This window comes from Ischnura elegans, chromosome 2 (genome assembly GCF_921293095.1).
Source record: "Ischnura elegans chromosome 2, ioIscEleg1.1, whole genome shotgun sequence".
NCBI classification, from domain to species: domain Eukaryota; kingdom Metazoa; phylum Arthropoda; class Insecta; order Odonata; family Coenagrionidae; genus Ischnura; species Ischnura elegans.
The window spans coordinates 122,272,422-122,410,729 of record NC_060247.1 but is presented as its reverse complement, the minus strand read 5'-3'; the positions used below and the strand labels follow the sequence as shown (position 1 = coordinate 122,410,729).

Genomic DNA, 138,308 nt, shown 5'->3' with positions numbered 1-138,308 from the left:
TGATGTATGCATCTATGTCCAAATAAGTGGGAAAATGAAAGTTTTATTATGAACTTATTATATGTGTTTTATCGTTAAATATGAGCCAAATTAGAAAAAATTTACGCGTTTTTAAAAGAATTTTACTCATGTACGCTGCTAGCGGATTTCCTAATTTAAAAATAGATTTTAAATGAAATGTGTGGAAAAAGTCAGCATGCGGCTAGAAGTGCGTGTCTCTGTTCCAAGGCTGAACAGAGTCGAAACAACTAGTGTTTAGTGCGTTGCTTCAGAACTGTGGAATGAAAATTACTTGAAATGGCTATGAGAGTGAACTATGCATTAATATTCTTTCCATTATTATAAACAAAGACTGTACAATTATATTTTTGTTTTGTTTTTGTTGAAACAATCTTTGATCGTTTATCTCCTGAACGTATATCTAGGTTTATTCCACAACTATAGAAAATACGTGATATGTACGGTATATAAATATTCCTAAATCTTTTATTTCCGCTCTTCATATTTGTAAAATTTATTCTTCTCTTTCGTTTCGCCCTGTTTTTGTCTCCCCTTTTTTATACTCATCCCATATTACAATAAAATACAATTAAATTCTATCTTAACTTGACGGCTTTCCGCAATATCACGCCTGAATCGGTTGAATTCATCCCATATTGTTCGGAACCCTCATTAATCTTTTTCATCATCCTCGTGAGCACTTCGGGAACCTCCGCGAGCTCCGCCGTAGCGTCCACAATCATGGCGTGTTCCATGAATCTTCACTCCTGCATTGTCCTCATTCTTCAAAATACGTAGCGAATACCTTCTCAACTATCCTCTATAACACTCCCGCATTATTCTCGGTCATAAGTCTTTTAGCTCATTGCAATGGTAGTGTAATAATAAATTGCAATCCTGCTATATGTGTATGGGATCCTCATGACAATGGTCTCTATTGTTGTAAAAAGAACTTTCCTTCCTTAGTTACCACCGGTGGATATTTATTTGGATTTTCCTGCTCACCGTGATTTGGACTTTCACCGTGCTTCGCTATCATGCTGTCGACATTCCCTAATCACTTTGGAGACAAAATGACATTGATAACTACTTAACAGCTGTTGGTATATGTATGTTCTGCCCAGACGGTCCTATTTGGTTGTAATAACGGCCGTCACACTAAACCAGCCTTATCTCGGTCTGTGATACCAAAATCTTATCGGAAAGAGTTTGCTCATCGATAACTGAACCTACATTTATCGGTTTGCTTGGTGTGAGCATGTAGACTGTGGAGGCGCTACACTGCCATCTCTCGCTGACGAAAGTTGCGTCTCGAGGGCAAATACAGGAATGTAGTTGTTTCCCGCCGCCTCACGTGCTAAGAGAACCGCGAGCATGAAACGCAGGGCCAGTTCTCCAGCCCCAACACCAACCAACAACGCCTACAAAATGATGCTGCAAAAAATCTAGGACGTCCTAGCTTTCCATGGTGAATTATCGTTCACCACGCCTCAAAATTAGGTCAGACCGAGGCATAGTAAGTTAATAAAAGTCATGCTACTCCCGCAAGGAAGTTCAAAACCAAGGGAGACCTAACTCTTGCCAATTGTGAACAATGAATGGCAGAAAATAGCGCAAATTCTTGAGGAAAGTAAAATTGCGAGAGTAATTGGAAAACTACTGCCCGTACCTTTAATGCTTATATTGGGTAAAAAAAATTTCGGCATGAGCAGGGCCGGATTTACCGTAAGGCAAAATAGGCACGTGCCTATGGGTGTCGCAATCCAAGGGGCGCGGTCACCTCATGCGAATGGCTATGCCTTATCATAAAAATCGGAGAGGGGGGGGGGGCTCAATAGAGGAGGGGCGCTAAATGGAGAGGTGCCTATAGCGTAACTTTAGGTAAATCCGGCCCTGGGCATGAGTGTGTGACAGTCGGCTTTGGTAGTGGTGGGATCGTATGGGTAAAATAATCTGATCTTATTAATAATACCCATTTTTTTATTACAATTTTCAACAGTCAATGAGTCTCTAAAAATATACGCAGAACATTTCCTTGAATTACACCTTCCCTTCCATGTTGTCCTTTGTTTTTCTCGAGCATTGCTTACAATAAATTTGGTAGTGTTAACTATTTTCAATATTTCATTGATATTTACACGGGACCGTTCAATTATTGTTGTTCAATATTAGCCGACATGGATTTGCTTCTGACCAGCCCAGGCTATCCGTTTTATCAACTCAACAATGGAGGCAATTATTATGTTTTCACGGTTTAGTAATGTCATCTAATCATTTTAATGGCAGAAAAAAAATAATGTCGGCATCCAGATGACTTCGCCGGTATCCATGTTTGCCGCAATTGCGCGACGTTCTTTGTGCTGATCGTGTTGGCGCGTTTAAAGGTTGGGAGGGGTGGGGGGGAAACTCAAAAACCCGTCTTTGGCGGCGAAATTAATGGTTCGTGAAATGCTGGTTATCGAGGTCGAATATGCGCGCGAGTGTCTTCCGGGCGGTTGTGCTGCGTTCGTCCAGTTCCAGTCCCAACAGGTCTTTTATCAAGGCGCAAATGAGCCGCGCAAAGGAGAAGGATTGTTCGAGGAGGACAGCTGTCCGCTCATTTATCAAAGTGCGAGACGAGGATCGTTTGGGGAAACACACAGGGAAGAAAATAGAGCCACAGTGCATCGGGATGGCATGTTGGCTAGAGGGCTGGCTTCCCGCCTTTTGGGTCTCGGTTCAAATCCTGGCGGTGGCGGAGATTTTTCGCAGAGTGCCCGCCCCCCGATGGAATGCGTTGGGGATGGTTGGGGAGGACAATCATCACAGCCATCCGTCCATCGGATAGGGAGTAAAGCAGTGGCCAGTTTTTTTCTTTTCCTTTCGTTTAGAACAGGCTAATGCCGAAGCCGGGTTTCACTCCATCCTTTTTCTTCCTTTGCCCCTCCGCCATGGCGCAAATGACCTAAGCTGTCGATCGTCTCCTCCATGTACCAATAGGGTAGTTTCCTATTATTTTTTTATTGCCTAAATCGAAAGATCATTGCTCCGGGAGTGCGCATTTCACGATCTTAGATTTTCGTATGACGATTACTATTTTTCGCGATTAAACGATAAGTGAAAAATTTCAAGCGCGCGAAAACGCGACGGCTAAGTAGGAATGATGGGAAAAGTCCGTGTGACGTATTTCTGGTTCCAACTGTCGGCGTGTGAGGTGACCTTGGGGCGAGACTTGAGCGCTGATTCGACGCAGGCTGCTAGCAGGTAACAGAGTACCTTGCTTGCAGGTAGCGCTTGGATTAAATAAGGATTATTATTCCCCTATCAAACGAAGGAAACTTTCCGAACTTTGGGTAATTTTAATGTGTGATTATTAAGAGATGTCTCCCTGAGCTCTGTGCCTCATGCATGCATTACTAATCTCAGACAACGTAAAACTCCTATCTACTCGTATAGAAACTAGGTCCCTGTGACGTCACGTGGAGTGGAATCGCATGGGCGCCAATCTGGCCTTTTTCAAATGAGGTTAAAATTGACCGTTGCCATTCGTTTAAACTGGGATTTCTAAAACCAAATAATTTGTCTATTAAGAATACACAAATGGTGGGTAAGAAATCGCTATCAATGTATTTCGTTTTATTTGACGAAGGAAACTACCCTATTGAGCCATAGACGACGGATAAAATAAATCAGAAATAAAAATTATTTAGTCCGTGTAAATGAAGATGTCTTAATTTACTGCGCCGCACTCAAAGCGAGAGAGTAATTGAAGCCAATCGGAGATACAAGGCGATTCAATGAAAATATTCATGATATAGGATTTAGTTTTTTCCCGGTGAACTTATGAGATGAATACTTCTCGGGTTTCCAACCGGCTCAGGTCCTCTGCTGCCGACGTTTCGATGGCTAGCTCCGCCAGCATTCTCGGGACGTTGATGATTATTTGAGATTTCAAAATACAATGTACAAGGCTTCGAGATAAAACGCCTTGAGGATGATGGTGGAGTTAGCCATTGAAACGTCGGCAGTAGAAGACCTAACCCGGTTGTAAACCCGAGAAGAATTCATCTGCAAAATATTCACGCTTATTAGGCGATGAAAGCCCCGGGAAAAATGGCTCATCAAATTTGAATTGGCGTAGAATAGAGTGGTTTCCTATTATTTTTATGCTGCCTAAATCGAAAGATTATTACTCCTGGAGTACGCATTTCAAGCTCTTAGATTTTTAAATGACGATTACTATTTTTCGCGATTAAATGAAAAGTGAAAATTTTCAAGCGCGCGAAAACGCGACGGCTAAGTATGAATGACGGGAAATCTCCGTGTAACGTCGTTCTGGTTCCCACTGCCGCAAGTGAGGTGACCTTGGGGCGAGGCTTTGAGCGCTGATACGACGCAGGATGCTAGCAGGTAGCAGAGTACCCTGCTAGCTGGTAGCGCTTGGCTTAAATAAGGATTATTATTATTACCTTATCAAACGAAGAAAACTTTCCGACCTTAGCCGGTTTTAATAGTTGATTTAGGTAATAGGTGATAGGTAATAGATAGAGCTCTGTGTCTCATGCATGCATTGGTAATCTCAGACGACGTAAAACTCCTATCTACACGTATTTAAACTGGGTCCCTGTGACGTCACGTGGAGTGGCATCGCATGGGCGCCAATCTGGCCTTTTTCAAATGAGAATAAAATTGACTATTGCCATTCGTCTAAACCGGTATTTCTAAAACCAAATAATTTGTATATTATGAATACCCTAATGGTGGGTAACGAACCGCAATCAATGCCTTTCGTTTCCTTTGATGAAGGAAACTACCCTATTCCCGATCAATAATGGATAAATCAGTACGGATTATTTTTATCTTTGCATGGAATGTTCTCTATCGCCTCTATGATTTTCTGACTCTCGCTTCATATCCTCTACTAACATATCCGAAACTACCCTATTGGCATAAAATAGTGTCACTGGCGAAATGATCCGAATCATGATGGAAAATTCAAAATAGAAAGAATAGGGGGGAAATTAAACAAATTTTCTAGAATCATACTTCAGAAATATTTCTATTCTTTGACAATAAACGTTTGCTCAAGCGTGCATCTTTTACATACGAGGGATTTTCTTTGCAGTTTAACGAAAGTATCTATTTTTTTTAATTTTGTAACTTTACCTTTTGACTTGGCGTAGGATTCATGTCACGATGACAAAAGTATTATGTGAAGGTCTTTCGATAGAAAGAAGAACTCTTATTCTGTTCCTTTTCGCTATGCATCACAAATGTTAAGAAATCCTCCAGATCTAGAATAATTATGATCTGTGAATCTATTTTTAATGACATAAGAAACATTGAGGGGAAATTTTCTCTTAAATAAAATACATAAGAATTGCATGAAACTAATGACTTTGTACATAGTCACGCGCATGAGTGCAAAGTTGAAAGATGAAATTCGCCATGGAAAACATTTGGCTAAGCCGGGACTCGAACCCGGATCTCCCGATTGCTGGTCGGGTATGAAGCCAGTTTCACCACCAAGCCCATGGCAAAGAGCCAATGGTGAAGCGGTGTAACTGGTTTCACACTTGACCGTTCCACTTCCGACTTGCGGTGATTCCCCACCAAATTGTATTGATTACAGCTCTTGGGAGTGGTAACGGAGTACTTGGTGTAGGTTTTAACGTGGCATACCTGACTGACGATCGAGAGCTCGGGTCTCATCTAAGTCAAATGATTTTTTCATGGAGAATTTCATCCTTGGTGTATTTAAAGTATATAAAACAATTGGAGCTAACTTGCTCCAATGAGCATGCATTCGTTTAGGGAAGAATATGCTATGATATTCTGTACTGTAAATAGCTTTCCCAAATTTGCTTAACCAAAATGGCAGAGGGAAAAGAAGAGCACCTTACAAAGATGTTATCACATTCAGAAGTATTTTCATTCCGACTTAAGAGCTACCAAAAGTTAAGAAATATGATCAATGAGACTATTCGTTTTGTTTAGTGGAAATTAAGTGAAGAGAAAATGACTAGCAGTTTCAAAGTTAGCATTCAAAAACTCCACATTACCTTTAAATTATCCCATATGTTTCACAAATATTCATTACTTTAATATTACCTCTTCCCCAGACTCGTTTCCTAGCAACTTTATTAACACATGTTCATTTTCGCTATCCAGTAACGGTTGTACACCACGAAAACTAATGCTGATATGTGATCCTAAATTTGTGCGTTTGCAAGTTTCTGTATTTGCCAGAGGAGTCTAATAATAGAGTATTGATAAGGACGAAAGCAAGTCTCTTCATAGATGAAAATAAAACATCATTTACTCGCGATGCCAACACTCTCGCATTTGACTTCTTGACCCAAATAATTACTCTTACCACGCACCCTAAATTATGGTGGGAAAATATTATGAACCTGTGGTACTCCCTATTTTTCTCGTCAGCTACTGCAGATTAATTTAGTCCTATACTTTAAAAATGAGACTTATGAGTACTTTAATGCTGAACGGCCTGAAAATGTTGTTTTCTAATCTCAAATATTTAAATGATAGGGAATAGCCAACGCAAAGCTTGAATTCAGTATATCCACTCTTTATGTCCATATACCTGAGAACCAATATCAGCGTTTTCATCATGAGGAATAATTTGGGAATTTCGTAAGGTGCGAAATTTCTTAAACAAATATGTAAATTGCTTTAGAAATCTAGAATCAGCTTATGAGTCTAACGCTACTTGTAACAGTATATTCTATCCGTTTCCTAACTCAGATCGTCACAGTAAATCGATAAGTATTGCTAAATTTTCTTCACGTCTTTGAGAAAATTATTGAAAGACTAGCGGTGTCCTCTTTTTCTGCCATTTCTCTCTGCACTCGAAGTTGTTTTTCTTACAAAAGCGTCGCTGACGGCAGGTTGAAAAGAACTTATTAGCTCCTCAATCGGTTACTTTAGGTGTAAGCTAAAATTTTATTTCTTTTGAACTCCGATGCAATGAAATACGATTTGGCAAGCAGTGCCTCTCCTTTGTCCCTTTAGTCCCCATTCGAGTGTGGGGTGATGAAAAGAGAATCTGGAGACGGAATGCTTTAATCTCCAAGGAGAGATGCTCAAGAAATAGCACTCAGATTTCCAATTTTAGAACTCTTTCTTTACCTTATTACTTGTATAACTTTGGGCCTGACTCAAAATTTATCTCAGTAATTATATTTTCTTAAACTTTTGTTCCCGGTTTATTCTTTAAACTTTTATTTCCCAGAATGAATTTCACGTGGTATTTATTACTTAAGCATTGATACTTTAAATTTGTGGGGAGGACTCGTGTTTCGTTTCAATTGCAATCCAGCTATCTTGATTCTCGATTTGATACACTGTCGCGGCGAGGTTTGAATCTTCCATGCCCTTCCTTCGGATAAAATCCTGCGTGAGCCTCGAATTCCGCTCTATCGTGCACGAAACGGAGGCAGTATTTTGTGTGACTCTGTACTTATTTCACAGATGAGAGTTGTCATTGACCATTTAATTTTCTCTTGAAAAAAATATTTATTTAGTTGTTAAGCTAATCCCTGCAGTTAGGGTAAATATTGGCCGGAAGATATGGCGCTTGTCGATACTTGGAAACATATTTTATATCTGTCGGTTAATGGGAATCAAATGTCCTCGTTGAAATACATTGTTATCGACCCACTACATCGGAGTAAAAATTTTACGCATAAATCCAAAGTTAAATTGCTAGGTAATTGACAACTAAAATGTAAATTATATGAGAATAATTAAGAGGTCGTCTGAAGAGGTCCTCTACTGTTCATAAGGTAAGGGGTGTATTTGTTTCCTCGGATTTAACTGAAAGACTCCAAAAATTATTGAATCTCGTAAGTAGTCTTTAATTTCTAATTTCGGGAATGCCCTTAATTTCTTGCTTTACTGAATTTCAGCCTCTGCTTGCCATTCCTCAATTATATTTACCAAAAAACCATGTGATACCGTTTATTATTTGGATGAGGTGATTAAATCCTTTGATCCTTCACTTTCGAAGAGGCATTCTAAATGCAGCCAAAAAAGGTACGGAGTTAAAAATAAACTTTATTTTAAACGAGGAAGTGTATGCATTGAATGTGCTAATCGTTCATAGCAGCCAGTTTACAACCACTTTCCATTTCGTTAGTGAATGGATAAATGAGCAAAGATTCGTTAGCTTGAGGATTTCCACTCATTTCGCTTTACTTTTTCAGCGTCATCATCATACCCATTGGTGTTGTTTTAATTTTGTCGTAATCGGTGTTAGCTTCGGATCAGGAATAATGTTCCCTCTATTCCCCACGAAAATATCACTTTGAATGGCTTTTAAAGGTTATAGTTGGCTGTTGGCTGTCCGTTATATCTTTTCTCTTCCACGTGAAGGTTAAGCTTATCCAAAACTTGGTGTCACCTGGAACGCTTTCTTGCGGTGGTATACGACCTGTCGTCTCATTTTAAGGCTCTGTCAAACTACTGCCGTTGAAGCTCTTGGAGGAGATAAGGAATCTCTCATTTAACTGCTTCATTCGAGTCTGAAGACTACCTTCCTATAAATACGGGCGGAGTGGTTTTAAGTGAGCCATCCTCCGCCGGAAGAGCCCCGTTGAACGCGAACGTTGGCATAAAAGATCACGCTCGAGACACACTCTTGAGTTGGTTTTCTCACACTCCTCGGCGGTCGTAATCTTAGCACGCAATCCACGTGGACTAGTTCGTCTCTTCCGATGGAAGTACGCGCATTCCGGGCACCACTTATTCCGTTAACCCGCATAATTTCCCGCTCTATACGATGAAGTTTTCGAGGTGGAAATGGCTGAAGTGGGGCCATAAAAATTATTGACGCATTTCGAAAAATAATTCATATCACTCGTCAAAGAAACGTATGGAGAAGACCTTTAGTGGCTCATACTCAGCAGAGAAACGTATGAAGGAGATCTTTAGGGGTTAAATTGATGGTGTGATGAATGCAATCGTTTGGGGGGAAATGGAGGGGGAAAATGGCGAAGGAAGGCCTTGAATAATAAGAATAATAGAACATATATAAATGGAAATATATTTGAATAATGAGAAGAGAGACAAAGTGACGACGAAGGTATAATAAATGCGTGAATATGAAAGATTTGGTGATAGAAGTGTTGAGTAGAGAGTTCGTCAATATCTAGATACCACCCCTCAAGCCGCCTCAATAGGCGTGTGGCGGGGGTTATGGGACAGCAGCTGTCAACAAATAAGAAGGCAATGCTCAAGCGATGATCCGCATAGCATTTATTAAAGCCCTTTATCGCTCGCCATTCCTCTGCCTGTCAACCAAGAAAGTAAACTTTATAAGTATATATGTTAACTTTGTATAAATTTCTATAAGTATATACTCCTTACTTATACGTTCGGCAAAATCCCTCTCCTAATTTATCTTTTCTGTCGGACCAGGAAATATAGTGGAATTCCGATAGGATGTTCTGCGTGTCTCTCTGAAAGATCTTCATCCTCAATTGCTCCTCCTCAATTGGGCATGGTGCCTACTACAGCGCCAGACATTGAGCCTTGAGCATAGTAAGAGGTAATTATAAGAGCATAATTATAAGTGCTAAAATTTGCAAGCCTTCGTTGCTCAGCATTTGAGCCTTTTCATTGCCAGAGTATTCTTCGTGATCCTGTATCCATTTGATGTACCGATGGAAGATTCCTTGAAATCCGGTAATTTCGTGGGACCGGGAAGAGTCCGAAATATTTGCTAATAAATCGCGAATTTTATTCCATTTCAATAAAAAAAAAATGCTATGCACTTTCTACCTGGGATTTGATAACTTTAATGCCATACAAATTCGATGTGATCAGGTTCAGAAAAGGCACAATGAGCTTAATATGCCCTTAACTGAAATCGCTTCGGAAGCGAAGCCTAATATGTCAGTATTTATTGTACCAAGAGGTAAAATGCGAGGGGAAGAAGCTCATACCAAGGGAATCGATATATATCCTATCCACATATCCTTCAACAATCCTCTTCTGTTTGAATTTCATGAACTGGCCTGACATGGTATCTAAGTAGTCGTTCACGACTGTTCTAATTCTCATGGCTCTTATCCAAGTTATTGATTTCATTAACGTGTACTGGAGTAATCATTCATACTAGTAATTTAATGGATTGTCAAGATATTCGGGTAATCGGAGGCTTAATTAATTGCTTACCTTTAACTTCATGCTATTCTTGTATGTATAATCTTGCTTTATGTGGAATGCCATTTTTGGCTGGATTTTATTCTAAGGGTATAATTTTGGAAGTTAGCTGTTTTTCTTTTGTAATTTTTTTGTCTCTCATCCTCTTCATTTCTTCTACAGGAAAGGCTGATTGTTATGATACTCGTTTGCTTTATTTCACATTCAATATCTAGCTATATCGATCTTCCGAGTTCAACTAGAATTGAAGATGAAGGATGAAAAATGCTGAGGGTTATGTTAGGTGTGGTTTTTACGGGAGTTTATGGTGGTAGAATACTTTCTTAAATTATTTTTCCTTCCCCTCATATAATTTGTTTACTTAATAGAATGGGAGGTAGCCTGTCGGTTGGAAATACCAGGAGCAGGAGCTATGAACAAAAACCTGTGTAGCTCAGTGGGAAGACATGCAGATAGACGCAGAAGTTGGTCCATGGGTAACACTTAAAATAACTTATGCTGAAACGCGTCAACCTTTCTATTTCGTGGACTTTCCGTCGCCGAAGGAGATGAGGGGTGCTCTTGATTCGTCGCACACCAGAAAAACTGTCACGTTAATCATTCACTCGAGAAGTCGGGAAAATCTCCCGGAGATCTGGTGACACTTGTCTTGAATCGCGCGCACACAACACTACAACGCCCACCTCTCCATCATTCTACTCCGCATCTTCCAACCTTTTCCCTGTCTCCTGACGACCGTAAAAAAAAACAAGTGTTGGCAAGGTGGCTCCCGCCCCGCTCCGCCTTCGGGAGCTTCGGAAGTTGTTTGTTTACGTGTTTTCCTTTTCAAATTTAAGGCCTGATGACTGCCAGAAGCTGATCGGGAGGCTTATGCGTGGCGATTATGGGTTTCGAGCGGAGGTTCCCTCATAACCTATGGAGTGCCACGGGCCTTTGATCTCGCGGCGGACACCTCTTCCTCCCCACTCAAAATTCTGCACTGATAATATTTGGAAGCCTTCGTTTGGAAAATTGTGTTTTATGTTGCTCATTGACCCCTCTTGACGCCTCTGGCAAATCTCATATGACTCGTTTCGTGAACCATCGACTTCTTGCAGGATGAAAATATGAGATGAGCCCTTCAGAATTGTGTTTGCGTACTTATGGATCTGAAAAGAATGTTATTGGTTGAATATGTAAACTGCAGAGCAGTAGTTACATTTGAAATATCCCTTTGAGCTTTTTCTTGTACTCGTTTGACTACCTATCAAAGTTGTATATATTTCATTATTCCTCAACTTGCCATGACAAGATGTTGAGACTGTCTTTGCGTAAAAACGCATAGTTTCTTAATGTTAGTTTTAATATCTCCTGTAATGACTCTTAAGGTACTTCATTATCCTAAAAGCTTCTTCATTATCATATAAGCGCTAGTTCAAAACAGCTATGAATCCAGAGCAGTAACAATCCAAGCAATGCATTGGTTTGTGCAATAAAAAATGCGTATGTAAATACACAGTTCATTATTTTAGTTCATATTTTGTGAGTTAGTTTAGGGTATTTTTAAGATAGCATCATCCAACTGCCTGTGATTGGTGGTTGATCTCTGAGCCTCGAAATTAGGCGCTTGCCCTAAAGATGTTGATCTAAGAAGTTAAATTTGAGTCATGGGTATCCCGAAGAGTCTTGTGCTTGAAACGAGAATATTTTTTAAAATGTACAATGTGATTAGATTGTGTGATTGTCGTATTCTATCCTCATATCTTTCCTTAGCAGCAAAAAACGCTGTAACAGGTGTCATTCGAGTAGTGACGCCTCGTATGCAACTTCCGGCTCCATTTTCTTAAACCTATCCTTACATTTCGAGTCCTAACTCAATATGTCATTATACATTTCTCCATCGGTTTAACTCATGCATTATTCTCATTTATAAATTTTATTTATCAATTAATTACATATTCCATGCGTAAGAGCGTACACAATTACTTTTTCTTTCACCCTAAAAAGCTTCATCGTCTTCCTAACTACCTCGTCCAAATTGCATTTTATGACCTCGTTGACGTTTTCCAGATACGGAAGGTATAGAAGTCACAAAAATTTATGCTTCCTGTGTATTCTTTTTTTACAAAATTTGTCCTTCGCAGCAAAGGAGTAAGTTTAAAGAACATTATGTCACAGTTTTTTTAAAATTCCTTTGATGCTAGAGTGACTGTGAAATATTTATTAATGAAACATTTTGCTTGAAGACATAGAGTACTAAGGATACTGAGATTGAGCTAATGTACACTTTCTGTCTTGGTTGTGTAATAAATTCCAGCTGCGTCATATCAGTCAGGAAATTAGAAGAATTAGCTTAGCACAGTCTTTTAGTGAATGTTTAGGTTATTGATAACTGTGAAGTTTTACGCTTGTTGCTGCAGTATTTTAGTTGGCTTCGGGGACCATTCATTGTACAAGAATACTTTCTTCACCTCCGAGGAGGTAGGTGTCAGTTTGAGGAAGCAGTAGACATCTGCTAAGGCTGTCATGTTTTTTTGGTCGGACTGCAATATAACTATCCCCAAGCGGGAACTCTTTGTACATATTTCTGTCGGTAATCGATGTGGAAGAAGTAAATTTGTACGCAATCACGAGTATAGATGCAAAGTTATTTACACCAATGATGATATTCCTCACGAAAAAAATAGTGTTCGGTAAAATCCAGCCAGAGATTCGCTTTCAACGAATATGGCTTGTACCTGACCGGTAAGCGGGAGATCCGGGTGCAAATTCCGGAAAAACTAAATTTTTTTTTTCACCCTTGGTGTACAAAACTATGCACCAGTGCGCGTGACTACATACAAAGTTACTTGTTTCATGTAGTGCTTTGAAACGGAAGATTAGTTCATATAAAATTTCTCCTCGAGACGATAAGGGCGATTGCCCTTCCCTCAGTGTCGGAGGCCACGTGTTGTAGGAAGAGACATTGCGGGGGGCTCATGAGGCTGGAGGAAGCGCCGAGTCTGTGGGAGGTAAATGGTGAAGCGGCGGGCGTGGTGATGCACGGGGCAGGCGATGCGATCCCATACGGTCGTGGCTGGAGCGACGCGGGAGTCCGTGGCCGTCGATGCGGGATACCTCTGCGGGTAGCTTTGATTATCCTCGCGACATCCGGGAATCATCTCCCGGATGCTGAATGTCCTTTCCTCCTAATGATGCTCCGTAATTTTTTCTATGCTCTCAAAATAAACGCAGTCGGGTCTATGTGTGAGGTCGCGATCGCACGAGCCTAGTTTTTATTAGAGCGAATCTTGCGTCTGTGGTGGTGTTTCTAGGGCGAGTATCAATGATAAAGCAACATGACGTTGCTTTGATACTGGCTGAGAAATATGCTCTTGCGTATTGAATCAGTCAAAATATTTATTCGTGTGACGGCCATCAGTTAAATAGTTTATGGTTGGGTTTCATAAACGAGCATCTCATGCTGTTCTGTTCTCTGATATGTCATTGAAACTGTATCTCAACGTAATTATTAACATCAAATTAAAATCATACGATTAGCTTGAATATGACGCTAATGTTTCGAAATTCATTGTGAAAAAATTTCAACAGATTGAAATTTGATGGGGAAAAATTTAGTGCTCATATGTGAACCATCATCAAAATAGTTTTTCTGAATATCGTTCCTTTCGTCTATTATGATTTAGTTGTATGTTTCAATGCGAATTGCAAACTTCGACTGAGAGAATTTTTATTGTAGAGCAAGGATTCCTTCGCCAAGGCATAATTAACCTTTATCTCTAACTGAGCCAAGTTCCCACGAATACCAAAATTAGAACATTTTTAGATCTAAGGTCCATCCCAGTTGAAGATTATTCCAAAAAAATTAGTTTAAGTTCTTTCAATTTTAAAAAATAATGAAAATGATATCTATTAGACTCCATTAAATATTGATGTTTTTTATTCAAGGGAAACATTTTTAATTCGGCTATTGCTATATTTCTGTTCAAAATTATAGTAATTGAAGTTTGAAAGCTTGAATCTCAAAAGATCTAAAAGGATTCAATTATAAGGCATACGGTCATTTTTATTCTTATTTCAAGTTGTATTTTTAAAGAATGACAATAGAATTTTGTTCGCTCAGTCGATTTCCACACGTTATTTAGGTGCCAAGCTTGCTATAAGTGTTGTCTCTTACTTTCTTCTCTTTTGTAGGTGATGCAACTTTGGAAGGAGGTTACGTCGTCGTGGTTGTACTTAATGAAATATCCTTTTCAGAGATTGAGAGCAACAGTGTTTCGAATCTTCCAACCACCTTGGAAAAAATTCTTTTCTGTACTCAAATCATTCAAGCTATATACTAGAGAATGGCTAGATCTTCATAGGCTCAGCGCTCAAGACTGTCTTTTTCATATTTCTCGGTTATCTTGTAGTGTTTTGATGTAAAATACTCGGATTTTGTAATCCAATCACTGTGAAAACCGCCAGAAAATACTCTGCAATTATAGATTTTCAGGTAATATTGTCTTATTGGGATTTTAATCGGAATTTATAATTAATGAAGGACATTTATTTATGTTCAAAATCTTTAAAATATGTTTTAAAAGTTAGTGAATGGCCTATTTTGTCTTTTTGTGTTATTCTATCTTTTAAACCTCTCCAGATACAGCCAATTTGATGTATACACTGCATATGCGTTCAGCAATCGCCCACTTAATCAAATCCGCTCATCTAGGAGCCCAAGAGTACGCTCTATCATACGCTCAGCTGGTAAATAGCCGAAGCACTAACGCTCACCTACGAAGCATGGAGAATTGAAGGTGAGCGTTTATGCTCCACCTACTGCCAGCTGAGCGTATTCGTATAGTTGGGCTTCTAGATGAGCGAATTTGATTTGATGCAAGATTGTTGAGCGCATATGCAGTGGAGGTATCTAATTCATTAACTCAGTTAATCATGCAAATTTTTACTTTGATTCAGACGGTTTTTAATTTTAATTTCCGCTCAAGGCGTTTACCGAGGCCATGGGTATAACGCCCACTGATTGAAAATCTGAAGTCAAGGGAATGTGCGATATTCTGTTGTACCTGGAAAATCATGGAATGTCAGGAAAACTGGCAAACGAGACTGGAAAATGTTTTAAAATTCAAACGGTGAATTTTCCTTGCCCTTTTACACAAATGTGTCTTTTATTAATTTGGGCATCTCATTCCCTACATACCGTTCATATAGGCCTCAATAATTGTTAAAAGTAATTTTATTCTTACAATAATCCTAATTTGATACACGGTAAATCGTTAATTGCAGTCACTCACCGAGTGAGCGATTGAATCCGAAAGTAGATTTGGGTATTTGAGGGTAGAGCTCACCCAGCCGTGTGAATTTCAGGGACGCCAGTTCTCTTACCTGGACCACCTCAAACTTCGAGGATTTTGTTTTTTGGGGTATCCGAAAGCGGGGTTTGAACCCGGTCCCTTTCAATCAGTAGCCAAGCGCCCTATCCACTGGGATATCAGATTTTAAGCGAATTAGTCTGGGAGCCGTTGGAGACTCGGAGATTGCGCGATTGTAGCTTGGCTTAGATTGCTTGATCAATTGAGAATGGATATCTTTAAGAGCGACACAGAGAACATAGTATTAGAGTCACACTATATTTCCAGGTCCGATAGAAGCGATAAATTAAGAGAGATGTTTTGCCGAACGGATAGATATGGGAATTCGTTTTTCCCCCGAACCATGAAGGACTTTAATAAACGCTGGTCCCAACCTCGTTAGAGCACTGCATTTTTTTGTTGTAAACGGCTGATGTCCTAACACACCCTGCCACACGCCTTTTAGGTGGATCGCGGGGTATTATGTAGATACCACTGTCCAAAAGGGACCTGAATCTCATGGTAATGAATAAATTATTTTATAATTTACAAAGATGAGCGTTCAGAAAAAACTTAATACATAATCTTAATAGTAATGTGAGAGGAATGTGAGAAGTCGGGAAAAGCCAGGGATATTAGTTTGGAATTTAAGTGGTTTTCCTGGCAGAGATTTCACTGTGCTCGATGGGTATTCACCGGGCCCACATCACTAGGTGGACGACATTAGTGCAGTGTCCACGTGTCATGCATTGCACTTGGCCTAGAAGGCGAGAGGGTCGTTAAAGCGAGAGCACTTGCGCGGTCGTAAAGTGTCTGTGTCACTCGCACGCACACTAAGTACCTCCCTCCATCTCCCCTGCGATGCCTAGAGCCTCGTGTGGGCGGCTGACATGCGTTCCACATCGCAGCCTAGTGATGGGGGCATATTTCACGCCGCCAATCCCCTCCTCCACTGTCACGTTTAATAGAGTTTTTAGAAATAGAGTTGCCTTGGACTTCCTTTTCTACTTTAAAAATAGAACCCTTAAAAAACTCCTGTACTAAGTCGTTCCGCTCATTATTATTAGTTTTACCCATCGGATTTATTCACAAGATGTGTATATATATTTTTTCATGACTTTAAAGGAAGTGCTTCTTGAGACATTGGGGATATTTAGGAATATTTAATAGCCAGTTCATATTTCATGGAATATCTTGGCATTTCCTACTTTTACTCAAGATTATGGCGCGCTCATTGAAATGAAAAAGCGTAGCAGTCAATCAGAATTTCCTCACTTGGCTTCATTTTTCATTTGCTATGATTTTTCCGTCAAACAGAGGTGGCTTCGGTTTTATTATCCCTGCTGTAGGAGATTTTACTTCCCGTCAAGTCGGTCACTTGCTTTTCATGTCATACCGATCACGTGTTCAAAAACCGGATTTTAAAATAACCCGCGGCCCATCCAGTTTAAACCTGTCCATAGTCATCCACATGGGCTCGAAACGTACGAATTTTTCAGTTAATGTGCAGTATTTTAAATATAGCAACATTTTGAAAAGCTAAGAATCCTTAAAAAATAGTCTTTCATTTAAGAGCAACGAAAAGAATATATTTCTACGTACGATTAGGCAATTGTTTTCTTTTACTGGAATGTTCTATCGATATGAATATGTATAGTAGCTCTAGTCAGAGTTCATAATGCAAATATTAAATGTCTTCTAATTTCTAGTTTTTTTCAGCAATTCTGTTTCTTTGAAAGAACATCAAGCAGGCTGGCCGGTTAAAACTTGTCCATAGTCACACACAGGGGCACGTGAAGAGCGTAACTTCATCTAATGTCTGGTGTTTTTATATAGCAAAAGTTTGAGAGATATCGAGCGTAAGAATGCGTGAAAATAGTCTTTAATTTAAGAAAAATATTTCTTTTTAGCATGTCACGCAAAATTTTACTTATTTTGATTTTTTGTCTTCTCAATGATTCAGTCTCTTTTAAAGAATATTAAGGAATGTATTCTTACAGAGTTGTACAGAGCTCAAACGAAACACTCGCGCTCTTGCTGCAGTTGCGTTCAAAATGGCATACAGTACATGGCATACTACTAGATATACCTGTTTTCGGTTCATTGATTCAGAACACTGAGCACTGCTATTGGTAAAATTAGCTATCCGCATTTCTCCATGCATTGATAAACAAAACTCTTTCTTTCCAAGTCCTGTGTAATTTTTGCTTTGGCAATCGTCAAGAACTCTATTAAAAAATTAGAGTTGAGTTCTCTCCAATTCTCAACAGAATGTTATAAGGAATTAACTTCGCACAGAATGATTTTTGTAGCTGGTTTGAATAGTCAGTGAGAATTCAAAAGTTAAGTCTCTCAATTCATCATTTGTTCATGCAAAAATTGCGTATTTGATCTTAGCGTGCTAAAACTATAAAATTCAACCAGGAATAGGCTTGAAAAACAAGACTTATCGAATTATCAATTATGTCTCACGAAGTAGTTGATGGTCACATAAATATCTGAATGCTTTATCAATCACGCAATCTTCGTGCTGCATACGAGAGGAATAATTCTTATGGTTCTTTTCAGTCAGAAAATTCTACAGAAAAACAAGACGTATATCCTAGGCATATATTTTATATAAATAAGTACATAGTAATTTAACAATTTATTATCTCCTTCTCAGGATAAAAAGAACAGTGTGAACATAATCACAGCGAGACTAGAGAAAGAATATAACAATGAAAAATGGCGCGTGAAAAAAACTGTGAGGGTGGCTCCCCTGGTCGAGGAGCCAACTGCTGAGCATTTTATTTATTTTTTTGCTCTAAATGTATCCCTGTCACACTTTTTGTCCTTTCGCGAAAAGTCTCTTCTTCGATTTCAGCACAGCTTTCCGATTCATCGAGCACCGATTTAAAAAAAAGGGAATAAAAATCCAACATTGAGTTACATTAAAAAACAATTGGGAACCCAACAAATAACGCTCCGAATCATCCATGTGCACTCTTTATCTCAAGTAACTCTTAACTCTGTCTCTCCCAAAAAAGGTTCAGTGGATCACTCGCGTTGGTCCTCTCTTCTTCAATGGCATTTGAAGGACGAGCGGGAATCAAGCGTTGACGTGCGAAGACCCACTTGGAGCGTGGCGTACTCATTAGGTATGGTTTTTTTTTGTTGTTTTCTTGTTCCTCTTCGACCACACTCGCGAACCGTTTCCATGGAGAACCAAATCACACTCCCCCCCCCCACCATTCATCACCATACACCATATCACAAGTACGTTCAGGGAGTTAAAAAAAAATACCTTTCAACCGTGCTCCTTTCCTGTGAAAACGTGTGAGTTCAAATGCTCGAATTTGATCAGTTCAAAAAGATTGTTTTTGTGTTATCTCAATTTTCGGTTCGAATTTAATTTCTTTTTTTAAACCTGTTTTTCATGTTAGCTCGTGGAAAGGCGCATATGAATGATGACATCATACTTTCAGTATGGAGGTTTCGCGACGTTTTTCATACTAGCTACTGTCGCCTACGTTTCTCTTAACTTCTTGAGAAATCTATTGACATTAACATTTTTCTCAATACTTCGTTAATTAACTACGTTATTAATTTTTTATTATTTTGAATGTTTCATTACGATGACCACGTCAATTCTTTTAAACATTTTGCGCGTGGATTTACTTATCCTTAATGATAGTACAAGCAAACATAACAGCCTCTGTTCTCTAAACTCAACGTAAACGTACTACATTTAACCATTGTAGGTCCCCTTCCCCATCTTAATATTATTTTTAAAAAATATTTTTACAACCCACACCGTGGCGGGTTAATCGGATGCCACCGACAAATTAAGCAATGCAGTGTCTCGTCACCGATGGAAACGGCTTTTGGTCGTTCTTACCTCAGTTTCACGGAATTCCCCATGGAAACAATGAATGAGATTCATTTAATTGAAATCGCCAGAGGCTCCACCTCGAGGCAGACGTGGTACACGGCAAATTTCATGAGAGATTTCGCGTTGCTTACCATCGGACGAATGCTACCGTGGACATCCGATTTGAGCAAAGGGAAAAACTTTTTTTTAAGATTACATTTAAATATATATGTATAAATGAATATGTTTTCGCATCATTCATAAGATGAGATTGTACATACCTACACATACATGCATGCATATTTATATATTATTTATGCGAATTTACAAATGTCCATTTAGAATGGTTGAAATAATGTGGCTTCTCTTTCTCTCTCTCTTTCTAAACATTAATCCTACAGAGTATCTTCTTGCTCTCCCTCCATTAACCCTCCCTTCATTTCCAGTGCAACAAATGTTATTTTCATAAAGTCTATGGGGACCAATCCCCATTCGTGTCACCTCACTGTATTTCCGTATCATTTTAATAGCAATTCCTTCTGTCTCCAGGGCATGGTCTCCAAAGCAACAATACCCCCGACTCCGGCACAATGTAGGTGACGAGCAGCTCTCAGCCCATCGCCACCAACTCTTTGAAGGCTGGAGCTCGGAAGTGGGTAGCCCCCACTCACTCACTGGAAGGACTACGTGTCCTTCGCCCCTTTCAACGTGGTCGCGTAGTCGAGGCATGTGCTCCCGTCCCCTTCAGTTGTTTGCAAGTTGTCGGGGAGGAAGTAAAACTGGAAACCAGCCACCGATGCTTTTCCCGTCGCCGCCTCTTCCGCTCCTCCTAGGATCGGCTCTCCTCGTCGTGGGTTCGAGGCTGTCCGCTGCGCTGGCATCCAGTGCGGCTCTATTGTAGCCTCGCCTCTTGCATTTGGCCTGGGTACGAGGCCAATGGGAAGGCGGCGGTGGGCAGGGCCTGTGGCAGTGCTGCATACGAGTACGGGGTCATGTAGTTGGCTGTGGGGAGGAAGAGAGCGAATGGTTGAGTTTTGCCATCATTGTGTCGAGAAGAGTGTCAGAATTCATTGCATGCGATTTTTGACGTTATTCAGCATTAAGTTGGCTTCATGCACTCAGTTGTTGTGATGTTAGTAACCACCTCACACCGTTTAACACCATTTTTTTGGGTTCGTTTCGTCTCATGTACCTTGGTATTTGGGAATATGCAAGTGAATGGCACTTAAAACACAGACCAACAATGAAAATACTTTTTTACTGAAAATACCTTATTCTTATGCTTTAAAAGTTGCTGAATCCAAATGTGATGGTTTTAAAGTTGTATCACCCACCATTTATTCACATTTTACAGTTAAATTTATGAAATCAAGTAATATTTTTAGAATTTAACAGATTTTTTATAGTTATAATAAAATTGAAAAAGTAGGCCTAATGAACGAGGATAATGGGGATTACTGTTGGTACTTCACCGAGAAGTTCATCAGAGCGATTCATCGCAGAAAAAGCTACACAACAAGCTACAAGGAAACAAGGGAAAGAAAATATAGACCAATTCCAGTTGACAAGTGAACCCTGTATTATCACGCTGTAGTAAATACAAACAATTTTATCACGATGTAGTGAACAATAAATACAAACAATTTTATAATGTAACACAGTGTTTCATTGATTTCCCTGTATACCATACAGGGGTATTAGACTAAATATTAAATACATATTGCTTGGAAACTATGGGCGATACAAAAAACTTTGGCCAGATTTGGATTCGACACATCAAAATCTATAAAGATCAGCTATTAAAATAAATAAAGTTTTCAAACAAAATTTTTTGTTGGCCTGTGTAATGCATCCTTTACAACCTACAATGGGATGGGATCGGGCAGCCATTTAAATTTAAAAAATAATTGACTCGCAATTTTCCGCGGCGTTGATTTGCAAGTGTTTCCGTGGCTTCTGGGTTTCACCGCGTGGGATTTGTTGGTGACCAGTTTCGCCGAGATACCGAGCATACCTGGGGTGAACCCGGAAACTCCAATTTATTTGACCAAGCAGCAGTCGTTGATTAGGAAAATGGATATTATCTCAGGATAACTTAGGAAGCCATAGAAATAATCAAGACGCCGACCAACTAGAACTTAGGACGGCTACCCTATTCACAGCTCGTGGAAGAGAACCATGTGCGAAAGAAACAAACTGGCTAATCATCTTCCAGAGTGAAGGAAATAACACCAATATGCGCTGTAAAATTCGACGAAAAAATTAGGGCAATGGAGTTAAGGGCACTGGTTGGAAAATGAGAGAAATTGTCGTCACCAACAAATCCCACGCGGTGAAAACCAGAAGTTATGGAAACATACAAAAATCGGTTATGAAGTTGGTCATTAGGATTTGCATATTTTTCAACAATGTTTTTATTTTTGTATGATTGAAGTAAAGAATATAAAACTGAAGGCGCGTCATCCTTCGCTAGATATTGGATTAGGGCTACCTAATGAGAAAAACTCTTGTTTTATCGGCCGTTGATCGCCGCCATTGGGGTATTCCTAATGAATGAGTGGTATCATAAATTTCGATTGAGGGACGAGAATACTTTTATCACTCAAAATAAATACTGTGAACATAAATTCATAATAAAGTTTGAATGTATATAGCCAATTTCTTACAGTACTACTACTCAGTGATAAAGTTAAAATCGGGGTCTCCAGTGATGTAGTTGCCAGAAATTTTCAGAGAATTCTGGCAATGAACGACATCAAAATTAAAAGTGAAACGTCTTTCTACATGGGAATCGTAGAGGATTTGTATTATTTTTAATTAAAATTTTATGTTAATGTTAGTTGCATGCAAAGAAAATTAGCACGGCGTTAGACTACATGAAATGAATGCCATACGAAACCTTTTATTTAAACTGATCCGCGTCGATGAGAAAGGAATATCCGATGATTGGTATTTAAATATAAAAATATGATTTCTTTGAAAACATTTTCTCAGTTACTATATTAATCTAAATTACTTTATGATTATAATGAATGAATAGCGCCAAAACAATGTCGGGAAAGCTATCGACTGGCTTTCTTACTAATTGGCAATGTATTTATGGAGATGGTACAGTCACTGTGTCCACAAAAATTCCAAACAGGACTCTAATAGAATTCGGACTGCTTTTAATGACATCCACAGCCAGTCGGAAAAGCAACCAAATTTTTTTTTCCTTTTTGGTGGCCTTCCAGATTATTTTAGACTCTGTAAACAATCGCCAACGTCTCATAAGAGCCCACACAAAAGACAATTCTACGTGTTTATAACATAAAGGTCACTCGTTCCTCAACAGAGGTTTCCAGAAGAGATCTTTGTTTTGTGATTTAGCATTCTGACCATTAATGGTGTAATATGTATCTGTTCTTTACCCCAGGTTTCCAAAAGTTGTTTTCTTTTGAGCGATATAAATTCTAAGTAATCTGTACGGATATTGAAAAAAGTCAGATTCTATTGTTGAAAGTAACGAAGAACGTAACTACGACCAGGGCTTCGACTCTTAACAAGTGACCCTTAGATGATAATCAAAACGTCGCGTCGTAGCCATGTTCGTTGACTCATTACTGCTAAAAGACATTGACATGCAGTCATTAATGATTGGAAAGCTATTAAAAAGGAATCCAAATGAAGGGAAATAATATCACCCGTCAAGATTTGAGAGGAATCTACCTGCAGTAGGCCTAAGCTCGAAGGCGTATAAAGAGGTGAGGGAAGGAGCGACACGGAGAAAGAGATAGAGAGAGAAATTGAGACCCACCGTACTCACCAGCTCCGCCAGCGTACGCAGAGTACTGATCGAAGCCGTTGGGATACTGGCCGGGGTACGCGCCGGCGGCGACCGCGGCGGCGGCTGCAGCGGCGGCGGCAGCTGCGGCCGCCGCGGCCGGCGAAGGGGAGGACGCGGGCCCGCCGGCCCCCCCGCCAGCGGCCGAGGACGTGGTCGAGGGCGTTGGGGAGCCAAGAGACGCCGCAGCGGCGGCGGCGGCCGCAGCGGCCGCCGGCGAGTAGTCGTAGAAGGGGTTGCCAGTGAGCGCGGACATGCCCGCTCCGGCGCCCGCTCCTCCCGCGGCCCCACACCCGGCGGCCGTGCCAGCTCCGCCCAGTCCACCGCCTCCGCCGCCACCGGGCCCGCCGTTGCCGGCGGCGGCCGCGGCAGCAGCCGCTGCAGCCGCCGCGGCGGCGTGCGAGATGGACCCGTGGTGATGTCCGGCCAGCTGCACCAGACCGGCAGGGGTCGCGGTCAAGTAGGGCGAAGGGTAGACATAGCTAGGCACCCTGGTGGAGGTCAGGAAGATAGAGTTAGACCACGATTCTATATCTATATCCTCTCTTTCAACGCTACCGTGATTTCTCGGTTAATTGAACCAACGTGCATGCAGCATATGTTTTGCAAACTACTCAAGAAAAAAATAAAACACGTGTCACAAATCAGTCCCCATTAGTTCAAGGGTTAAGTAAACCTAAAAACAAAACTCCAGCAAATCCATTAGGACACGATGTGAGTCTATGGAATTAAATAATAAAACTCCTGAGAAACTTCCATCTGATATTATTTTGAGGAAGTAATTGCAATTCTTCAGACTTTTCTCCGCAAGAATATACTAGTTTTATTACATTGAAAGCATTACGTTAAAAGAAATACATTAATGCTGCCTCCATGATTACATAGTTCATAAAAGTGGAGTATAACTTTTCATATGACGAAAGCATAGATTCCACAATATTATAATTGTAGGGTATGACTCAATAAACTTATCAAATTGATAATTATATTTTTCATATTGATTTTTCTCACGGTAGAAAATTTTCATGGTTCATTTTACATTTAATGACATAAAATATTCTCATTGAACTCATTTTATATTGTAGCCATACATTAAAGGTACAGAGATTGAAGTGCATGAGTTGAACTCAGTATTTCACTCGGGAATTATTTTGGAAGTGTGAGTGAAGAGACATGGCGGGAGTAGTTGAGCACTCAAACCACCACTGAAGTCATGCACCACCAAAAGAGCTCAGCACAATAAATAAAGTATTAACTCACTAATGTAACCCACACATAACTCTTAGTGTATGCTTCACAAAAGAGGATTACTTAAACAAAAGTCTAATCTATAACGGACCCACAACTCAATCCGTGCAAAGAGAAACAGCAAGTTGAAGAAATGTATACGGTATGAGTGATATCTCAAAACCAGTGAAGTCTTCATTTCTAAGAGCACTCTTGCATTGCATTGATGTTTAATTCCATTAAAATAAGACGGTCGTCATGAATATTTGTGGTTTGATATTGCCTAAAAGGAAAAGAAAGGTTCAAAGTAAGTCATTTTACTCATTCGGTTGTGTGCATAGGATTGTATAACATACAGCAGGAAGACACTGACGATATGGCATCAATTTCACAGTCATGAAGTTTGTGCATTACGTAGTGACAGCAAGGGCATTGATATCTCGTATGTTTTGAGGAAGGAGTTGGGTTGATACTTAGGAATAAATGATGTACTCTTTTGTTTCAATCTGTGAACATAAGGTAATAGGATATCATCGTTTGCTTGTGGTTAGGGTATTTTTAGTAAAAATTTAATATTCTAAGTTTAATAATATAAAATCAGGTTTCGTGTTCCCCTGAGGGTAAAGTCTACGCTTATTGCCTTTTCAATAAGGTTGATCATACTCTAACTAGAGTCATTTACTAGAGTTCGATGATAACCATTCACGGATTTACTCGTAGCACTACGCGCGTGATGTGAACAGAGATGTAGTATAATAATCGCATTATTTTTTTCGTCAATTCCTAGCTAGGCGGGTCAGCCTGGTAAAATAACTAACTGTAGAAGTGTATACAACTCGTAAAGCCTGTGATTTTTGCGTTTTAATCCGGATTTTCTTCTCCGGCCCGACTCCACAGAAAATTTTTAATATGAATATACCTATAGTGTTTAAAATTTTGAAAGTCGGTGGTTTTTTCATCGGAAGTGTTAAAATATTTATTTCAATGCTTATACTAATAGCATCTTTTCTGGATTTTCTTCTCCGGCCCGACTCTACAGAAAATTTGTAATGTGTAGTGTTTAAAATTTTGAAAGTCGGTGGGTTTTTCATCGGAAGTTTAAAATATTTATTTCAATGCTTATACTAATAGCATCTCTTGCAGGAATTTTAAATATAAAATATCCATCACTACAGGTATTTCTACAGGGTCTTATTGTTTTAAACGCTTAACTTACTGTTTGGTACATGGTGAAACAAAACCCAGTACTATTCCACAAACTTTTATTTTTACTGTCAACTAGTTATGACGTTTACACCGTCATTATCAAGCCAATTACTGTTTGGTAATTTAATTTAGGTTTAATTGTTCTAGAGAGTGTCAAACTGATGTGTTATTGCTTGACGTAATTGAAGCTGCCTCCTATTACTCATCTCTAAAATATTGTTGTCAATACAGTGAGATATTTTGGGATAACTTTTTTTAAATTTCAATACCTCCATTAATACTCGTCCATCTACACCTATGGGAAACCGGAGATATACTTTCATCTAACTATGAAGGTTTGAATTGTGACAATCTTGGTTCCGAAATCATTTGGTTTATTAAATGTCTTACCACGTAAAAGATGATCGCGCATCACATGCAACCGTGCCTTCAAGTGGTAAAAGTTGCTTGCATGTTTTTTTAGTCGCACAAGGGCGCATGGATTCCGATGCAAAATTAATCTCATCGGATAAAATAAAAAAAGGGTTGATTTTAGTGATTTATACCTTAAATTTTTCGCGGCGGCCCAGGGGCAATTCTGCTTGATGGGTCGAGAGTTCAAACCCGGCTGAAGCTTTGAGACACCCCAAAATAAATTTACTCAAATGGCAAGATGGGCCATGGAAAAGAATTGACCCTCCCACCCTGACTGTGAGCATTTCAAGCGCATTTTCCTTAGTCCGGGGCGAGCTTCACCCTCACCTATATAAACCAATCTTATGATTGAGTCACTGGGTGAGTGATGATTCTGAATTTTTGTCGATTTCGTTTGTTTGATTTGCGGCTTTCTCGGGCTTGCCACGTGTTGAATCTACTCTTTTCTCCTTAAATGTACGATACCCGCACGTATAACTTGTTATGCGTTTCACGGGAATGTAAGGGGCCACTTCCATTTGGCATGTCTGGCCTTACACTTGAGAAAAAGAGTTCGGGTTAGCGTGGTGGCCGGAGTGTTGGCTTCGCACCCGTGGGCGGTTCGAATCTGGCGGTGGCAGAGATTGCCCGATCCCTGCTTCACTGGTTTCTGAATGGAATTTCAAGTACAACACTCTGTCCATCGAATGGGACGTTCAGCCGTGCACCCTTAGGCGCCTTTCGTTAATAGTAATCTAATGCTGAAGACGGGTTTCTCTGCTCCGTTACTTCTTTTACCCTTTCCTTTTGACTCAAATGACCTCAGCTGTACGTCGCCTCCTCCAAGTACCAAACCAGACGTCGAATGAGGAGAGGCGGCTCTGTCGAGGCGTATGTCTGCTCCTCCCGTATCCCACCCTGAGCCTCTCTCCGCCGTGCCATCTAAGGGCATTCTGTTCCCTCGCAATACGCTGCTCACCCACCCGCACGCGCTCCAACAGCTCAAACCCTTTTCATCAATCTTCACCCACTCCTCTCCGCGGGAGGGCGCGGGCGGCGGGCCGCACGCACTACTCCGTTCGCCTCACCGCCTTCAGCTGTTTCCTCTTCGAGGAAAAGCGAGCCGCTAAATTAGTTTGTTTTCGACTGGGGAGCAAGAGGTGGGGAGAGGCGGTGGTGGTGAAGATTTGTTTTTCTTTTTTCAATGCTTTCTTTTTTTATATATTGGGACGAGTGGGTGGGGGTGGTTAGGGGTGGGAGCCTGGAGGGGTTAACGAACTCCAAGCGATGAGAGACTGGAAGGCGGGGGAGATGGCTGGAGAAGGAAGAAGAAAGCCAGTGAGAAGGAATTGGACCGGTGTGTGATTTTGGCCATGGCTGACTTTTATGGCAATATGTGCTTCTTTTTCTTAGCGTCGTCCTTAACGCCCAAAAGATACGGTTATCGCTGGTCTGGCCTCCTTATTTTGTCACCATGATACACCCCGAGAAGATTATGGCTATCATTTTAACCAGAGGTACAAGGGCCTTCCTGCCGCAAGGGATGCATTTCCTTTGACGTTGGGAGGAAAGTAGGAATTCCTAGAAATTCTGACTCTCAGCCAGTTGGAATGGGAGCTTCGCAGGAATTATATCTAGTTGCACCCGTATTCGTTATGATTCCAAGGTGATAAGAAGTTTTCATCTCTCGTCCTCCTGCGTACTGTTTCTTTCCAAGAGAACATTTACGGTGTATTCCTATATGGTTGAACATGGTGTCAAGTATTCTGTCTTCGTTCAAGGAGAAATAGTTCATCTCACTAATTGGGAATTTTTATGTTCTTCGAAACACCGGAAAAATTTTTACATTGTGTTTAAGCTTGTTATTAAGATATTCTCATTCGTTTTGAGCCAATGGCCATCGGAACTTTTTGAATTTATGTTGAGGACATATAAAGATACTATTACTGTCGCACCCCATTATTCTTCAGACTCCTCGAAGTAAAATTTATCGATAAAGTATGGGCACTATTTTCAAGTAAGCTTAATCACGGCGCCATAGTCATAGCTACACACCCGAAAGGCCATTGCATAGCTCCCGAAGCGATATTAGTACCCTTGCGTAGTACTTAATATTGGTTAAAAAAAAGAAATAAAAATAAAGAAATTTAATAAATTGACTGGCTGAGTGGCACTTAGACTTTATTAAAATTCTTTATATCTCGGGGATAAAATGAATTCCTATATTCGTTATAATGAATTCCTATATCCGTTATATAATCCGTTTGACAAAATATCTCCCTTAATTTTGCGTCTTTTATTTGTGTTAGTCACATTATCGAATAGCCAAGAAAAAATAATCTCTTAAATTCGTTTTGAAGAAATTTGGTTACCTCCATGTTGAATTTTGTAGGTTACCCATCCTTTACACATTCATGGTCATGCTGATTGTTAGCAGTAGTTAGATACATTATATTTTGATAAAAGTGCTACCATGAGACTTCAAGTTATAATATTTATAGTTTACTTGCATATAAAAACCTATCTATCCTATTCAAAGCATCACTTGGAGCGGTGAAAATTTATTCTGTTTAACCTCGGTTAGCAAAAAGTAGAATATTCCATTAGTTTATATGAAAAACATAAAAATTGTAGAATATTCCATTAGGGTATTTATGTGCAGAAGAAAAGCAAAGAGATATACTGATTGGAGGGCCTGGAAAAAAACCAAGATGATTTGCGGTGTCAAATGTGAGCAAAGATAACTAAAGGAGGAGAGTCCCGTATTTTTTCAAGGAGCGAAATGATGGCGGACATGTCAAGTGTCACTTTGTGAAAGGGTTGTGAGAGGGGGAGGAGAATGGAGGGGTGGGAGGGGGGGAGGGAATGGATGGGAGTGGAGGCGAGAGACGTCTCGAAAATGCTTTAAAGGTGTCTGTCTGGTGTTCATCTGCCGTGAAAGAAAAGGAGCATTTCTCTCTCTCTCTCTCTCCCTTGCTCTGTCTTCTTTCTCACGGTTCATTTGCGAGGCGACGGCTCCTCATCCCACGCCCCCTCTCGCCCTCCTCCACGCCCAGCCACCCGCCGAACCTGCCCACGGCGGAGATGCGCTGGAAGGAGAATTCTTCGCTTCCAGCTTTTATTTTCATCCTCCTATCTCACTCAATAAGGTTGTGACAAGTTAAGTCGTTCTCAGAGAGAAGATCTCTTGGATTGACCGATTGACACTCATTTTTACCCATTTATCCTAGTATGCGAAATTTTTCCTAGCTTTATTTCGGATGGCATTGGCAGTGGTGTAGCCAGAAAACGAATCCGGGGGATCGGGTTGGTGTGGTGGCTAGAGTGTTGGCTTCCCATCCGGCAGGCTCGGGTTCAAATCCCGGCAGTAGCAGAGAATTTTCAGAGACTGCCCGATTCCTGCTTGAGTGTTGTGCGGAGGACATTTCAAGCGCAACACTTCGTCCGTCGGATGGGACGTTGAGCCGTGGTCCCCTATACGCCTTTCGTTAAGAGCAGGCTAACACCGACGCCGGGTTTCTCTCCACCCTTCCTTCCATACCCTTCCCTAATGGCGCAAATGACCTAAGCTGTCGGTCGCCTCCTCCAAATACCATACCATACGAATCCGGTTTTTTTAAATTGTTCTTTGCTGCACACCAAAGGAATAGCCTATGAAAAATTAATGTGATAAAAAGTATGTGGTAAGTAATTGGATTCACCCTTACATTTATAGATATTTTTGCCAGGATTTTTTTCTGATGGTCAATTTTTATTTTGTTATTAAACTTTCAATATTTCCACTGGACTGATTTTCACTGGACGCGTTCCGTAGTTACAACAACAGTCTCAAGTGCATCATGTGGAGCCTAGTTCTCCCTTAAATATGTCCTACTGCCGAAGGGTTAGAGAAAGGTTGGAGTTTGGGTGTCGAGAAGTGAGAATATTGAAGCTTCCACCATTTCGGGCCACATGTGCAAGAATTTTATTTTGAATTACGAAATAATTTTTTTTGCCATTAAATCAAATGTGTCGTCTGGCCTGTTGGTGTTTTCCATAGCTGTTGTAGAGCTGACTCAATAATTTCACACATTGAAGTCATTCCTTGATCTCTCTGTCTCTGTCACTCTTTGTTATCCTTAATAACACGCCTACTTTTTCCTCTCCTCTTAGAGTTTTCTTGCCTAGTTTACCTACAGCTTAGGCGTCATCTTCCTTTTAGCGCTTAATACGTCTTCTTTCCTTTTTTCTGCTTTGTCTTGAATTTTTTTCGACAGCTTCTTTGACTCGACTCGAGGATTGTGATCTTTTTGTTGTTCTGAAAAGGGGGCAGACACCCAGACTCTTATAGAAAAACTGTGCTTATTCTGTTCTCACCAGTTGAGAGCTGAGAGATCTTTTTGGGGAGTGGTTTAAGGTATCACTAAGCCTTCACTCCAACTAAAATTGCCACGACAAAATCGACAAAAGTATAATTTGGTTTATCATCAATCCGATTAACTATTATTTTTTATTGGTTCATTACTCGATTTGTTCATTAAATATGATTTCACAAATTAACTGAAAAAATTGAAGTACGTAATTCATATCGTGTGATTTGGCATGTTTTATTGCACGGAAGTTTTTCTCGTGTTCCCTTCATGTAACTCTCTACGTTACATTTTATGGTATACGCCCAATTTTGCGGAAGTCCACTCTGAAAACTTCCTCTGGTGTACATTCATGGTTAGATTTATCTTCCTGCCCTTTTTTGCTGTTCATCTCAGAATTCCCTCTGAATTTTTTATGAGAGCATCGCTCTGAGAATTACCTTTTCTCAATTGCTCAAGCATATCGCGCAGTCTCCCAGAATCTTAGAGGTTCCAAGCCTAATTCGTTTAAAATCTGTGTTATCCTTTCTGAGGAAATACTTTAATGGTAAAAAGTAGAAGTATTTAATTTGAGGTACAGAAAAATTTTGTCAACGGTCTAATACAGAAACCTTGAATGACTGATCCAGTAGGAGGTATGCGTCCTCTTAATCCTTGCGTTCGAGTCCCTGAGACACATCTATCGCCAGTAAGAACGTAGAATTGTCTCGATGACCTCGGGAATTTTATTTCCTTTCGTTTTTGCAGTCCCCTCCCCAACCTTTTCATTTTCATTTTTCATCCTCACTCTGTGATTTTTCATCCAGCGCATTAAAGGGAAGAATGAAAGAATAAAAAAACAAGGGAACAGCGACTCCCGCATTTATAAATACCCCAAACAATGTATCCTCCCCGAGGTCCCTGGAAGTTGGAACATGGCCCGCGTGGTCCACTCTCCCCCCCTCCCTCGGCAGCTCTTTAACCACATATTACCCTGAACTGAGAGTGGGGGGTGGGGTGGAGTAGGGGGTAAGATGGATGGCGTGGGATGAGAGAGAGTGTCTGGGTCGCCGAGGTTTGTGTCTCGCGGCGGTCGTTGGGGGTGGGGGGTGAGGGGGAGGGAAGGGCTGCGGTGTGGGAGAGACGATGTTTTGGGAGAGGGTGGAGGATTTAGATGCGCAGGAGATGATAAGATATGGGCGTGATTTTTTTTCTTTCTCTCGGAAACCAAAATAAGAACCATGGGTAGAGGATGGGGGTTCATCCCATTTGGTTTCCAACCGAGAGAGTTCGTTTTTGGACCAAGGGTGTAAGCGAGAAATTTTATAAAGGGTAATGATTACTACTATCATTGCTAACAGGATCTCCCTAACTAAGCGCTCGACTTAATATCGCCTCTCCTCCCTTCTAAATTCACTCCCTCCCTCCTTCGATCATTAGTATTTATCACGCAACAATACTTGATATGCCTCTTCTCTCAGCTAATTGAATATTTTCATTTCTCCTCTGGTAATTTTTTTATTTTTTACGTAATTATTTTATTTTACCCCATTTCATGTTTTAAAAAATACTTTTTCACTTAAAATTGGCGTCACGACTATGTGAAATTACGTACATATATAAATATGTAATTAAGTACATTTAAAAAATAAATTATTAATCAGACTATTCTGTCCCTGGCTTATTTTTCTCCTAGAATCACATGTAAATATTTTTAAGCATTAAGAAATGTTTACGGTTTGACGAACTAAGTGCCATTGTTTGAATGATGAAGAATGTCTAAGTGCCAAATCCGGAGCAAGTGAAGATTGGAATCGCGTTACAATTTTTTCAACCAAATATAATAAATAAGGCTGAAAAATAATATTATCTCATGGTAAGAATCGATTATGTGTATGTGCTTCATCATGATGACTTTGAGGTAAATACTTAATTTTACCCGTAAGGACTGATTAATTTTGCGAATTGTATTGAAATACGCAAATTGAAAGCAATGCCACTGCCTTCTCAAACGCTTTGAAAATACGTTAATTTAATAATGGATTAAATAGAAAACAGGTTTGATAAAAATGTTCACTAATTTCTTCCATTAGCATAAGAAGCTACCATCTATGAAATTGCCATTATTTTAAACTCCATAAATGCGCTTGAGTATTTGTTTTGAATGGCGTAGTTAATGCGGGGACTCCTCTCTTGGAGGTCCTCGTGGTGTGAGGGGAGAAAGAGGATGGGGGAGGGAAATGGTCTGGCCCAGGGATCGGTATTTCCGCTTTGCTCATGCCACCGAGACCCATCATGAAGGCGACTAACTACCTTACACCCCCCCCCCCCCTCATCATCCTCTGGTGACTGCGAGCGCCGCCAAGGAGGACGCGGCGTCTCGGTAAACCCTCGCCCGTACCTTCTCCTTCCGCGTTGTATCCGAGAAGAAAAAAAAATAAGGATCCTAAATCTTTCCTCTCCGAACAAGCACTTTCCTCACGATACACTCTTTGATTCTCGCCTCCCCTCGTTTCTTCGCGCACTGTAGGATATGCCGAATACCGTTAAGTACCTCATGAAGCAATGCGTCACAAAGCAAGAGGAAAGAAGGCATTAAAAATACCCAAACGTATTAATCTAGATTTGGGATATGCTCCAAACGCGGTCAGGATGCTGCTCTTTTTTTTAAATCAGATTGATAGTGGAATTTCTTCGAACTTTTATTTTTACCAAGTTTTTTTTATTGAACACATTTTCTTGCTACCAGCGGAGTAGTTTTATTCTACCATAGACAATATTTTCAAAGTATATTAATTGGATTTCATGTCTTCCATACATATTCCTTGAATAAGCTGTCTCAAGTGCTCTACCGGGGCTTCAGCTGATGACTCTTCTATAAATATACTGTGCTAAATAATATATGCGGCATTGAGCATGGGATCATTGCACTGGACTCGTTACAGTTGAATAACGATACTATATACTTTACTATAATCTCCTAGTGAAGTAAAAAAATTGCACTTTCGGCCGTGATACGAACGATCTCTTGGGTATGGTGCTCTAACATAATGCGTGTGAAATTAATATGCTATTGGTTATGATTGATTAGACACTCTTTCCATTGATCACATTTTTTCGCATTAGGTAGCGATTTGCATTATAAATCTTTGAACTCATTTCAGAAAAACTTTCTCTTCAAAATGAAATTCGGTCCAATTCAAATTTCGTATGTTTCCTTTAAAATAAATGGGCCCTTTTGTCCCGACTTTACCTGATTTTAAGCTTGATGCGTGATAATATTAATTCCATCGTGTGGGATTAAGAGGTTCTAAGTTCATTATTACTTGTACTGTGTTAGCAGACCTCTTTCTGAAGAAGTTCACTCATACTTAAATCCAATCCGATCATCTGATGATTCTCTACAAGCACATACACTCAAATCTTTCCCACAGCATGCTCTGATTCAGCTGGCACCAAGAACATTGACGAACTCCTAAATACCCTTGATCAAGTTTCATTACAATTAATTCAAAACTGATTTGAGCTAATTAGATCTGATCTAAACCAGATCACTTCCTCACAAAAACATGCTGGAAATTATTACAATCGCGCACTTATCCTATTTTTATTTTTAATTGCAACGCGTTGTAAATCGCTCAACCCATACAGCTCAAAACCAGCTCATATATTGAAATACTGCGAGGAGGTCATTTTCATAAATCCCTGAAAATCATTCTGTGGCTTGCACTAATCCGTACAATCCAACGTAAACGAGAAAAATTAGGACCGGATATTTTTTCCTGGTTGTATTGTGAATCGAATCTTTTACACTTTTAATTTTTTTCATTTAATTTAAATTTTTTAAATTGTTTTACACATCAAATTTATATTCTCGATGCATTAAGTTCACATAAAGTCTCTAGCTTGAATTTCCTTGTGCCTGAGCACATACTTACATCAACATAAACCCTCAAATTCCACTTCTAAAATGTCTATTTTTTGAGTGAGCAAGCATGTCAGTGGTTCAAAGAGTAAAATAATACCCGTAGAGTGTCAGCGGAGTTACTTATGAAACGTCAGCGTGCTTCTCGTCACTCGGTCGAAATTGAAATTTGTGTTTACAGAGCGAGCACGCGGCGGGCGAAAAAAATGGACCACCTTCTCTTCTCGTTTCCAAGGGCTTGTGCACATCTGCATTTCGGCGTCCTCCCCAAGGACCGGCCCTCCCTCACCCCACGTCACTTCCGGTTCGTCATCGCGCGCCCATCTCCCGCGCCATCCGTCAACTCCCGCACTTCGTCCTTCATCCGCGCTCGCCGCAACATCATCTATGTTTAGAGCGAGTGACAAGTTCGTCTTCGGAGCGATTCCCGGCAACCTCGTGGTATTTCGAAGAAAAAGGTTCGGTCGTCGAGTGCGGCCTGGAATGATTGGAATACTGGGAAGGCAGTTTGACTGGAGAAATCGCGAGGGAGGCATGAGAAATTAGTTGGCGAGGGCTTTACACATTCCAGATTGTCTGAGGCTCACTTAGAATGTCTTAAGAGGACGTATACTAACTCCCTCTCGACTGGTCCTCTTTAGTGAAGAATTACTCACAAGAAACTTGAGCTATCATCTTGAAATATTCAAGGTGAACAGATCAGACCCTATTCAATTTTGATCTGTATCTCAAATATTAAGATATTGAATCTGAGAAAATAATCAAAAGGGAAAAAGTAAATTTATAAAAATTTAAAATAGAGGCTGATTTTGACAACTGTCTCAAGGCCATTTTACACGGACACGTATTTTTGCAGGTTAAAACTGCATTAATTTCTTATTATATTGTGCAATTTCGCAAACACACTAATTAAATTAGAGAGGGTTTTTTTTGGCTTCTCACGTCCATGTATTCTAGCAATTCACCGCTTTAAACGACGCATTTTTGACTGCACCTACGTACACACGTCAGATGGTCAAATTAATGCACCGTGTTAAACGGCCTTTACACCTTGAAAATTTCAAGATAATATCGAACGCGAGTAATCCGTCACCAAATAAATGACCGGTCGAGCAAGAGGTATGCATCCTCTGACGGCTCATTCCATCTTGCGATCGGCTGGGTTATTCTCGAAAGTTTTGGCTTTAGATGGTTGACCTTTTTGCTTTTGCAGTATTTAAGCGTGAAACAAAATGGTGGGAAATGGATTGTTTTCTTAAACCCTTCCACCTCAGTTTTTTTTCTGAATATAGTGCATCAATCCTCTATTTATTTGTTTTGTAATTCTTTTTAAATAGAATGTTAGGTAATTAAATGATGATTTGTAGTTTGTAATCAACAGAGAAAAGTGGAATAAAAAGTGATTATTAAATATCAAGAACACAGCTATCGTTACTCGTATAAAATAATTTTATTACTTCCAATGCATCATATTTCATGACATATGAGTTACTTAGGTACATTGTAGATGTTTTAACATGGTTAAACTTTATGTGCATTGTTTTAACATTTTTAAATTTTCAATATATTTACATTGTTCCCCTGAGTAGCGCTAAAATCATGAATATCTTAGCGCGGTTTGGCATCGGAAGTTGATGACGAGCTGGACTCGTCATTACAGAGCAGGGGGTTAAATGGTGATAATTTTCAATAGCCATTGGGTGAAGGTGATGGGGAATATGATCTGTCTCCCTGTAGGCTCGCTCGATTAAAAACAGTATTTTTATATGAATCTTGGCTTCCAGGCGTTCCTCCGCACTACTCATATTAAGAACCGCAGCGGAAACCTCAGATCAAATTGTATTTTTATTTACCCAATAATTACTGAAATGTATCACAATTAGCTAATCTCGCCAAGTGATGTCATTCACTTCATTGATGTTTATCTAGACCTCTGTAATATCTGTAGTTCCCCGCGGAAACCGAAGGAATGAACTAATATCAAATAATCGTAACTAGAAACACATATCACGGTAAGATGGGAATTGAGCCACTCAAAGTGCCCTAATTGTTAACATACATTTTTCGCGGTAACCCAAATACCCTTGGGTTTTTATGTAGTTTTCAGTAGTTTTCACCAACTTGAGAGAAGATAAATCTTCTGGAGCTTACGACTAAAATAAGCGTAAATGCGCATGTAAGACACCATATTCTGGCGTCTTCCAGAACCGACTCAAAAAATAAGACGTATTCAACGAATTTCCTTACTTCGCTGGATGCGAATTTCCTTAAAATAGAGATGAAATAATGTTGGCTCAAGGCGCTAGTCGACAGCTGCTGGAAATTCCAGAGTGTCGTGCTTAGAACACCTCATTACCGACCCGGGCTATAATTGCACCATTGGGAAAATGGCCTCTTGAGACATGCGTTATACGCAGGTATGCTGCTCTTCGCATGAAGAGCTTTCCACTTCTAGCTCTCCATCCTTTCCCCAAATAATCGTTCTCTTATGAACACTTAGGCCCACTTGCTTGTACTCAACGTCACCTCCCGTGAACCGAATTAGAATCGCCTGTCATATTGCTTAAATGGCAATTGGGATGGTGAATTACTAACGAAATTTACGAGGGAAGATGTAACCACCAGATCGCTACGTACACTCTTCTTTCGTTGCTTGGCTCGAGAAAGATCGAGGAAGGGGCATGTTGACATTATACTGCGGGTCATGATATTGCCTATTGTACAAATTTGGGCGTTACACTACTACCTTATATATGTAATATCTCGAAAACTTTGGCGATTTTGCAGAAAAACAACGTGTTGTGTGACAACAAAGTTAGAGGCCGATTGGAGAATCGTCTGACGGAGCATCAACGGCACCTCAGGCTCGTACAACCAGAGAAGTCGGCGCTCGCAAAGGAAGCAATTAATCATGACCATACTACCAAGAAGTGGTGGAAGAAGTCAATCGAGATCCGGATGTCAAAAAGGAAATGTTTGTACCTAGACCGAGGGTTCCACATCAGCCAATCATGGCACCTAATCATTAGCCCTACCCACCAATCACATCTAACATGACCCCCGGGCGATCGTATGTGACCCCGGTTGTTCTATCCCTTCATCAGGCTGCCCTGAAGATGGCGAACAACTCGCTCTTCGAAACTTTTGGCGATAACGGAGTTTTTAACCCGAGTGGAAGCCTGAGAAAGATTCAACTGGTTTTATACGTGAGGTTATAACGTGTTAAAACGCGTTGCGGGTTAAAATAAAAACAGGACAAGTGCGAAATTTTAATAATTTCCAGCATGTTTTAGTTAGGAAGTGATCTGGTTTAGATCATATCTAAATGCTTCAAGCAATCTTGAATCAATTGTGATCAAACTTAATCAAGCCTGTTTTGAAGTCAGTGCAGCCTGGCTGATATACTGGGAAACACTTGAATCTATGTACTTTCGATAGGTAAGGGCGGAAAATTAACGTGTCATCGAATCGTATTTAAAAGAAAACATTGAGTGCTCACGTACGCCGGGAAAGAGTCTCTTCATACATTTCCTCGTCGTACATTTCCCTTCCGCCTTTCTCCTCACCCCACCCCCCTTCTCTCTCTCTCTCTCTCTCTCCCTATGACCCCCTCAAAGCACCCCTCCCCTAATCTCTCTCCCCGCGCCACCTGCCCACCATCTCTCATCCCCATGTACCACTTACTTTCGAGGGAGACCAAGAGGGGTCCGCACCCACCCTCCCTCTCTTAGCGCCGAAGCCTTGGGCCATTTCCTCCTCCCTGACCCCCCACTTCCCCACCATCATCTCCCCGCGCATAACTTCATAACAAGTGAGCAACAGCGAATGCACCGATGGGCATCCAACCTCCGCACCACGAATATTACAATGGAGGACTCTTCACTCCGCTACTTAGAGGCGCTGACACCCACCGCGTATTTTAATGGGTTATACTAACGTTGCACTTCGCGTCTCTGACGGAAAGAGCGTTCCGAATTTCTCAGAGAAATAAGCTAACGAGGGGTGTTAATACACGTTTATGTTCGTGGCGTTGTGATCTGCCAAATTTACAAATATTAAATGTTAATTCACACGAGAATAAACTAAAATGGTAACCTTCCACACAATTTTATTTACTAGATTACCGACCCGGTATCGACACGTAGTGTCATTATATAATAACCTTGATAATGACACTACGTGTCAAAACCGGGTCGGTACTTCAGTAAATAAAATTGTGTGGAAGGGTACCATTTTAGTTTATTCTCATGGATATAAAATATTTCCACCAGATTTCGCCGGACGCTGTGAATTATGTCAATACTCTATTGCGAATATTAATAAGAAATTGATCGCTTTGCATTTGCATCGCCGTGCTGTGGGCTTCTTTGAAAACCGATTTAAACAAGTGAAATTAAGATAAAGACAAGACTAAGTGGAAACATAAATCAAGTTTCTACGGGATGGACTGGAACCGCCTCTCAGTAGTCTCCTTGACAGGGATTTTAAATTATCTACGTTATCGTTGCCTCGGCGCATCACCGTGATTTCATAGCAAAGGTTACTCTTGTATCATGGGGAATGCAAATTGAGACTAATCGAGGAACTTCTTGACATAGCATCTTTGTTCACGTCGCCGCCATCGGATTTTGGTGGCCATTTTTGACGTAATACCTATATTTAATTTTAAATTCTGAATAAAAATGGAGATACAGTTCAAATCATAATAAAACTGTTAGAATATTTCATTTTCATATGGTTCTTAGTTGTCCTGAAAATTTCAGCCTGACAGCTTATCTTAAAGTGGATTAAAATTTCGTTGTAAGATTTGACCCGGACAAGACGACAGAGAATTAAGCGAGAAGCGAATTTTAAAAAACTTTGTGGAATATTTTATGTTAGTTCAAGTTAGTGAGAGAATATAAAAGTTCAATAGTATGCTCGTTTTAGAAAAAAAGGCATTGAAAAACAATTGAGTGTAAGCATGTAGAAGTACTTGGGAAGACTCGTGATCTGGCTACAATGAAGCGTCGAAAGAGAACCGAGATTGCTGCAAAAATGGAGGGAGCGTTTGAGATGGGGTGAGGGGATATGTAGGAGGAGAAGAGATGCAGTGCATGTGAAAGTGAAAGGGAATGGGGGTTGGAAGGGTTGAGGGGGGGGGGGTGGGAGTCTGCTGCGAGAAAAGCATTTACATTGGCCGAATGGAAAGTGCGAACTGCTGCTGCTGCTGAGATGGCGGGGGAGGGGGGAGAAAAATGAAATAAAGCCCCCTCCCACCCACCGGAGGAGAAGCGGGAAGGGTGGTGGAATGGGGGGGTTGGTCGAATGATGATATTTATAGACGACGGTTGGCCAAGGAGCAAGGCAGAGAGCCTTCCGAGAGAGAGAGAGAGAAATCTTTTTGGGCTGCGTGGCTCGAGACTCTCGCGCTTGCCTGGACGGGTTGTATGTAGGGTGGGGGCGAGCCTTGGATGTCTTGCGGTATTCCTCCTCCCCCTTCAGTGACCGCAAAAGTTTCTCTCCTTCCCCCCCCCCCTCCTCCAGGATTGGTGTCGCGAAAGACAACCGAATGGACGTGGCGGCCATTTTGTCTTTGGGTCTCTGGATCCTACCCAAAATGGAGGACTTTTTTATGCCTTCGTTTACCGCCTCCAACGCAGAACTCTTCGAGTAGCCCCTCTTTGCTCTATCAAAATATGTGAATATCTAGATATGAGATTAAGTTCTTTTCGAACATTATGTTTTATTCGTCGAAGAGTGTATAAATGAATGGAGTGTAGTGGTCTATAAATATTTATTCGATGGAACACATGAAATTTTATGGAAATCCTTTGTGTATTTAAAAGGAGGCTGATCATTTATCTGTGGTATAAGTTTATGTTTTGGCTTTGCCATCTTTGATACAACTAATAAGCTTTCAATCACATGATAAAGTAAGTAAGGAAAATATAAATATGTGTTCAAAATTTGTATTTTGGAGACAATAACCAAGAAGTAAGTTATCAGCTATGAAAGAAAATTCGATAATTTTTCACAATTAAAAATTTTAATTGTTAAGAGAAAAGTTATTTAATCGAACGGAATCATTCCGTGATTTTGAGGTACACAATTCTTTTACCAGCCCAGGATTGTGAAAGAACTAAACTGCCATCGTGTCGGAAAGGGCGTGCTACGACGAGGTGAGGTTTGGCGCCACCGTGCGGCGTCGTAATACGCTTTGCTCCGAACAAATACGTGGCGTCTCGCGGGGCAGTGTCCAGATATTTCACCCACCGGTCGTAAGCGCCTCGTTGGTTATCTGCGGCTGGGGAGGGTGAGAACCTTCGCGGATATATTTCACCTCGCCCGGTCGACCGCTTTTATTTCCTTCATATCGCCCTCCACATCCCTTCCTCTCCGCCTCCCCTAGACCTCCTTCCTCCCTTATCGCCCGCACTTGAGCCGCGCTGAAGGCAAGCAAGTGGCGCGTAATCATCGCCATCATCGACTGACGTTGGCCGTGGGAGAGTGAGCCCCCTCTGCTGAAACAGCCCTTCCCCCTCTACCCTCCCTCCCTCCTTTCCCCCCCCCCTCATCCCAGGCCCTTGAATTTCGCCCCCACCCTCGATTACTGAAGAGTTAATCGACGAGTTCGCTGCAAAATCGGTCTCAAATATAATTCGTGTCCTCGCGTCATTACTGTCGCTTTTCAAAAACTGAACAATGTGTTATTCCGTCGCAGAAAGAATTAATCCGTGAACTTAATTGAAATGCAAAGTAATGCTGCGCGAATCGTCAAAAACTGTTCCGGGCGTACAGAAATCGTTACACAGATGTTAAACGTCTCGTATAAGAACTCCACTGTATTTCTAGGCCCAACAGAAACGATTAATAGCGAAAAAAAGGTATGGGAGTTTGGTTTTTCCCTGAACATTAGGACTTGAATAAATGCTATGCTGAATTTCATTTGAGCATTCCCAGCTGGTGTTCCAATACCCTCTGCCACACGTCTGTGGAGGCGTCTTGTGGTTTATAGTTTGTAAGTGTACCATGAAATGACGTTAGTCTCTCAGAGTGAACTTAAATAAAAGCCCTCAAGGATGCAGTTTTGTGACCAAAAGCTGAGAGTAACTTTGAAACCTAACAAATTCAGTATTATTTTAGATTTGGAAAAACACTACCAAATTAGATATTATTGAAATCTTAATACTTCTATACTTTTTTAAGCATAAAATGCAATGTTAATATAATATTTTCTTAGTTATCCCACCATACCAAAAATATCTGACAGGATAGTGTGAGATTCAGGTTCGTATCCTGGCTAAGACAAATGATATGCGGCGATACCAGTTTGAAAAATCTAAATTCCAAGTTTCTCATGCCTTTCCCTCATCGAACACTCTCGTGGAAATAAACCGCTTTCCTTCCTATGGACGCAGTGTCGCGATCATCAGGGGAATCGTTGGGGCCCTTAGAACGAGGCGGAAGTCGAGAGGATCGAGATAGGCTGGGAGGAGGGATGCTGACGGGGTTTTGAGGGAGATCTGAGGAGGGAAATGATCAAGGGGTGGGAAAAGCGCAATGCAGCCGGGAATACCCAATCGTAAAGAGTTCGTACGCCGTTAAGCCAGGATCACAAAATCATTTTTTTCCGTCCCGTCCATTGATAGGTTTTCAGGGACCTAAAGAATGATCGCGCGACCCATCATTTTCTTGATCACAACACGGTCATTCCCACCGTCCCTTTTTCCATCATTTATTCCGTCACTCACTCTCTTCGCTTAGGTATACCGTCAATTTCCTTATTTACATACAACTGCCATTCAATTAAAAGCCAAGCGAGGAGTTACAATCGCTGTTAGCGGACGTGCGTTCTAGAATGCCTGAGAGACGGTACCAGTGATGGTTTCCGCGGCGGAAAAAGGGGCGTGCCGAGTGATTTTAAAAAAGGGATGGCACTTCCATCTCTGTAGATATCGAGGAAAATGACTGCGTGAAACGGAAATTTCTCCGCCCCCTTTGTAGCGATTTCTAGCCCATAAATTCAATTTAAAGCGGCATCGTTCCGCATCAAGTCACAGATGTGTATGCTTTCAAAGTATAGGGCTAACATAAAAGAATGGCGCGGTTTCAGTAATTCATAGGAAGACTGTAGGGGTAGGGTGGCGGAGATTTTTCAGGGGCTGTCCGATCCCTGCTTTAGTACCTTGAGGAGGGCACTTCATGAGCAGCACTCCGTCCTTCGGATGGGACGTTATGCCATGGTCCCCTTGGCGTCTTTAGGAGTAGTTTATACTTACAGGGTTTTTCCATTGTCGAGCGATAAAAGGCACATATATTGAAATTTATTAATTGCATTAAGAAAATGTTTGAGGTGTAAAATTCGAAAAAATAAGTAATTCTGTTTTTATTTAAACCATTTTCGTAACCGTTATTTAAAAGACATTATTTGATGACAACCCCGCATAAGCCGCGGCCGTATATTTGGAATATCAAATATCGGAGGAGAGAGTCAGTAGAAGTTGAGTGTGTAATTGAAATTCATATCAATGGACTAGCGATTATTACTTTACTAAAATTTAGTGCTGGGCGTAACGATTTGCAAGTTGGGAAACCCTTAAATGTAATCCTTCCCAGTTAACTCTGTTTACCTTCATCTGGGGAAAATTACGCCTTCGATTTCCTAGTTTTCCTTGGAGCTACGTTCATCTCTCTCTCTCTCTCTCTCCGATTCGTCTTCCTCTATTCTCGCTTTCGCCGCACGCTCCCAAGGGATACTGGAGAGAGAGATAGAGAGAGGTGGCCTCGTCGTGAAGCCGCGGGACGTCCGGCAAACGGCGCGTGCGGTTGCGAAAGGGAGCGTCGATGGAAGGCGGTGTGGGCGGGCGGAAGAGAAAATTGGAGGAAATTGGGGAATCGCTAATGATGGGAAGAGGTGGAGATGAATTAAAACGGGGTCGGAAAGCTTGAAGATAGATTGGGTGCCGGAGAGCCAGAACGAAAGCACATCTTCTTGTATTTTTAGACGTGCTCTTTGCAAAATTCCTGCATTAAAAAAAATGGCATTTTTTTCAAAAATATATTTGATTCTCCAAGAACTTTTTGTAAAAATGATAATTCAAATGTTTTTTGTTTAAATATTTTTTGAATTTCAAGACCTTGAAAATGGCATTATGTGCTAAAACCTAGGTTGATCGAAATAAAAGACTGTGGAAATAAAACTAAGTGATTTTATTATGTTAAATATTAACTATTACCACAGAATTACGGCGGAAACTGTATATTTTATCCACTTAATATCACCCTTAATTCCAGGATTTGAAGGTTATAAGTATGTAAGCTATATAATTTTTTATCCCGTGTTCCGTTTCCGAATTCAATGGCTTAGTCTACTCATTTACTTTGATGGCATTCAGCGGTCAAAGATACGTGATATGTCGCCTTTATGAGCTAGAAAATATGCGTGCGCAATTATCCTTATACTCGTACGTGCTTCGTACGAGAAGTTCCGCACGATATGAAATCTTGAGAAACGGAGAGACAGGTGACACGCGACTTGAGTGCGGGTTCGAGACGGAATTTGCATTTTAACGCCTCGAGACCACGGAACCCTGCCCATCACTTTCCTCACCGAGAAATTTCACCCGGGAAGACCAATAAAGTAATGACATTACGATCTCTAGCCTTTAGAGACAGCTTTCGCTTCCCAACTGCTTCTCCGTCGTCCCCGGATATTCACTGCTCGTCAATCGCTGAAGCAAGTCTGGCCCTACGAGAGCATCAAGTGCAGGATGTCGGCAGCTGACACTGAGTTTCATTCACCATTAGGATTTAAAAAAAATTACTCTTGAGATCTCAATATTCTTCATTTGTGGGTGACGTAATGAAATAAAATCTCCATTAACTTCACGGAGTCGATTTTTCTTTAAAGGCCCGGAATTTTCCCGTACATTGTCAAATTATTATTTTTATGTACTATCACCAAATAATTATTTGCAATTAAAGGCATCTCTGTGGTCAGAATGAAAGAAAAGGTCGAGATGTATAAAGACCGAGGGAGAAAGGATGCGATATTTAGGGAAGTGAAAGGCAAGATAATAGTGAAATAATGCCATGAGTGAGCATTTAAGCCAAGGCAAATTCGGGGAAAAAGTGATGAGGAGGTTAGCGACGTTGTGGCTGGTGGAACAAAAGAGCTGAGCAGAATGTGGGAGCAGGGGAGAATGCACGTATTCGAGTGAGAAGTGAAAGTATCAGCGAGATTATAATTGTCTGCCGGTGAGGAAAAATGATCAACAATTAAGATCGAAAAGTGTGCGAGGAGACTAGAAATGAGGAAAGGGGTGAATCTGACCGATGCTGATGAGTTCTTGAGCTAGGATAAATGAAGGAATCTGAGGAGGTCACGGAAAACGTTGAGAACTCTGGTCGGACTGACGACAGATTTTTTAGAAGAGAAAAAAGTAACTTGGGCCGTGAGTAGATCAGAAGAAGGTGCTGGGAGAAAGTGGCGTAATGTAGAAGACGGAAGAGAGGTATGCGAGAGAGGAGTAGAGGGGACAAGCGAAGAGGAAGAAAGGAGAGGAATGGGAGGTGAAAAAAATGGTGTGGGGTTGAGTTGGAGGGGGAAGAAGAAAAATGAAGTGAGGAGGAGGTGGGGGGAGGGGGTGCTTTTGAAGCCGAAATAAACGACAGAGAGTGATTGCGGGCAGGTGTGGGAGGACGTGGGTGGGTGGGAGGGGAGGATGAAGGACTCGTTGGGATGGGTGCGTGCCAGCGAAGCCAAGGGGGACATTAAGGGCGGGGAGGGGGGGGATGTCGCTAGACCGAGAAAGACGGCGCCTACGCGCGCAGGAAGAGTTGTGGGGCGGATTGGAGGGGTTGGGAGGATACTACTCTTTAGTCTCCTCCCCTCCCTCCTCCTTACGAATGATGGGGAGGGTTTTTCTCCCCTTTCCCTGTTGGGAATCCTCAGGAATCCAGGAGCGGAGAGTGTTTATGAGTCCCTGACTTTCTCCCCCTCTGCCGCACTCTCCTTCCTCCTCCCCTCCCACCCTCCACCACCCTCAGCCGGACCCTTCCCGGGACTTAACCTTCTTCTTGTCTTTCAGCAGCCAACCCTGTCGCGATGCCATCTTCGCGCGCGTCGCGTCCAATTCGTTAAGGCCTCCGCGTTATGGTTCCCGGCGCTTTAATCGTTTTTATTTATTTTTTTTCTCTCCTTCCTCACGGGTCACCTTTGTCGTCTCATGAGGAAGAATCGGAGCGCGTGGATATTTTTATTCACCGGTTACTCAACCCTCGCCCCTAAAAACTACCCCCACAACCTCAAATATACCACCTCACTCGCAACCGTAGCCCTAGGAGCGCTTGGAAAAAAACAAGGAAAAAGTTAACGACCTCCGCAAATCTATTCGAAATTTGTCTCCTTTATGAGCTGTTAATTTTTCCCGAGTTTTTAGTGTACCTTTGACTCGTGAACTTATTTGCATATTTGATTACCACTTAGTGAAAGTTTTTTTTTGAGGAAATGAAATACTTAAATATTCTAACTAGTTAGGCTGAACAGGCAGTAGCACTTTCTAGAAACAATGTAGTTGTAATTGAGATAAATCATCTCCAGGTAAAAGAGATGGTTATGATGCAATCCTTCTTGGAATTTGGCGTTCCCGTGTGTTCTTATTGCTCCACAGCAGAGTTGAAATATTTACCTGTCCCTACAAACAGTGAGGACCGTATTAAGGTAGTCACAACGGATGGAACTTTCCTAAAGGAGGAGGTTGAAAAATTAAGTTCCCCAGAAATTAAAATACGATAACAGGTATCATCGAGGTTTTAGTTAGGTATCTCGTCAGGTACTGTACCAAATGAGTTGTTTCAATATCCGAATTATCCCTGTCAGCACAAATGGTGCTTATAGCATTTGTTTCCATTGAATTAGGAAATTGTAATTGAAAATATAAAATATTTATGGCTCGAATGCTATTTTTTATTCCAAGAGATCTCTGCGTTGAAAGGTGCCTGGAGATAGATCATTCCAGTGATACTGACAATAATTCCCATTCATCCAAGTATATTGGTAAATTTAGGTATATTGATTTCGAATATGCTGCGTGGATTGCTGTGAAATTCACAATAGTTACTGTGAGTAGGAATCTCCTAGGCCAGGAATCGAATAGGGAAACTTGGATTTTCGGGCCATTGGACTACCTATGATTTTTATGTTGATAAGTATCAATCATTCTTTCCTGAGATCATTACTTAATTATTTATAAATTCTTATTTTGCTGCGTGAATCGCAAATCCAGAATTAGTGTTGATTAGTGCACCTGCGCAATGTCTCGGAAGCTTGTCGAGCGGTGAAGGCTCGTTTTATTCCCGGATGATCATTTTCTCTGAGGAATTCATGTGAATCTTTTAGATGACTTGCATAATTCTGTGTGCACGTTGAAATCAACCATTATTCTTTATTATATTTTTGTATTTCATTATTAAAGCCCTTGCCTAGACATTTTTGATCGGCCCGAGTTGACTGACCAACGTCTATTTTCGACCGCTAGAGCTATGCAGGTGGGAGTGTGAGAGATATTTTTGCAGCATGCGGAAACGACACCGCGTTGAAGTACTTGCTTCACGGGGACTGCGCGTCTTCTTTTCAAATGTACTGCCATCTTTTCCCGGAGTGCTCTGCAAGTGAATGGTGGGTCTGGTCACGCCTGCTCAGCTAAAACTCAACTCGCGTCGCGACGAGGAAATATTAGCATCTTCCCTTCCGCGCGCAGCATTATTTGGCTTTTTCCTTTTTATCTTCTGCATCCCAGCGCGATAGTTCTGCACCTCAACCCCGATTTATTCCTCAGCTTTAATTACACTAAGACGACTCGATGCGATAAGCCAGACGATAAGTGTCAATGATTCATTACCTAATTGCATTTACATTCTTATAATTTCTATGAGAGTCGCAAATCCAGAATAGCTTTAACTAGTGGTATTCGCAGTGCCTTCCTTCAAAGTGCTCGTCAACCTTGCTTATGCAAAGTCTTTCATACAACTGAAATGGCCCGCTGTACTGAGGTAAAATTATGCGCAAACATTTTCAAGAGTAGCGGGAAAGTTCAGTTGGTTAACTTGTGCTTGTCCTAGCGTAAATTTTCCTGGTAATAAGCTCTTCGAAAGTTTTAGCTTGAAGGGTAGAGAGCAACGATAACTGATATTACGGATGGGAGTAATATAATTTTTATTTTCTTCTTTATTGTGTTTTTTATGAAAGTGTCGATATGTGTTGTATTTACTCTTAATCTTCATGTTTCAACGAAGTAATTACTTTTCCCCGGGAATTGTAAGTCGACCGCTTCGAGGACTCCCCTCTGACTGAGCCCATATACTGTAATTAAATACTAATGGTGGTCCTTAGTCGTCATGGAAATTAATTATATGTTTAGGAGATTAATAGGTAAAACAAACGCTTAAGGACGTGGGAACTTGATTACCTCATTTTCTGTTCATGATTAAGCTTTTAGGCGTATTTTTAAAGCCGTCAAGGATGGATCCTGCGTGAGTATTGTCCACGTTGATCCAGTTCTTATATTTCCCACCATTGCATTCAAAAACATCGTTGTTAGTGCATTGTTCAACGTTGTTAATAGCATACATATTTTTCTGGGAAAACCGCTCTCTTAGTTACTTTCCGTTACTCTCAAACTTACTTCTATCATATTTTACTCCTGAGCATTCATCAGAAGTGCATGACATTGATGCTATACGTGCCATCAAATTCTTAGCAAAAATACTCTCATATATTCGTCATTAGCGCGAGCAGAGAGATCGGAATCTTTTAGAGTGTAAACTTCTAAAAGCGAATAATCTTTCCTTAACCATAAGGTTCCCTTTTGACTGTTGGGAGAGACTTCCTGAAATCATTTCTTTGCGCGGCACTATGTCCTCCTGCGTGGGACGAAAAGTTCCCATATCTTCCGTGATCGTTTTCCTTCCCTATCGCGTCTTTCTCCCCGCTGTCCACTGCTCCATCTTCTGAAATTAACTCGTTCCGTCGCAGCTGCCGCCACTGAATTCCCAAAGAGTGGAGGAACACTGAAATCTCCTCTGAGCGACACCAAACGACGCCGACTAAATCCTGATACCCTTGGCGGATATTCGTCGTCGAAAAGCCATCTTTTCCTCTCTTTATGAGCTCCACTTCATCCTTTTCCTCTCGCTTTTTTATTATTCTTGACGACAAACTTATTAAGGAAAAATAACGGCCCTTAGTTAATTTCTTGGCACCTTACTCTCTAAAGAATTCGTTTCAACGTCTCATGTGACAAAAATCAAAGAACAATCGCAAGAATGCTGTTCTCTTTTGAATCTTATCTGGAGGGAGACGGAGCGCGTCTGAAACTACCAATCTTTGCGAAATTATAGGTAGTTTAAAAAAATTCTAGTTTCTATCGCCGCACTACTAACAGAATGAGTATATTTTCATAAAGCTGTAAAGACCCTATGATATCGAAATATCTCTATGAGCACTTCTACGCGTAATGGGCCAACACTTGTTTACGACAATTAATCGTTTTTTCTCTCTCCCACATCGTACATGCTTCACTCTTTGTGTTTTTCTATAATATTTCTTATTAGCTAGGAAAATAATGTACGATGTGCAATGGATATTGCATATAAAACAAAAGAAATCATACTAAATAGTGCTACTGATACTTATCGCTTCGGTGTCATGAAATATTTATACATGCAACGGTTACAAATATATAAATATCCGGTGTCAACAAACGAGGCGTCATTCTCAAGAGAAAAATATAATAAATAGTGCAAACTTATGACTGCAATTTAAAGAGAGGTAGGGATGATTTTTTGGAGAGAAAATATGGACGAGATATATGGTTTTAAAGAAAGATTTCACGCTCCTTAATGTAAGAGATAGCGCTTCTAAACGTTTTAATGAATATTGTGTAAAATTCGAGGGCTAGAAACCGGAGGCAATGGAATTAAGAGGCGATTCGGATTTTCCTCGGTGAAGAGAACTTGAGGGATAACCTGATGCCAGGGTGGCCAATCTCGTGGAAAAACTGAATAGTCGACGGCTTCCGTTGTAACGAGAAAGTAAAATAATGTCAGGGAAAATGATGCATAAGTCTGGAAAAAAGTATATTTGGTGTGAAAGTCAAACATTGAAATACTCCTCCTCCTTGCGATAGGTACTTTATAGGCGAACATCCTGCGCTTACCTCGTTGGCAGTTTGTAACTTCAATTTGGTGAAGCTATTTGGTGACTAAACGAGGAAATGGTGAGTCTCAATGGTCAATCTTGAGTCTCATTCTGAACGATGGTGGTGTTTCTTCCTGAGGTCATTTATTCATCGTATATTTGCAGGTGAACTCAATGTGTAGAAGACAATGCTTTCATATAGTCCTCAATACCTTAACATTTATTTTATTGCGTAATTGCAATAGATTTTTGTGCTGGGTTAATCGCAAGCAGAACCTAATTAATCATATTTTAATCAACTACTACGAAATTTATATTGCCCACACATATTTTGAGACAGTCTGGAAAATCGTGAAGGTAGTCTTGGAAGTCAGGCGATGTCAGATTGATACTGTTTGGGCCACCTTGAATGCGATTTATCTTCAAACAAACTCATCTGTTTTTTGGCCTTCTGCCGAAAACCCTGGGAAATACTTTCACTTCGCTTTCCTTTATCGTGAACAGCTGTTCAAGCTATATCATGGAGTTGGAGTGTCCAACAAGATACGGTGAATTATTTTCTGTGGTGTGAAGTCCGTCGTAAGGGAAGTGTGGGGAGAGTTAATCGCAATGCATCACCGTTTCAGTAAAAAAAAAACTCAATGATAAATTAGAGGGTGGTGAGCTTAGATTCTCATGTTGAACGCACCACCTCTGTGCTCCATTGAACATTTCAGACGAGGTACTCCGCGCTCAAATATTCTCAGATCTCCATAATGTGAGCTGAGATCTCGCTGGTGGGATTTAAGAATATAATATATAGCTCTAAAATATTTCATGGACACATAATAAGGCCTACCATCTCTCATTCTATCTAAGAATCCTTTCCTTTTTCTTTCTCTTCCTCGTTTGCCCAACAGCCTTTCCTCAAACACTATTTTCAACATCCTTTCCCCACTCCAAACCTTCTGTCTCCTAGGTATCTCCTCTATAAGTTGTCTCTCCTCATCCACCATGCCCAGCACATCGTCGTTCCTCCTTATCTTTTTACAATTCCCCTTCTCCATTCTTCTCCAAACCCGCATCTCAAACGTCTCTAGTCTTCCTTCGTCATCCTTACTTAGTGTCCATGATTCTGCACCGTAAAGCGCTACACTCCACATCAGACTCTTTTCTAGCCTTTTCTTTGAAGTCTTGCATAACGATCCTCTCGTCAGCTGTTTCCCAAAATTCTTCCCTCCAAAATTATTCATTAAACATTTTTACTTCTACCATTCCCTATCGCGCCCCTTCCCTGGCTAACAAAAATATGGCCGGAAAAGTATTTGGTGTGTATGTATGATTTTTACCAGTAACTATATCCTCTTAACAACACGTTCTAAATTGACTCTCTTGCAATTTTATAATAAGAATAGGGCTATTTCCTCTCTAGTGATAAAAAGTAAGAGTACTTTGAGAAAATTTCAGTGGATCTCAATAATACGTTTGCATTTGTAATAATTTATAGCAGTGCATGAAGTCATAATGTGGGAAAAAGTTTTACATTACCCATTTACACGAGTCTATGGTTGACAATATTGTTCGACAAATTCCCTTCCTTCAGAACAATAAATAATGGAAAAGTTATTTCGAACTTGGAGTAAATTATCTGTCAGTGCCCGAAGGAGCCTACTTCCGATCCTGAAAAACTGTCACCATTATAGGAGCATCCTTCCACCGCGAGTGACTTGGTTTAGCATCCCAATTCCTTTTAAGAACATCATCTCCTCGCAGCATCTTCCTCCCACCACCCCCCACCCTGAAATCCTGGCTCCCCCACCTCCCTCCCCCCTTCCATTCCCTATCGCACCCCCTCCCCTTCGTCTCGGTCCCCTGGATCGCACATCCCCAGCCAACTCCTCCCCCCACCCCACCCCCCCTCCTGCCCTTTGGACTCCCCGTCCGATCTCAAAATAGAACCACAGTCGTCGTTCCACACGCTCTCTCTCTCTCTCCCTCTCTTCCAGCCTCCCTTCCACGCATACCCTCACCCGTCCTCCCTAATCTCCCTTCTTCCCGCTGCCCTTACAACTTCTCCGCGCGTGCTACCGAGACGAGATCTCCTACTTGCCCACCCCATCACTCCTCAGCGATTTCTTGTAGGCCCTGCAGTAGACCTAGATTTTCTCCGACGTAGGTAACTCACAGAAATGGAGGACCTCGACTACACTTCAGTCTCTATTTTCATATTATCACAATCCTAATATTGCTGTACTGTAGGCTATCCCTATACTAATGTATTTGTTCTACCGCCCTGAGGCTCTTTTTCCCCATATCCTTCTCGTTATGTAATGGGTACTTATCCATTTGGGACATCTCCATCAATTTCCATCAAGTTTGGCAAATAGAAATTGCGATATTCATCGGAGGAGGTGGTTAGGACTAGCAGTATGGCCATTTATGAAGGATGGGGTTTAAATCTGATAACTGGTATGTATAAACGCAAATCCGAAATAGCGGCGTAGCAGTAGATCCAGCCCTCTATATATTCTTTCGTGCTTTTTTGGCGCTCTCTAACCCTCATTTATAGGAAACATCCCCGGCCTTCGATGTTCAATGCACATTGTACTAATGATTTATGAAATCAACTGCGTGAGACGAGATGTCGCCGAACATAATGATGTAAAATGAAATACGTAAGGGACACAGTAGCGGTGCCGTTCCCACCCCAAGATCCTTCATTTCGAACGTAAAGGAGACGGATAAATGCCCTCGATCAGTGGGAAATCAGCTCAAGGAGGGAGAGAGGTAAGAGACCGATGAGTGACGTTGAATGACAAACCCATTCCGAGATATTATCCCTTTTACCTTAAATCCCCCCATCCCCGCCCTTACCCTGGTTATGCTTACGACAGCTATAAAAACTCTCCCAACCCGGAACCATTAGAAGTATCCGAAGATGAAGCATGACTGCGTCGAAACTAGCTGTATGAGTCAAAACTGAAGGGGACATACGCTGCATCTTTCGTTCATTACATTCTCATGATTAGCCGGACGAAAAAATTCTTGTGTGGTGTACGATCTAAATAGTTATAAAATCCGACTCTTTATTTCTCTATTTTTAATCTTTCTCCTATGGTCACACTTCACGCTTCTTTGTCTACGTATTTCTTTGTGGGAGTGAAAGGCAGAGAGTGAGCAATGGCTTTAGCTGCCAATTGACCTGTGTGTACTGATTCTTGATCAGTCTTAATGAAGTTTCTGTGGTTGTGTACGTTAGTAGCACTTCCTCTGCCGGCCCTTGCCGCTTTATTTTGAATCTGCCATCCTTTTTCGTCATCTTCCTAGGCCCCCCCTGGGCCGTCCGTTCCCGTAGCCTTCCATCCGTGGGTGTGCTACACTGCGTGGGCCTCTCCCGCCGAACCCTGAGCCAAGTTTTTCGCCGTCCGACGTTTTTCTCTCTGACGCTTCCCACCTCTCCTGGCTTTTCATCTCCGCCCGAATCATTCCTGTCTTTCGTACTGTTTTCTTATTTTTGTTTTCTGAATACTCTGCGCATGCCCTGGCCGATCGCTGTGCCAACGAAATGTGGCGTTCCCTCATTTTCCAAAGGTGACGTTCGCCTTACTTTCTTGATTTAATGACTATAGCGGCGTGTTTGTGGAGTCCTTTTGAGCAAGCATTCCGCTGTTTTAACGACTAGTCATTCCGCCGCGAGGCTGGAACGATTCTTAGACCAATCGGTCAACGTGTTGGAACTAAAGGTCACCTATAGTCACATTCTGATTAATTTATTCATGCTCTGTCATTTATATATGTATATTTATATGTTCATCTCTTTTACATTCTGAACTTATGGAATATGAAGTCATATTTTATGAAAGTATGAAGCAATACCATTCTTACCGAATTTTTTAAACGTATTTTTCTTCTGATACTCGTTAAAAATTTTATCGTTGCAGATAATTTTAGGATATTCCGTTGCCTTAATGAGACTTCATTGGTCAAAAGTGAGAGGATTGTTAGATTTTTTAATTGATGTTTTATAACGCTCTTTTAAACTGTAAGAAAAATTTTTAAGGGCCATTATAAGAAATTAAATCGAAGTCCAAAACTATAATATTATGTTTCGGGACGATATGATACGCGTGTTAGAAAAAAAGTAACTGTCCGTGTTTGCATCTTAATGAGGTACGACACGTGAACAAGAATACATCGAATATGCTTTCCTCGCAATAATGACTCTGGGCGTTGTTTTTTCAGACGGAAACGAGTCTGGAGAAATTATAACAGCTTTTCAAGACCCAAGGTCACCGGCTGCGGGTGACTATTTTCGGCTTTAGCCATGTGAAAACATTTTCCCGGCTTGTCCCGGTCCCCTGGAGAAATTTCAAATGCGGAGCAGAAAGTTAAAGAAGAAATTGGAGAAAAATAAAAATATGTACATATTTTTCTTCTCGTCCTTTTTAAATGCGTATCATATCTCTTGCTTGTTATATGTGGATAAGTTTAGAACATTCTGGTGCCTTTAATGAACTTAATTGGCTAAAAGCGAGAGGATAAGTACAGTTTGTCGAGTTTAGAGTTTTTAAACACATTTTCTCTCGATAATTTCCGTATTGTTTCAGTGATTTGGAAACAGATAGACGCGTTTTAACTTCATGATGTGATAATAATATTATTTTTCGTAGAAAATCTATTTAATTTTTTTTTGCTACCATACAAATTGTTTTTGTGTGCCCACCCAAGGTTATATGTTTTCATTTTTTTTCGAACTTATTTTGCTGATTTTCTTTCCTTCATTTTTCTCTCCTGTCAGGGAGAGGGGGGAACCGTCGCGACTCCATTATGGAGGGTTGGGAGTTGGGATTGAGAAGTGTGAGCGACGGTGGCTAAGAGGGTGGGAGGGCATAAAAAAAGCAATCCTAACCCCGGCGTCAACAATGCACGACGCGCTCGGAGGAATCCCTGGCTTTATTTTCGAGGAGAGGTCGGCAGCTGCTCTGATGGAGGGTGGAAGGTGATGAGGGGGGATGAAATTATTGGATCGGAGGTCCAGGGAGAAATCTGGAGTTAAGGGAAGAGGGAGATAGAGGGTGTAAGGTCGGGACGAGGGTGAGGAGATGAAGGGGAAGCAGGAATTAAGACCTAGGGACTCATTTGTTGAGTATAAACATTTCCATGCACCTTATTTTACTCCGCTAATCAAACATTCCCATGTCTTTTTTTATTTTTACATATTCATTCCCTAAATTCATATTAAAATCAAGTTAGGTCAAATTTGTCAGCAGCTGAAAATCAATGTAATCTAAAGGGTAGAAAATTCCACCGGCATGCACCCATATAAAGATAGGTTCCACATATTGTAACATTGTCCAATCTTGTAACATGTTTAAATTACCTAAAACCAACGATATCGTAGTGATTATTTGAGAAATTTTCGAAATATTCATTCACCTTTGTACAATGACGTAGGAGTTTCACTCTAGATACGATAAAGAATAGGTACTCGCAATCTTGTTACTCTGCTGCCAATTCGCATGTAATTCATTCTTCATTGAATTACATTCAATTTTATTTGCTAGCAAGACGTATTCGTCACCTAATTGAAACGCTCTGCCGCCTTGGTGCTCCAAAAGCCAAGCAAAAATCGTATTTAAGTATCAGTTTCCCAGTGTTAGAAAAAGTCGCTATCACTATATAATTCCCCAGTGGTTTAAAGATGGAAGCGGTTCTCGGGCGACATAGTTTTGGTGATGGCATTTTCCTGCTCCGTGCGGTCACTACCCTAAAATCAACACATGGGTTCATATATTAAAATAAGACAATTAAATTCCGAAATGTTGGCAGGGATTAATTGTTTTAATCGCCCAAACTGACGACCTACACACGATATTGCCAATTGCGTATGTGATGCAGTGAGGCCGATTTTAGCTGAAGATATGCGTGAAGAGTCCCGCTCTATTTAAATAAGTGTACCATATGGAAAACGTTTGAAAGTGAAAAAAAAATCCGTCGGTTGAGTGGTGCGACAGATTTCACCGAGTCACTGGGGAGGCATTCCGCTTTCGTTGCGCCGACGTCGGGACGGAGTTATTTCTGCTCTCTCTCTATCTGGAGAGGAAATTGCGACCAAACCGGGGGACCTCGGTCCTCTTTACCCCTTCTCTTATCCTGCCTTGCGCTTTGAGCTCTTCTTTTCCTTCTAATCTCGCACCATCACCAAATGGCACATGTTACAGGAAGGAAAAAGGATCGCAACGGAAAATGGTCGGCGCCTCAGGAAAATTTCACTCGTGGGACTCACAAGTGATTGTGAGAGTGAAAGGGCGAAATATCATATTCCCTGAATTCCCTGGTCTGTACTTGGAAATGAAAAAAGTCTCTCTATCTGCCCAAAATCCATGCTTCACCCATTGTTTTCCCTTGCTATATTACAAACTTATTTACTCCTATGGCCATAGGAGTGACCATAGGTGACCCAAGATAGCCATTGGCCTCGCCAAAAACCCGCCTTCAATCTTCTTTGTCGTCTGCCATTTCTATTTTATAGATTGAGATAGATTTTCAGTAATGAAAAACAAACGCTAAATATGGAGAAGAAGAAGACTTTATATTCTAGAATTGTTTGTGAAGATCAAAATTTTTATTTAAGATGACGGCTCTTTACTGATGCTCATACAAGCACAAGCTGATGAAATTTATAGTTTCCAGTTCAGTATAAATTTTGTTTTTCAAAGAAAATTTTATATTTAAGTTGGTTATACCATAGCATTCTAAGACGCGTAACCATAATATACTTGAGGTATTAGCAAAGGAGTGGAGTAATTTTAGTAAAAAAACCTCAGTAACATGATATTGCCACCACGGTAAGCTGATAAAGCTTGAAATCCAAAAAGAAAAAAGCTTGAGTGTAAAATATGAGTGTGTGAATTCTCCGTATTCACTGCAGTATTAACTCGCGTTATCATGTAATCTATCTCTACTTTTTTAATAAAATATGCAAAAAGAAGTCGTTGGAACCTCTCTAAGACGTACTTTAATACCAATTGAATGATATAGGACGTAAACACGTATCAATGCCAAAATTTAACTAATGTACAGTGGTTATGCATAACTACCCTACAATATCAAATCGTTTGTCTCTTAAGTCCTCCTTTTTATGCCCTGATTTACTACTTTGGCACAGTTTAATTAAATAGGGAGAAATGTGAAGTAAATAGGTAAAGAATAATCGGCCACATTGTGCTCATAACAAAGAGCAATGCAGATAAAAATTTTAAGCCTTCTCTGGAAAACAATGGTTTATGCACATATGGGAGAATGCGTGCGTAATTTATCAAAAATATCCACCAAAATGCTCCAATATGTGGTAATTATTATACCTACATGTAGTTAATTACCTACATATAATCAATATTTAATGATAAACGCTCGAAGAACATATATTTAATTTATTTACACCTAAGTATAAACTTGATTATTGATCCATGCCAGTAAAATAGTTTACATTTTACTTGTTTGGACAATTAACAAGTATGTACTGCTTGATAAAGTATAATTTAAAATATTATGTAAGTTGTAATTGATCTTGCACGTAATAGTGGCTCGATTCCTTTACATGAATTAGGAAGAGGAGGATTGGTCGTGAGGGAAGGGCAGACAGTGAAGAGGTATTTTTTTCAGACCTATGGGTTACATTATCGAGGGAAATAATTTTTAGGTCACTAGACGGAACACCTGTTTGAAGTCATCGTGTTAGACTGATAGAATCCAGAAGCTACTCGACCTTGCGTCTCGCGTCTTCTTATACAAGAACCAGATGGCAGGAAGCAACCTAAAGGGAAATCTTGTTTGCGGAGATGAAATATCTGACATCCCTATACAAGACGACGAGGTAAAACATGTAAAAAAGTCCATTTCGGCAACATAGATTAATTTTTAATGTACTTACCATTCTTTTACTTACTCTTACTTACGTAACTTTTTTTGGAATGGGTAGAGTAATCTCACCAAAAATCGTAAAATTACCCTATGTAGTTAACATCGTATAATTGACATCTAGAGTTAAACGATTGATTACAGAAAGTCAACAATTTTCTACTGCACTGAATACTTCATTATGAGCATGGAAGAATAAAATAAAAAACGCTACCCTTCGGTATGATAGATCAACTCTAATCCCTCATAATCGGTCGAGTTTAATCGCTTGTTGTCAGTTTTTTCTTCTAATTAATTACGTGTCCAACGCTAAAAATGTTTCTTGTGTGGCTCATGTACATATTGATTCGCTCACCACTTAATTTTTTTCGGATATGAATCTATCTTTATCACGGTCCTTATTTTCCCACGCTCCCTATATTAGCCTCTAGCTGCACAGAATGGGTAATTCCTAGGCGATACTCTTTTTTTCGTGTGTAGGAAAGCATCAGAATACGATCGCAGTCGGGCTTAACTTGACTTCCAAGCCAAAGGAAGAGGAGAAATTTTATTTTATTTCCGTGTAAGGCTTACTCCAAATAAAATTATAGTGCTTGCGTTTAAGAAGCTCAGTTTCTGTCACAAAGGTCGAGCACATAGCGCAGTCATGTGGTGTATGCTTTGGAATATTACGATCGATTCAAGGCAACAAGGTCTTGTCATTACTTCTTGCCCCGAAGCCCTAAGTTCATCGATATTTTCATAGCCGATACTGGCCTCCGGAACAATCACTACCATAAGGACACTCCTCTAACTATAATTTAATATTAGGGGCCCGGGGCAATCAATTTTCTGCCATATTTATTGATTTAAACGCAACCAGTTAAACGCCAAGAGTGGATTTTTACCGCTGAAAATGACACTTTACTACTGAAATAAGGCAGGTACTAATCAGTAACTTAAGTTGGGGATCACCAAGAGCTTCATGGCCTACATGATAGCGTTTCCACAAATTTCAGCTACTATCACTTTCCATTCTGGGGTAGTGAGCAAGGTCTTTGGTGCAATACGCTTTGAAATTATAGTCCGAGTAAACTACCTGTATGCGGACGGGAAATTTTTGATTTTGGGTGAGAATGCGCAATCGTCATTGATGAAACACGGACTTAGGGAGGGGAAAAGGACCCATGGTCTTCCATTCTGGTTTCAGTGGCGGGAAAACTGGACGAATCAACAAAGGTGGGAGAGCGGAGCGAGGTTTGAGGCTCGCCGGCCAGCCGAAGGGAAGATGGCGGGCGGCGCTCTTTTCGCTGCCCGGGGATCACGTGCGGAACACGTGTGCGCGGATTAGAGAAAGGGCCGCCCCTGAGTGAGGGGTGGGCGACGTCGGGGCATGCGCGACGGAAAGGTGACGAAGCCGACAAGGGGGAAGAAGGAACATCAGAGTGCACAAGGGGAAGAAGAACGGGAGAGGAAAATGATGAAGGAAGGGTGGGCTACGCCTGAAAACTGTTCGAGGGTAATGACCCCCCTGCTCCCTTGGTCTGCTACTCTTCCTTCAAGCCGGCGAAATATTTACGCGAGGCGATTTCAGGCGTCACACAGCGCTGGTGCGCCTTGATTTGATTGAAATGCTGAAAGCTTATAAACCTCTGGGAGAGTTTAACATCTCTATTGGGTATCCGCGTTGAAGATCTGTTGAAGAGGAACTCTTTTCCGGTTTCTTTCGTTAGTTTCGAATTCTAAATTCAGAGCACTCCCGCTTTACGCCTCCTCACTTCCCATACTAATGAACAGCAATAGTGGGCTATGATAAATAGGACACACAAGGAATATGCCGGTTGCAGTCTCTCTCCAGGTTCTTTCCCCTGATGTGCTCCATCAGCGTAAATGAACCCCTATGAAACTCAGTACCTGTCAATTAATAGTTACGCACTTACTGTAAGAGCATTTTATGACGAAAAGATGACAAAAAAATGACGAATTTGAGTTGGGCTTTATCTGTGCACAAATACCACGCCACGTCGACGTCATAAATTTCCCCGTAGCAAAAAATATCCCGCCACAAGTGTGCCTGTGCCTTCTCGTCTTCGCTTCGCTACATCATGTTATCTGCACTGTGAATTCATTTTGGCTGTGCACGAATTTTCTGCCACTTGGATAAACCAACACTGATGCAAACATTGTGCTTTGGTTTTAGGTTAAGGGCGTTTGCAAACTACGTGGTGAAATGTATTAAACATTAACCAATGGAATAATGTGAATGGATGTATTTTTATCCTCATGAAAATGTTTCGGAATCTTTATCAGCGCTGAAAATGATACTTAGAATTAGCATGTTTAGAGGAAATATCTTGAACAGAATCTTTATGAGGGTATTTATGTTATATTGTGAACATCAAGTGTGGACAGCGAAGTCTTTGTGCAATACCCGTTTCTATCTTTAAAATATGTCAGTAGTAAAGGCAAAAACGTCTGGAGTTTTACTTCATGGATCAGGGGGGAAAAATGTGAGGAATGAAGTATTACGTCATTGGCCCTACAATGCTCTTAATTCATTGCATCCACCTAAAAATTCATTTTTTTAGAAACTCGCTGAATCCTAAATACCTTTGAAGAAAAACCATCCACCTTGGTATGGTCACACCGCTTACTTATCCTCAGTTTTAGCGATAAAATATGGACTTCAGTTTAGGTTGTAAAGAGAACATGTTTTGTGTAGATAAGATTCAAATCTAATGGACTTCCGAATGCTTCGTTGTTGATAATTTGTTTCCATCAACTCGGTTTAGCCTTTAAAATCACCCTTCTTTGAGGAAAAGTTATTCAGATAATCGGATACGTCTTGATCACGGAAGAGGGAAATCGATCTCTCCAAGGTAACTGTTATTTTTACTCCCGGTTGACTGTCTCATCAGACAAGGTACAGAGGGTACCACAAGGGAAAATGAGGGGAAATAATTAGTCTTCCCGAATTTGTCTGCGGAAGCCTTATAATGGGAGAACGATTGGAAAAAAAATAGTTAAGAATAGGCTGCCACCAGTGCGTATTTCCTCCATTCAACCTTCCCCTAGCGATTAACCATCCACCCGTGTTTCCTCCCAATGAAAAAAGCTAGTATCTGTTTTCGATCCGATGACTATTATGCGGATGCATCTGTTGAGTTTGAAATGGGAAATCGAGTTGTTCGGCTGAACTGTGAGAACTCTTAGTCATTAATAAACCACACGACTTACGGTTAAACTATTTTAGAAATCACTCACTCACTTAGTGATTCAACCCGAAGGTTGGTTTGGTTAGGTGAGGGTAGATCTCACCCCGGACTAGGCCGCAGGCGTGTGAAATTCACACATTCAGGGGCCATTCAGGGGGGGCCAGGTCATTTCCCCGGGCCACCTCGCACTTTATAAAGTTTTTAATGTAGGGTGTCCGAAGCCCCCACCCGGGATATGAACCAGGATTCTCTCTATAAGCTGCCAATTGCCCTACCTACTAGGTACCACGCTTCAAATTTTAGATATATTGATTAAAATTTTATAAATACCAACTTAAACGCAAACAAGATATTTTTCGGCAAATTTTCTGGAGGAAGAGACTCGTAAGAAGTGTTGAAATTATTTGACGGAAGGATAAATTATGTTAAAAGGTTAAATGCTTTTTATGTTGTAATTGTGCTGATTTTCCCCAATCCTCGATGAATAAATCGGGAATGAATATGAATGTTTCGGAAGAAAGTATATTCTAATTGTATGAAGTAAAGTAATTCTCCGAAGAGCACTCGCTGCCCGAGTCCAGCTACCTGGGTGCATACTCTCCTGTCCGTAGTTGGTTGCCTAATTATAAAAACCGCAAAACCTATTTTAAATGTTTTATTTCCCACTTTAATTTACATTTTAGTTTTCCTTCATCGGAAGTATTTGGTAATAGCGAATCAGCAGGTCCTTCTAATTCGAGTAATTAAAAATATCAACGCTAGATTACGTGCGCAGAAGCCAAAGCTCAATCATTTTAACGTATGTGTTCGGTTACCGGTCTCGGTGACGGCTGGGTAAAGTACTCTTTTACTAATGGCGGGATCGAGTCTCACCGAGGTAAGTTGGCTCTATCTCTGGCATCGGTGTTCGTGCTTATGCAGTGGTCAATTACTGTGATCCTCGATACGAAGGCCATGGCAAAATACTTTTGGGGTATGTGGAAATAAAAACTATAAAAATACACGTTTGCATCTAGTACCTATAATGATTTATTTTAACTCCAGTATTTCAACGCTTTCCAATTTTCCATACGCATCCAACTCCCTGGTGTGTTGAGTAGACCTGAACAATGAGTTGCATCCCCCCCATTTAAAAAATACCATTTCAAACCCAATCAAGGAATTTTACGGATACTTCTAGGGGGGGATCTTTCTTTCATTTATAAATACCTTCCTCCAAGGGGAAATGAGGAATTAAGAAGCCGGAAACGGGATCTACGCCGAGAAATCCGGTGGGGAGCGGTAGAATGCATGGGAGGCGAGATGCGGCTCATGGAATGGTTTTACGTTTGAGGGATCCTGCGGGGATGTGGAGGGTAAGGGGTCGAAGGTGACGCACACAAAGTTTTCTTTATTAGGGTGGCATCGAGCTAGACAGAAATAGTTTGGAGACGATATAGAGATAGACACCGCACGAGAGAAGACAAACGAGTGAGGGAATTAAGAGACTGTGAAGGGTTAAGTCCTTAATAGGTTGGTGATGTCGAAAATACGAGCGAAAGGGTCATGACCCTCCACTTCTTCTGGGTTTAATGCGGTAGGTTGAGAGATGCCGACTAATTAAGGAAGACAACATTTCGTTTGGTTGGCAGCGGGGACTGAGAGCCGAAAGTCATGGCGAAGGGGATGGAGTAAAAGTTAAGTGGTAAGCGGGGACGCTGTGATAGCCAGAAGTAATGCATATAAAAAATTGCCGCCTTCGAGTGGCGGTAAAATCCTCACCTACCAAGCCAAAAGTCGAGGGTTTGAGACATACCTTTCCAAGTTGCCCTTATCATGGGTTTTTGTGACCATTGTAGGTTATTATTTGTTAGATTCCTCCGATGTGAAGGCCTACAACATGGGCCTTCACTTGTCCCTCAAGGCCTTCAATGGTTGATAATGTTTTGGGGCGGTAATACAATTAAAAAATTAAGTAAACAAAGAATGGCTATTCGAAAATCTGTGTTCTCTATGGTTTCCCTTTGTTTTCGGCTGGTTGACACACTGCAAGGAATTGCACAGTGTTCGGAGTAAGCTTCACACGCAATCAAATCCTTGACGTGGTAATTAACCCAAAAGGACATACAGATGAATTCTTCGCTCCAATGCTGCCACGGCTATGGAAAGAAAACGCAAGTTGTGAGAATTCAGGTCCAAGGTTTTCACCTTTGAGGAAAATGAATGCTATGAACCCCAATAATAGTTGTAGAATTTCTACGAGAAGCAAGGGTTCTGGGTAATGAGGTGGTCAGCTATAAAAGGGAAATTTTTCTCTTGTTATGAGAAAATAGTTCGTGGTTGGATATGCCCACGTCTCTTTCTTCCTTAACTTCGCGTTTGTCGTGGAGTCATTGCGTTTAATTGGTGCTGAGGAAATCAGGAGGGGGAACAAATCCCATAAGATGCGATCTGGCAGCCAAGAAGAGAACTCGGATGTCGCCTCTTCACCCTACCTCCTAAATCTAATTTAATGCAGTTTTTTGATTAGACATTGGAAGGGTGACCTGAGATTTTTTTTACTTTCTTTAATTAACAACGAGATATTCAGTTGAGCATCTGTGCAATATCTTTTTTGCGTTGAGTGTCTGCAGTTAAAATTAGCTGCCAAACTGCTTCCTTCTTTGGTACGAGTTAATGCAATATTCTCCTTGAATTATAATAATCATTTATTCTTGGGATGTACTGCTATTGCTCTGATGAAATGTAATATTGTGAGTGTAATTCAAGTGTTTATGCAATTGTGAATTAAAATAACGATTGATTGGGACTACTGATTGAAAGAACGGCCAATATTTAAATCCCAAAGTACCTAAAGGGTAGGATCAAGGTGGCAAGTTGACTCATAACGGCGAGATTGAAGTTCTCTTCTTGGAGTCTGTCGCAAGTGAAGGTGCTTCATACAGAACAAGATTTGGAAAGAGGGGAAGAAGATTTTCTACTCACACGCACACGCCAGGAACTCCCACACCAAAAAAAATGACTATTGACCGTGCACAGAAGAACAAATTTGAAATAAAAAATATATATACCTTGTTTTAAAGAGAAATCCGAAAGAGCACAAAAACAACAGAAAAGAAACATCAACACCCACAGCAACATCAAAACAGCAAGGAATGAAACAAGCGTTAAAGAAGTGAGAAACTGATGGCGTATTCATAATTTTAGATGATGGTTGCAGCCAATTGGGATTTCTTTTGTGTGATTGCTTGGTAGGGCCAGGTGGGACGATCAATGCTAAATCTAATTTTATGAAGTTTTTTGATTCAACGTGTGAATTATGACCTGCGATTTTTAAAGTAACTTTTATTAACAACGGAAAATTTAAATACACCAAAGGATGAAGTTCGCCATGAAAAAATATTTGACTTAGCCGGGATTCGAACCCGGATCTCCCGATTGCCGGTCTTAGTAAGCACGACCCTCGCCACATGTGCCACAGTGTGGACTTGTGACGTCAACATCTTGTTCGGTAAAACCCATCCCGAAGTTCGCTCTGAGAAGATGGCTTGGTGGTGTAACTGGTAGCACGCCTGACCGGCAATCGGGAGATCCGGGTTCGAATCCCGGCTAAATTAAATATTTTTTCATGGCGAACTTCATCCTTTGGTGTATTTAACTTTGCACCCGTGCGCGTGACTGCGTACAAAGTCACTTGTTCCTTCAGTGCTTTGAAAAACGGAAAATTTATTTGAATGTGCGTACAATCTCGTTTTTGCGTAGTTTCTGCAATTTAAATCAACCGCCGAAGTGCTTATTTTTTTAGATACAATTTGGGTTATCGCTAAGCTCTCCGTAAGTTATAATTCTGATTTATATTAGAAATATAATGTAAATACTTCCGATAAAATATAATAGAAAAAATGTAATCATAGTGTTGCTGCATTTTACATTTAATTAACGATTAATTTGGACTAATTATTTACCATTATTTATATCCATAATTACAGTCATTGTGGCCTACTTTCTGGCTGTAGAAAGTGTTTATGTGCACTTTTGTACGTCCGATGGAATTAGCGTTGAGCTTGGAAGTTATCAAGCCGTGGAATTCAGAAAATTGGACTGGAAATGGTATTCGTTACGAAACATATACTCCCTTAAATATATACTCCGACGGTGGAAGAGAGTGAGTTTTTATTCATGTAAAATTATTTAAAGTGACGAACGAAAATGTAGTAAATTAATACAATGGTTTATGTTTTATCGCTAACCCATGTCTTGAGTCTCCATCATAGGCGTGATTCCTTAAAATATTCCCCTTGGTTTCAATTTTCATGAAAATATAATATTTAATTATGAGAAGCTTTACCAGATAATAATTAATTTTCCGTGATAACCGCAAAACATAAAGGAGAGTTATTATATCCCGACTTAAACACAGGGTGCTTATGGTCTCTTTGGCGGAACTAATAAATTCAGCAGAATTCGCGTGCTGGGAATCCTTGGGATCCATAGCAGATGATTCTCCGAAATTTGCACGAGTAATGGGACATGAGAAGGCCTTTAAGTTCAGTATATTTCTCACGTGTGATTTTCACATGACAAACATGCCCGTCGCGGAATGATGGACCATGCTGGCGCTACAGTGATGTTGACCTTATGTCAGTGATTTTTCAACTATTTGTCTCCTCACATTACTAACGGCTTTCGGGCGTTCCTCCGCGTAGAAATGTCTAGAGGCGAAGACACTGCTGACATTTTAGACAATACTAAACGGATGAACGCCCGAAAGCCGTTACCGATATGGAGAAACAGCGCGGAAACCTCAGATCCTATATCGTACCCCCAGATCGTACCCTCGCTGAATTTCTCCGCTTACATTACAAACCTCTCATATTGTCTTGCTTCATGTACCTTGTTCTTGCTTGTTCGTCATGATCATGATCATCATTCAAATGAAAACCAATTACCATGGCGAATTCGCACAATGGGGAACTTGCATGAATTTTTTTTATTTCACAGGCGGACAGAAAATTATTTTCTGAATACAACAAAGAAAACCGCATGTTTATCTGAGTTTTCCTTCGCGAGATATTTAATGATAAATATTACGAATTTTAAAGCGCGGGAAAAACTACCTCACTACCTCACTACCTCAGCTGTCAGTCCCTAACGAGATTATTGATCGGGATGATAACTGCTCAAAATCGATCGCCATGTTTGTTAAGAATGATTTCTCGAGGTCCTGAAATATTTAAAGCATATTAAAAATTAATTTTTCGATTCGTATGGACGAATTTCTTCGTTTTTCTTATTTCTCGGAGCAGTTTGGCGAAAAAGTCTTCAGGAGGTGTTTTATCTGCATAAACACAATTTATTCGTCCTAAATTTTATTAATTTCTCTGTTGTATGGGTATTTTTATAACTTCGTAACACCATGCCTACTTACTCATCTTGAAATAACAGACGTCCGCTTTCGACTGTGAATGCATCTTGAAATGTTTATTTGATTAAAAGCGTTTCCAAGTGGCCCTTCGAATTAGTCTCGAATCACGTCCGATATTTTTTCATTTGCTGAAATGGATTACAGCCATTGAAATCATATGCACCCTGTGTATCTATTTATAGAGAAGAGGGCTGGAAGCAGCAGGCTGGGAAAGGGTGAGAAAGCAGGATGAATACCTACATGAGACTATAAGGAGCGTGATATAAAATGCGAAAATGGGATGGAATTTGGTTTTACTTGAGTAGTGTTGTTTAATGTATGGGAATGGTGAAAACGATGGGTGGGGGAGATCAAAGTAAAAACAAAACTATATCAATCCAACCTTATTATGCTGATATTTGTTGTTTTTTTAATAAAACTGAGGGTGGAGGATTTTTGGGGGGCACACGTGAAAAGCAAAATGGGGATAAAACTGTGAGGGGAGGAAAATTTCTCTTGAAAAAAAATAGTGTAATTAAACGCACACTCACTCCAACCAACACGCACAACCAACCAACCAAAAGAAAAAAAAAGAAACCAGCTTGTAAAAAAATCAATGAGAATTCAATTCAATCAAAAGAATTACGAGATGTGAATCTGGCGTGGTCCGCGTGTGTCGCGCCGATGAACTAAGAAGAAGAAGAAGCCCTCTCATCAGTCTCTCTCTCTCTCTCAGTGGATGACGAAGGGGCTGGACCGGGGGTTCATTCTCGACCCCCTCCCCCCCCCCCCCCCCGTGTCACACGCTCTGCTTTTCTGATCGGCCGATGGGGGAGGTTGGGTTATCCGCGGCCACTGCCACTGGAACGACGACGTCACGGACAGATTAGCCAATCAGTTGCCAAAAAAGCGTTGGAAGCTCAACATTTTCACCATTTGATGCCTACTCCGTATTACAAATAGAGGATTCTCCAATCGACCGATAGGACTGTGGACACCCACCGCAATTTTATCGCCGCTCGACGGAGGGATCCGAATTTTCAAAGAATTAAGCTATAGTTTGAAACTTGAGCCGTATTTTTTTTCGTGATCGTATGTACGTGTACAGATTCTTTTCTAGAATATATCTCTCTATGGAAAGAGTTCATTATCTCTCCATTGGATATCCCTCTGAAACGTCTGCGAAACATTTTGTGAGTGTCCCTTTTTCTCTGTTTCTATGATCTAGTGATTTATTTATATCACTAGAACTGTTTAAGTTTTAAGTACGCTAGTTATTATGTGTCTTGATGTAAGTAATATTATATTATATTTCTAATCCTGCCGCGTGAACGGTGGTGAAATATACAAGAATTGCCATGAGAAAAAAATTGCCCTGGACCGGGAATCGAACCACGGGCCACTGCGCAGACCACTACGCCATCCAAGATCCAGGATCAGGATTTTTTTCATGGTAAGCTTGTATAATATTATGTTATTTTGCAGAGAGAGAACTACGTCAAAATTCTGTCATCCACAGTTATATTTTTTTACTCATCAAATTCATATCTTTTCAATGCTGTTCTACTTGAGAATAAACACTCCATTTCAAATGTTTATTTGAGTAATTGGATCTCTCAGCCCTTACTGCCGCGCCGCGGATATTTTTGGAAAGCGAAATGCGCTCAAAGTAGCCACGTAAAACTAGCTCCTATCGGAGTGGATGAGTGCCTCCTCTATGTAATGCTGTGCTCACTCGACTTGTTCTGAATTTGTTCCGTTTGGTGAATCGGTGATTGCAACCAACGGTTATATCGGCTTAACGCGACCAATAATTGAAAAACGAGGCGTGTATGATATTCGACAGCTAGGGAGTTTTGAGACTTTCTACTTTCTAAGTCACTAGGGCACCCATGCGAATCCTTTGCCCAACGAAATTCCAAAAAAGTTATCTTCACTCCATAAGCAGACAGAATATTATGTGAAAATCAATCCATCAATAACTACGTTGAAGTTTTTAAAACGCTAGTTATGACGTGATTTTGGCGTAATATTCTGTTAATTAAAAGGGAGAAGCTTACGTTGAAATTATGTCATCAATAATTATGTCTTATGTGCCGATTAATTGTAATGATGTAATTTTGACGTGATATTCTAGAATTTTTTACAGAGTAGAGATAACATCTGTCATAATACCCGCCGAAGCTGGCAAATGTGATGCAGATCTCCGTTTGAGCTGCTAGATTAGCTTGTGAACTAGAGCATTTGTTCCTTTTTTTACGATCAGACGTGAAAAAAATAGCGAATTTCAATTCAATTGTTCTCAGTTTTCAATGTTTTAATACGAAACATTAAAAAAATTCAATTGGTGCTAATAATTTACCAGTCTTCCCCGTATATCGTATTTACGGTGTGTACGTAATATTGTGGGTTGCGATGTGGCATCAAAGCTGCAGTCGAGATCCTCATGATACGGGTGTGATTTTGAAGCAACAAATTTTATTTTCTCTGTAAAACAAAAACCACCATAGTGTCAGCATTTTTCAACCCGATTCGTTCGTTTCATTGCATGTAAAGACAGGATCATCTTGCTGTCTTACGGTTATGAGTCTCGTATCATTCGGATATGTTGGAAAACCTATTTCTGGGCCTAAAAATTGACACCGCTATAAAAGAATCCAATGTTAAAATTACTCACCAAAAAAATCAGTTTCAAACTTAGTGGCTTGTGGAACGTAACTAGAACGGATTTTTCGTTTTTTGTTGTCATCATTGACCACTTTTAAGAAAAATGAACGATTTTGTTCTGAATTTGTACTCAGCTTCAAAAAATAAACTTGGAAATTACCATATTTTATAGTTCTAGATCCATTTAAAGGTTGTACCGTAAATTGAAAATTTTATTCCTGCAGTTTACGCCGTGATTTGAGACGAGATGGATATTCATTCTCACTTTTTCTTTGTCACTAAGGTCCTTTTACACTCACTGAAGTATCCCTTTCCTTTTCTACAGAAAACATGTCTTCGATGGCAATATGAACGATGTAGGAACTTCCACAGATGATGGTTAAATCTGCTCTTGAGGAATTCTCCACCAATAAAGACCCAACTGCCTGCCAGCTACTCATTGTCAATGCTAGAATCCTACAAGAATTTTGAGTTTGGTGGCAATCATTGACAAGATTAAATCACGAAATAAATACCCTCTTTCCCTTTAAACAATAGCACAAGTTCTTCCTCTGATTATAGCCGTTTAATTAGCATAAAATATGTATACGGTGACACAGCGCTTATTTATATTGCTCAAAAAGCCTTTCGGTTGATTTATTAGCTTAAAATAATCTTCATTGACGGGAGTTCAACTAATGAGCGTCATGATAAAAATGTGGCCTCAAATTTTGCCACTGGTCTTATTTCCTCGCTCTGAAACCATGAGTAATACTCAGAAATGTTTGAGAAGCTTTACTCGGGTTGGCAGTGGATCCATTTTTAATCTAAAATTTCTAAAGAGAAAAAATGAAAAAAGTTTTTAAAAATCCTATTTCTTAAATGGAAAGCTATCATTGCCAAAGTTACTTTTTTTAGGTTCTTTCCTGAAGCCTAAAGTAAAATGTGGTATGTAGAGCTGCACTTTGAAGAGCTGCAGCAGAGACTGTCTCCAATTTACTGCGTTAGTTGTGCTGAATTCTCAGTTTTCAGTTGTACGTACCATAAAATGAAAATAATGTGGAAATAAATTTTTGCTCATTAAAAAGTGTCCTCCATTATTTATTTGTATTGAATGCCTATTGCCTCGAGCGTAAAAGTAAAGGACTTAAATTAAATATACGAAATTATTTTAATGGCATCAATTATCCTCATTTCAAATGTAATTATTCTTTATTTGTGCATCTATTTTCAAACCCCTTCTTTGACTGTGTAATAATAGCTAGCACCAAAACCTTCGACGACCGCTCCCTTTATGTGGAGTAAAATTCAGCGCGAGGCGAATGTGTCAGTCCTGGGGCATCCAGCCAAAACCTTTGACTTAATGAATATTTTTCTCTCCGGCCTAATTGGATCTCACGTGTTTGGCATGTTTATGTTGGGCGAGCTCCTGTAAGTGCGGCTGCTCGAAACATTGCGCCTAAACTAAACGCGTCACATGGGCTTGAGGTTGTAGTGAGCATTTCAATATTCCACCATCTGATTTCTGCTAAACCAATGTGCGCTTAGGTTTTTTTGCAATAATCTAAATAAAAACTTTCAATTTGAACTAGGAATGAAGCAACGCAACAAAGAAACTTGAGTACGATCATTTTTCTTATTTCAAGCAAAAGTAGCCTGCGTTAATTATTTCAAAGTTACTAGTGCCTCTCATCTAACTTTGCCGCACAAAAAATTCTAAAAGGCAATGAAATAGGATTTGTATTTATTTAAAGAAAAGATGTAGCACTTTTCCACAATATTTTAATGCGTACGACGCATCTGGTACAAGACCAATTTATATTAGCATTAGTGTGCAATATAGGTGATTATTTCTGGTAATGCTCTGTGTCATTACGCAAGTGTCGCCTTTGATGCACAGCATGTAGGTATAATATCTGATGTATATTAATGGTTTGCTGTTTTGTTGTATATTCGTCCATAATGTTAGATGAATTACCAGGATTTTTTTCATTTTAATATTCACAGCGTTTTTAATAAATTTACTTCTCCACCTTTATAGATGCTCTTTGGTGTACAGCATGTACGTATAATCTGTAATGTATGTTTATGGTTTTCTCTACGCGTCTTTTAATTTTCACTCCCATTAGCTCGAACGCCACAGAGAAAAAAAATCTGGAAGTAAATTTACAAAATTAAAAATTAGGGCAATAATCTGTTGATGATTGTATTTTCGTTGTTAGAGGTTGAAGTGTTTATTCAAATTAATTCTCTCAGTGTTCTATATTTATTTCGTTCTCCACCTTTATTAGTACGTCCGTCGTTCGTGACGGGAGATGGCAGGAGCGTCGTCGATTTCCTCCCCTCATCTTTTCTCCAACTAAAGCGCTTACGCCGGGCGGCCATGAAAGCATCCCCCGCGAGCCAAAACAAACGTGGTGCCTACCCATTTTGTGTTTGTTGACTGTTCTTCACAACGCACTTTTCTCAGTGGAAGCATTTGCTTGAGCAGTAGTTCGACGATAGACGCAGTGCCGTGCTTCCAAAGTCCACATTTCTTCCGTCGAATGTGAGACCTCATACATGAGGTAATATCCGCTCAGTTTCTGAAATGAGGACTTAATGTATGTGTCACGCCGTCTCACGAAAATCGTCGCAATTTCTTTGTCCTAGTCTTTCATCAATTAACCATTTTTAGGCATGATGGTTAGTGATCTTTGAAATTTCAGCGGGTCAATTATTTTGCATATTAATTTCCTCCCTATCTTCATAAAAATTCAGTTGCGTTAACTTTAAGGCTCATTTGCTCAGGAATTTCATCTAGCATGAAGCATTTTGATGTGAATAAAATTTCATTTCAACTCTCTAGTCCTGGGCATGATGCTGTTATTCTGGTTTTGAATGGGAACTCTTAAATTTTTAAGGCACATTATTTTAGTATGAGATGTTATTAATGACACTCATACCCAGCAAATTTTCTCTGACTATTTAAAGTATCAAATAGCCAACGACGTACCTGTATGACTCAAAATATTTTTAATTGAAAACATGCCTGTCCTTCCAAAATTCATAGACATTTTTGAATTTTTCATATTTAATTGGCCACCGCGTAACGGTCATGGTTCATTTCACTTATATTTTTAAATAAAGATGGATCCTCATGTGAAATGACTGTACACCTAAAATCTCCGCTTCATCCATATGGATGACCTATTAATTAATGACGATTTAAAGTTTAAATTAACGGACAAAACTACAGAATTCGGTTACTTTGGATGAGTTGACTGCAGCACTTTATTCTGCTTGTTGACATCTGCTGTATTTTAGTGTGCGAGTGTTTAATTGGATCCAGTTCAGCGCTCGAAGCTTTGCACGTAACCCTTGTTCACGCAAGTGCAGGATTCTCTTCATCTTTTGCGACGCATTTTCTAACCCTCTTCGCTATGTCCACCCCGTGAGGGGAAATTGTACATCTGGAAGGGCACCGCCTTCAATAATATATGACCTTTCGATCGCTCGCGCCTCGGAGGGTCGAAGGCTTGCGTCGGTGAGTCTATGACGTCGATACAAGAGTCCTTCTCGTGACTCGTGCCTTTTTCACTTGGAGCGCGAAAGGATCCCAGCCTTCGACAAATGTATTTTTTTTTTTAATAATATCATGATATTTCCGGCATTCTAAAAAAAATATTCGTTTCAATTACCCTTATCATTACTTATTTATTACTATGGAGTGGTAGAATTATTATGTTTAATGTCTAATTTGTTCGTCTGCGGTCGATATTACCTCGTTAAAAATTTCTTTGACACTTCTAATGGGAGTAATTCAATGAGAATGTTAACTACCGTTAAGTACCATGAACTATGATGCGGTTTTTATTTCTTCGAAGTCGCCGATTGACCCTGAAATGTCGTTGGTATCCCATGAGCTGCTATCAATAATGTGCCCGAAAATATATTTCTTTTTTCTTTCGTGGTGAGATGTCCAATTCCGTGATAATTTGAGGCAAAAATCTTTCCTTGCTTTGATCGTCCAGCCACCGTTGAACGTTTTGACAATGTTGGAATGAGTTTGTTGTTCTATTTCTAGTACTTTCATTAGACCGCGGTGTCGGTCGACATGCGTAAGTTTCCGATTTGAGAGACGTGTTTGGCTGTGAGAGAGATGGAGTAGGATGTTTTATATTTTTCGATGAAGGGCATGTTGGGTGTGGGTTGCCACGATACAAGCGGACATGAAGAGCGGGATCGAACGTGGCCGACAAGGGTGGTGGGAAGGGAAGAGAGTGTGTGAAGAGAGAGGTTGAGGATGAAAAGCTCTGCCTAATCCTTGAAAAGCACTCTTTACTCACCCGTACTGACTCTGTAGAACTGTTGGATAGGCGCTCCGGAGGCCGGCGAACGGATATGCTGCAAAGACACAGAAAAATACACCAAACTTAATACAATGGAAAAAAACTCTGTCAGAAATTGAAAAAAAATATTAAAATCGATTCATTCTGCAGAACAAATGAGAGATAACTCAGTCAAAAAAGCAGGCAGATAAAAAAAGAGGAAAATATGTTAGAAATAAAAGATGAAAGGATCAAAGGCATGCGCAAATTATTTTCTTCACCTAAATCATATGGCCGACCGCGGTGGCCGAGGGGGTAGAGTGTCTGTCTCCTTGCCATGAGGTCGTGGGTTCTTATCCCGCCGTGGACTTGGTTGTTTGAGATGTCTGTTTCATCACTTAAAATCATCAATCCATAGTCCTTAATAGCTCTATATGCTGAAAGAGGACGTAAAGCCTTGGGTAAATCAATAAGTCTAGCAAACCAAAGAGAGATTTTTTTAAATAAAATTTTTCTACATGAGTCATCACTACTTTATATAAAATTAAGCTTGGATCAGGTGTTTCATGTTTAAGTTTGAATAAAAGCCTGAACCATGAGAAATATTAATGTGCATTCCAATTGAATCCAAAGAACTAAATTTTCATCATCCACGACGGGACTTAGCTCAAATTAAATATCTATGCATGCAACTGACTATTATTACCTAGATATATATGAATGGATTTGGTCGAAAGAGTTACATACATATAGGTACTTCATGCTTGTATTTGTGAAATAAGCACTCATGGGAATGTGTGGTGAATGTGAACGTTGGCACGGTCAAATCAAGAAATAGTATTCGCGTGCACGCTATCTTTTTGCGTTGACTTTTAATTCTCTTTCGGAAGTATGATAGTATCGTAATAATGGAAACGATACCTAAATGAAAACGTCCAAATGGGGCCACAGATTTTTTCAGATGCTTTTAATTCGCTGTGATTAGGCCGTAACCCATCCCTCGAAGAGCGCGTGCTAGTTCAGCAATGCTCCTTCATTTTTTTCCGTTACTGCCAGTTCCTCATTGTTGGCCAGTGGAAGTAAAAACCTTCGATATAATTTCCATTTTTATTGCTGATGTGAATAAATGAGATCTCTTTTAAGTCTCGGCTTAGTTTTAACTTTTTATAACATTTTTTTTTACTTTTAGACTCAGTTCCGTGTATACAATGTTGGATATGGTATGTCCCCGACTGGTGTATTAACTTCCTAACGCTGCTTTTTATCTAATATCCCACAATTCTCCGAGGTTGGTCTGGAATGGTGTTGATTAATTATTATGTGGTCAGTCGTTTTCAACTTCTCAAATCTAGAAGTGTGATAGTAAAATTGAATGTTAGCTGATGGTGCGGTGTAGTATTCTATACTTATTTATAATTTTGTATAGCTTCGTAATTCAATCATAATTACTGTTCATTTGGCACCAATCATTTTCATTTGATTATTCTTGGTTACCATGGTATGGAATTTCCATTCAATTTTCAGAGGCCGTACGGGTGCCAACATATTTTTCAATGTCTATTGCACTTTTAATTTATAATTTGATGTTCCTTTTGCGATACGTTTCATGCGTTCATATAGAGTTTTCTTCTAAGCAACATCAATGAAATCCTCTTTATTTCCCATCCATTCGCGCAATGGAATCGACGTTAGCGGACGCTTACCGCTCATTCCGCGAACTCTGTTGAGCACCTTTTAAAGTGGATTGCTTATCGATCATTTAAGCGGGCGTGGGTGCAAATATTATGACATTTCAACGAGTGAGGTTACGAGCGGCAGTTGGATCACGCCAGGGCGTTTAAAACACGAAATAATGATGCTTTTAAAGAGCTGCAAAAGTATTATAAAAATTGCAAAAGTCCAATCGATTGACGCCTTTTAATCTGCACACGCCGCCAAGTGTATGGTGAGGTTAAAGTTAAAAAATTAAAGTTAAATGTCTATAAAGTAAGACGATAAATGCTTTGTCAAACCTGATTAGGCATGTTTCTTCACAATGACGCCGATATTTGACCTTAAAAGTCCATCGTTATAGAATCGCATTGAATTTTCCCTAAGCATTCTTGTTCTCCTGTTTTTATGACATTAAGTAAACCCGGTGCTGTCACTAGGTCATATTCTAATAGGTTCCTGTCGGGCGGTTGAAGTAAACTGTCTAAAGAAAAGCATTTAGCTTGAAAGCAACTTGAATTCCATATTTATGATTCGTCGAACCGCTTGTAAATATCGTTTTGTGACACTATTATGCGCATGTGAGGTTGGTAGGAAGATGTGAAGAACTCAATTGTGTATTTTCTCCATCTATAAAGCAAGAATGACAGTCCCCATAACACGAAAATGCCTCTTTTTCTCATTTTTTGCAGTCTTATATTATGTTTACTTATTGTCTTTGATGCATCTATTATGTCTAACGTCACCTGGAAAGAGGCTAGTCGCTTAACCACCTGAGTTATGCGAATTGCACTAGTGCAGAAATGAATGAATTGACAAAATATTGTGAGGATGAACTATTAAAAGAGTAAGTTTCTTTATATGAGACTTTACTGGTAATTGTGAGTTCTAAGTGTGATAATACTCCTGTAATAAATAAACTTCTTGGAAATATGTGCTCCTTTGGGATTATGGGAGAATATTCAGTCGCAAAATCTCGCTTATTTCAGCTCAAACAAAAGGGAAGAGGAAAACGAATAAGCTTTTATCGGAGTATGGTGGAACATTCGTTAAATGATGGACAAAAACTGTAAAAATAGGACTGGTTTATATTATAGAGTGGTCTTTATAGCGGTCGCTCATAGAATTTGCAATTGGGGGGGGGGGTGGCTGAAATACTTAACTTATGCTCTAAATGATATATGAGGAAAGAATCAGTTTAATCAGTAATAATTTCTCATAACTTGAAAATTATAACAATTTGCAGCCCACTTGTCACGAGCCCGTGACGTCATTTAAGTCGTGGATCATCAAGCCGCTCAGAGAGACCCAATCTTTGACGAAAATAGTCGTCCATTAAAGTGTTTGTGACAACGAGCCACCAGAGACGGATGCAAGAGGCCGAGAAGTAGCGGGTAAGAGGTAAGCCTCTCGGAAAAATTTCAGTGACGTCAGCCTCGGTGGCGGCACGGGGTGAAGTCCTCGCCAGCCAAACCGAAGGTCGCGGGTTCGAGTTCCGCCTGGATAAGTTGCACTTATCCAGGGCATGGGCGTTTGTGAATGTCCTTCTTTGTACTTTGTTAATACCCTCTTGTAAAGGCCTTAAATGTGCTGTATAAGGGTAGATGAAAACGTATACATAAGACTTCTTAGCGATATTTCTTAGAAAATTTTTTAATATGTCCCTCGATATATCGCCGCGAATAGTTCGAGAAGTTGATAAACGGAAACATGGGGGTCTCTTAACTTTTTAAACTCTATCGTAGTTGGCATTAGTAAAAAATGACGGACGAGCCCGTCTACAGCAGACGTCAATCATTATGACAAAAAAGACGTCATTTGGAACTGCAATGTATTTTCTGGTCTGATGGAAGCGGTAAAACAAGATAGAGTCTTATTTGAACTATTAAAATTCGTTTTTTCCTCGGAAAATTAAGCAAAAAACTAGCAGCACACACCGAATATTCTAGTAATACGTGTGTAGTCTCATATGGATTAATGACTAATAGGGTGGTTTCCTATTGTTTTTTATTGCCTAAATCGAAAGATCATTCTCTATTATACTCCTGGAGTACGTATTTCACGCTTTTAGATTTTTAAACGACGATATCTATTTTTCGCGATTAAGTGAAAAGTGAAAATTTACAAGCGCGCGAAAACACGAGGGGTAAGTATGAATGCTGGGAAAACTCCGTGTGACGTCGTTCTGGTTCCCGCTTCCGCAACTGAGGTGACCTTGCGGCGAGGCTTTGAGCGCTGATACGACGCAGGATGCTAGCAGGTAGCAGAGTACCCAGCTCTCTGGTAGCGATTGGCTTAAATAAGGACTATTAATACCTTATCAAACGAAGAAAACTTTCCGACCTTAGGCAGATTTAATTGGTGATTATTAAGACATGTTTCCCTGTGTTCTGTGCCTCATGCATGCATTGGTAATCTCAGGCGATTTAAAACTCGTATCTACTCGTATAGAAACTGAACGTCACGTGGAGTGGCATCGCATGGGCGCCAATCTGGCCTTTTTCGAATGAGGATATAATTGACCATTGGCATTCGTCTAAACCGGTATTTCTAAAACCAAACAATTTGTATACTATGAATACACTAATGGTGGGTAAGGAATCGCAATCAATGCCTTTCGTTTTCTTTGATAAAGGAAACTACCCTATTTCCTAGTCTTGCCTTGTAAGGCGACTAGGAGGAGGTTTCCGGTTGGAATAAAGTGAGGGCAGAGAATTAGGTTGAACGCCACAGGGCAGAGGTGAGGGGTTGTAAAAATCCACGATTAATGTGAAGGACGATAGATCATTAGGTCTACTGAAGTAACTGGTCTCTTTAAAAAGCTATTAACATCAAAGGAAAGGGTATTTCATATTTTTCTTCCACCGCTAGGCGGTAGCGTGTTGTGACATACTAGTAGTTTGGTTTGCAGGTGAAGGTCAAAGAAGATCGCCATACCAGTTAAAAGAAAACACATCGAACGTATTAATTCATCTTACATGTCGCGAATGCCTCAATAGTCTGCCCAAGTGAAGCTATGGGCACCGTAATAAAACCCATGGTTTGAGTCGTCGCTCGATGAAATTGCTTCATTTTAAATAAAATAATGTAAATTTCATATTTGTGCAAAATGATTTCACACCTCGACGAAGCCGGTCGTCCACTATGTGAAATATACAATTTTCTATGAGCAATGGTTGAATCAGGCCTGAGCCTAAGTTATGCATAAAAATATTACTTTATTGTAGCTACAGAAAAGTCTCTTGTCTTCAGTGCAGTCTCTGCAGAAAATCGTCATGTGAATTTCGCAATGTTTTTGCCGCCATACCAAATTGCATTTTCTGTGTCAACCACGCTCCACGGCTTGGCCCAAATTATGCTCGTAATTTCATTAGCTGATGTTTCATGATATTTGCTTCAGCACACAATGAAAGCTGAAACGGGCAGAATGGATGGGAATATAGATTTACGGCCGAAAGACACGTTTAAAATTTTTGCCTTTCGCTCGTGCAACGGAGACAAAAATTCGCGAAATCTGCTTCTACTTGGAAATGTTGTGTATTTGAGAAAACCACAAATGTATAAAGTCGTTGGGAGGTGAAGGAAACAGAATGCCTCGTAATGCGCACGGTGATTGGACGAAATTACCAAGTCATATTAGCAACGATGGATCGGAATATTACCATAACTTGAATGGATCGGAATCTCGATGTTTCCCCAGCACTCGCACGAAAATTAGGCTCCAAGAAAAGGGTCTATTTAGTTTTCAGAGTCCAAAAATGCCTACAAAAACATTCCTTAAATAGCCTGTTGGTAGAGTTTTCACCTAACGCTGATAAGAACTATCAGTTCTTCAAATTTCTGAATTTTTATCTAATCGGACAAGACAGATGCTATATCTGAACATTTACCGTTTACATTAACGTGCAACACGTAACGTAACGTAGCAATACCGCATGAATAAGATATTTAATTCATGGTTGAATCAATCGCACTCAATATATATTTCTTCACTTTGTACCGCATGGAACACCCCCAGTATTAATATCATTTATATTTTGAATTGAAGCAATTAGTATTGTAATTCGTCCTCTATTTTTAGCGGTGAGATTAGCTGCAAATATAATTGTAGGAAACCTATTAAAACTCTTCTTGGAAACGAAGGACCATCAATTTCATATTCAATTTTATAAATTCTTCTATTTACCCAAATTGCATTGTTATTATTATCTTTTAATTTGGATATGAAAATGATCTTTAGCATTTAATATTTTTGCGCAATTTAATTCAACCCTAAATCCTGACTTGTACCTTTGGTATAGACACGAAGATACATCACTTGTGTTACTTGTAGTACCTCAAATTTTTTATCTTCAAAGTTTCCGCTTGTAGCCATAGGAGAATGACCACGTCTCAGGCTATCAGTATTAAAAAAACCTAAAAAAACCCTTTGCTACTTCAGTGAGTTAAGTTTTATATCGGTTTACAGTCGATTTCCGTGTTTTTGGTGTGTGCACCTTTTTAGAGTAAAGGAAGGAGGCCGGAAGAGGGGAGTAGGTATACAGTATGTTCGTATCTCTCCCACTTCTCTTTCCTTTACGAACTCATTGAGCTTTTTGCGTTGCGGGGATCGATCGTCGCCTGTTTGCGCATCGTTGGCGTCGAAGTGCTTTTGAAGACCGACGGACGCAACCACCCTCACCCCCATTCTCTCCCCGCACACCTCATTTTGCCCCCTCAACCTGTCAAATTCTTTTCATCGCGGGCTTGCTTCCCCCCCCCCCCCCTTCCCTGCTCTCCTTTCGTCACGGAGGAAGCGCTAACGTTCCGTAGTTCACCAAAAGGTTTGCATTCTCATTCCCTCCACTCAAACCCCCCCCCCAACCCTCTTCTCTTTCGTTGCTTTTCTCGAATAATTTACAAAATGTTCCCTATTCTCAAGAATGCGCCGCTAAATGAAATTGGAGTCACAGAGGCACTATTCACGTGCGATCGCCTGCGTTACAAAAGGAGTTCACTCCGGTAATACGCAAGTAAAAATTACTATAAAAATCCATCGATTAGTTTGCATGGCTTCGAAAGACTCTTTTCAGATGTGGACGTGAATCAGCTATTGAAAAGGAAGTAAACGGGCAAAATGTCCTGAATAATCATCTTTATGTGTGTTTTATGAACATATTCTCCTGCCTTAGAAGCCCACTAAACTGTGTTACTGCCTTTCTGTTGAATTGACTCGCTTCTCCTAGAATCATTGGGTTAAAAGAATGGGAAAAAATTCTGGATACAAAGAACTAGAGCTAACGTAACATTTAATGTATTTTCATGATCCACCTCTCCACCACCTCTTTTTACGATTTTTGCGAAATTTCTTTGGCACGAAAAAGCAAATGACATTTTCCCTTCTAGCCACCATATTTGTCATTTAAGCTCATTTAAAACTAAACAATAATAAAATATCCACTTAAATCGATCCCAACGATATTTTGTACAATGTATTTTATACTACGATATTTTGTATCAGTGCAAGTTCACTGCTGTATGTATAATTGCAATTAATCACGTGAATAATATTTGTAAGTGTGAGTCTCCTTCGCCTCCAGCACTCGGTTTATTTGGATTTATTATTATTCAGCTATGTTAATGACCTTAATGTCTCCAGTTTGATTCTATAGTGTGTATACAGTAAGTTGGCGCACGGGCCCGCGAAGTACCTGCGCCGCGAGCGAAGGAGGACCGAAAGGACCGACAAAAAAACTGTATGGGACCGAGACAGGTAGCTGGCGGGTCCGTTCACCCGTCCCTTTCCTCTCCCCCAAGAAGGCAACTAACACCTCTAATAGAATTATAGAATTATTAACTTTTTTACTTTCTCATAATATCTCAATCTAAATAGCATATTTGTAAAGTACTAAAAAAGCTAAGAAGAACGATATAAAACACGAAGTGCTCCGATCATAAATAACGAAATGGTCGAAAGTTATTTTTTTAGCCGTTATACTACATGTTTTGTTTAAACTTTCGAACATTTCGTTATTTATGATCGGAGCACTTCGTGTTTTATATCGTTCTTCTTAGCTTTTTTCGTACTTTACAAATATGCTATTTAGATTGAGATATTATGAGAAAGTAAAAAAAAGTTAATGATTCTGTTAGAGCTGCTAACTGCCTTCGTCGGGGGGAGGAAAGGGACGGGCGAACGGACCCGCCAGCCAGTGGCGCAGCGAGGGGGGGATTTTGGGGGATAACCCCCCCCCCCAGAGCTCACAGAAATTTTTAAGTTAAATCTATTTTACCTAATTGGATTAATATTGCTTGTAGAATAGTGTGAGGTTTAATAAAATTTCCCTCAGAAGGCCGTAAAAATCACCATTTTAAACCATTTATCTTAATTTTTTTTGCCGGCGGAAGGCCTCCGCACCTCCCGCTAACCCTGGTGGGTATGCAATGCCCCAAGAACCCCAGTATTAGTTGCACCTGAAACCCCCCCACCCTTAATTCCTAGCTGCGCCCCTGCCGCCAGCTACCTGTGTCGGTCCCATACAGTTTTTTTGTCGGTCCTTTCCTCCCCTCCTTTGCTCGCGGCGCAGGTACTTCGTGGGCCCGTGCGCCAACTTACTGTATACACACTATAATATTGAGGACCTCACCCAATGCAAATATCACACCCCTATATTCCCTACTCTTCTTATTATGGGGACCTCTTTCCGTGGTGACCACCCCTTATGAAATGCCTCCCCCTTCCCTCGAGGGTCCCACGGCCTGCGCAAGGGGCAAACTGGCTCGCCTCGCCACCCTCTTATCTCGACCCCCTCCACTTCCCCCTCCTCTCTTGCGCACTCGATTCAGCGACCCTGGAGAGGCGACCGGAAGGGCCTCTTATCGCCACAACTAGTACTTGATAAATGCGTGAGGGGGTGCGTGGGGCGGGGAGAAATAATATGTGCTTGAGTGGTGTCGTTATCGAGTGCACACCTATGAAAGGGAGTAGGAAGTACAGAAGCAACTCTCAGGGCCGTATTCCAGGAACTGTGTTAATCTTGGGGCCTCACTCTTACTTCGCTGGTTCAGATACAATACTCGAGTTGAGTTTGAGTGAGAGTTGGTATTTTAGAATCTAACTTAGACTCAACTCACCTGAGCTAGAGTAATTGTGGAAATGTTCAGTCGTAAAATTTACGAATTATAAGATAAGCAGTTTGAGTATCCAAAAAATGTGTTGTTATAATGATTTCTATTTTTTTCACACTGTGCACTGATTTTGATATTTATCTAATAGTGTACACTTCTCTGCGCATAAACATGGCTTGATGCGCAGACATTTTTGTTTGCCTGTGCTGCCATACCTATCGAATAGCAACCCCACAAACATAGAACTCTTTTGGGGTCACTTATTTCATTCTATTATAGCTGATGCTTATTGTATGCTGAGAAATATTTAAAAAATGAAATAAATTCATGAAAGATATTATTTTTATTGTATGAAATTCAACTAAACTCCTATCACCAATTGTCCCCTGCTCATCAACAAGCAGCGTTGCTGGCGTATATGACATGTAGAAGTATTTTTATGAGAGACATTTCATTTTTAAAACGTGAAACGACACGCAGCGGACACCTTGGTACTTTGCTGATCAATTTGAGTCGGGGAACGATTTATCAACTTCGAAGGATGGTCTGAGCGTGTTTTGGGTCTCGAGTGAGGTCTCGTAGTACATACCTACGTGGCTAACGAGTCGAGTTATGATCAAGTCTTGAGTCGGGTTGTGGAAGTCTACAGCCCTCGACTGTATTTTGACAGATAAGCTATCTTCGACTGCGTTTTGAAGAATGTCTCTATTTCTTTAATATACCCTTGACACTTGTCCACTTTTGATGAGAACTTATGCTGTGAAATGAGTGCGATTTCTTGACCCCATGTCTCTCGATTTGATGTTTGTTTGTGAAATACGATCTTTTAAAATGTACACACACGAAGAATGGCTAGAGCCACTAGATTCGTGTTTGGCCAGCAATTCATGTAGGTAACTTTTATATACGTGTCACCTCTCATATTGGCTTTAATTAGGACTGTCAATTTTCGCGAAAATTATGTTCTCCTTCGTCTGCATGACGCGTGTGTGTGCTCTGCGGTTTTCTTACCATAGATTAGTTAATGATTGCAATGGAAATGAGCATTCATAGAATTGAGATGTGCCTGTTTGAGTGGGGGATAATAATTTGAGAAAATCCAAATTGGGGAGCTGCTCGTACTTATTCTTAATATCTTTTAACGGTCCAAACTTAACTTGCTTCAGTTTAAAAGAAAAATTGTCCGAGTACCAACTGTATTGTAGTTTGGGGTTTCTTTATTAAGTGCCTATATTAATTGGAAAAAGTGACGCCGTTCAAATAGTGTTTTAAGTATTCAGAAAGGGAGGGAATTGGACTGGCCTATGAGATCTTTTCAATAGGATGGCTTAAGATTGGCAAGGATATGCTAGTTTTGTTAGCCGTGTAATGCCTCCAGTTTCTTTATTATTCCTGAAAAAGTGGTAAAGCTATTTTAATGGATTTTTTGCACCATGCCATGTAATCTTATCCATACCCTTGCCATAATGTTCTTCTAATGTTAGGTTTTCATCGATTATGTTTCGGAAAGAACGAGACGGATGTTAAGTGCTGAGGTTACGTGTTATTCGGGTGCTGATATGGAGCTCCGCTGAGGTTTTGATGGCTTATTGCGTTATTGAAAAAATAGTTTATTCTTTAGTACGTCTTGTCATTGTCATTCACACTAACTACGATGACAGACCAGTCCCTCTAATTGATATCTTTTTCCACTCACTGACGCAGTGATTCAACCCAAAGGTTGGCTTGGATAGGTAAGGTTAGAACTCACCCCAGACTAAGATACAGGTTTATGAATAGCAAACATTCAGGGTACGGGGGGCGGTTCCTTCCCCTGAGCCACTTCACTCTCAGAGAATTTTTGTTTGAGGGTATTCGAAAGCATCACATCTGTGTTATTCTCTGCCATATGCTACACCGAAAGTAATACTAAGCATGAATTTACAGAATCAAAAGTTTTAGTTAAGAGTTTCTTCTGGTTTGAATAATGATTTATTTATCAGAAAAAAGCTGTTTTTTGTTGTTAATATTCATCAAATTTCACGTCTTAGTTGTTGCATTTGTGGCTAATACGATACAAAATGGTGAACCCTAATTTTCGTCGAATTTTTGTGTCTATGAAGTATTATATAAAAGGAGTCACCGAGTTAAAAAGACTGCTGGTATCTGAAAGGCTTGAAACAGCGTGACATTTTTTTTTATTTCGATCGGCTGGCTTGGATAGAAAAAAGACCAGTATCAACATCAACTGCGCGTATCCGAGCTCATAGCTGTTGGCATTGAAAGAGGACAGCGAGCAAACGGCAGAAGACCTTTTGGCACTATGGGTACACCTTTCGGCCTAATCTTTGAAAATATCTGATATTTTCCGCCACCGTCACTTGAATGTAAGTGGGCGGAGTATAAAAGATATTACGGTGTTCTCTTGTTAGTGCATTTGAATTGACGAAAAATAAAAGAAAATAGACAAGCGATCTTAATCCTCGTGAGTGGTGGCGTCGCGTTAACCCGTTAAAAATAATTATCATGCCGCTTCGTTCGTTGTACAAGAGGTGAAATGTTTAATCGCTCCAGCTCTCGAGCACTGTGCAAACAAATTTCGAGGATTGCTTCGTCCAAATTGACTGCTCAGACCGTTCTATCCAGTTTGACACGAGCGATAAAGGAGGAGGAGAGGGGGGTGGAAGGGGTAATAGGGGGAAGAGGAGTAGAGGGGGGAGGGCGGCCATTGTATGAACTATATGCGTATCCGGGGGAGTGGAGTGGAGAGTTGGGGTGGGAGGAAATAAAAATAATAATCGGTTTGGACGTTCGCGGCGATGTGCATTATTCATGCTAATCGATATGCGACACAATTGTTATCTGCTGCCGCGGAACCCAGAGGTAATAGGCGCACCTGACCTCGATTCCTAAGGAGTTTCAAAGAGAAAAAAAAATGTAACGAAGAAAGGCCTCTCCCGTCCCTGTTGGCCGCAAACGTGCTTTGCTTCCCTTAATCTCCCCAACGAGCCCTTCGCATATAATTCCCTCCCCCGCTCACTCCGCCCTCAACACGCGTCTATCACTTGTTTTTTTTTATCTCCCGTCAGCGCTTTCCAGCAATTTCCCCATGCCCACTGCTAATCCCAACCTGCTGATAGTGGGCCACCAACCTTGTCCCGAGCGGTCTTTCTACGATTCCTCAGCTTTCGTTTGCCCTTCGTTCTTTCCCTGTGGGCAATGTTTTTCGTTTATACTCTTCGCGTTTGCATTTCTATCCTAGATTATTCCCATTTTTAATGTTTAATGTACAAAAACTGTTAGAAGTTGTTTGAAAGTATACAGATATACCTTCTAAAGATGCCAAGACTTAGGATTCCCAATTGGCCAGAGTAATAATGAAGAGACAGAAATTAAAATGTGGACCCTGTGGACAATGTTTTTCGCTTATACTCTTCGCGTTTGCCTTTCTATTCTAGATTATTCCCATTTTTAATGTTTAATGTACAAAAACTGTTAGAAATTGTTTGAAAGTATACAGCTATGTCTTCCAAAGATGCCAAGACTTAGGAGTCCCAATTGGCCAGAGTAATAATGAAGAGACAGAAATTAAAATGTGAGTCCTACATATAAATAGACACTAGTTGAAATGGAAAGTTGTTGACTCTACAAAAACTGTCAAGGAGTAAAATACTCGCAAAAATCACGCAAGTAAGCCTTTATAAGAGCATGGTATTACCTATTGTATTGTATGGATCTGATATATTCGCACCTACCGAAAAAAAGCGCTTTTAATGTTCACCAACGAAATTCTACGTAATATTCTTGGCCCAGTGGGTGACCAAAGCACCTGAAGGATACGGGCCAACTGAGAGTTGTCTAAGTCTCGACATCATTGCCCGAATTCAAAGCAGAATATTAATGGGCGGGCAACGTGCATAGGAAGAAGCTTGACTCCACATCATCGACAATCTATAGTCTCCAACAATCTATAATCACATCTTGAGATCTTATTCTACCTAATTAAAAAAAATCCTTTAAATTTTATACTCCTTTTATAACATATTCCCTGATCAATCAAATCAATGTTTTTTTAATTATTCTGTAATTTTATAAGTATTTTAAAAACAATTTTTAGCCTACATTTAATAATTTTACCATTTTTATCGTCTTTATCCCAAAGTCGTTTTAGTACAGTTCTTATATTCTGTAGAACATTATTTACTTAAATTTTCTATTTATCCACAACATTTTTATAGTTTTTTACATCTATTTATTTTCATTTTTTCCCCTTTTATTGATTTTATACTATGCTTATTTTGTCATTATGTTTTTATCTATCTAAAGTTTTACAAGGTTTTATGCAACGTTTCATCCTTCTCTTCTAACTCTTTTAATGTTTTCAAACGAATTATTTATTTATTTGTGTATTTATATGTTCAAATATTTATTTATTTATTTATTCACTAATGCCTTCTATTTAATTATGGCTAAAACAGGGGCTTTTCGGCGACGGCAGCACCACGTTGCCCGAAAGGCTTGACTCCTAATCGCCGGATGATCCAGAAACGAAACCTAAATTGTTGTTGAGAGTCAGGCATTTTACCGGCCTGCGAGCCATCCCTATGTCATAACATGAAACTCTGTACAGAAAGCCCTGGGTTGGGGGAAGATGGAGCCACCTGGCCTCACCCAACCCAGGTTATATGAACTAAAGTCAAGTCCACACTGATGATGGTGGCAGAAAATCTTCCACGATGCAGACGACCCGAGACTAAGGTGAGGGGATCAAGTGCAGAAAGATATGCAAAGACTCAGCGTAACTGATGCAGCCCCGAGACGGATGGCGATCAGCAGTTGGCGGGGCCAAAAACCATTTGGGGTTTGAGTGGCCACATACATAAATAGCAATTTACTTAAATTGTTTACGGGGATATTTTTACTCATTTCGCAGTCAGGTGCTAGGTACTGGTCACGGGGAATACCGTACTTGACGGATTTTGGAAAGAAAGTCTTCTGCAACAAAGGAATTGAATAAAAGTATTGATATGTTATTCAAAAATATCTTTGGCATTTATTTTAACCCGATTTATTCACCGTCTTGTAATATTCATCGTCGATGCATTAAAAAAAAATTGTTGATTTCAGTACATTTTTTCCTTTATGTAGCAATATTAGAAGAAAGAAACCTATTTACTTTCAGATAATTACACCACAATTATGGCAAAGATTTTAGAGTGACCACCAAAATAAATCATCTGCGATCCTTCCAAAAACTCTCATCGGATAGACTCTGTGAAACACACGGCGTGAATAATAATGTACTCGCATAAGCAACCCTTAGCATAATGTTCTCTTAGCAACGGCCAAATATGAGTGTGGTTCTTCTTTCGAAAGTGTTCTACCGGACGCGAAGCCACCCACCCACTCTATATCCCCTCCCACTCCACCCCCTCTCCCTCAATACGTCCTTTTTTCGTGCCGTCAGAGGATAAATTTGGCGGGTGGGGGGTGAGGCATTTTTTTTTCTCCCTTTCAGAGGGAGAGGGGGTGGGGGCGAAGGGTGCGCACAGGTGGTGCCCTTCCCCTCCCTCCCCTCCCCCCGTCGGTGGTCGCATCGTGAGCTCACACAGTATGTGGAGGGAGCCTGTTTCTTCCGAGGTACGTATAAAGGGTTGGTCGAGCAGGAAAAGCCGAGGACTGCATGTTTTGCCCGAGAGTGGCGGTGGAGGAAAATATAGTGGAGGTAGAGGATCTTCGCTACTCAGCTTCTTATATCCTGGGATCTTTTCTGTTCTCCTTATTCCAAAAACAGACTCCTGTATACCTGTACGAATTATTCATCCCCCGCAAAAAAGTTACCGGAATTTCCACCCGCCGTGTTTCTGACCTTCAAATTCCCCAAGCCCGCACCAATATATATTTCAAATCTTTTCATCCAACTGCGTCTAAATTCTGGAACTCTCTTCCGCCAAATATAAAGACGTCACAATCACTTCAGTCGTTTAAAAGAAGGCTGTACTCCTATTTGAAGTGTGGGGCTTAATTCAGTCTCCTCAACTCATTAGAGTTATCATCTTAAAGTTGTGATATTATCAATACTCTCTACATAAATGTGTATATGTATGTGTGTGTTCATTACAGTCTAAGTTAAAACATATATTTTTGTGTTATTAGTATTGAATATTTTACATTTTGTGTATTAATATCTACTACTTGTTAGCCTGGCAATAATCTCCATAATGCCTTATTTTGGTGAAAATGCCTTTTATTAAGTGTAGAACATTTCCAGTATTTTCCATTTTTTGCTCTCATAGGTTTTACCTAGAGCGTAATAAAAATATTCTATTCTATTCTTCTTTTCTGCAGCAGGGCCGGGACTAGGGTTTTTTTTCAGGGGGCAAAGATCAGTTTGCCGCCCCCTTTCCTAATATCCCCTCGCTTTCTCTCTCCGCCACTAACACATTATTCATCCGTACGCAATTTTTTTTAGATGAGGTAGTTTAAATTACATACCGTATGCTTTCTATTAAGAAGCTTTTTTGATATTATTGTTTCATAAGAAATAAATTAATTATAATTGTCAAATAATTTATTTAGAAAAATTAAATATTTTTTTTTTTAATTTTCAAATCTTGCCGGCCCTGAAAATATTCCGCCCGGTCGTTGACCAGTAGTGTTTAGGTTTCTGTCACATAACAATATGATCTTTCTTTTTTGCACATTCCACATTATACGCATATGCATGATGTGGGCTGTTTGATATGCTTTCGTTTATTGTAATATCTTTCTGCTTTCGAATTATTGTAATAGCGATTTGGGATGTGTAATTTGTGTTGTATTGTGCATGCGCACTGTTCGCGATACAATGAGATACAGTGACATCGTCATATTGTATAGTCTCTTCTGTATAGTTACTCCGCACAGAGTGCATTTATTTGAATTTGTAGTCTATTTCTTTGTTTTTATGCATGGCACGATTTTCAATTGAAAAAGGGTGAAATATAGCCATTTTCTCATTTGCCATGAACTCACGAAAATATTTTTTTATTTTCATTATTCAGAGGAATGTTTGCCAAAACTTGTGCAAAAAAATTAACTTCTATGTTGAGTAAATTTCTTTTCCTTTAATGAGTTAGTAATTTTGAGTAAATTTCTTGATGCGATTAGTCAGGGAGAATCATTTTTTTAAACTGTGTACCCTATGGACCGCCTGATCTGCAATATAAGCTCTGCTCTTGTGATTCATTGAGCTCGACGAAACGGCGACATCAGGCTTAAATTTTTATTCCTTGCACTAGACTAAGTCATACCTCCAAGATTTTGGAGTACAAGTTTGGGCTATACACTCTTAAAGATTAGCGTCAGTTATTATGTAATTATCTTGAAAGCAACGTTCATGTAAATCTCTAGGTATTCCATGGCTTTCACGATATTGTTATGCTGGGATCTTCTTCATGCCTCGAAGACCAATCATCCATCAGTATTCGTCTCAGAAGCATCTCATTCGAACGACCTGAAGTTCGACAGTGATACTTACTAAGAATTCATGTAAATTAAATTTAGAAATTCTGGTTTTAGTCCAATTTTTGAGAATAATTGTAACAATGGCAATCAAGTATTTTATTTTTAAAGGCAGAAATAAAATCTATCCAAAAATCGAGTTTGAGAAGTTCTTTGAGGATTGGATGAAGCACAGGTACAAGTGCATAGTATCTAATTGAGGCTATTTTGAAGGCAACAACATTGATTTAGACGAAGAGGCATATATTGTTTTCAAAATACTATAACTCCCGTTTTCAGTGAAGAGTTCTCGGGATCGCCACCGGGTCAGGAACTCCATATCTGCCGACGTTTCGATGTCCGACTCGGTCATCGTCCTGTGCTGCATCGGGCTGTGAGAGTGTCGAGTGAGAATTTTGACTTGCTTAAATACAGTCACTCTGGTGGTCAGGTGACTGCTGATTGGCTGTCGTCAGCGGCATGCTCTGATTGGCTGGCGTAATGGTCAATCAGTGCCTGATCGCCGAGAACTCTACACTAAGTCCATTCAGAATCAGTGCCGAGAACTCTTCACTAAGTCCATTCGACGGGAAAGCACGAAATCTTTCTGTAACTCCCGTTATTCAAAGAGAGAGAGGGAGAACGGGCGTATATGATTGTCATATGGGTATTGAAATGTCAGAGAGATTGGAACGGCCTTTTTATTTCTGCGTCGGTGATGCACGGTTTGTTCTGTGGGCGGAGTCTCTCCACCCGCGGGGCCCTACAAAAAGTGTTTACGCACACACCCCCTCTCCATCCCACCCCTCTCCCATCCGCTATCCCGCTTTCTCAGATTCTTTCATTTATCTTCTCATCATTTTTTTTCTAGCCCTCCCCCATAATTGTACTCGTCAAGGTTAGGGTCATCAGAGGACAAAGACAGAAACGGAATGCGGTTGAAGCCAGAATCATAATAATGAGGGTTCAAACGATTCTAGAAATCAATTTAAATATGCCTAGACAAATATATAAGTGAATATTATAGAACTTTTTATGCATAAACTCATAATTTTTTGGTTATTTATAAAAAAAAAACTATTTTCCGTCGTTTTGGAAAATCAAAATCAGTTGAAATTCCCCGGTTTTTTCCACTAGTGATTTCCGTTCGAAAATAGTGATGACCACATGATTTAAAGTCTTTCATATCAAACTATGGATCAGTTGGTATATTTTTTTACTTATAGCCTCAAAGCGGGGTAAAAAATTTTTATGCGTTTGGAAACAGGTTGATGTTGGTAATATCTGTCTCTTACACAAAATTCGTGACAGAAATAAATGAAATCCCAAGACTTTCCTCTCAAGCTACTCCAACTTTTGCGCAAATTTGAAAAATCCCAACCGTCATCGCGTCAAAGATTCCAATTCCATTTGAAGTTAGCTTCTGTAAAGCGTAGAATGGATAGATTCGGTCGCACCTAGCGTTAGTGGGAGGATGAGATAGTGCGCGTGTAGGCGTTGCGTGCGGGTCCGTGCGGGAATTCCGTCGGCAGTGGTGAGGTTCGTGCGCTTCCGACAAGGACGTGGTGTGGCTAAAAGCGTCCGATGGGGGGGTGCTGCTTTGAGATGGCTCCCATGACGAATGGAGTGGTGACGTAACTCGGCGATAGATCGATGAGCGTGGGGAGAAGAGGAAATTGGAAGAGGAGGTCGATAGCTTCGATCTTTGCGAAAATGCACTGCATAGCCTACCCAACTTCCTTGTACACTTCCAGAGAAAATAATTGGGTCGGTTGCTAGCGAGAGGAAAACTTGAGCGCTTTAAGCGTCCACTAATCTCTTCGCCCTCAACGATCTGAACATGCTTTCACTCACAGACAAGCGATTTCGTCCCGAGATTGTGTTCCGTATTGTTCTCTATTATAGATTTTACATCGTTTTTATCTGTTGAATGTACTTTAAAGTTTTAATTTTTTTCGTCCAGTCCTGTTTCCTTTCAAGATGTTTTGCGTGAGCCTAATTAATAAGGTAGAATCGATCACATGGATTTGATAAGGGAAATATACTGCTGAACAGATGTCTTTTTTTCCGCGTACAGTAGTACACCATGATGCTTGCTCTAGGATAGCTTGACTCGTGCCAGGTAAAATAGGCTCTGCATTTGTAGTTAAAAACTTATTATATTAGTAAATACTAACTATCTGCATGAAGTTTTTGGTATGATATAGATCATGCATGAGTCACTTACTACGCTAACTTTTCATTTTTCTGTTACTTAGTAGTAGTTGTATTTGCATGGTAGCATATTTGTGTCCTTAGCACTTTCCTATTTTCTGGTCTGACCGTGTGTCGTTGTTCTAAGTGCTTGGCCTGTGTCCAGCGAACGAGCGCGTTTCTGATTAAGGCTAGGATGAGTGCTGCATATCTGGGGTGGTATCCCCCATCCCACATACCCTGGTGGACAGGTGTGACTTGCACGGTACGTCGTAGATGTAGATTCCTCAACTCATTAGAATATTTAAGGGATTACGGTTGCAAATGTAAATATCTATATCTGCTGTTAAATTGAATTGAAGAGGCAAATACTCTGTGGAGATCCATTGCAAAGTACTATTCTTTATTCTTACATCTGTTGAATTCCTCACCAAATAATGATGGTAACCTGTTGACAGGCTCACACGTTGCTGTGCTACTGTGTAGTTACCATACCATAGTTATAGGAATTAATTTGACTCCTGTTGCCATGAATGTACATTTTTACCGAAATTCTGGGAAATTTTGAAAGCGTATTTTCGCCGGATGTGATGAAAATTATTGCGGTTTAGCGTTTTTATCTCAATATTGAAAGTACATGATATGCCATTCGCCAAAAACATTTTACTTATCTGAGAGGCTACATGTACGGTTGAATTTTTCTTGGAAGGGATTTACCCTGTGCTTAATCAGGGAGGATTTTTTTGTCACACCCGTCGTATCTGGAGTTCAATTGGAATATGGGCTGCGATCGTTCGTTGCATCCTTGTCCCTGTTTTTTGCATGAATATAAAAACTATAATTTGTTGAAAACATAATTTGATTTTGAATTGACATGTATCAAATCATTGCAGGACCATTCACTACGAGTAATCAAATGTAAGCCATCAGGAAGAAAGGAGAAGATTGTGGTGTGATTGTATCCTTTCTAACGGAATAGGATTAATTCCAATCTAAATATAAATGGAGTGGATTGCAACGGTTCAAATGTACACACTATGGACTCACTGAAGAGTTTTACCATATGGTTTTGCGAAAAAAAGGATGCCAATTAATGGGGACACGAGTGGTTTCGGCGCATTGCGAGTGATACCTCGCTCATATTAACTTATTATTTCATATTCGACCGTAAACCATCAGTATTAGTTATATGTTATCTAATGTTAAAAAAAACCTTTTTTATACTAACGGACGTAATTGCGATTTCTATTCCACGATTTGTTCTATGCCTATTATTGTTTTTTTCCCAAAAGAAGCATCTGTTTCGGAGCATTGGGGGCAGAAACGTTTTGAGCAACTCGGAATCATCTTTCCGCGATTGTTTAGATAAAAGCTGGGAAGAATGGCTTTAAATTTTGGCGCACTATATAATTCGCAAGCTTGAGGGAATTACTTGAACATAATAAGTATTCTGATCTACTAATTGGCTTAAGTATGTCAAATATCTCACCAAGAGCTATGACAAAAGATAGAGAGGTAAATCACACCAGGGTAGCTCGTGGCGTAGCAATACTTATTCTCCTCCCCCTAGATAATTGCCAAGTCGATATAAAAACCAGTTTGGAACATATTGGAAGCTGAAATGAAGAAACGGCAGACTTTAACGCAATGGTATTTTAGCTTGTAAATTGATGTCTAGGCCAAGTTATGGAGGCAAAAACGATATATATCTTCGTTTTGCACTTAGAGCAAAGGTCGCAAAGAACGATATATATCGTCTTGAGTGGCTAGTAATGGATTGAAAGTTTTCCTGTTCCCAAAAAGTGTGACCGACATCGTGAAGGTAGCGCGCGTTAGAGCTTGGATGGGGGGAAGTGTAGTGGATGCTTAAGTAGGCCCTAACGGAATACTCATCCTCCTGTCCATCTTGGCAGTGGCAACGAGGAAGAAACGGCTATTGGCAAATAGATCTACGACGCGTGTTGGAAATGTGACGGTACGGGTTATGGTGCTCTGGATGATAATGGTGGAGGGAGACGGGAGTCTTGGAGGGAAAAGCATGGGGGGAGGGAGTGGACAGTTTGGAGCGAGGAGAAAAGGGTGTGGAAACGAAAGAATTATTTCCCCAAGCAGCGGTGAAACTCCCCCCCCCCCCCCCCCCAACCCACCTTTCTTGGCCAAATGTCTGAAGAGTAATTAAATGCTGTCGTTATTTCTCGACGCTCCTGGGAATTTAGTGGAACATTGTGTGAGGTTGTCCAATTCTCGACGTGAGGCAATAATGATGAACCGAATTCCTGTCTATTCCCTCTTGTTTCCCGTGCATTGGAGGGCTAAATCTATATGTTATTTAAGTTGCCCACTCGTTTTATCCCCGGGTACTTGATCGTATCCAAGATTTAGCCGCGTGTCGCAACTGCCTGCGGATTAGCGCGGCATTTAAATACTTCCCATAACCATGAAAAGGGTCGAGATAGGTTCTGAGTTAAAAAAAAGATATTATGAAGTGGGCAAATGCTTTATTCGGAATAATCCATCCTATGGCTGTTGCCATACGTATAAGATAATACCTTTCATAAACTAATGCATGTCTGAAACTCGAAGGTTGCACGGCGTCGGAAATGTTTTTCTTTCCATTTAAAGGCCAAATGTTAATAAATGTTAATTGAAGTCCTTGTGCGACGAAAAATTATGCCAATAAAAAATTTAAAAAATACCTAAGCATTAAGGTAAATTTATCCACAGAAAAATTTTCTTTTATACAAAAATATCAAAATCAGTGCAATATAACAACAAAATAGAAATCGTCGTACCAAAAAACTTTGTGGATTCTTAAACTGCTTATTAATTTTAACCTCCAAATTTTCTGTTACAATGGACTGCACATTCTCTTTGCCGCATAAATTGAGAGGTCTCTTTTCGTCCATTCAAACCTCGAAGTGTTGGTTACTATAACCAACTATTTTAACAGGTTCAATTTTTTAATATTTGAGTGATAGTTATATTTTTAACAAGGTCCGCCCTGCTAGCACTGAATCATTGATCATATGAATACCATATTGAGGGCTAAATTGGAGTAAATATACCAAATGAGGGGTTTGCATAAAACAAGGTCTACGCTGTGGTTACCCCGATTACATCGTTATGTTGTTACAACTTATGTTGATTGCCTGTATTGAAGATGTTAGTCATCAGGGGAGGGGAGACCGCCAGAATGCTTCGGAATTACTCCATACAAACCCATCTTCATTGGTAAAATTCTTTAATAATAAATAGGGTGGTGTCCTATTATATTTTAATTGCCTAAATCGAAAGATTATTACTCATGGAGTACGCATTTCACGCTTTTAGATTTTCGAATGAAGACATCTATTTTTCGCGATTAAACGAAAAGAGAAAAATTTCAAGCGCGAGAAAACGCGGCGGCTAGGAATGATGGGGAAAAGTCCGTGTGACGTATTTCTGGTTCCCGCTGCCGCCCTGTGAGGTGACCTTGAGGCGAGGCTTGAGCGCTGATACGACGCAGGCTGCTAGCAGGTAGCTGAGTACCTTGCTAGCTGGTAGCGCTTGGCTTAAATATGGATTATTACTACCTTATCAAACGAAGGAAATTTTCCGACCTTAGAAAATTTTAATGTGTGATTATTAAGAGATGTTTCCCTGAGCTCTGCGACTCATGCATACACTGGTAATCTCAGTCGATGTAAAACTCCTATCCTCTCGTGTAGAAACTTGGTCCCTGTAACGTCACTTGGAGTGGAATCGCATGGGCGCCAATCTGGCCTTTTTCAAATGAGGTTAAAATTGACCATTGCCATTCGTTTTAACTGGTATTTCTAAAACGAAATAATTTTTATATTATGAATACACTATTGGTGGATAACGAATCGCAATCAATGCCTTTCGTTTTCTTTGATGAAGGAAACTACCCTATTGCCTTTCTATTATGATGGGGTGCACATTATCATGGTCGCACAGAATGAGAGGATTGCCTCTTTTCGACCATTCAATCCCCGCGGTGTTGGTTGCGCGCCCTCACTTTCATAATGCCCGCCCGAGAACGCACGAGGGGGGGGGGAGCTCTATATTTACACGGCGCGGCAACTGAGATGCTTGAGCGCCGAAAAGTCAGGGAACGAAGGAGCGCGGCGGATCCGTCGGGCGGGGGAAGAAATAAACAGTCATCTCATCTTTTCTTTAGTCTGCCCGCTCATCCGGAGGTGGAATAATGTAAATGAACGCGGTCGTGTTATAAAGGCGATACGTATCTCCTTCGTCTTGTCCTCCTCGAGAACGGAGGCGAGCTAATGATACTTGCCTCGACGCGCGTGAAGAATTTCTTAAATCCGATACGCGGTTAGAGGGAGTCAAAATAATCCGTAATGGAGAGATGCACAATAGTATTCCTGCTAAGTTTGTGGGTGGATGTGAAACTTCTTGGCGGATGAATTCAGTTTAAAAATCTTTCTGTGGCAAATGGACCGTGGAGGAGACGATTTGAAAACACGAGAAGAAATATTTTGTACGATACGGTGTACGGAGGTGGCGAACGGCAGTGGCGCAGCGAGGGGGGCGTTTTGGGGGATAAACCCCACCCCCCAGAGCTCAGAGAAATAATTTTTAAGTTTAATCCATTCTACTTAATTGTATTGATATTACTAATAGAATAGTGTAATGGGGAATAAAATATCCCTCAGAAAGCCGTAAAACTCACCATTTTGAACCATTTATCTTTAAAAATACGCAATTTATTAATCTCGCACCTACCGCTTATCCTGGTGGGTATACTATTACCCCACACATCCCGGTATTAGTTGCACTTTAAACACCCCCCAGCCTTAATTCCTGGCTGCGCTTACGGAGCTTATGTCCTTTGTGTCGGAGGGAAGCAAGGGTGGAGACAAGCACAGCGTCGGCGCTACCTACCTACCTGTAGCTTAACGAAAGACGCCAAGGGAAGCTCGACTTAACAACCCATCCGACGCACGGACTGCTGCACCTGAGGTTCCCTCCACACAACACTCAACTAGGGATCGGGAAACCTCTGAAAATTTTCTGGCACCGCTGGGATTTGAACCCGAACAATTGTGAATCCGTCGCTCTAGCCACAACACTTTCCCGAACCGAGTCAGTTATCATCCGTATTTCGACTACTAGTATATGAACTAATCATGCCCACTTAACTTTATAATGCTGAATGTTTAATTAAATCGCCGTGAAACTGCATTTTATATGCGAACACCTTCTTCGGTTCATTTACATTACGCAAGTCCTCAATATGGTATTCATGTGATCGATGGGTCAATGTAAGCAGGGTAGACCTTGTTAAACATTTCCCAATAAATGAAATACCAAAACAATCTGAGAAATAATTAAAAAGTAAATTTATTAACGTCAATCGATATAACTTTTGGTTTAAGCTGCGTCTTGCGGCTTAAAATTCAACATTGACATCAGTCCTTATGAGGTCCCCGACTTAGGGGAAGAAACGTTGACTTTTAAGCCACAAGGAGTGGGTCAACCAAAAAATTTTATTAATTGACCACACATGGACCGCGAAAGTTTTAAAAAGTTCATACATTTATTAAATTTGAGGTAAAGGCAAAAGTCGACAATGTTTTCCTTATATACCCTGAAAATTTCAAAGTGATGGTATGAGTTTTGAGCGAGTAACCTTCCGTCACCAGAAGAGACCGTTCGGGCGAGAGATGAGAGGAGGGGATGAGTGGAGATGGGTGAGCATTGGAGAAAGGGTCGTGAAGGGCGTTGGCATCCAAGTGCGAGAGGGAAGAGCCCTTCCGAAGGGCGTTCAATGCAAGTGGAGTCGAAGGGGAGGAGGCAGACCGAGAAAATATTGTGTTTCGGGGGATCGTCATCAGCAGCGCAATGGTTTTCGACATACTCTCCCCGAGGCTCGAATTCTGTCCGAGGGATTCTTCGTAGTAATGTGAGGTTGATTGAAAACCCAACATGAGCGAGTACATCATTATGGTGATAGATTAAAGAATAAACTGTTATATTACTCACAAAACTGTTATTATTACTCCCATTTTATTTTTTAAAACTCTACCTTTTCAGGTCATTAACAATAGGTTAAAAAACCTTGATATTTTTACCTCTTGATGATGTCCATGAGAATAAAATAAAATGGTAACCTTGCACACAATTTTATTTACTAAAATACCGACCCGGTTTCGACACGTAGTGTCATTATCAAGGACATTACGTGTCGAAACCGGGTCGGTACTTTAGTAAATAAAATTGTGTGGAAGGTTACCATTTTATTTTATTCTCATGGATATAAAACATTTCCACCAGATATCGCCGGACACTGTGAATTATGCTCTTGATGATGATCTGAAAAGATCGAAACCGGTAGAGCTTTTTAAAAATAAATACTGCATGGAAAATAAGACAAAGTTTATTTTGAAATTCCACGAGGTTAACTCGTAAACCATTGATTTGATACAACTTAGTGGTGAGCTTATCCCAATGTTTTATCCTCTTCGATCCCAACTCCTTCATTTCGATTCTGATTTTGTCCGTTTACAGAAGAATGTTTATTGTCAGTTCTCGAAATAGACACGAATAATATCATCTATCCATGGCGGTATCACTTTTCTCCTGTATTACTAATGCATCGACCGTCCTCGGTGGCGGTGGAGTAAATTCCTCGCCTGCTAAACCGAAGGTCGCGGGTTCGAGTCCTGCCTGGATAGGTTACCCCTATCGTTGGCATAGGTATTTGATATCGTCTAATGTTGTCATTCGTTAGATTCGCTGTAAAGGCCTTAAATGCGCTGCTCTGCGGGGCGGTGAAGGTAAATAGTTGTATGAATAAAATTAGTACCCCTGTGATACAGTGGATTGTATCTTGCCAACCCATACGGTACCGGAACTATCGGTTTAAAAAACAGTATCATTTATAGTAGAGTGTAGAGTATAAATCAATGGGTATTTAGAATTTAAACTGATGTCATCGAAAATAGTTATCGAGGTTACGAAAAGAAAATTATTCTGAGTTTGCAAAACAGCTTTTCACAAAGTATTCAATTCGTGACGGAATTGCTCTCCACTAATTCAAATGCTAACCTATCACTGGGGAAATTACAAATACTCGTAATTGAGAGCCCACCCATGTGGTATCCCCGTCATTGGATCGATTATTTTCCAACGGGTGTTTATTCAGTTTTAGCGTTTTCCCATCCGATACCTTATTTCCTGAGGGGACATCATTTAGTTTGCAAGTACTACCACAGACTCACTTCATTTTTTCATTCCGGCCACCTCACACTATATAACTCCCACGCCATATATCCTCTCCTTGAGCAGCAGCAAATAATTCTTAGGTCAATATGAAGGTCAATCGTGTAAAAGTACTACCAATTTTCTTTGTTATTTCCTGAATAGAGCTGAAAATGTATACATTCTTGATGTTGCTTAGAAGCAACATTGGGTTATCATGGGTTTAAACACAACCGATTTCATTATATTTCGTTACGATACGAATTGAATACGTGTTGTGCCATCGCGCACATGGTGATGATACTATATACATTTGGAATCCAGTTGGGTTACTCAAACTTGGGTTGTTCAAAATTCCAAGTCATTTACGTTAACGAATGAAAATTAAGCCTGAAAAAACTTTAACGAATTCCTACTTAAATCCACGGAAATCATAAGAATCAAAAATCATTAAAACAATACGCACAATTACACGAGAGTTTTAATGTATACGACCGGTTACAACGTACCTGGCGTCATTATAAAGATCAAAAACCGTGTTTAAAGTCTCGTGGATTGAATTGTACGAATCTCCCCCACCACCCTCAGATGAAGAGGAGTATACATTGTATGAATGAATGAATAATTTTTAATACATGAGCGTTCCAAAAAGTCATGCTGAGTTCTGCAAATTCGTGAGTATTGAGGAGAAATTTCAACGGGAACTTTGGTTTGCAGAAATACCGTTGTGCATGCGTATACATATCGATGGCTTAGTTCTAACAACACGTATCTCAGAAATAGCAAATTTTTCAGGAGAGCAAAAGAACGATTTATTTTTTTAATTGTATCTAATTTGAATTGAAATTAAAAACCAAAAGTACATAAAACTGAAAAAGAAGCATACATTTATTTGAAAACAAAGAGTTGTTTTTTGCTTGAATTTCTTTTATTAACATTATTAGCAGTATTAACTCAGACCTGCCAAATTTTGAGATGCGTGTAGAACTTTGTCATCGATATATCATTTTATGCTTCGCCATACGATGGGTTCGCTTTCGGCCCGAAGTGAGCAAACGTGAGTTTTTTTGTGTTTGTTGTATCCCGCTACCCCTGTCTCTGAGTTATATTTATTTCTGAATGGCTGCTTCGTACAACCGAAATTGCTGTTAATTAATATTCAAGGTACAACCCAGATGAGCATGATAAAGTTGAGCGTGAAGTTTGGATCGTTCTGCAATCGTGTGAGCAGCATCTAGCGTAGAGGCGGTCTCAGCCCCATTTCATTCACTTCATCCACCTCCTCTCCCATATCGCACTATCACGTACATCCCACACCGCCATCCTCTCCTCACCATTCTCTTCCCAGACACCCCTGCGCAAACATCACCCCCTCCTTCCGAGCAAGGCGGCGTATACCCGTCCGTTCCCTCCCATTTCCCTTTGCGGCATACCGAAAGCACTCACGCTCCTGGAAGATAATGTCCGTCTCCAGAAATAGTACTCTATGCGCGCCCTTCCATCACCTCCTCATCCCCCGGGCCTGTCCTAGTCTCTCCTCCACCACCCTCGGAAGAAGAGGAGGACGACTTACAGGGGGGAAATTGTAGAAGTCTCATTCCCTCCCCCATTTAAAAAAAAAAGAAGAAGCACACTCCGAAGAGAGTTTTTCCCCCCCGTGAATGCACCGCCGTGCGCGGGCATCTGCTCTCCCCTCCTCCTCTCCTCCCCCCCCAAACCCAAAGGGCGAAGATCAACCCCGGTGGCACATACACACTCACACTCACGCACACCATCCAAGCATCCGGAGAGAGAGAGAGAGACAGAGAGTACAGAGAAAGAGAGAGAGCATACCGAAAACCATCCCGCTTGTCTCGCCCGTCCTTAGTGCCATAAAATACCCGGATATTTATAATTCAGGGTCAGTGCCCTGGGTATTGGCGAGGTTAAATACCCATCATTCAGAAATACTTCAATATTTATGACTAAAAACGACTACGATTTTCACTGTTTTTAAATCGCCAAGCTTTATAAAGAGAAAATATAAAACCCAAAAAGTGCGTGCAATCTCATCATCCCTGGGTATTGACGAGGTTAAATTTTTTTAAATCAGTAATACTCCAATTTTTTATGACCAAAAATGACCAATCTTCATTATTTTTCACTCACCGTGCATTTCATAGTATATATCTAATCTTATTATTTCAAGGATACTTTTAATCAGTACATTATGAAACGTATTAACCACCTCCCCTCCGCTTATGATGATGAGGCATTTAAGATAAAATGGCAAACGGAACCTTTTTCACTGGATTACACATGCATCTATTTAAAATCTGGTCATAGTTAGTGATGGCAACGATTTCAATCATAGAAATGATGAATGGCGTCCACGCGAAAGGAATCGATTGGTGTGTGTTCGGTTACGTGTTTCCACTCGGAGGGCCTAGGTTTAAATCCTGGCAGACACTTTACTTAGGATTTCAAAATCCCCTGCTACATTCAGTTACAAAATATCTTATAAAATTCATACATAAGCAGTCTGACGTGCAGATGTTAAGGTTGAAGAACCATTTTTATTAAGAGTTATTTTTTACAATATCATCTTCCTTCAAAAGTGTTTTTCTGCTCACGCTATGTTAGAACGACCAAATTTGATTTCATGAATTTGATTTGATAATCTATTTTCAACCGCGATAATTTTGGTGCGAATTATATATACTGATGAGTTTGTTGCTCTGTGGAAGGAGAAAAATTTTCTCCCATATTGGATCCACAATTTATTCTTCATACCGCGGTCCAATTCTAATACCTGTTTTTTCATGCTTAAGATCGTCTTTTAAAATGGGGTCGTATAATAAAAGTATTCAATGGACTAAGGTAGGTTTTCGCAGAGCATTTAAGAAGTATACTGGCAGTCTCCCTAGCCATAAAATCCTATTCTCTTCCTTCCTGTCCCTCGTTTACCTAATATTCTACCCTTTAATACTTCTTTCAACATCCCCGACCCGCTCAGTACTCGCTGCACCTAAACCTTCTGTCTCCTCCGTATCTCATCTAGAAGCTGCCTCTCATCACCCACCATGTCCAGCACTTCGTCGGTCCTCCTCTTCTCCGTCCACTTCGCCTTCTCCATTCTTCTCCAGACCCACATCTCGAACACCTCCTGTTTTTTTCTCGTCCTCCTTCCTAAGTGTCTATGTTTCTGCACCGTAAAGCGCCTCACTCCAGATCAGGCTTTACTAACCTTTTCTTTAAACTCTTACATGACAAATCTCTCATCAGCTCCTTCCTGTTCTACGCCTTTAATCCTGATTCAATTCTCTTTCTGATGTCCTCATTGCTCTCTGTTTTCCTCTATCTTATCTGTTTTCCTCTAGTGTGCTGCCCAAATAGTTGAATTTCTCTACCAGCACATTATTTCCCCCACCTACTTTTATCTTAAGACTCACATTCCTTGGTCGCGATGCTTTACAAAACCGCATTATCTTGATCTTTTTGTGAATAAGACGGTTTCATTAAGGAGGCGAAATTATTTCCATTCCCTATTCGTATTCCTTCACCATCCGTAACTGTCAATTAATTAAAAGCCAAAATTGGCGTTGCAAGCGCTGGTAGTGGCCGTGCGTTCTGATAGGCGGTACCAGCGATGGTTTCAGCGATGGAAAAAAGGGAAGTTCCGAGTGGACGGAGAAAGGGATTGGATTACCATCCCTGGAACCATCGCGAAAAATGATTGTGTGAAACGGTCACTTTTTTCGCCATCATTGGAGCGATCACTGGAGCTATCGCTCGGGAGGGACGGAGAAAAACGATCGTGTTGTAGCGTTTTTCTTATTTTTCCATTTCTAACTTAACAAATAATTTTATCACTATTTATAAACAAGTTTTATAATTTGAAACTCGGCAGCAAAAACACATCCACACGCCATGATTATTACAATCCAACCCTCCCTGCCGTTCACAACAATCTCCGTCCACCATCACTTGCCTCATGGTTCCTCTCCCACCAATTGTCATATCAACATTCTCCGACACAACTCAAATAAAACTCGACATTAATTTTTACAGTGTGATTCAGGCTTTCGACCGTGAATTTCAAATAAACTGTTTCGGAGAGCCATATAGTTTGGATTGAGTCGAAGTCTCGCACCCCTCTATTTTATCTCCGGTCATTAGTCATCGTTGCACGCCAACATGTTGCGCCCCCTCCCCGGGAGCCCAAACCCTCACGACATGAACAGCGCTCGTCCATCATCCACCGGCGAATGAGGCGACCCCAAAAGACCTCCAAACGCGAAGCGAGGAAGCGCTATTCTCGCTCCCGTTATCTCTCAAATAGATTTCCTTCCGTCCGCTAACTAAATTCCTGCCATGTGAACCGATTCCCTCGAACGACATGTCGCTGCCCTTTGCTGCATTCCTTCCCATCCATCGGCAGATACATGCATCAGCATTGTGAAGATTTTTTGCAAATGTAACTCACCTCAAATCAACTCTAATATCTCGGAATAAAAAGATGAACATCTATAAATATTTCATTACAATAGTAGTAACTTGCAGAGCTATGGAGACATAGGCATTATCGAGTCTGCATGAAGAAACCCTTATAAAATTTGAAATAAAGATCGCAGGGAGAATTAACAGCCAAATTAGAATTAATTGTTTGAGGCGTAACTATGTGAAAGCGATTCATAATTAAATTAAGAAAGAAGAACTTTGTACTTTCACATTAATATTTAATCACGACCATGGTTTCAACGTTAGACGTCATATGACGTCTAACGTTGAAACCATGGTCGTGATTAAATATTAATGTGAAAGTACAAAGTTCTTCTTTCTTAATTTAAGCCAAATTAGAGTAAGAGAGAGAGAGGTGGAGAATTATAATGAACATTTAGATAATGGAAGTACTAGAAGTCACGTCGGCTGGCATGTTTGGGCCATTTAGAATGGCAGTAAAAGGGCAGAATGTCCAATCTAATAGCTATTAGAAATCTAGCTACTACTATAGTTAATAGAAGAATGGGAGGAGCCAGAAGAAGAGGTTGACCACGGAAAAGATGGCTACAGGATGTGTGCGATGATTATAAGGCAATGGAGTAACGAGATGAAGAGAGGAAGCAAGGAGAAGAACTGAATGGAGGAATAGAATAGAGGAAGTTGAGGCCCACACCGAGCTGTGGAGATGTAGGCGATAATGATGTCAGGAATGAGATAGCGATATCCCATGCTCACGTATAGACGGCCAATCAAATCCAAATGAAAGAGGTGCATCGTGGCAAAAAATGGACTTCGAAGCCTTCAATCCATCGTTCACGCTTTACTATTGGTGTGTAGGGATTGCAGATGTATCAACTCTACTCCGAAGTTCTCCAACGCACTCCGTTCTGCGGCGCAATTCCAATTTTACAAGAAGAAAAAATGTTATTCATCATGGTACCAACACTCGAAGCAACCATTTTGCATTCACGACGAATGGTCAGAACGCTTACTCAAATTAAATTAGTACATAGAAGTATTTCCTCTTCATAATGAAACGGTAATTTTGAAACTGGTCGAAGTTGTACCGAATGAATCTCTATGAAATTGAAACTTGTTTCAATTTAGGTATTTATTTATCTAGAATGAAAACTTTCAGCGTTACTCCTGGTCAGCTTCTCTGATAAGTCAGAGTCTGCATCATAGCCTCTGTGAATTGTTGTAAATTGCACTTTAAGGAGAGCATTACGAGGACGTAATAATCCTTGCCATCATCCGTCATTCTTCTCATTGCGTCGCCCTGTGGCGGGAATAAATCTCTCCCTAGCAGACCATCAAGATGCCCTTCGCGAGGGAATGGCGAGGGATAAATTGGCGAGCACAGACGTTTTATTTCCGATTACGCTTTCCCCATGCCTCGCTTGATTTAAAAGCTTCTTCACTTGCCTCGTATTCCAGCAATGGTAAACAAGCGAAGGAGAATCGAGTCCTTCGAGCGCACGAAAAACCAACCGACAACGACCGGCTATAGCTCCGCGAAGATCTCTCGGGGTGGCTACATCCATATCGCTGAGTTTATTTGTTCACATCAAATCGAAAAACAATCAAGAAGACTTTTTAAATTGTATTGACAAACAAAGGCTTATATATTGAATTACTACGAATAAATAAGAAACACTCATCAAATAAACTTAAATACCACGTATTATATCGCTAAAAATGTCCGCCATATCCGCTCTTTTTGCAAATTATTATCCGAAAATATATTATTGTTTAACAGATTGAATATTGGAAGATTTTATTAGAGATAACGACATCATTTTTAATGTCAATGTACCTAAGTTTACTTTTGATGTGTCTGGAAGATGATTTTAGAGCACAGCTTCAGGTCCTGTTCCTACTGATGGTTGTGCTTGCCGGAGGAAGTTGTCATCTTTTTCTTTTATATTTCAATCTTCAAAATTTAATAATAATCACCACTATCATTATTATTTCTAGTGGCAACTAAATAAACAAATAGCTTTGTGAACTCAATGGCCAAAAAATATTGGTTTCCAGTCATTAGTTACGGTGGCTTAATCTCATCACTCCAAGTGTTTTTTTCCCTCTTATTCTTTAGCTATATGCATTTTTAAATGAAAATCTCGTCATTATCTCCAGAAATAGGCACTTCACAGAGCAGAAGTATTTACTCTACACAGTACAAGTAGGCTCCCTTTTTATAAATTATTTTCATTTTCCCAAACTTAGGATTAGTTTATCTATTGAATTCCCACCGCTGCCCATTACAATCCCTCTTGTTCTTTAGAATTCTTTCATTCATCGTAAATAGTGGTCTCCCATCAAACGTACCAACACAAAGCTCTCCAGATCAACCTCACTTATTTTTTCACTTTATGTATTTCTCTTATCTCTTGTCGTAACATTTTATCGTTAATCCCGAAGAATTGTCTTTATTGTTAAAGTAAACTCGAGGAAACACTATCCTTCGAAATACTATTTGAAGACTCAAATGCTTCTTCACAATTCACCTGTACTCGTAGTTCCTATTTCCTTGCTGTAAATTCTCTTTACCGTTCAAACTCCCAGGTGTTACCTTTCCGAAGCTGGTCGTGGTGAAAATTCAATGAAACCGTCAGTTGGTGTATAAAATCATCCTCACAAAGGCACTTACAGGGAAAACAATCACCATCAAATCTTCCTCACAATGCTTTATCACACAAACAGTTTTTCAGCAAACAGAGTCGTGCTGAATTTTGGATATGGGAGACTTTTCATGACTTTCTGATTCTGATATAATATTAATTCGCTTAAATTACTTTTTGTAATGGTTCCCACCTATCATATTGCTGAGGTTATCAATTTTATGCCATAATTCGCGGAATTCCTTAATTACGAGGGTAAATGAAAAATGAAATTACCCTGAAAAAATTAAGATAGCTTCATGACCCTCAGACCTGTCCAAGAAGGCAAATACAATGTAGCGAGATAAACTAGGAAAGTTCATATTATTTTCATCCTTCGTTGTGGCATAGTTTCCTTCATTGAAATGCCATTTCTTCTGAAATATTAGCGTGGAATTGATTCAACGTTAGCGATTTTACTTAACTATCTCCCATTTGCACTGAATTGTTGAGGCCTTTACTTTGTAGAATTCCATATTTAATGTTTGGAAGGAAATTTCTTAGCTTTTCTACAAAAACACACACTTTATTGCCGACTAGTTTCGGTTACACTGTACCATTTTCAAGACTAGTACTAGTCTTGAAAAGACCTCTCTTGAAAAGAGAGAGGTCTTTCAAGACTAGTACACTAGTCTTGAAAATGGTACAGTGTAACCGAAACTAGTCGGCAATAAAGTGTGTGTTTTTGTAGAAAAGCTAAGAAATTTCCTTCCAAACATTATATATCTCCCATTTATTGTCCCAATTTTTTTTAACCTAATTTCTATTTCCTAATAATTGGCTCGATATTACATTCACAGCTGCCAATATCCTTCGTTTCACTGTCATTTGGCCGCTGCCATCGCAAACATTGCGTTTATATTCCCCATTCATTGAAAATTCGAACTATAAGTTCTTTGGAAAATCTTAACGCATCGACGCATTGGAAAGAAACGCGGAAACAGTTCAGTGAGATTGAACAGTGTTTGATGGGAATGTTAGTCTGAAGGCCTCAACCACAACCAGAAGACCACGATGAATGTTGCAAATTTTCTGTGCTAATTAGTTATGCTGCAATCAGAATAAGGCACACCACTCGCTCGAGAATGAGGTGAGAGAGTTGAAAATGCACGTGAATCGGCAAAGCGTATGGCGTTATAGAAAAGAATACAGTTCAAAGAGAGAGAGAGGTCTTTTATGTGGCGGGGGACGTCGATGTCACTTATCGATTGCGTGATGCACGGACAAAAGGCGGAGTGTGGAGAGGGGGACTTTCCACCCGCCCCTCCCCACCCCCATCCCTCCACCGCCACGCGGAGACCGAATATTAAAACGACGTCCGGTGAAAATATTTCATGAGAGACACGGGAAAGGGTATGAAAGAGGTGAGGGGAAGAAAATTATACATATATATGGCGAGGTGGAAAGAAGACGGGCGAGCGAAAGGTGAAATGTTGGAATACAGGGCGTCGGGGAAGAGGACGAATGGACAGCCAATGAGGTTGTTCTCATTTCGAGGCCCACGCAGCGGTGCATTAAGTGACCAGGAAAATGAGCGCGGAAGCGCAAATATTTTTTGAGTTATTTTTTGTAATTCTTCTCGTTCCTGCTTGATGCTGTTCTAGACACCCTTTACTCTTCGATCATTAAAATTGAATTTTCCCTTGCACTTTCTTTAATTCGGTCTTCATTTGGCTTGTGAATGGGAAATGATCGAATGTATAAATGACTCATAGTCATCACGTAATAATTGGCGAAATGATGATGGAAGCGATTATTGAGGATTAGATAAATTATTATAGCGCATGAAAAGAGTTTTAAATTACGAGCCAAATGAGTAATATTTTCACCTAGCTGTTATTATTTATTACATATAGAATTTCACCTGATATTTATGCGATAAATAATATTAAGGAATTTGGATAGCGAATACGGGTTTTAACTGACTAGTAAACGAATCGCCGAAAAATAATGTTGAGTCAGGCCTGTATATATTTCAATATGCCTGTGTTATATTTTTCTACCATTATCTCTGCTTATAAACACTTGCATGGATGATTACTTCCTCGTTCATTATACTCATATTACGTGAGCGACTTTCGCCGCTTTAATAGCAAAGAAATTTTATAAGGTTATTATTTTAAAGCCTGTTTTTAGGCTACGTATTTGTGTACATGCGTCACAGTGCTGTATTTTAAAGTCGTAAAATCCAGTCCTTTAAAATCTTGTTGGAGTTAACCCTTTAAAAATGATGGTATGAAGTAATATTTGTGTGAAGCGCATACCATCAACGGCTTGACGGAATGAAATTATCAGTGGCTACTCGTGTGCATATAACTCTCCAGAAAGAGATAATTTTGTATGTTTTTGGGGGACTCCTCGCCGTCGAGGAAGTGCGATAGAGTATATATTTTTGCTCTGGGTTCCCATTTGGACTGCTTGCGCGTTTCGCTTTGTATTTTGGGTAAACATTTTCGTAATATTAGCTAAATCTTATTTTAATGCTAACTATATACCATATATAGTATTACCATCGATCAGAAAACTGATGAAAAAAGGGTTTGATGTGATGCGAATGTATCGCTTACAGAAATTAGCTAATGGAATTTAAATGCGTAGCTGTTGCGTTGAAAAACCGTCATCCGTATTTCTCAACAGTGTACAATGTTGTGGCAACCAGAAAATAATCACATAAAAATAAAACTTGCAGGATATTAGGGAGGTTGATAAAAAAATGAGGAAATTTGGGTGCGTATTACTTAAAGCAATTACGAGGGGAGTGCACATACTTTTCAAATGATTTCTTTTGTGGAGGGTGCTTCAGTACAGTTGAAGTGCCATTGAGAGGAAAAGGAAGAGTTTCGAGTTGCAATTAAGGGAAGTGGTGCTTAGCAGTGGGGGAAGGGAAAATGAATACCAGGGACACTTTCTTTCTTTGAGAGATAGAGTTTTAGTTTCGTCGGATACTCACCACACTCACCTGGGGTGAGGTTACCCCTGGGTTTGGCCCCCAGGATGGCCAAATTGACGTTGGCTTTCCGCCCGTCAATGATTGGGTTCGGCTCTTTACAAGCCCTCTCGGCCGCCGTCCGATCTCCCATGATCACCTGAAGAGAAATAACGAAATGGGCGTCAGTGTCACACGTTCCACAGAGAGGCACCAACTTAAGCATTAGCAATGCACCCGGACACAGTTGGGAAAAATCTCAAAGATTTCAATCCTAGTAAGTGTTTAGATATTTAAAGCATAATGTAATCCTTTCCTATAACTTTTCTTACCAAAAATGTTCGGTACACTATTTTTTACTCAAATTTTTTCTATTCGCATGGTTGTTTCTACTCTACAATGCCCTCAGTAGAATCAGCGGTATGATTTACTCTGATTGTGAACAAATATTATTGCGAAAGTAGGGTATGGCATTAAATAAAGAACGCTTCACCAAGGCATCAAAGTATAATGAGATATGTAAGACAAATAAAAAATATGATGTAATTGGGCGAATTATTTGTGCGAAGTTTTCCCGGAATTAAAACCAGTTCAAATCGTTGAATATCGCCAAAATTTCAAAGAGTGACTCGTCCATCGTAATCAGGATCAATGAAGAAGTTTTACTTAATAAAAAGACGTTGAGGTCTAACAAAAAATAGACACAACAACCATGTTATTCCTGATCAGCCGAAAGATCTATGTGATACGGATAAAAATAATAATTTAATATTTGAAATAAAAATATAAAGCATAGCAACTGACAACAAAAATCACATAATATGCTGGGGATTTTTTTTTTGTTTTGTCACAACTTTAGGCTACTAGACGCTTGTTTATATTTATCACCAGTTTAATTCTCTGGATCTGAGTAATTTTCAGAGAAAACAATATATTATCTCTTTCCAAACTCATTCCACGCGTTCAATTTATCCACTCTTTTGGGTCTATTCTGACTAAGGGATCGGAATGAAACCTTTAGCAGAACCCAACTTTCTCTTTCTTTTGCGTGCGTTTCTCAATCCGTGCTGTGAAAGTGATTTTTTTCTAAATAATTGAGGGAAAGCCTGACCTTTTTCTTCAATTTCCACGACAGTTTTGTAGGGAGGGGAACTGGAGTTATTGACGTCAATTTTGTCTCATACTGTAGGGTACATGTGCGGTTTCCTCCATTTTTAATAAGAGCAAGAAGAAACGTGGATTTCCCTCCTTTTGGATTCTATATATCGATCGTTCCGCACCTGTAATAACCCTAGTCCATATCCACACGACGGTGTTGATCTGCAATCTATAGAAAGAATAGCAAACGGAGTTACAGTTGAGTATGGGATCTCACACGGCTGTGTTGATCTGCACTCTACAGAGAGAATAACAAACGTAGTTACAGTTGAGTATGGGATCTAGTGGCCTCATTGGACTTACTGCGAAGTGGATGAGTATATCAGGAGTTAAAACAGGGATAACTTTTCAAAATTGATCATTTCAGGCATCTTTTTTTCTGAAACTTGGAACCCTTTTCGAATAACTTTAAACTTTTTTTCCACGTTTATTTAAGTTATTCAAGACTAACTGAAACTTTTCACACTAAATAGTTTTAGAGACAAGGAAGTTAGTCTCAGAAAGGAAGCATATTTTATTTATATATGCTATGAATTTTTCATGATATGTTCTTTGTATTTTATTTAATTGACTAACGGACGGACAAAGCTATTCCATGATTCCAAGTTTATAGACATTGGATTTGAGATTTCCATTTTTATACAGGTTTATAAGGCGAAATTTTTCTAATGTACGCTTTGAAAAATACTGATAACAGTTGAATGTGTGTGTAGCCATGGGCGTTCCCAGCGAGGGGCAGGAGGGGGCAGATCCCAGAAGCAAAAATCGCAATGTCTTTAAGGAAAAAATATTTTTTCAAGCAAAAAATTTTAGAAACTAATGAAGAGCTGTTACAGTTTCCTTAAAATGTTGGTTTCATTCACCTTTTCCATGCTTAAATCTCACCTATAACTTGAGCAACCATTGCTTCCCCCCCCCCCCCCGCAGTTTTGATCCTGGGTACGCCCTTGTGTGTAGCTTTAACAAAATCATTAACCGATATGAAATACGCTCTACCATGCGATTCCTGATGAAAATTTAACTCCAACGCGTCGTCATACATATTTTTTGAGTTAGGAAAAATATAAACATCGATTTATTGGACAGGCAAGCTTATTTCGAATTTTTAGTGAAAATTGGTGATCGTTATAGTACTTTTCAGGTAAATAAGCTTTATATTCTAATGGCAAGATATTTAGTGAAAGACCCAAGATTCAGCATCGAGTGGCTGCAAATAAAGAAGAATTTTTTCCCCTTATCTTGACCTCGTTTAATACATGTTAAAGTATTTCTTGGATTGTAGGTCAATGTATGTTATGCAAAGTAGAAATAGAAATATTTTAACACATATAAAGAAGAATCACATTCAAAAAGACTACGAATTAAATGAATGATTTTAAGTCCAGAAAATTAAGATTAGAGTTCAATATTTGGATTTGTGTTTAAGAACTTAAGAGATGCGAATTCCTTATTCCAAATGTTGTCCGGAATATCAAAGGTATCGGTTTTAAATTTGAACCGACCCATATTAATTAATTACCCATTCCATGACCATTCATGTTTTTAAATTCCGTGAAACTTAGCAGCATAGTGGTATAATTCTTGTCTCACCTTATATTTCACTCATGTTCAACGAAAGATTAAACAATTGAAGTACTTACAGAGGACAATAACTAGCGATAATTGGCAAATGTATGCATTTTGAGAAGTTTTTCTATATCTTCTATAACAAGTTTGGTATATAAACAAATTTAGACTATAAACTGGTGTCTTTAGATCTTATGTAACATTTATTTTGCTTGAAGAATCGAGGTAGTTCTTTTTTTGGAAGAGTAAGAGAAATTTTGTAGTCCCTAACATTATTCTTGAATTAATAGTCTAAAACGGGAAAAGCAGTCCTGATCAAGGTAAAAAAATTCTGGGCATTGACATAATCATATTTCTTTCCTATTTAGGTGTCTCGGCCTCTTTAATAGCATTTAATACAGTGACAATAATATGCACGAGAAATTTCAGATCCTATAGTAAAACTGTTGATTCCACTTTTAATAAATCCATTCTTTCGTAGCTTTAAGGAGTGAATCGTTACTACTCTTCCAACATTAGTGCTCTTCTAGTAGGGCCAGCCCTGATTATTTATTCTTGCGTAGTGACGAGTGATGTCCTTTGGCCGTTTAGCGTAGCCCTATGTCAGAGCCGAGGATGATTGAATTTAAATCAGCCTGGACCTAAAATATAAATAACTATATTGCTAAATGACTGTTATCATTGGCAACCTCATTATGAGTACACCCATTAATTATTAGGCTAAATAAGAGCAAACTTTGTATTTTCCACTCTTCACTTCAATGCATTCAGAGAAAAAACGAGTGTGTCACACAGCTATGGGCTCTGTTCTTTATGAGCATGCTTCATGTACTTAAAATGTAAATTAAGTGGAGCAGGTTCCTGAAGGTAAATCTATTCGACGTGTATTTCCAACGCGGTGTGTATTCTTCAACTGAAGTGTGAGATTTCTGTATCTGATCTTTAAATATAGAAGACTTCCACCATATCGACGAGATTCGCCACTATATCTTGGTTTACATATCTGTCAGTGGCATACGCCTATTCCCGAGTGTTTGTTTGCAAAAATTGGGCGTATTTGTGATTTTTACAAATGTTTTACCATTCAAACATCTTTCGGCCCCCTATAAGTTTTATCTACACATTTCATATCTGGGTATCCCTTTTTCAAAATGAAAATAACTGCTGAGTGAATGCCACGACTTTAATCGACTCCTCTGCCCTATACTCTGACAATAAAGAGAAGTTATCAAGGTCATGGTGCTCTTTTTGTAAGCATCAAATAAGGTGAACTATTATTTTATCTTAAACCTCAAAGATAGGCCATGATTGTACGTGCATTTTAAAATCAGTAACATCAATTAGTTGTACTTTCCAATGGCTATACGTAGTTTGCTATCCTTGAAGAAGTAAAATCTATTTATTAATTGGAGCAGCTTACAGTTATCTCAATATTATTTTGAACGGAACCTTTCTAGTGACATCCTACGTGCTAGCTTTTGTTAGAGAGTGTAAATTTCTCGATTTGTATGTCGTAAAAAGTTTGCTGGTAAGATCCTTAATTTTCGTTAAACACCGACCTTGTTTTCTCCTAATAAGCAAGTGATATCTGTATGTCTTAGCAATGATTCCTACCGTCCAATTTTGATTTTTATGCTGCTTTCTCTGAAATTAAAGCTGCAAATTGCTGACACTTGCTGGTCTTGGCATTGTTGACGAAGTGAAGCTCACACGATAACACGTTGATAAAATAAACTTGCTTCCTCATTGAAAAGGTTTAGCTAGATAAAGTTATCTTTCAGGGCCAAATTGTCGATAAACGAGCCACTGTCTTGTTTTCATAGCTTATGAATAATTAAAGCAAACTGAATTCTTTTTAGTAATCCTACTGATTATTATTAATCGCTGAAGCTATTCCTGTCTTAAGACCTGTTTACCTCAATATTATCACAATATTAATAGTTTTGTTGGCCTGATTAAGTTAATTTCCGAACGATAAGTGGACGGCAAGAACGGAAAAGGAAGACTTCGAATAATAGGAGTGGAAAGATCAGCTGACAAGATAATTCGGTGGGGAGCTCCTTCAAGCCAATCTTTGGATCGCAAGATCTAGTGCTTTCCCAGCAATTAGAGTGAATCATGCTTCCTATAGTTTCCTCCAAGGTGAGAGCGTTCATTTTTCTATCGTTTTGAGGTCCGACACGTTCCTCGTCATCAGATAAACGTAGGAGAAAACAGAAATCCTCACCCGGCTGGAAACAAAATAAAAACTTATGTTGACGTTATGGATTGCTGACTTGTGATGATGATAAATCGTTATGCATCCGTCGACCCATCCTTGAATCGCCCCAAACATTGCAAAGCTTTTTGCTCCACTGCGCGTAAATGTCTTCCTCCAATCGAAGGTGTGCTGAAGCAGTGGAGCGTATACTAGCGGCGAGGATGGATTGGATGGGAGCAATCGCCCCTTCGCTCGCATTTAGGGCGAATCGCAGCATCCTCCCCTGAGACGCGGAAATGCGATCGCGATTGAAAACCTCTCTCAATGCGTTTGCATTCATCCCGATCGCTTCCACGCAGGGGCAGTGGAAAGGGGGAGGGAGGGGGCCCCTTTCATTTCCCTTCCCTCACCCCCACACCCTTCCCACCTTTCCCTTACAATCCACCCCCTCCCCCTCATTGCCCTCCGCCGTTTCAGCTAAACATCCACCCGCCCACGCTTCCAAATAAACGCGGCCGTTCTTCCTCTTTGGTTTCGCCAGATTCATCCGAGGCCTCTGCCGCCAGGGGCGCAGCTAGGAATTAAGGCTGGGGGGGTTTAGGTGCATCTAATACCGGGGTGTGTGGGGGTATGGAATACCCACTAGCAATAGGTACGATATCAATAAATTGCGGAATTTTGAGGTAAATGGTTAAAAATGGTGAGTTTTACAGCTTTCTGAGTGATATTTTATTAATCCTTACACTATTCTGTTAGTTATATGAATCCGCTTAAATAAAATGGATTAAACTTAAAAATTTCTCTGAGCTCTGGGGGGGGGTTTTATCCCCAAAACCCCCCCTCGCAGCGCCACTGTCTGCCGCTACCGCGCCGGAGAATCTTAACCCTTTTACTGCCCCCGGGCCGATATATCGGCCCTCGCTGGTTAAGCGAAAACTGCCATTGGCCGATTTATCGGCCCGAGTTATTTCAATTTTTTTCGTAATTGCGACCTTTTCAACGGCTTTAATTTATGTAAAACCCCACAATCTATCTATGGTTATAAGATATAAATATGTCTTAAGAATTGGGAAAAAAATCTAGATGCATTAAACAAAATTAAGTATCTGAAACTTTTTTAAATCTGAAATGTTGCTGATTCCGGAAAATAGCCTAGGCAGTCTTCGAACATCCCACATGAAATGGGCTGGCAGTAAAAGAGTTAAAGCTATTGTTCGCTCGCCCACGAGTTCCTGGTTCTCAAGGATCGTCCCTCGAGCCATTGTGTAGGCCACGTAAGAGGCGTGCCTCGCGCTGGAAATTTCGCGTCACCCATAACGGAGATGTACGGAGTACCCATTACGTACATGTACGGAGAAATGGAGATATTTACTGATGATAGAACAAAAACAATTTACTGTCCTACAAATAATTTAATGTTGTCCACTAGTTTCAACGGCTCATCGTCATTTTCAGGAAACACAATGAAATTCATGGTAGGACAAAGTAAAAATAAAGTACTGTATTACAAATAATTGAATGTTGTCTGTTAGTTTTAACGGCTTAGCGTCATTATCAAGACAAACAGTATGGCGATAGTATGACGCTGAGCCTAGTAGACAGCAATACATTATTCGCGGGACAGTACTTTGTTTTCACTTTGTTCTACCATGAATATTATTTCATTCCACCAAGTAATGGCCGAAATAAGTTGATTTGAGATATTTAATATCTAAATTTAATCTAAATTATATTCCAGTCATCCCTTGCAAGGACCACAGTCTGTAGGAAAAATACTGTACAGCTCTATGTGCATTGTGTAAAAGTTGGCATCCGCTTCATACCATTTTCTCGCCAGAAGAGAATACCAATTAATTATCTAAGGCCCAGATTATTGATGTGCATATTACAACCAAAATAACTGGTAGATGCAGTGTTTCTTAGTTTATGAAATGAGTGAGATGTTTTACAGATGAAAGTGAAGCAGTTTTTGAGCTTCATTGTAAGTTAGAAATTCCTTCAGCGGAGAGAAAATGTGATTCAGAGTTATGATGCACTTAGAAGTTTAATGTGGGTGAAAATGCTCAACAAAAAGTTTTCCACCATTTATTCAGCAGGGCAGTTTTTGGAGAGAAGTTGGATGAGCATCAAGACATTCATTATAAAGAAATAAAGTATCAGGGACTTATGGTATCTGCCGATTATACAATATGTATTTGGGATTGATTTTTTGGGATTTTTGGAGTTTTTGTGATTGGTACAGCTTCTCTGTATTGTTTGAAGCCATTGAAATCTATCTCTCCGGTCATAAGCGTGGATATGATGATCTGAGCTCCTGCAAGAGAGATAACTATAAATTTCCACTGTATATTTTCAATTAATTATTTTCTTAGAGGGCACTTGATACTCGTGATAGTTTTAAATGGAGTTGACTGCCAGTTTTACGAACAAAGATTTATTTTTTGCATCAAGGTCGCTTGTGATTTTGATTTCTAACTGCCTGGATTGGTAAAAGTTCAATCTTCCTCTACGTATACGATATTATTGACCCTGCTCATTAGTTGTGAGTTGATGTAAGTAATTTTGTTTCGTATTTAACATCTGGCATTACTGTGGAAGCAATTTTGCCATTAGGCTTGTGTAGCGGACATGGAAATGTTTTAACTGTTATACTAATGAGAGGTAAGGAAGAAAAGAAAGTAGTATTAGCTGGTGTAATTAGCAATGAAATGATTAATTATAGCACCTTAATGGTTTATGATTCCTTACTGCCATGTTTACTCAACAAGTATTGCTCGAGAATAATTTGAAAATGTCTATATTGAAGCTTCTGGATAGTTTGGCTTTGAAAAGGTAAAACTACCATACGACTTTGAAATCGAGATAACTCTCTAAACCTTAAAGACGAGAAACAAAAGGAGATGGAAAATGTCTTGCAATAATTAAGGTATAGGAGAACCATATATTTCATTGCAAACAAATTGCATGCTTGATAGTTTTTTAAATTGTGAATTGTTCTAGTAAATGCATCTACCTTAGCTAAACGCTGAAACACTGTTCATGGTGAATCAAAAACCAAGTACCGTTCCACAAACTTTAATTTGCTGTCTACTAGTTTCAACGGCTATAGCGTCATTATCAAGACAAACAGAACAAGTGAATACAATGTCTAGCCTTATATATCCAATAGCAGTATGAGGTAGGGGATGGGGCAGGTTGCATGGATGGTCAAAACATAAAAGCATACAACCTGGGGTGGGGGGAGGCGGGTAGAAGGTGAGGTGGCGATGAGGTTAATGGGGGGAGGAGGGAGGATTGGCCGCGAAGAAGTTAGACTTTAAAACAGTAGATAGGAAATGAGAACATTTGAATACAGTCATATCATTTAAAATTTTGGTGTTAGGTGGAAGAGTGCATATGGTGATTTCTAGAATTTCTAAAATATCCAATTTAGCACTTTTGTCGTTAAAAAAAAAAACAAAAAACTATACTCATCAAATAATTACCTATTTTTAGCGTTCGCAAGACACAGAAAATCTCTCTCTCCCAAGGCGTAATGAAACTTCAGAGTTGTTATTCTTGATCTTTTTTTTTGGTAGTGTCTCCGTTTAATTATCAAAAGTGTGGAACACTATAAATTAATACGTATCCACTTTCCAAAGTTCCATTTTCGAATCACCGATAGCTACATACAGTGGTTATGGCCTCATGTTAGACAACTCCCACTTCACGGGCGTACAACCTGTTGCGGTGAACTCGGGCGTAGATCGACTGACCGCTAGCTGGACACTTGAATGGCCGACTTAGGATGCGTAGTCAGAGTGTTCCTGGTTCCTTAGCTCGCCATTAAATCAATTTCATGTGGAGCATTATTTTCAAGAATTCATAGTATTCTTTAATCTGTTTGTTGTTCCTCAGCAACAAATTTTAGAGGAAGCACGTGAGAAAAATACCTGTGGAGATTTAATGAAAATGAAAACAAATATTTTCATTCTTGTTAATTCAAGATCTTCTTCATCATATAACTGAAAAATATTTATTTTTCTCTATGTAGACATTTTTTTCATTACTGCAAGGTTACTTTCAATCCTAGCATCATTTACTTCAATTACCATTTCTGTCTCCACACTTAGGTTATTGAAAAGAAATGTATTGCTTGAGAATTGTGCAGATGATTTTAATGTATTATACCCACCCTTTGTACAGACAATGGTAAATATTGATGTTAAACATTTGGAGCACTGTGGTTCCCTTGCAGTGGTCATGGAATAACTAATGTCGCATCGTTAGTGTTTCCGGTGAGGGTTGTTAAAAGCTTTTTAATGATTTAATGTAAACATATAGGTATTTTTCCAGTTTTATAACTGACATTAATAAAAAAAAATGGTTATTTATGACCTTAACGATAATTATGACCTGAAATGGACAAACCCCTTACATGAAGCGATGAAAGGTAAAGCAAAGAGGATTGCATGCCTGGTAGATATTTCCGACGGGTGCGTGTCTTTCCTGAATAACGATAGTTTATCGATCAAAAGTGGGGAGAAGTCCTCTTAAACACTTGATATTGCCTACTATGGTCCTATCATGACCTGTATAATACCAAGGTATAAAAAATGCTGCTTAGTGCGGATGCTCATAAAATCTCATAAAAGCTCATTTATTTAAATATGTCTAACTTCCAACAATTGAAGCCTAAATCTGTTGAACTTATCATGAATTCCCTCCATTTAAGTATTAATATTTACCGTTGCCAAATTATTCATAAAAACTCGACTTTCTGGTATTTACTAGGCCCACATCACAAGGAATGAGGGTAGATTTTCCATAATAAGTAGTCCATGCCAGGTAATATTTACCTGCGGGATAGTAAACCTTAAAAAAAATCTACAAAAGTCATATTTAGTGTTTTTTTCAGTGTTAGGTATTTTAGTTGATATTTGATAACTGTGAAATTTCAATATATCGTTTTAATAGTGAATTCCATTTTTGGTGTGGGTAATCTTTTTCAATTCTAAATTACATTTGTCATCCGTGAAAACTTGAGTATAAATGCAAGTTACATACATCTATAAAACGATGAACGCAGCCGAAAAAACCTTAAAAAAAGTAAGGGAAATTTAATTTAATGATTGATTAGATTCCTTACATATCTGATCAAAAATTGGTATTGCAATCCCGGCTGATCCCAAATGATAGGAATAAAGTATCAATAAAGTTTTTTTATAATGATTTATATTTTTTGTTACTGTGCACTGACGTTAATATTTTTGTAACAATTAGCAGTTTTATGGGATCAAACTTGCCTTGATGTTTAGATATTTTTTATTTGTCTGGGCTACCGTATGTATCGGATGGTAACCCACTCATATCATCATATAGGAGCCTACCCCAACACACTTCAGTTGGAAATTGGCATGCATACTATGGTGAACACAGCATCTCAATGGCTGTTTGCCAACAATTTGCAACTAAATCTTACTTGGGGTGCCTTATTTTATTCTATTACACCTGATGCTTATTATGTTCTATGAATTATGCACATGATTGAAATAATGCTAGATAATTGAGGGGGTGATAAGCCAAGGGATACAAATGATTTTTTTCTAAACAGAGTGAGGTTCAGGAATAATAGAAGAAATACGCAAAAACTTGGTGGCCCAGGGATTCGAGTGATTCTCTATTCTGTGCCGACAACGAGTGGAAAATCAAATGCTATCTAGTAAATATCTAGTTGACCTCGTTAGTTTTCTTTACCTTATATCTGCCACCAACTCTGCATGGAAAAATATCTCTTATACCCCCTCATATTTTTATTATTTTTATCCAGTCGAATTCCATATTTGGCCATATACAGGGTGTCCCATTTATCATGACCACGCGAAATAACTTTTTGTCCAGATGGAAATTCAAAAATGTGTCAAGCAAATTTTCATTAGCCGTCAGGGGGACATTAATTAGCATGATTGCCTTCCTTGTAGCTTTGTTATTTACAAAGATATGAACAGCGGTATGTCTTTTTTAAATGGCACCCTATATTTTTTTATGAATGACTGGTGGAGTAGTTCTAATACCCGCGTACCTGCACTAAGTGCTATTGAGTCAGTCATTTTTCATAACACTGTGTTTATGTAAATGGTCCACTCTGCTACATTTTTGAGTGAGTATTTAGGAGAGGAAATGAATTGCCAAGTAAAAAATATAGGGTGCCATTTAAAAAAGACATACCGCTGTTCATATCTTTGTAAATAACAAAGCTACAAGGAAGGCAATCATGCTAATTAATGTCCCCCTGACGGCTAATGAACATTTACTTGACACATTTTTGAATTTACATCTGGACAAAAAGGTTATGTCTGGTGGTCAAGATAAATGGGACACCCTGTATATGATTTTGCATAGCGTCTCGTCATCCTGTCTGCTAGTAAGAAGCGCAACGTTTCTTTGGCTGCCGCCACTGCGGCCTCCGTCGGGAAAGCTGAATGGAATTTTCAAGTGCGTTTGGAGGGCCTCTCTTTCCCTCGACTCCGAAGACGTAAGAAGAAGTGCCTATCTCTCGGCACGAGAAGTGGACGGGCGGGGAAAAAGGGAAGGAATCACAATCCACCTGATTGCACATTTATCGGCCGACCGCTCGCGAGCGACGCCACACTCCGAGGACTCGGCTTGAATATTTCAGGCTCGCGAGAGAGGAAGAGGGGCCCAGCTGACCGCACGCTCTCTCCCGCTTCGCTAGAATGCGCCCATTCCTTCCTCGTCCCTCCCAATCAATTCCCCGCTCGAACTCCAAACCGTCAAGTTTACTACGGCCAGTGTCAATGTCTCGATGTGAACTAGAGCACCGACAGCGGCAGTGGCAAGGGTGGGCTAGGTTACCCGTAATTTCCGAGAAAATTGGAAAACGGAAAACATTTAAGGTGAAATTTGATGAATGTTGAATTGAAATTTTTATATTTAAGAGTTCCCTGCGAAACTTTGTGGAAATGTCTTATCTCCATGTGGTGGGGATGAAAGACAGTATGGAATTTCCGCTCAATTTTGACGATGACCGGTTTCGACATGTTGTGTCACTATCAAGGGTAGCCTCTTTTAAACAACCCTGCTGCCCTTCAATACTTTTTAACACGTGATTTCCTTTTCTGTTGTTTCGTGCATTACGTCGTAAAAAATTACTATTCTTGATACTATTGAGCTTCCGCACTCATTGATGAGACCTAGCTTTTAGAGCTTTTTGAAGTTCTTCGTCGCCATCAACACCGTTTTGCGTTTTGAGCCAGTTCATCATGCACACACACACAAGTTAACATTCCTCACAATATCAGCTAAAAAAACGAGAACAGTTATCACAAAAGCTTGCTACCACCGTTCTTTGTTAGAGCGAATGATGGCAGGAATAACACAACACCTGATATATTCGTTCCACAACGATTAGACCGATTTCAAGGCAACCATTCTGAACATCTCGATTCTCTATTACTCTACATTTTTGCATCTATGCTTGGATTCATAATCCTTAAAAATTTTCGGTTCTTCGTATTTGTGTTTTTGTTCGGTCAGGACGTTTTATTAGAAAATGCTGGCAAATTTATCTTTAAAAGCATTAACATGGCAACCGAATAAATTAATACTGGAATTAAGAATTGATTAATTAGCGGTATAATTGGCTAGAATTAAAAGTCGATAAAGGAAAACAGGTGCATGTAATGTGGCCGAGAAAGGGAGTGTTTTTGTTTCAGAAAAATAAATTTTCTGTTCTACTGAAACTCAATTCCACGATCTCTTTCAGGCTGCTGACACTTAGATTTGCCTCAAAAATACGAGTCACAAATTGAACTTCGCGTTATGCCATCTCTTCGGCTGAGCAATCTCCTCATTTCCACTCATGCATGCTTACTCAGCGATGAAGCAGGTAGAAAACTGTGAGATAAAATCTTTTCATAAACCTAAAGGAGATGAAGGATTCCTCAACCTTAATATGATGATACATCTCGACTTTCGAGAGAAATAGGTAAAACATTTTAACGATGCAATTTTATGTAATTTGTGATTTGCTTCTTTATGATAAGAATCCAGAAACACTAAAGAATTATTTGCCTTCTGAGGCTATGCTGATGGTCAAATTTAAACTGTCGAGATTTTACACAGTATTAATAAGCCATTTAAGTATATATTATGCGTGCGAATTCGTGGTAACGAGCTGTTTCAAAGGCGGTTTTCAGTGTTCTTGCTGGTTCTGCCCGCTAACATTGAACCTAATTTCAAAATTATTATTAACTTCCAACTCTGTGCTTAATCTCTCACTTCAAACCTATCATAGACTGCTGCATATTCCTCTGTTTGATAACTAAAAGTCGGGAGAAGTAGTCACAAGCGTAATTCTAGGTGTCTATCCACACAAATTAAATCCTTGAATTCGAGTACGGTCATCCCTTTCTAAGTCGCAGTGACTCCTCTAGTGTTCTTTCAGCCTCATGGCAATCGCTTGAAGACGTCACGGTAAATTTCTATTTCATAACTATGATAGTTATCAAGAAGCCGCTACTTATGGCTCGTGCAGCATTTCATGTTGTTGTATCCGATACATTAGTTCGAAGAAACACGACGAACGGAATGTTTTTATGTACCATTTTTCTGGATATATTTTCCCCTAGAGTGCATTAATGAGTTTATATTTTCAATTAAAGAGAAGTGACTCATAAAATAAACCGTTTTACTGTATATAAATGTATCTTTTTCTTGAATTCTGCCGTAAGAATGATGGTGGATGTAACGAAACTTATAGTAGATTTCTGGTGATAAATGCCTAAAATTCCGACTTAAATAATAACAACGCTTGACCACGTACATAAATATTTTTAATGAAATTGGATTGGCACATGGGAGGAGGTGTGTCACAAGACAATACTGGTGTGTGAAGCAGGGGCGGATACAGGAGATGGCCGACGTATAATAGTTTTTAATCGTTCATATTCAACATCATGGATCATCATTGGAAACAAGTCATTAAACTCTGAGGAGCTGGCTGACCAATACCTGGATCCACTTCTATCATGAACAGTGTCTAAATTTTAATACTTAGAGTTGACTCGACCCGTGACGTACCGTAAGAAGTGGCTCATTCAGAATTTTTTCAGTACAAAATATATTTGTCGTCTTATTACGCTTGCAGAATGTCATAGAGGCGGCTAACGATTTGTAGTGAAAATACGCTTTAAAGACCCACAACCTGATCCGCGGAAAACATTTGGGCAAATGCATTTGAGAGTATCTTGTGTAGGTGAAGTTGAGAAATAGTAAAGTTACATCCACAACTTGGATAGACCGGTTAGCTTAGCTGGAAATGAGATCGAAATTCTTTATCTGTAAACTGTTCTTATCGTGCCCATTTCAATTAATGGATGGCCATTAGTTGAAATGTTTTCGGAAGCATTGGCAGAGGACCACACCCCCTCATTTTGAGTTTGTTCCTGTCAGAAGTTAAGCCCATGCCGAAGATGGACAACTCCCCATGCATCTTAGCATCTAGTAAAAATTAAACGAAGGGAAATACTTATCACGGTACCTATAGAAAAGTACTCCGAAACAATGTGTGTGATGTGTATTATAAGTCAACCACGCTCAGAAAGTGGAGGAAACATGTAAATTTGTGAACGATGATTTTGAAAAGCATCCTAATTAATGGTGGACGCCTCGGGGTCGGGTCGCAACGGGAATGATAGAGCGGGAAACGTGATGTGGGAGTTGTCATGACTGCGTTCATCACCCCGCGGAGAAAATGGCGGGAAGGACGGAGCAGTCTAAGTAAGCCAACGGCTCAAGGGAAGGAAATGAGGAAACGAAAGAAGGAAGGAGTTAGAATGGGAACAGTGAACTCACAAATCCGTATCCGCGGCTCTTTCCCGTCTGCCGATCCGTGATGACCACCGCCTCCTCGATGTCCCCGTACACGGCAAAGTGTTCCCTCAGCGACTTGTCCGTCGTGTGGTAGGGCAGACCGCCGACGAACAGCTTGGTCCACGTGGTGTCCTTCTGCTGCACGCCGCCCCCGCTGCCCCCGACCAGCGAGGACGAGGGCGAGGAGGAGTTGGAGGCCTCGAGGGCCGCGGCCGCCGCCGCCGCGGCCACCGCCGCCTCCGCCCCCGGCGGCAGCGCCGACCCCGGCATCAGCATCCTGGCGGCGGCGGGAGGCGGCGGTGGAGGCGCGGCTGCAGCTGCTGAGGACGCGGTGAAGTAGTGGAGGGGGCCGGAGGAGGGTGCGGGTGCGGAGGCGTCGGATGTGGCGCACTCGACGGCGGGTTTGCCCCACGAGCCGCCGCCCTCCAACGGCGTGGGCGCCTTTGGCCTTCCGCTAACCTCCTGCGCCGAGGTCTTCACGGACACGATGTCCGGCGGGATGCGCTCCAACAGCTTAAGCAGCGAGAGCGACTGAAGCGACCGGAACGCCGACGACGGTCTCCTTTTCTTGGGAATGGTGAGGGAGGTAATGGCTCACCCGTCTACAATCGCCGCCTGTGCACTCCTCGCCACGTGCTGCTGCTGCTAACCTGGGCCGATTCCTCTTCTTCTATCTCCCCTCCGGAACGAAGGGGACCCGCAAAGTATTGCTCCGTTCGACGACTACACGCTCTTTTTTTGCGGCAAAAATGTCCCCCCGAACCGCTTTTCGCTCGCCTCCTCGCTCTCTCCGGTTTTCCGCTCTCGAGCAACAGTCGCAGCGATGGCAGCGCGGGAGTAATCCTTAAATGAGTGACTGGGACGCTGCCGGCTGGAACACTACCGAGCGCTGGTGCTGCTCGCGCGGCCTCTAAGATCGCCCGGCGACTGCGTCAACGAGTGAGCACGTATGTGTGTATGTATAACGCTCTCGCCTTCGAGCGGACTCACAGACGCCCGGGGGTTTTCAGAGGGTTGGAGGAGGGGAGCGAAGAGTCGGCGCGAGGGAGGGGTTGGAAGAAGAAGACGAGATGGTTTTTCGCGGGAGGAACTTCGGAGAGGATGAGCAGCGGCGGAAGGCGACGCCCGGCTGAGACTGACGACTGTGGCGGCACCTCTCTCTCCAACACTGTCCCTGCGACGCTCTCCTCGACTCCCACCCACCCCTCTCCCACACACCCCCTCTCTCCCCCGCCTTGTTGTTCCTCCCCCACCACTCAGTCCTCCTGTCTCTTGAGTTTGAATCCCTTATCCGCAGACCTTACCAAGGATAGGTGGCAAAAATTTTCCTGACGCGAAAGCTCGCGTCGGAGGATAAAGAGGGGAACCTCTGCGAATACCGTGCAGCTCTAGCGTCAGTCTCCTGAGTACAAGAGGCCACTTGTGAAGTTAAAAAATCGGAGAATAGAACAATACGAGGTGTTTGTAAAAGTTTTCGATGACAGTTCCGCGCCTTCTTACGCCTCAGAGCCGAAGTAAATGGCCCGTGTAGACTTATGACACGGATGAATTTTGTTTTTTTTTTTTTCAAATAATGCCCTCGCGCACTTAGTTCAAAGGGTATGGAACCCTCTGTAGGTGTTGGAGAGGAGTTAAATGGCCTGGTAAAATTACTGAAGACGGGACTGTTTATGAAGAGGAGGTTCGCGAACGGACGCTCTCCGTGGCCGACCCAGCCCCTTCTGTTTGCCTCGACGGAGGCGTGGGTCCGCAATGTGGGCTCGAGAGGGCGCTCTCGCTTGTGAATGACGACACAGGAGCGAATGCCTCCCCCACGGCGAGCGCCTTGAGGAACTGTGAAGCTCCCTCCCTCGCCAGATGGGACGGGATGGCTGCTTCGGGGCCTTGAGGGGGTCTCCTAACAGCTGAACGGTCCCTTGCGACGATACCTCCCGGTAGCGAACGGAGCGCGGAAACTTCGCTTCACTCGTTTAACACAAGTGCGCTACAGCCTGGCTCTCATTCGCGGTGACCCTGAGGATTTACTTGTGGACCCAGTGGAGCTCACTGTAAATCATACAATAAGTTCTTCTTGAACAAATTAAAAAAAAAAACAGAAGATTATCTTTTAAAAAAATTATCACGCGCTGAATTTGTTTTTAACCTTCCTCTCGTAGATTTGAGGCCAATGCGCCCGGAGAAAATAAGGATTTTCGTGTTTTTTTTCTGAGATGAAGTTCTGAACGGTATTCTGAAGCCCCGGAATTTATCCAGACAACTTAAAAAAGACTGTACACGTAAATACTCTCCTTGCGGTTCTTGATGGTTGCCAAAACTGGAGCACAAGGAAACAAGACTTGAACAAACTATAATTTTTTCAGAGGTGGGTACTCAGGAAAATATATGGTCCAATCCAGAACGAACTAACGAGAGAACGGATAAAGCGACACGATCAAGAACTATTTAATCTCTATGGGGATAAAGGGAAAACAAAGAGAAGGTGGATAGATAAGATACTAAAAGAACTACTGCGAATGGAAGCCACGGATGAATAGTGACCAGAATAAGAGAAGAGTGGAGAGCCTTGATTTTAACGTCACGTGGTCTTCTGGGCCTGATAGCGTGAAGTGAAGTAATATCGTCAAGATCAATCACTATTGGTTTATTTTCAAGCGAAAATTTGCAGAAAAAAGTAACGGCGCGTGTATGAAAAGTTCGCGCCTCACACAGCAGAGGATGGGAAGCAGTCGATTTTTTTTCTCCCGGTTATCAGAGTCAGCTCTCCCACGTTTGGTTTATTTTCAAACGAAAATTTCCCCGAAAAAAAACCTTTCCGACGCGTGCGTAGAAAACTCTGCCGGGTTCGTAGCAGAGAATGATTTGATAGGTTTCCCGCCAACGTTTAATCACCCTTTCTGAGAACTTTCTGTTCCGTATTCCTCGACTGCTGTCCTCTTGTAGGGTTAGAAGCGAAGCGAAGTCCTATTTTGGTTTTTTTTTTGCCCGTCCGCCTGCCGTTGTAGCCTGCGTGCACGCCGCCAGCCACCGGAACGCGCGTCGGTCCCAACGAAGAGTCAGAAAACGCACCACGTGTCTTCCGGCTGTGCGCTCTTCCTTTGCTATTGAAGACGACTGACTATCGGGGGCGGAGGAGGAGGGTCTACTGCACACGCGGAGTGACAGTCCCCCCCCCACCCATTCTCCCTTTCTCTCTCCACGGCCTCCACCGTCCCCACCCCCGCCCCCAAGTCTGGCACCCTCGGAGGACGAATAGGAAGGCGCTTCGTGTCACCTCTATTCTCCTCTCACCCTTCTTATTGCCACCCCCACCCAACCTGCACTCCCCACCCCCTACCTCACACCTCATACACTCTCATTCCCATACCGCCATAAATTACTCCTAAGAAAGAAACTGTTAGCTTAACCCACTAATGGGTGCGTAGTTTTTTAAGCTCTTAGAGAGTGAAATTTAGGGACTTCAACATGTCCAAGTTCAATTGTGGATCATTAAATTGTTTGACATAAATTTATATTTTCCATTTTTCCATAACGCAAGAGCTAAACTTCCAAAGCGTGGGGGGGGGGGAACTCTCATTTCAACTTCGCCAACTGCCGCCACTGAGCACAGCTGGTTTTTTTATATTTATTAAAAAAGGATAAATTTAAATTTAAAAGTTTGCTCAGCATTTAATACAAATTCCGTACTATCCACCGCCGCCGGCTACAACCGGTGTCGACTGCACGCTCGAAAAAACGATTTAAAAGTCGGAGTTGCAAGTTGGTGCAGGATTTTACTTTAGATTCACTATGTAGAAGTTTCATAGAACGACGTGGTCTAAGTCACTTGGAGGAAGTATCTACTTTTTCTCTACGTTTATGAAAAAAATTGGCTGAAAACAGGCTCCGCTTTTTGTTTTATATCTATGGTTAATGATTAAAACAAATCTTTGAAAACCCTCACAATGGATGAAAAAGATGTGTTAATCAACATGGTATAACACTTTGTCAATAAAACTATTCATGAAGCCATTGCACGAGGATGTGGTTGGCTGTTTTCAGAAAAAATCGAAGGTGGTCGTTTTTCGCGAAATTTGTTCAACTCTGACCTCAAATATACTGTTAACGTGAAGGCATAGAATATTAGCAATCTGAAAAGTTATGCAACATTCATTTGAGAGTATGTATGCGAAGTTTCAACTTCAGAGCTCAAAAAAATCGTTCTTGTGGTTTTGACCAGCTTTTTTCGATTCTAGCTCACTGTGCAGCGGTACGTTTTAAGGAACCAAAACAGTGATCACTCGACCCTTCATTTGCTGAATCACACGGGCGTTCCCACCGTCCCTTTTTCCATCGCGTTTTCCCTACTTACAACTGTCATTCTATTAAATGCCAAGATTGGCGTCGCAATCGCTGATAGTGGCCGTGCGTTATGATTGGTTGAAAGACGGTACCAGGGATGGAAAAAGGGATGGGGTTTCCATGCCTGGAGACGTCGCGGAAAATGAATGCGTGAAACGGTGATTTTTCCGCTATCATTGGAGCTATCACTCGGGAGGGAAAAAATGATCTTGCGCATCAGGCTTAACAAATTTGACCCTCCTTCCCTCCTTCTTGGTGTGGGTCTGAATCACCACTTCAATTTTCAGCACCTCACTTTCCCTTAACCAACAAGTTTATTCCCTTAAGATGATATTTCTTCGACATATTTGTATACACCCATCATCGGTCAACAGTCCTGAGATTGGCGCAGCTCTCCACTCAATTGTCTGTAAAAATAACCTCCTCATATTTGATTATTTCTTGTCTTTTATAACCTTAATCTCCCTATTCGTGTATCTTTTACGAAACCTTCCTTTCACGTTCTTCTCGGCCTGCTGTCAGTATATCCGTAATTAATGATGAATGCCTTCATTAAACGTTTACGTCTCATGATCAGACCGATATACCCTTCTTATTAGGGTTTTCAGAAGACTTTTACTCTTACATTCCGCTGTTATTGGGATTTGTTCCTCATGTGTTCTCTCCGTAGATCTATTAGTTATTTATCATTCATCGATGGCACCACATACAATGCTTCCACTCATGACCTATTCTTCTGCTGTCATGCTGTATTCCTCAGTTTCATAATAAAACGTACCCCATGTATTAGTATAATATGAATTGTTTTTCCTTACTTATACGCTTTCAATGATGGAACACCCAATTGCTTAAATTGGTGTTCGAAATTGAAGTGGTTAATAATCAAGGCTATTGCAATCCTAGTCATGAATATATATTCTTAAGAATTGCCAAGAGAAAATTTTCCCCGGACCTGGAATCGAATTACGGGCCTTTGGCTTTCGGAGCCATTGCGCAGACCCCCACCTTAATCAGCTTCTTGATTTCCCAGAGCGATTGTATCATCTGAAATCAGGAACTTGGATTGCATAGTGGTCTCCGTAGTGGTCTGGAAAGCCAAAGGTCCGTGGTTCGATTCGACGTCAGGGGAAGTTTTCCTCAGGGAAATTCTTGTGAATTTCTCCACCGTTCACGCGTTATGATAGTAAGTTTACTCATGAATATCTATACAACCGCAATCCGCCCACTTGGCGTGAAAATTCTTCGCCCGGTAAAACTTCAAGTGTCCGTACAAGGAAATTCTCTTCAAACAAAGGAATCCAAACCAACGCCCATGTAATGCGTGCTCCAGGCATCACACCGATTCCGTTATTTTTTTCAAGTTCCCTTCATCCACAAGTTCAGCGCAGGAAAATTTTACTTTCATCCTTACGTTTGAAAATACCTTATACATTGGCATGTTCATGTTTCAGCTGGTCATGAGCGATTACTTCATGTAAGAATCTTATGAGGAATATTTACTGCCAGAACTCACGACTTTCGTAAATTGTTTATGCAAGAAAATAAGAACGTAAAAATGAGCAACTACGGCTCCATGATGCACGATTTCTGAGGGTAGTGCACTAGTAAGTGACAACACACTAGATCAAAGCTTGAGGCAGTCAGTGGTGTTGAACTCTCCTGCAATGCAATTGGTTTTCCACGTGACTCTTATTGAATTAGCGCTTAATCGAGGAAAAGATCGAAGTAATTATTCAAAATTATAATTTAACTATTATATCATTATTATTCAAATTTACGATATGTACTAGATCTTTAATTCTAGAATATATCGGCAAGCTCCCCATTTAGTGCTGTAATCATGATAGGAGTGCATGGCTCCCCATCCCGGGATGATTAGGATTTCATATAAGGATTAGAAATGGTAAAAAGGATACAGGGATCGGATCCGGGATTCCATTTTTAAAATGTGGATTCAATCAAGTGTGAATCCCTGTTTTGTTTTGCTCTCATTCCGTCGCTTACCTTGACACTCGCGGGAGATCACATGACCCGTGGCGGGGCATGGTCCTGCCCTTCCCATTGGCCCGCGGTGGGCGCACACCCCTTCCACCACGCCCCCTCCCTGCTCGCTCACCCTCGCCAAACAGTGTAGTAGTGATGAAATCCGAGCGTGCCTTTTAGGAGGACCTCGCTTGTTTTACTTCGCTTGGTTTTATTTTTAAAAGTGCTCACCCCCACCCACTCTCTCTCTCAGTCTACGGTGGCGCCCCGTGCTCAAGTCGGTAGGGGGTAGGGGAAGTTCTTCCCACACACACACACCCTACCCATAATTCTCTCCGTTCATTCTCTCGTTCCGCTGACGTGCTCCCTCCCACCCCACCTCCCTCGTTTACCCTCTGTTAAGGCGCAGACCCCCCACCCCCAATCCAGATAATACCTGTTCATAAATGCAGTGGAAGAGGCTGAAAATATTGGTCCATCTGATATCCCCTTTTCGGTATTAGTTAAATAAAACATTGTAATATTACTAGGGTTGTGGAAGTAGTACTTTTTGATCTCGATACGAGTTGAAATCTACTCGCGAGTATTGAGTCGAGTCGAGTATGGTAATTTCTGGACCAGGCAATACAACAACGCATGTTCCAACATATTCTCATTTCTCCAATCCCCTGTGTGAATTTTCCATTCTTAATTCTTAGCATGATAACAAATGAAAAGAAAAAACTCGGTATCTATCCACCAATTTATTCTCGCGGTACAACTAGTTTCGACGCAGCGGCGTCATCATCAGGTACAAAGGTTTTAAGTAGGGATGGTCGGATCGGATACCTCGGATCCAAATATCCGCGCATATTGCTCTGCATCGGAAACATCGGATCCAAAGTCGCGGAAGACATCGGATCTGGATCCGAAGTTGCGTAGTAGAATTTCAGCCGTGGAAAATAAAAAAGGCAAAATACGACTAGCATATAGTGTGATTCTCCCTAAGAGATTGAGCAATCATCGAGGGAATCTTAGCGTGGTAGGATAATAACTACGTCAAAAGTAACTACGTCGCAGATTTCGGAAAACCACCCTCGGACGTCCATCAGCCCGTGCCTCTGTTGTTTTTTTTCCGAAATCACAGGGATCATAAACCATTGTCTTCGTAAGGGGGGGGGGGGTCCAAAAGCAGGGGGGGAACAACAGGGTACAAAGTAGAGGGTTTCAAACAAATTTTAACACCCTTCATAATCGAAAAAAAAACTTCATTTTTCAAAGAAATCTATTGTAAATTCATGATTTTTCAATATTTTGTTTCCTTTTATGAAGGAAAATGCTTGAATAATTACTTCGTTTAATAGCAGAAATATGAAAATGCATTTGGATCCGAAAATATCCTGTCCGAAAGATCCGGCTCCGAAAATCAAGGATCCGATCCGAATCCGAACCCGAAAAAAAAACCTGGATCCGTCCATCCCTAGTTAAAAGCATAAAATACGTCCTTATATATCATAAAAATGATGTGATTTCAGTGGGAGAGGAAGATGGTAGGTGGAAGGGGTGGCTGGGAAAATCTCAAGGAGGTTATGCGGCGTTGAGAGCGTGCGGTGAGAGTTGGAGAGAGGCGGGGAGTGGAAGACCGTTGGTCGGGAGTTCCGGAGGGCTGTCGGTGACTAAGGCAATGACCGAGGTGTCCGTATGAGTAGGGGGAGGGGAAGGATTATTGGTTTTTCCGTAAGGGTCAGTAGTTTTTTTTTCTTTTCATTTGTTAGAATGAACTTCCACAAAGTTGAGTTTGAGACTGTAGAGATTACTTAGCACGATGTAAAAAGGAAAAGAAAATGAGGGAGGTTGGTGGTGATCGTGTCAGCATTAGGAGATGCATGAAAATTAAAGTGCCTTAAAGGGTTCCATGGGCACAATTGAAATGAATAAACCCCTAGTAATATGTAGAAAATGTAATTAATATACGTATCCTAACTGCCAGGAAGAGCCCTTATCAAAGACATTTCACGTCTTCATGTTACAGTATTACTGCCTGCGGAAAATTGCCTTTCGCTACGCACTTGTGTGTCTGGACAAGTGCTTTCTAGATTTCTAGTGCTGCAAGATTTGAGAACCTTGGGAATTTTTATTAAAAATTATATCAACGATTGTTATGGATATTGCGTCTTATTGGAATTTATGTGGACGACGTGAACGAAATATAGAACATAGCTTTAGATTTATAGACAAAATATTTTTTTCTTTTTAGCGGAAACTTAAGCTTTATTCGAACGGCTAGAACGAATTTTAAATATGATTTATTGCATGAGCTTTCGGCAGCTTTCTGAACTTACTGACCTCGACAGCTCTGTTACCGAAACTAATCGACTCGACATTCGTAATGCTGCTCGAAACACTCGAATTGAATTTTCGAGTACTCGCACATCGACTAAATACTACCACTGAAATTATATTTGCACAACAAGTTTCGTTCTTAAAACATTTTCAAGTACTTTCGAGTAAGGAGACGAGTTCTTTAAAATTTGTTGTATCAACGAAAGTCATTGTGCGGAAGTAGATTCAATGGAAATATTACAATGTCTTGTTTTTTCTAATATTAAGAACTTTCTCAACAGCGTGCCATGTATCATACAATAAAATCTTTCCATTCTGATCGCCGGTTCCGACTTCGGGAGCATTGTCAACTGATGCGCTGGTGGAGAGAGTTTTGCGATTGTCCTTTGTTACCCGGGTTCAAATGTCGGGTGGAGCCTTTGAATACTCGTCGAAAAGATATTTGGAGATCATAATGGCCTAATGATGCTAATTATCTGGGGAAAAGTGGATGTCAGAAAGGTAAAGGTAGCCCCCGAATGAGGTACAATCGAATTCGTAAGTAGTGCAGCGAATTGAGCGACGCCAAATTCGCCGCAATTCGAAAATTGACATTTGAACGAAATTTACTCATCCTCACATTACTTCATCATTTAAGGGAAACATAGAGGGGATATGCGAAATGTTTAATACTACATGAATTGTGCAGCTTAAGCTAGGTAAAAAAAATCCACCTACAGAACTTCAATTTATTTCCTTTCGTAAATTGGCCGATCCGTCGAAGCATATTTTCTTACAAATAACGCTATATTATTTTCATGATAAATAACGAAAGTAACATGTATAAAAGATCTACCGCAATATCACTACAAATAATGTCATTGCGCATTACAATTCAGTTTGATTTAGTGACCCTAGAAGCAAGGGCGTACCCAGGATCATAACTAGGGGGGCGGGCAAGCCATGGTCTAGGTGGGGGGCAAGCCAAGTTGTGACATTAGTTTATGAGGTTATTTCCTTGAAAAAAATAGTTTTATTTTAATTACATATATTATACTAATGCATATCATTTTTCGTGGGTTTAAAGAAAATATGTTGCATACTTTCGTTTCAATTCAGTACTGTTTTTTCTTAAAGACTTTTGCAATTTTGCTTCTTGAGGGGGCAGCCGCCCCCCCCTCTCGCCCCTCGCTGGGAACGCCCATGTCTAGAAGACTGGATTGTTCCCGTGTAATGACTAGAAAAAGTTCGTGGTAAGACTCCACCAATCACAACGAGTGATTTGGCGTAGTGATAATGCAGCGGGATATCCTCTGTAAGCGCACAAATGCGGAGAATCAAAGCTGACCGAAAGAAATATATTTTTTCTGTGCCACAAAATGGCAATAAAACCGAAACTTAATTTCCGAACTGAGCGGAAGTACCCTAATCTATTACAATACTTCTGAATTTAACTGTACTTGGGAGAGGATATTCAGGATGTGTAATAAAAGATAAATGCGTAAATATGAAAAGATTAGCTGATATCAGAGCAGAGTGAGGTGCTGCGTCAAATCTATCTTCGGATTGTTAACTCACGATGATGAACCTGAATATGTTTCGATGGATTACGTAAATTTTCGAATTTTTAATAATTCGTAAAATTTCGAATAACATATTAATTATAATTCGAATTTAATTCGAATAATAATTAATATGTTATTTTTCTTAGTAATCTACTACATTATGCCTGAGATGTCTCTTATTTTCCATTTTAAATGAAAATGTCGTCGTCACGGATCCGTTGAGTTCATGTTCTCGGCCGAAGCACCCTTTTTATCGCAATCAACCTCCCCCTCCTCCCTTTCTACCCTTCACGACACTTCAGTTCCCCCATCCTTATCAGACCAGGCTTAACTTCCTTCACGCAGCGACCGTGTTTCCAGTCAGCAAGCAAAAAAAAAATACTTCCGTCATCTCCCTGCGGCGGACTCTTGTTCCGGCGGTAGAGCACGTGGGATTACAGTGCGGTGTAATCCTCCTACTCGTTTCGAGTCTTCACGTATACCTATAAAATAGCAAACAGGAGAGAAAATTAATTATTTTTCCGGAGAGTAATTAGGCTGCTCAATCAGTCGTAGCTTTTAGGGTTGTGACACAAGTAATAACACACCTGTTTCTCGTCGAAATGTTGGCTTAAATTCTTAAGTGTAACGATAATGCATAAAAATCACTAGATTGGCACATTATAATTTTTTATGCATTAAAATATTTGATCAGTGAAATGATGATATTGCGAGCGAATTTCAAAGGTTTCCCAGGGTATGAATTTCAGCAGACATGGTTTTACGGGTGTCCTGCGCGGGTGTCCTAAATGAGTGCGCGTAATGCTTGAAATCTTGGATACGTGTGGATAACAGCCAAAGCAATGCGCTTGAAGCATACATCAATGGAAAATTTTACAGGGTATTAACCACGTTTTTCGATTTTTAAAGAAAACAAAAGAAAAAGAATGGGAAAAAAAGGAAAAATTGGATGATATCTTTAATTGATTCTCGGATGGTATCTTTACTCCTTGGGTGGTACGTTTGCGTTGTCGTGATCAGAATTGTGAGTGAGCCCACTCCAGGTGTGCTAAGATACGGCTGAGAGGTTCAGCTGTTGATTTATTACGGCACTTTGATGTTCTGAGACCAACGAGAAGTCTCCGACCTCGTATATGGACCGATGAGAAGTCGCCCGACTCCGACGGATATGTATAAAAGACGACCGATACCACCTCTCTGCACTTCACCGACCTGTAGAAGTCAGCTACAATGCTGTCGAAAAAGTAGTCTACAAAGAGGAACACACGTAAGACTTCACGCAAGTTTTAACCCCTTTACTCCGTGCGAAAGGACTACCTCTGATATCGAACAATTCAAAAACTTTGACTTTTCTACAATCGTAATTTAATTTTTATTTGCCTTTACTTTTCAACAGTTCATTTGGCTTTAAAAATAGGGTAAAAAATGATACGAAGGATATTTGGAATTGAAAACATTGGCTGTGGGCCAACCGTAACTTGTTGTCGTGAAATCGTCCCATTAACCCGATTCGATCGTCTATATTTTAGGGGCGACAGGTTTGAAACGACGACAGCGAAACGCAATCAGATTGTAGCGGCATTTTCTCCTCGTCCGAGAATACCAATGCACGACATCGGAATCCACCCGAAGTGCTCTCGAAGCTGGAAAACACAAAAAAAAGATAGGACGACATTCTGGCTCCCTTCCCACAATAGTCTCCACTCCATAAGAAAAGATCACACCCCCAATTATCGCCGGGGACATTGCTGACTATAACTTATCTTCCCCGCCTCGTAGAAGAATGGAGGAGGATGAGAGCTGGCCCGAACGCCCAATTGAGAAGAGGCGAAGAATTCCTTTATTTACCAGCTCACCCCCTTCACTCTCGTCCTCTGCGAGATCGTGTACGTTATGAAGATACAATTTTGATTGATTTTAAGTCCTTTTTTAAATTGAATTTTCATTTTATAATCATTTCATTACTTTTTAATTCAAATTTGATAATTATAATTAGGGGAACCCGAGGCAGAATGAGGTATCAAATTCAAAAAATAAAAAAAACAAGCATACAACGGTTTAATGAAATTAACTAACAATTTTAATAGACCTTTTGAAATGTATTGAACAGAAAAATGCAATATTGCGAGGCATATTCATAAAGAAGTTTGGCCACAGGAAAAAATATACTCATATGAAACAGATTTTATTGACACTTTTAGTCAGCTACAAACCTACTCTACTTCTCTACATAATCGCCGTTCATTTCTAAGCATGTTTCTTATTGCTGCACCAGCTTCTTTAACCCCTCTCCATAGAAGCTCGTCGCCTGAAAGTTGAACCAATTGAAATCGCCGTTCTCGAATACGTCTTCGGTTTCTAAACGCCGTCCACGAGCTACTGTTTCAAATGCAAGGAGAGGAAGAAGTCGCTAGGTGCATGGTCAGGACTGTACGGTGGATGGTCAAAGAGTTCCCAAGGAAAATATTGAATTTTCTTATTGGTTTTCTTACGCACTTCACAGCTGGCGGGATCAACGATTGCCGTGGGCATTAGGCCGGCCCTTATTTTTCAGAATTGAGAAAAGTTATGTTTTCCTAGTCTCAAAATGATCCAAATGACGTTAGTATTCACGTGTTAAAATTTGGTAACTTAAAAATAACGGGAACCCGTGCCCCAAGGGCCCTTAGTACTTAGGACCCCTAATTCAGTTTTTTGGGACAATAATATATGTACGTATATGTAAAACGAGAAAGTAAAGTCCTTTAGGGTCGAATTTCTGTCTGTTTTGATCTATCTTTAAGCGTTTACGAGATATCGCCCGTCGTAATGCGATCCACCCCCCCAGGGCGCTACCCCGCGCCGCGGCGCCGCTGATGTAAGGCCCGCACCACTTGCCATGCACTTCCCCTCCAACCCTTCCCCTCCCTCGGCAAAGACTTTGCTCCTGATGGCAAGATTTAGCCTCTGAAGAAATGTGCTTACATTAGAAAAATTTTAATTGACATGAAAAATTTCAAATCAAATGTGTTCAATTTCTTTTCACTCACTCCATGAATTTCAGTGCATATTTACCATAAAACGTACATTTACAGTGTGTTTCTAATCTTCCACTGGCACACCGTATTTGCCATTTAAAGTATCTTTGCGCACGTTAGGGGTTGTGCTGCGGTGAAAATTTACACTCAGTAATAAATTTTGGAAGCTCTCTTCCTTCTTTGTAACTGACATAAAATCCTGCAATAGTTTCACCCCTCTCTCTGCACAATCATTCACCACTCGCAGACCCCGAATAATTTTCAAACCGTTCTCGAAGTCAGGATGTTCATCCCATTCTCTCGTGGGAACATCAAAGAATCCAGTGCTTATTTCCAATATATCAAATAGCTTTCTTGAATTAGTTGTGGCAAAATTTGAAAGAGATAGCTTAGTCAGGTATTCATGCTTATAGGATGCCTTCTTTGGTGGATCACATTTTCCCTCACATGTCCTCATACGGCGAATCACTTTTTCCTTTTCACCCCTACAAAGGGATTCGTCAAACAATGACAGCCCTACCAACTCCTCGCTCAGGTACCACAAGTGGTATGAAAACCTCTTTTGTGCTGCTTTAGCTATATCTAGGTTAACACTTTCGTATTTCACTAGTCTTTTTAGAAACTGTAGATCATTGTTTGGAGCAGATGCAGCACAAGGAGCGGAGAACCACATCTGAATATATAAATTCACGACAAATAGGGAGACGTGCATGAGACCAACTTCTTGGGCCCGTGTCAAGTGGAACTGCGAGCGAAAAAGCCACACTTTAATAGAATAAATGGCTTTGGACATCCATCGGGCGTTATGCATCGGACCCGGTTGCTTGAAGCGAACGCCTCCTGGAGGGACTCCTCCAAGAAATATTATCGTCAGCTCCAGTAATTCTCGATAGTCGGCTCGTGGATGTTCCATCTAAAGAAAACTGTAATTAGAACCTATTTTTTAAATAAAAAGTACCAAAATAGACAAAAAGATTATAAAGAGACATAGGTTACCTCGAGCTGATATCTTGCATAATCAATTATGGAAGCATCGTCATTAATCAAGAGTTTAGCTCTATGCCTGCATCTCTTTAGTGTAGAAAATTTATCTTGGGCAATCTTCGGCCATTTACTTTGAAATTGTTTAAAAATTTCTATTTCCGGCCCTGTACTCATTCCCATAGCTGATTTATAAACATCCTCCAGCACTCTTTCAAATAAATGATGGCGGCATGGGAGCCACAATAATTCTTTTCCCAGAAGCCTTTCGATTGTTAATGCCGCACCATTTTTGCGACCTAAAGAGTAAAAATGGCAAATTACATATCTGGAAAAGTAAACCATGATTTTGAAATAGATTATGAATAATTTAAATTAGAATAATTATGCCTACCTGTGTTAACATTAGTTGTATCAAATGACATGGCTCTAACATTTTCTTCGATTCCCCATTGCTTTAAAGCATCCACAACAGCATTAGCAATCAGTGTCGCTCTGCCGTTAGGAAGAGTTGGGGCCCCCAGTAATTGATTAGTAGTTATCCCAGTAACTACGATAGCCTGACGTTCTTCAAACGACTGCCCAGAGAGAGATTTAACAGTCTTTCCATCCCAGTGTACGGTTAGTATATGATCTGGTGAAAAGTTATGCTTAATTTTTTTAGCAGAGACCTCTCGAAATTTTTCCCTTTTTCTTTG

At 40.4% G+C, this 138,308-nt stretch overlaps 1 protein-coding gene across 5 annotated transcripts; it reads right to left on the bottom strand.

The window, feature by feature from the left end:
- Nucleotides 1–18,090: 18,090 nt before the first annotated feature.
- On the bottom strand, nucleotides 18,091–124,620 carry LOC124154548 (RNA-binding protein 24-like). Of its 5 annotated transcripts, none has more exons than XM_046528352.1 (6): nucleotides 123,408–124,620; nucleotides 108,653–108,788; nucleotides 73,144–73,299; nucleotides 72,881–72,938; nucleotides 23,144–23,661; nucleotides 18,091–20,349 (listed from the first exon to the last, which is right to left on the bottom strand). In XM_046528352.1, the coding sequence occupies exons 1-6, from the start codon at nucleotides 123,699–123,701 to the stop codon at nucleotides 20,240–20,242; spliced, it is 1,272 nt and encodes a 423-aa protein (XP_046384308.1). In that variant the 5' UTR covers nucleotides 123,702–124,620; the 3' UTR covers nucleotides 18,091–20,239. The 5 variants fall into 5 exon arrangements, with proteins under 5 accessions (XP_046384308.1, XP_046384309.1, XP_046384310.1 ...); XM_046528353.1 differs by having other exon boundaries at nucleotides 23,153–23,661; XM_046528354.1 differs by having other exon boundaries at nucleotides 108,662–108,788.
- Nucleotides 124,621–138,308: the final 13,688 nt, after the last annotated feature.

Bases quoted from the DNA above. Each gene is read 5' to 3' on its own strand.
- LOC124154548 (XM_046528352.1), bottom strand. From the start codon at position 123,701: ATGCTGATGCCGGGGTCGGCGCTGCCGCCGGGGGCGGAGGCGGCGGTG. The intron at 73,300-108,652 runs GTGAGTATCCGA...GTCCTCTTTCAG, and splicing joins CCTCACCCCAGGTGAGTGTG to CATATAGAGCTATTAAGGAC. The intron at 23,662-72,880 runs GTGAGTAAAGAG...GACCTCCACCAG, and splicing joins GTTCTACAGAGTCAGTACGG to GGTGCCTAGCTATGTCTACC.